This window comes from Epinephelus moara, chromosome 10 (assembly GCF_006386435.1).
Source record: "Epinephelus moara isolate mb chromosome 10, YSFRI_EMoa_1.0, whole genome shotgun sequence".
NCBI lineage: Eukaryota > Metazoa > Chordata > Actinopteri > Perciformes > Serranidae > Epinephelus > Epinephelus moara.
The window spans coordinates 12,560,520-12,671,484 of record NC_065515.1 but is presented as its reverse complement, the minus strand read 5'-3'; the positions used below and the strand labels follow the sequence as shown (position 1 = coordinate 12,671,484).

The window sequence follows — 110,965 nt, the reverse complement described above, 5'->3', positions numbered from 1 at the left end:
GGCTGGCAGAGCATCACCAGGGAAGAAACCCAGCATCTGATGATGCCTATGTGTCCAACACTTCAGGCAGTCATTGACTGTAAAGGATTTGCAACCAAGTATTAAAACTGACTGTTTAATTGATGATTATGTTAGTTTGTCCAAATACTTATGAGCCCTTAAAGTTGGGGGACTGTGTGAAGAAATGGTTGTAATTCCTAGACGGTTCATACTACATTTTTGAAAAAAGCCTTAAATGAAAGCTGAGAGTCTGCACTTTAAGCAGGTATTCATTGTTTCATTTAAAACCCATTGTGGTGGTGTACAGAGCCAAAATGATGACAACTGTATCATTGTCCAAATATTTATGGACCTGACTGTATGTCTTTTTGCGGACATGTAAGGGATTGTTAATGCGTCATTTTTCCTAAAGAGAGTCTGCTGTAATGTGTTCCACCAGGAGCAGGATGGGAAATAACCCTCAAAAGGAATATAGGTGTAGTCTTGTAAAGAGTGATCCTATAAGATCCCCCGTTTTTGTAACATCTGATAGTGTGTGACCAAAAGCTGACATTGTCTTAAGATGTGAGATGGTCTCAGACTTAAGTATTTTCAAAGTCTTTCAAAGCCTTCTAGTGTAGGCCTATGGTAGGCATTAAAAGTTGGAGATGTATCACAACACACAGATGCACAACATATATACAAAAAACACTCAAACTGAGTCAAAGACAAGAGTAAACATGATCCTCCTTGTGAACCAAGACTTCAGTGGCTGACTGAGTCTCCCCTGGTAAAGTATACTTTATCAACCAAACTTTTGACCCCTGGGATAAATCCACCATGTGCAGACAGCCCTTGATTAGACGTTGGTGTGGAATTCCCTAAATGGCTATTTCCAGTACTGAGGGGGTCGGTATGAGTTTAACCCGTTCAGATCCCCTGTCTATTCCAATGGCCATAACGTTTCCGTCTGATTACTGTCATCAGACTCTGCCCAAGTGCACAGACTTATTTGATGAGTTGTCTGTAAGCCAGTCATGGTGTTCTACATCATCTAAAGTGGACTGCAGTAGAGCCACGCCCCCTTTTCTAACAATGGTAAGTGCTCTATCATAGGCAACTGGACTTGATTGCGTTTCTTGAAGACGTTTTGCCTCTCATCCAAGAAGCTTCCTCAGTTCTTAATGACAGGTATGAAGTTGCAGGCTTTAAACCCTGTGTGGGTGGGAACCCTTGCAGAGTCGTAGGGGTCACATGTGAGCGCTTAGTGTCAGAGTCGTCAAGGTCACAATGTGAGTCGTTGACCCACCTGGCCACCATGTGAGTTGTGAGTATATGTAGGATAACCATGATTATTGCTGGCCCTCATGGGTCCCCACCTGGTGGCTGTGGCCAAGAAAGCCCCCCCCCCGCCCGCCCACCCCCTCCTTTATGGGCAACCCTGACCAAGTTGCATTTCCTCTCCTGCAGCCACACACAGCAGCCAGCCTTTGACATTAGGCTTGTTTGAGATGAGACAGGCCTGCGCAGATTCAATCACCAGCGGTGGCCGGTTAGATTTGTGCCTGACTTCATCCCAACTTTCTCCGACGTCATACAAAAGTAGACAGAAACAACCTCGTGGGATCGAGGTGGCCGCAGTGGCAGTTCATTTAAAATGGGGGTTCAACCATGAACCTAAATTACAGATCGCCTTTATTGCATTTATATAGGGTACTGTGTCATAATTTAACAGTTGGAGACTGCGAACAAACTGATATATGGGTCTGATAACATTTATAATAAATAAGCATCAGATCTAACAGGATGTGAGCGTTTGTATGACTTCCTGTACAGACTGAAGGCTGCTGGATACTGTTGGGGAAACTCAGCGGCTTGTTGTCACCGCCTCCTGCTGCAGCCGCCTGCTCTCGCCCACTTTCTTGGCGAGGCGCAGTTTATCTCAAACGACTTGACTTGGGTCCTCACCAGGATGATGTCACTGTAAAGGACATCTCTAACTTGGTGGTCAACTGCCAGCTTTTTATGCAAACCTGTATTCCAAAACATCAACAGTGATGCTGAACAGAGACTTGGTGTTTTGAGTGCAACAGACTAATGAATATAGGGACTTTTGCCCACACCCCAACGAGCGATGTCAGAGCAGGTGTTTTACATCTGCTTTTAAAGGCCAGACTACCTGCTTTGACTGATTGGAGTGCCACGATGATTTTCTGCCCTGTATCTTAAACAGCATTATAAATTAGGTCTTCTTTGATCCCCATTTTCAGTTTTAATGCAGCTTCTAGGATGTTTCAGGCCCATCTGAAACATTCTGGGTAAGGCCAGGGGATGATACTTTATGCTCTTTACTCTGAAGTTTACTCCGAGGAAGGTTAGACTTTATTATTTTGGTTAAAGTTGAGGGTTTGCTCAGGATTTCCCTTTCATTAATGTAAAAACACCCTGGCTGAGTCACTGTCCATAATGTTTCACACACATAGTGATGAAATTATGACATTTATTTTTGTTTGAATAAGTGTGATCAGGCTCAAAATACATATGATGCAATGCTGTTACTGGTTTTAATTGAGCAACCAGTTCTGGACAGCAATATAAAAATTTACAGTCTCTTTAAAAGGAGCTCTGACGGCCACTCTGAGAGCTCTACTGTTCCAGCAGAGATTCGTATTTTGGTGTGTGTGTGTATATATGTGTGTCTCACGTGCAATTTTATGTGTGTTTGTGAGCGGCCCTCTGTTGCAGAGCAGAGCAGCTGTCGGGCAACAGGCAGCTTCTCCCTCCCTCACGACAAACTGTACCTGTCTTTCTCTCCTTCCTCCTGTCTCCCATCTGCCAGCTAGCCTTTCACTGCCCGTCTGTCCCTCACTTCTCCTCTGTCGGACTCGCACCTCTTAGGTCTCTCTGTCTCTGTCTGGTTCTCTCCCTGCCTGGGTCACCCCTCTTCTCCCTCCCTCCCTACCAGCCTGTCTGCAGCGGGTCTCCGGACATGCATCATACCTATTAACTCTCACAGGACTGGGATGATTTATTCATCCCTTACCGACAGCTATGAGATATGTCTGCCGCAAGCTGAGCCGGGCTGGACTGGTCGCACACAAATACGCAAAATATCCAGTCTGCAGTTACAACATCAAATTTTCGTCACTTTTTTTGCAATAAAAGCAAGATTAAAACAACCTACGAAGGATAAAAACAAGAAATGAAATGAACTGAACAGCCCTCGCTCTCATCACCCACCACGTTTGTCAAAGCAGCACATTCAAGCCAACATGCCAAGTAATTCAGTACCTCAAATGAGCTCAGACTGTCTGGAGGTCTGAACAGTGTTTCTCTTGCCTAATTTAGCTCTGAATTCCTGGACAGTTAGGGATCCTTCAACTCGACTCATGTTTGATCAAACAGAATTTATAAAGCACATAATTAAAGTAACAGCAAAGGAAATAAGAAACAGGATTATTTTTGCACCTTTCTTTTTTTCTGCACACACTTGAACTTTTGCAGATCTAAACACGCTGTCACTCTCTAATTCACTCTGTACACACAGTGTGCATGTGTGCTGACATTTAAATATGACTGCGTACAATCAATGTCCTTTATACCTTGAGGAAGTAGGACGCAGGAAAGGCTGTTCTGCATGTGTTGTGTATTTTTGTGAGTGAAGTCCCTCGCATGCGGCCCGCCCTGTCAAGGAAACAAGGACGATGGATAGAAAAGACGGGAAGAAAGCAGAGAAAAGACTGGCAGAGGGCTGGTCTTCCCTGCCCACATATCACTTGCTGTTCCTGCATTCCATTAAAATCTCTGGGGGGACGAGAGTCAAGATGAGACTGATAAGATTATTTTCCTCCTGTCTTTTTAATCTGAGTCCATATTCAGTGGCCAGTGCCTTTTGTTCAGCAGTGGTTTTATTATTATCATCGTTATCCTTATTATCATTAGTTTTGCTATTAAAAGAATACTTCCCCCGCAAAATGACTATTTGAATAGCAATTACTCACCCTGTGTTACCTTGGATTCAGGAAGAAAACATTTTTCTCGCGTGCCTCCTCAGAAAAAAAGGCGAATATTCTTCATAAATTGAAGTCATTGGGGACCACATTTACCAAAAGCAAAACTTCATCAAAACATCCGTTAACAAACAATCACAACTTGTGCAGTAAACCAAACAAATGTGAAACTATTAGGAGCTGTGCCTTGTCAAAATAAATTGAAACCTATATGACTGGACCATGTGGGAATTTAATTTGAAAGGACAGACACAGGAAGTGGCCACGTTCAGCAGTCGGACAGGAGTCAGGTTAATTTCCAGGGCTGGTACCTGCGGTTATTCCACAGGCTAGTTAATAACATGTCGGGCAGGAAATCTAAAGTGTGGGATCATTTTGAGAAGGTGAAGGACGAACCCAAGGTGATATGTAAACTCTGCAGGCAAACATTGCAGGGTCATTAACAGGCGGCTCGCTCAATGTGTGACGTGCACTTGTAGATAAAATATAGGCCTATATTAATGAAGGTTCATTAGTACGGTTTTGTATTTCTCTGTTATGTGGCACAGTGTTAACAGTGTTACTGATACTATTCTTTCTCACACCTTCAACTCAAACCATTGTGTTGCCCCGCCCAAAATATATACTTTAATAATTACATTACTATTGTAAACATGCAGGCGACTAGTCGACTAATGGCCATAAATGATGACTAGTGGTAGACTAGGAAAATTCTTAGCCGGGGGCAGCCCAAGTATGCTTAGTACCTAGCAAACACATGCATGTTCGCTTAAATATTACAATATGAAATACTTCCACCTATGAGTAGCATGTGCGTTAAGCTTGCGCATTCAGCCGTCAGGCTTGGACAGGCCATTGGGCAATTCTGGCACATGCCAGATGGGCTAGCCAACCCTTGTGTGCCGCATGGCCACCACCAACAATGCTGTATAACAAAATTGCTGCCTGCAGCCCACTTGATGTTGGAACAGCCTTTCTGATTAGGGATCACACGGTCCTTAGACTGTCAGCAGAGTACCTATACTGTAAGGTATGCGCAGTGGTGCCAGCCATCATCACCTTCCCCCACACCTTCAAGTGAATCGGTCCATCATGTGATGTCAGAGGTCAAGAAGAAAATAAATTAGATCAAGACAGAGTGGAGTAAGTTGAATGAAAATACAACCTAGAAGAATAAAGGAGCTAAAAAACAATACGTTGAGCAGTAAAGGTCAGAGACAAAAGGAAAAAAGTACTTGAGGCTGATGCTCCAAAGTGTTTCTAACATTAGCAGCAGTTATAACTATAAAAAATACTCTGTTTGTGGCACCAAGTAAAGCGGAGGAAAGAGTAGCAATGGCTACTGTGGGCAATGATGGGGCTGGTCTCAAGGAAAATTGCCAGACAATCATTTTGTTCCCAGTCTGATCCTGTTGCCGTGCATGAGACTGCCTGTACAGATGTGTTTGGAATTTGTAATGTTTTAGCAAAAATGCTTGTGTTTGGGAAGTACTGAGCAAACAACTGGATAAATGAGACTTGGATTATACTACACAAATTGAGAGTTTGTAAAGGATGCTTAGATATAGTTTAGCTGTTAAACGCTGTCGTTGTTTACTTCAATTCATGGAGAATGTTCACCTTCTTTTGGATTCTCACTATGGAGGCATGAGAGAAAAACAAAATTTTTCTCAGAAATTCAAGGTAACATGCGGTAATTGTTATACAAATGGTCATTTTGTGGATCAAGTATTCCTTTAACTGGCATGTACTAATGATTTCAGAAAATCTGTGCCGTTCACCAATTTTTCGTGCAGGTTGCTGTCGGAAGGAACGTCTTCCATTCTAACACCTGACAGTTGTCAGGTGACGTCTCGTCATGGAAAAAGCTTTGCCTTAACTTAAAGTCAAACCATTCCGTCTTTATTTCTGCTCCTCTTGCAATCTGCAATACAAGGGATATCAATCTTTTCTGATATTGAATGAGCAAATGTCATGAAGCAGTACCTTAGCACAAATTACAAAAGGAAATCTGGAAACAATTTGAAGTGCACTCTCACAGAGTTGTGTGCAGGCTGGTCTTCCGCCAGTTCCCCCCGCCTGCCAGACTGAGCCACTGAGGGAGGTGTAAAGCAGAGACAATCTTCTTCTCTACAAGCCGAGCCCGGGTTTTTTTCAGCCTGTGAACAAGCCACATGGTGGTGATCTGCTGAAAGCTGACTCCCGCACTCCCTCGGCCCCAGCCCCGGCCGCAAGGGGTGACATTCTCTCACACACAATCCAGAGGCCGGTCCTCTTTCAGGACTCGCACTCGGCCCTGTTACCCCCACCCTTTCATACGGTGCTGCTGGGAGAAGTACTCCAGGGATTAGCCCAGCCAGGTCTTTCAAAGGCCATTAGAGCAAATTACAGGTATCCTGTTACCAGTGCGCTGGGACAGGCCAGGTGAGGGGCGCAGAGGCCAGGCGGGAGAGCAGGGGTCAGCTTGGGACAAAAAGACAAGGCCACCCTGGGCCCCACTCTATCGGAGTGTCTCCCTGGCTCCACAAACTGGTAGGCCTGCATCTATGAATGGCTCACTTGATGGGACCTCAGAGACATTGTCTCACCACCGTAACTTTAGCCTTTTTTTCTCAGTACCCCTCCACCCACCCCCACGACTCACTCTCCCCACCCTGGTTTTCTCGTCTTTCGATTGATGTGGGCACGGCTTTGCCCAGATAACTGATCACACAAAACAGCTATAAACATGAGCAAAATTCAATAAAATATGACACAGGGCTGTTTCATATCGACCGTGGTATTGAGAGAATGACCTGCTGCAGACACTCAGTTATGTCGTCTCATGGCTACGCTATCAGTATGTGCCACATTAAAAACTCTGCCTTGGGCCAAAGATTTGAATTACATTAACCATTTCTATTTAAAACCTAAATTTAAATTGTAATGGCAACCATACAACCATTAATGTGTGTTCTGTCAATGTATCAGTCTGATAATGATGCTGCTGATAACGCTGTGGAGATGGCCATAGGGAGTTCCGCATCCTGCCATTTTCTCTACTCGCACACACTCTCGCCCGCACACACATGCCTCTTGGCCACTTGCACCGGCCGCACTCACACAAATACACACACGCATGCCTCACCCAATCCCGACTGGTGGATGACAATCTAGTGGAGGAGTTGCGGAAGTGTTTCATTAGCCAATTACCGCTGGTAGATAAAGCCCGCGTTCCCACAGTCCACAAGGCCGGGGGTCAAATGTGACCAATTACCCTCCATCTCCTCACAGGACAGATTAGGCTGTCTGATTTATCCCCAGACGGACTGACCCAGTACTCCAGAATCACCACCCACGTCTGGATATATCTGTGTATGTGTGCAGAGAGGCGGCTGTGTGTCTTTGAGCAGTTTCAATGTTCAAAATTGCTGCTTATACACAGCTGAAGTGATACAAACGGACACTTAATGTATGTACAAAATCAAAACTTTGGTTAAAAAAATCAGGTCAAAGACTGCAGCAGTAGTTGGATCTCTTCTGCCACACACACACACACACACACACACACACACACATACACACTTCCCATCATCTAACAGTGATTAGTGTATCTGCATGTCCTGTCAACATGCACCCCATGGTAGTTATACCACTGAACACTAACTTCCTCAGACATGCTAAGCTGTGATTGTATGTAATGGAACATCAGTCAGTTCATTAGGGACCTCCAGGATGCTGAATCAGAAGGGAAAAGACCCTCCACTGATCAAACCCCAAATTTACAAGCACAGTGGGGGCAAGCCAGCCAGAAAAGGTAACACTAGAGGACAACCTGAGGGATTGGGCGGGTGGTCGGGTGGAGGGCTGGTGTAGTGAGGCTGAGGGATAGCAGAGGTGAAAAAGGTTAACGAAGCCCATGGTTTGTTCGTCTGCGTCTGTGTGGTACGGAGGGGCCGCTGTCTTACCGACCAAGAGGCCTTTTCTTTAATCAAGGAGGGCAAACTGCCTCCAAATCATGCATCACATCCGTAACAAGCGAACAGCAGGCTATCAAAGGCTTCACAGATAGTTACGAACAGATCTGCCCGCCGAGAGCTTTGTGACTCACGGCTCCTGCAGTTTCCTGCGCTTTGGTACCTTGGGAGGGGCAGCTGGGGATGGCGGGATCCACATTAGACTGAGGTCATTCTCCTGTGCCACTAAATTGCAGTAAGCTGGTGTCTTCCATCTGTGGCTGGTTTGGTTGGCTGTCCAGACCAGACTCAGCCACCCTGAGTGGAAACATAATCAGGACCAAACAAAGGCCTTGTTTACAGTTTCCTACCTTCATCTTCTCTGGTAGTTATTGAAGAGCATCTGCATCTGAGCCAAACCAGCATTCCCTGACAGTTTTAACCACAGTGAATCTGTGTCTACACTGGCAAATACTCTTATACTTTTAGATTAGATTAGAGTAAGCCCAGTGAGCCACTTGTAGTGCCTTCCTCTCAAGCACAATGGGCTCAGATATCTCTTAGGTGATGATTTTGCAGGCTGACTAACTGAATTTGTCAAACTGCCTAGTTGCCAGAAGAAAATGTTGGCATTATATGTTTCAAACCATGAATACATTACAGTTGCATGTTTCATATGTATCATATCAATTTTTCTAAAGTGACGTAATATATGAGTTGACTGCAGGCCACTTCAGATGACCGCTCAAGACCAACAGACGACAAAACTGGTTGTGTGTTTGCGAGTTGTTGCTGTGTTTCCAACAAATGTTTTGGCTCCAAACTTGACGATAAGCGTCTGTTTTTGCCGAGACATCACTGCTTTTCCTGCTGTGATTGTACTTAACCACATGGGTTGTTAAAATGTAATGTTTCAACATATTTGCTACATAATGACATGGAAATGTAACGTATCAGTGGTTTTCGGAAACGCTCAGTGCCAGCATTTTTTCTGGTGGTTGAGTTGTGTTGAAATATTCACTCATGTTGCATTCATAACATACGAAGTTATGGTGAGTACGATTTTCTGACTTGTATAGATAGCATTCACGTTAACCTCTGGGTCGTAATCACATCTGGGAAACGTTTCTGTATGTTTCTTACAGTGGCTGGAAACCAACTAAAAATGGCCGCCTCACGTCTCTTACAGTTGGCTTTTAAATGTATTTAAACCTGAGTTTTGTGGATATTGAGAAATATTGTCAATGCACATCACTTTTAAGGCCCAGACAGACAGAGCACATTATAGCAAACCTGGGCGGCTTTTGTAATTGTTTTTAATGAGAGTTTTACTCACTGGTTTTGCGTTGCTGAGTGTCTCACATTTTTCTGCTCTATGCGCCTTGTGTTTTTGCAGGAGTGCCCTAAATGCCATGAATCCAAAAAAAAAAAAAAAGTGCCCAATTTCATTAGCATTTCATCCTATTGTCCAGTTGGATTAATTCAGCCTTGTGTGGTGGCAATTGACAGCAAGTTATAGCGTACATGGTTTGTGTGAAGCTTATGTTAGCTCACTCTCAGTGTCGCCCTAGGTAAGCTGCAAGACGTAGGTAAGCTGTCCCCAACTCTAAAGTAAGCTTTGAACTGACCATCATCCAGGTGAAGCTCCTGGACCAGCCGGTAGTATTCCCTGTGATTTTTCCTCTTTCTGGGGGTCTCATATACCCACAGGGGATCATGTCATATTTCACTTCGGCCTGAGACTTTTTAATCATAACGTGTGCATTACTAATTGGAGGTGTGATGATTGGGAAAAAGTTGGCAAGTAGGAGGCTGGGCAGGTCTAATAAACTATCCAGTCGCATTATAGAAAATGTAGGATGCTGTGATTTTGGAGCTTGACCCAAACTTGGGACCAAAACTTAGATATTTTGGCCTCTGCCGCTTCAAATCTGACCATTCCTCGTTGAATCTGTCTCTTGTGACTCCCTCCCTGTATGTTTTCTGTTATTCTCAGAACTTTGTCTACCATGTTAGCTCCATCCTTCCTGGACGCCATTAAACAAACAGAATACAGGTTTTTTTTGTCAGTAGTTCTGTATTCAGCAGCAGTCTGAAAACCCACTGAATCTGAGTTGGAGAATACTGCCGACTAAAAGTGTGTGCATGTGCAGCTCAGGTGTGCAGCGAGGTTCCAGTGAGTGAGCACCAGGACACAGAATATTCTCTGTGGCCTGAGCCTGCCCCATATTTACATTATTAAAATGAGATGGGCATACAGGGAGGTGACAGAAGGCACAAGAGTGAAATCAGGGCCCTGTCAGAGCTGTCACTTGCTCCACTGGCCAAAGGGCCCTGACCCCAATCCTATCCACTGCAGGGGAGGAGAGGGGGAAATGGAGACAGCAGGAGAAAGAGAGGGATGGTGATAGGTAAAAAGGGGCAGACGGACACAAAGAAAGAATCAAGGTGAAAGATATGTGTATAGGAAAAAATATATGAAGAGAAATGGGTACAGAGAGGCAGGAGGTACACATCAAACCAGCTTCTACCTGTGCCAAGATGAGATGAAAAGCCGGTGTTTAACATGCACTTGAATATTTCTCTGCAGGAAAACACTTTATAGCTGCAACCTTTTGTTCTTGAGTCACTCAGAAATAGATGAAAAGGGGGGAATTTTATAGATGAATGTTATGATAGTACACCCAATTTGTCATGCTCTGAGAAGCTAAATACGCAAGATGAAATTTGTAGTAATGATTCAGCAAGACAGACGCTGCATTCAAGGACAAAGATCCATACAGGAGTGGCCTGATGTGTGATGTGGACTGTACTGTCCTGCTTCAGCTTTATCACTGCAATCCTCTGTGCCACCCTCTGTGTTCTAATGAGGAACACGGCCTTCCAGACGGGAAGAACACCCGTGTGCACACAAGCTTGCACATTACGGCTTGCGCACACACACACACACACACACACACACACACACACACACACACACACACACACACACACATGCTTCTGAATTGAGTGCAAGGTAAGGTCTGTTTCGTATTAGCCATTAGGGAGAGGAAACACACATCTTTTTCAGTTTAGGGTCCACTTCATGCTCCCACAATGGCACAAGTATAAACACAGGCACATGCTCTCTAAAAAGTACACACACATTCAAAAGAGTCGTGACACGATACTCACATCCTGCTCGTGGTCGTTTAGCGAAATGGCCTTAGAGATAAAAAGCAGGTACGGCTGAATGTGTGTAATGCGGTTCAGAGAAGACGCTTTATGGTCTCAACCTGTTGGTATGCGCAGACCTGCGTCCGAGCAGCTGTTTTTAGCCTTCCACATTTGCATTAATTATTCTACTTTCAGGAAATGCATTCGCAACAGTTATTCAGTCCAGACAGAGACTTCCCCTGAATGTGGATGGTCTATCTTCAGATATGCACTATCTGCACTTCACTTCATGGACTGCAACAAATTGCAAACTAAATTTACTCTAGTCTCACATTGGGGCTTTAAGAGTGAAGTTCACGGAATTGCTATATGATCTTAACACTTCAAGCTGCAAATCCGTGGCACATATATTCTATATAAAAGCCGTCATTCATCATTTAAGCTCACAACCTCTTCAGTCTGATTTCCACATTCATGATCTTGTTCTGTCTGGTTAACTTTTTTTAGCCAAGTGAGCAGCATGGCTTTGCTACAGACTGAAATATGTAAAAAAAAAAAAAAATCTTTTGCATGGATTGTCATCACAGTTTGTACAGAAATGTATGGTCCCCAGAGGATCAATCTTACTGATTTTAGTGATCCCCTGACTTTTCCAACCCAATTGCCAGAATAAATGTTGGCATTGTACGTTTCTGCAAACCACAGACAGGGGCTTAAATATAGACAGTGCAGGGAGTACAGTTGCACTGGGGCCCGTGGGGTGGAGGGCCCTGTGAAGGAGAGGGGGCCCTTGATTCAGATTGCTACCTTGAATAAAAACACGTGTTCAAAGAGGATTGATTAAAAAAAAAAGGATGGTCCTAAATTAAAAACAGTGCCATTTGCTGTATATGTCCTCAAAAAGGCAAACCAATCTACGTCATGATTTACTTTTTCATTTTTATTTATTTGAAATAGTAGCTATCCAATACGAAATTTTATGCTTTTTCTATATAAGCTATAAAATCTATAAATAAACCATAAAAACTATTCAATTAAATGATTCATTTCTTACTTTCTTTGATATTTTTGTCAGATATGCAATGATGATTGCCAGGTAATATTATGTATGTTGATGTTGTTAAATGTCAAGTCTGTATTTGTGTCAACACAATACATGCAAGATAGTATGCACTGGGGCCCATCGTAAGTTCCTTACGCCACTGACCACACACAGATACTTTACATTTATACGTTCCATATGTAGCTATATGTAATATCTGGTTCAGTTGCTAAAAATATGGTTGGAAATGTCCTGACCTCTTCTTAAAAAGTACCCACTCTTGTTGGTTTCAAATAGTGGCATGCTGCTTGGCAGCTGTCTCACCCAAGTGTCATGTCATCCACTATCACCTCCTCCTCTTTAACAGAGATTGAACAAATCCATAGTGTGCAGAAACGTACAATGCCAACATTTTATTCCGCTGTCTGAGCTGCTTTTCCTACAGTGTTTTTCTTCTGGTGCCATTTTTGTTTTTAATTGAAATATCTCGACAGATTTCTGTCAGACTTTGTATCTACATTTATGATGCCCGGAGGATGAATGCTAATTTTATGACTTTTTATATAGTGCTATAAGGCAAATTAGTCACTTATTCTGTGAAATATCCCAGCTGGCCATTAACATCTTTAGACGCTGATGTTTGGCTGAATATAGGTTGTGATGTCGGGTGACCAAAATTCTCTTTCAGAACAACTTGTAATGCCAATGTCAATTTAATGTAGAATACTGCCAACAGATGATAGTGATATCTTGTTGGTTGTAAATTGTGTTGTTAAGTAATCAGAATCCAACCAGCCAATCTTCCAAACAACGTGGAATGACAACACTTAGTTGTAAGGTATGAAGAACAAAACCCAACATTTGCCATAATGTCATAATGTTAATATCCACACAAGATGAAATTCTAACTTCAGTAGACATTTAAAATGTTGGCAACTCAGTCTTCATCGCAACCAAAATTTAATGTCTTTCTGACGTCATATTGACATGAGGTGCCAGCTGGTATCTTAGCATCTACCAGATGGATTTGTATGAAAATTTCCAGAACACAATTCATGTTCCCCAGGGGTTGAATCCCCTGACTTTTTTTCTAGTGCCATAATCTGTTTACAGTGAGTATCACAGCCTCACACAGCAGCTGGCCTGGCTGTAGACTCTTGTGTAAACTTGCTTTACAAACTCTTAACTCACAGGGAAATACATGACAAAATGTCTGCATGATAAGAAATGTTTGTTCGTTGCAGGCTTTCTGGTGCTGAGTGCGATCAGTTAAATATAAATATATGTTGTTTCCAGTTAGTCACCACCATTTCTCCACAGAGGTGTCGTGATTCAACAGAATTCCAGTCTCCTACACATCGCCAGGTGTTGTAAACTAGATTTTTATGACCCAATTGCCTGACAGCGAGTCAATATTTAGCCACACAGATTGATGCACAGGTTGTGGTCGCTCCTTTTGTGTGTGTCAGTTGTTTGTGGCTGAGATTAAAGTCTGCTGAAAGTCCACAGAGCTCCCATGCGCGCCTGTGGCTGAAAGCTTCACGGGGGAAAAAAGGGTGTGGAGCCCCAGATTTACCTGAATGTCACCTATGAGAAAGACATGCTAGATTTTACTGCTTCTTATTGCTTCCTTTATGATTGTGAAGAAAAATCCTTCAGGGAGGGATATCTGTCCTCAGGGCAACAGGTGCTTTACATTCCTGCTATTATTGCTTCCTAGTCCCGGGCTCCTTGTGATTTTAGGTTAAATTTGAACACCTTTAAACTCCTGTAGCTTTAGCCAGTCAGCCGTAGCTGTATTTAGGGATGCCAAGTTGTTTTTTTCCCCCCGTCTACCAGGGGTTCTCTTTCAGCTTCTTTATTCCTGGGCCAGTGGTTAAACGCCTTCCAAGACATGATGTCTGGCTCAGTTCGAGCAGGGAGGTGAGAGGCTTTATTGGAAGGGTCAAAACAAAACCATTAATCTGTCTTGGTCTATCTAGGGTTGAGGCAAGACCTGTCTCCCTCGACTCAATGGGCTGATTACGTCAGCGCATATGTGTGTGTGCGTGTAGGGTCCGAGATGTGAGTGGCGGCTGCTCCTTGGTGAGAATTTCCTTTTGCGAATGATTTCAAACATGTGGTGCTGCATGAGTAAGACTAGCTGGCCGACTGTTCCCATCTGGTCTAATTAATACTCATTTTACACCTTTCACAAAAAAGCACACAGAGTAATAACAGAGCTAATGTGTTCTCATTGAGGAAAAGGCCAAACTCTTTACCCCCATTTTAAAAACTTACTGCCTGGCTGTGACCATGTTCAATATTACATTGCCATGCGGTAATTAATAGTGGCTCATTACGATGATGTATTAAGCACCTAAATCATTGAGGGAGCAGCTTTTAGAAGGCAACAGATCGTCTGCTTATGGGAAAGAGACAGAAAATCAAAGTATAATGGTTATTTTTACTGGCCCGAAGAATATTTAAAGGTCAAACCTAAACTTGCTCCATAACACTCTTTAATCATTTTCTGATGTTCACACTATTTCTTCCTTCGAGTATTTAGAAATGGATATACTTGAACCTATTCAGTGTCATTCTCTGATTTTAAAGAAGCTTTTCAGGACATCAGTGCAAACATCTTTTATCAATGGCTTTAAGATCCAAGTAGCTGGTTACTGGCACTGTGAAGTCTTCTCCTTTGTGTTCCCTTCACACCCACAGGATGTCCAGAGCTGTGGGATGCTATAAAGGAATTGGCTGCTGGAGCCAAAGTCAGACTCTATAAACCTGCTGATGAACCCAGTAAATCCCAGAGAGGAGCCGGAGCCAGACTGCTAAAGGTTGTTAGCTACTAATTGCTACATTTCTCGAGCCCATTCATGATATCAAACCCTGGTGGCATAAACCAGGGATCCTCGGCTAATTAGGGTGACACTGACACTCTTGTCCTGCGATGTTCCCAGGATGGTGATAGTGTGTGTGTGTGTGTGTGTGTTTGAGAGAGATTTAACATGAGTGTTCAACATGCATGCGTGTGCCAGTGATGTTTTATTTAGCTTTTGGCCTCTTAATACGAGGAACAGCTGACAAAGGGTCGATTTTCGTTTGTCTCCCACATGCTGAGGCCATGCACTGTCCTCATTGAGGGGATAATAAATGCATGATTCGTGGGATTTTACCCTCCTGTTGGCATCCAAAATGTCCACGAATCCCCTCTCAGTTGAGACGACCCAGAGGAAACCTTACATAATGCCTAATGAGCAACGGGAAACGCTCCAGCACTCCTTCTAGCCTTTAATTTCCACCTCAATACTGAGCAGAGCACGCCCCAGCCCTTCTCCTAGCCTCATTAACATGTGTATTCTCCCGATTCAAAACACCAAAGCACTTCCTTCGGCCAGGTGCTTCCCTCTTTAGCCCCTCCAGCCCCCGGTGCTGTTGATCCAGTCACACGTCCTCGTCTGAGCTCTACCAGAACTAATGGTGAGTCATGGTGGGGATGTAGAATGGCCAGAACAGAATAAACTTTCTTACACCTTTAAAATGGCAGACAGTGCGGAACAGACATTTTGTAATGTCTGTGACTTTGGCATGTGTACGCTATTGTCCTTAAATTGCAGTCGAGATAACACATGAGCAGGTGGTGGAGAATAGTGGTATTTTTAGTCTGATTTTATATTAATTTAAAAAAAGATGCATGTATTTATGTATGTATGCATATATTATATCCAATTAAAATAGTTTTAAGTGTTTTCTGTTTTAGTATATTACGATGGTGAGTACTTAAGAGCTGGAGAATACTTAACTGTATGACTGTTCATGAATGGTACATAATGGTACTATTTCCTGAGAATGAGGTATGACTGAAGCAGCATTTACGCCTACACTTACACCACCTTCTCGCCAAAATAAGCGCGTGTATGCAGGTTTTTTAAACTAGGGAAAACCCATGAAAATATGGCGTTAGAGTGCTTTCCCACTGTCAGTAGACCAGAACCATGTACAGTGATCTGCAGACAAGCATGCCTTTCGGTGTTTTTTTCTTTTTTTCTTCTTTTTTTTCCCTGGTGTGTCATGTCTGACATCACAACCCGTGTCCAGTCAGGATAGTAAACAGTAGAAAACAGCATGGAGGCCAGTGAAAATGTTAAGGTGGTTACTTCTTTTGTTATTTCTATTACTTATTCAGTCTTTCTCAAACTCAGTGCCAACTAAATTAGGATGATATTCAAGGTCTGTTTGGACAGAGATGGATGGTATTTTCTGGCAGCCCGTCATAGCGTGAAGCCGGGAAGAAGGCTAAAATTAATGCATCCACCCACCTGGGTGGATCACTGCTGATTGGAGCCAATCGTAGCTGGAGACAATGAATACCCATGACTACTGCAGAGTCATTTGACCCACAAGCGAATGCTGATTGTAAGATCGTAAGATGATAGCAGTGGGTTTTTTGCTCAGTGGTAAAGGGACAGTTCACCTCAAAATCAAAAATACACATTTTCCCTCTTATCTGTAGTGCTATTTATCAGTCTCAAGTCTTGGAGATATCGAACGTAGAGATGTCTGCCTTCTCTCGAAAATATAATGTAACTAGATGGCACTTGCCTTGTGGTGCTCAAAGCCCCAAAAAATTGCATTGGAAAAACTCAACAGCAATGTCTCTTTCCAGAAATCATGACCTGGTTAATCAAGATAATCCACAGACCTTATCGTGAGCACTTTTGTGTAGGAACTGTTTTCTTTCTACACCCGCCAACCGTATAACTGCGCAGAAGGAAGTGTGCATCTGCTGCTAGCAGACCTTGCACCACTGAGCTAGGTAACGTTTGAGTTCAGCTGAGGCAGATGCCATTAATGTTTACATCTCGCACTGTCACAAGCCTCTCGTCCATGAGTGATATGATATGATATGATATGATATGGTTAGTGTTGTAGTCTGGTAGAAAAAAAATAGTTGACCTGATGAAGAGCGGTAGCTCGAAACGTCGTCATTTTACTCTGTGAATAAATTGCACTGAAGAGGAGCCCTGCAGTGTGCGAGCCTTTTCTTTGCCTGCTCAAAGAAAATAGTTCCCACATGATTTGTTCCCAACAAGGTCTGTGGATTATCTTGAGTAACTGGGTCATGATTTTTAGAAAGAGACATTTCTGTTGAGCTTATCGAATGTATTTTTGTGGCACCTTGAGCACCACAAGCCGAGTGCCATCAAGTTCAATTATATTCGAGAGAAGGCAGATACCTTTATAGCTCATATCTGCAATACTCGGCAACTCACACCAAAACAATTTAAACTGATAAATAACTCTACAGGTAAGAAGAAAAATATGTGTTTCTGATATTGGGGTGAACCCTCCCTTTAAGTTCAGTTGACCCATGAATTAAACAAATCTTCAAATATGAGGAGATAAGATTAAAAAACACCCACACTTGAAATTCACATACCAGTGGTTTAACTCTTCATTACTGCCAACGCTGTCGAACTAGTCAAACCTTTCTGGTGGATTTAGTCATCTGTCTGCAGCACTCGTCCTGTCTTTTCCCATTTCAAATTCAAGTCAGTCTCTCCTTGGTGTGTGACAGTTTCCCCTGTCTAAAACAAGTTTGAATAATTTCCACAACATATTTCAGCAGGGTGGAAGATTTTCTTCCCATGGGTCCCATCCAAGTCAAATACACTCATGAACTAGGAAAACTCTCACATCAAACAGCAAGATGTTGCACACCAAGGGAAATTTGGTAAACACAACACACCCTGGCTGTGAGAGTTGTGCGGCTGTAGAGGCAGAATGGAGCTTGCCTGGCCGCAGTGACTTCTGCGATTATAGCGGCGTGGCGAGGTGACCTTATTCCTAAGGGTGAACGGGCTGTCACTACCTGGAGGCTGCACAAGCGTTTGATGCCTTCAGCTACACACACCCAAAATTTAACAGCCCATCCTTTAAAATGAGATGAAAAAATTAAACATTAAATTAAATATATGCAGTGCAGCATGCCAAAAAATACACCTAAGAATTTGTACAACAAAACAGAACGATGGAGTTAAATAAAAAACAGGCTTGTAATTAAAGCCATAAAATTTTAATTAGCATTCATTTATTATCTGAATTCGACTTTAGTGACTGTACATGCAGCATTCCCCCCCTGGACTCTACTCTCTAGTCCATACTACTGTACTTTATGATTTACATTGATTATGAAATGGTTGCTGGGCGTGCCCACGCAGCTGTTGTGCTGCAGCACTGTCTAATTAGCAGGCAATGACCGATGACCCAGGACAGGATATGATGCGTACCTGCCTTTGGAGCTTTTGTAAACATTTGGGTGTATTTTTCCCCTCGATCATTTTCTGCTTTGCCATAGGTCAAAAGAAAAACATGTCGAGGCCCTCCCCTTCGCTCCCTCAAACTTCTGTACTTTGTCTCTTCTCGTGGCTATTTCAACAAGTTATTTTTAGAAACTTTGATGATAGCTGTATGGAGTTGGATCTATATTTAGAGCGAGCAGTTTCACATGCGGATGATAGTCAAGTCTTGCATCTTATCTGATGTCTGTCTCTGATTTGATTAACAAATGTATTGAAGCTTATGGTAAGCTTACAGTACAGAGTGCCTGATTCTACAGAACAGACGTCATGAATTGACACCTGAAACTAAAGCGTTTGTGTGTGTTTGAGTGTATGCTTGTGTATGTTTCTGCATGTGTGCTCTCAAGGCAGGACATTTTTCTCAGGACATTTTGGAGATGATACTGATACACATTCAGCCTGATCTGTCTGTTGCGGATGGAAGTTTTGAATTTCATCACTCAGACAGCATTTAATCTCTTATCTGTCCTTTAATAGCACCTGATGAGGCCTTTTAAAGACTGCTGAACAATATTTTTGCATGTCATACTTGTAGCTAATTCCTCATAAACTAAAAAGCAAGACTGACAAACAAATACGCATTTATGTACTATTTGTGTTTTGTGATTTTCTCTATCTCCCGTCAACCCTGTTCGGCTCTCTCATGTCTTTCTCCATCTCGCCTCTTCCCTCAGCTGTTCCATGCCCCTGCTCCACTGGGATTGATACAATATTTTCCAACCTCAATTAGCAGAGAGCCTGTTGACTAATTCCAACTGTTTTTGCACCTGAGAGGGAGTTGGGAGTTGGGGCTGGAAAAACTGAGTGGGGTGGAGGTGAGGGCCGGGGCCTGGGTGTAGCAGGCAGAGCTGTCGGGGCAATATAGCTGTGTCGACAAGAGTGTAAGGGCAACACAGAGGACAGGAGGGGTCGGCCAGACTGCTGGGCAGCGCTCGGGGAAGCTGCATGCTAGGCTCAGCTAGTGTAGATTAATGTTGCACAAAGCAATGGAAGAATGTGGGAATTGTAAAACAGGCCAAAACAGAGCTGTGCCTCCAACAATGTGTATGTCTGCATTTGTCTATGTGTGTGTGTGTGTGTGTGTGTGTGTGTGTGTGCTTGAGTGCAAAAACTCAAATCTCAAACTTTTTTTATTTCATATTAGATAAAAAAAGATATGTCAAAAGTTAAGCTAACATCCTGAGAAGAAATGTGTCCTCTTTCTTGTGTGAGACTTTCTGCCCATGTTGCACTCTGCGTCACCGCTCGTCATGAAATATGCACAACTTCCTGCTTGTCCTGCCACTCTAATCTATAGCATGGCCACCGTATCAGTATCAAGAAATTGTCTGGGTCAGGAGGCTTTAAGTCTGATTGAAAGCCTCCTTATGTGATGGCAGTAACGGTAGCCTCACACAGAAACAGAGTGAGACCTCAAAACGGCCTTAAACCAGATCTGCCCCATTGTGAGGCGCAACCACAGGCTGACCACAAAGTCTACATGACCGCTGGTTTGGCGCTGTGCTCAGCTCAGGGTGCAGGTACACACCCTCGCTCTGTGCGAGCGAGCAGATAGAATCGTTCTTTCCACCAAAGGAAATGAGAGGATGATGGCTAAAGTGTATGAGGACATTATATTTAAGAGGACTGCACTTTTTCACAGAGAGCTACTGCAACCACATAAGCATTAATGACATGGCAAGAACAAGCATGGATTTCTAACTTATAACTTTTGCTGCTTTCCAAAGACTCTGAGCACTTGTTTCAATTCAAACTCCCTCATGTTGCCAGATTGGTATTGCTACCACTCTTCCAGCATGACCTCTGAAGTGTCAAATTCAAGCACAGTTTGGGAGCAATATTTTATTATGGTAGCTGACATATATTACCACTAATATGAGAGAATAATGTCCCAACTTGGAGAAGCCCACAGGTCCAGATTTAACACAGTAATAATTCATCTCAACTTGAATTTCTACCAGTGTGTGTGGTTTTAAAAGATTCTGCCAGGTGACTAATCCCGACAGGTTAACAAATGTCATCCAGTCTGCAGCTTGGAGCTTATTGAAACAGTGGCAACAGACTGGCTGGCCTGTTGGCTGGACGCAGCAGCTGCTCCAGCCCCCGGTAGCCGTATGGAAAAACTCTGACTCACCCACTTGTATAAAAAGGCATTAACGACCAAATGCATAAATATTACCGTCAAAGGCATAAACGTCTCTAAGGGCTATCCAGTCAGTCAGTCAGCCTGTGACTAATGGAGGAGGAGGAGGTCAGATCACGACCAGACTCGGCTCATCTGACCTGGTCAGGCATCTGAAAGACGTCCATTGATGGACACGGTGAAGAGGCACGGCTGCTGTATGAGCAACCTCTACTCAGGTGTCTCTGAGCCACAGATACAGACTACACAATAACCTATCTGGGCCTTTCTGGAACTGCACCATTGCCCGCTGAACGTTGTCCCGCCTGAGAAGCTGCTAAGATTTATTATTGTGTGGTGCAACAGAGAGCCACAATCATATGAGACTCTGTAGAGGGATTTACAGCTGTGTCTGTGAGTGTCAAAAAGTATGATGGCAAACAGTAAATTGCTCAACAAAGAAAGCACAAATACAAATGCAGATTGCATGAGGCTTTAAATTGAAGCTTTTTTTTCTCAGCACTTTAAATCTGACGTCTGCTGTCTCATTATTTAAGACAAATCAAACCATGAACAAAACGCGTGCATCCGTGTTTGCATATGTTGGAAGAATATGTTCTCATTTACACCTGCTACTTAAAACTGTAGCACGTTCGTCACAGTTTTGACAAGTTAATCCCCAGTGAAACTTTTTTTTTCCAAGCCCAGTTTGCATTGCCAACTGATGCTCAATGTCTCTCCTCAAGTCAGCTTTCTTGTGCCGGCTTTCCCATGAGGAGTCTAAATCCACACTAGGGTATTCCCTTCTTACCTAGCAACGAGTCTCTCATGCTCCAAACACAACACAAATAGCTCAGCAGTGATAGAACCATAGGGTATCCCTATGAACTGCTATAAAAGTGAAAAGATAAGAGTCCAGCCATAAAAATAAAAAAGAGAACGTCACAGGGCATCCTGTCCTCTCTTTGACACACATAGGAGCTACAGAACTTAGATGCACTTACTGTCTGCGTAGTTTTTCCGCCGAGTGCCGTCCACCTTGCCTGTTTTGTCAATGCAGAGGAAGAACTTGTTGGCGGAGTAAAGTCGCCGTAGTCGGACGTCGCCCTCTAGGTGATTGTAACTGCGAGTGTGCCTTTCCAACGTCCATGAACAGTTGATGCCACTCGCCAGCACCTGCAGGGGTTCATGTCCAACCCCAGGAGGACAGGCCCCTGTGGCGGTGCCAGCCGTGACCAGGAGTAGGGTGAAGCATGCCAGGCAAAGGGAGGCTGCGCTGGGTAAGGGGAGAGGTCGCCCGGCAGAGGCTGCGATAGTGGTGGTGGCAAGGGCAGGTTCAGGACTGAGATGAGCTACGGACGGCGTCCATCTGCACATGGTGGGTCAGACTCCCAAGGTGCACCTTGTGCAAGCTGTAGGCATGCTGATGATGGCGAGATGTCCCAATGGAGGGATGACAAGAGGGTGGGAGTCCTGAAGAGAGAAGGGTGGGAAATGGCACTCACAGCAGATCCTTTGGATGTCACAGATGACCAATCTCCACTTCAGGCTGACAGCAGGCCTTCCTACAGCAACAGGCTTGTCAAAGTTTCTCCAGTTGTCATCTTCAGTCTTGTTTTTGGTTCTATTTGTCCGATCCTTTCATGGAGTGCTGTAAATTTATGAATCCACCTCTGAAAGTTCCTCTTTAGTGTTGCTCCTGTTTGTTGTCCTCCTTGGACTGAGGTCTTCTTTCCCGTACCACAGATAAAGTCCTTGGCTGTATGAGGATGCGCATGTGTGTGTGTATTTGTGTTTGTCTGTGTGTATGGATAGGTGTGTTTCAGTGTGTTTAAGTATGTGTGTGTGCACCTTGCGATGCTCTACTCTTTCCAGCTGAATAGGAACAAGGTGCCTGTCTGAGCTGCTGACCCGTGGCTGAGAGGGAGTTGAATGAGGGTTGGTGACTGACTGTGTGCATGTATGTGTGTGTATGTGTGAGTGTGTGATACTGAAAGAGAGAAAGAGAGAGAGAGAGAGAGAGAGAGAGAAGGAGAGAGCGAGTATGGGAGGGAGAGAGCCGGTGTGTGTTTGCGACAGAGAGAGAGGCAGTGAGAGTGTGTCTGTGTGTGTCAGAGTGAGCGGCAGTCAGCGAGTGTGTGGCAGCTAGCACGGGGCAGTGAAGCAGTCAGTGAACGGCCTCACGCTCTGCTGTGCGCAGTCAGTCAGTCAGTCCTGTCTTCTGTGGAGGCACCGGCTGAGTTGTCCTGCATTTTATCCTGGGCAGGGCCAGCATCTAGGGGGTTGAAAGAGAGAGAGGTGGGGGGGTGGGGCCACCGCACTCATTCATAACCATTTCAAACAAATGAGAGAGCCTGCATCAAGCACCGTCCTCTTTCTGCTCTCTCTCAGAAAAGTTTACTCTGTTAGAAACAAGTCATTTGCTTTTCACCTGAGGATTTTATTGTCCTCTTTTCTTTATCTTCCTTTCTTTGGTCACGGACACCTGGAAAGACTTACATCCCCTTTCCTATCCCATGACCTCTGCTGTCTCCCCTTGATGTGAGCATTTTGTAACGCGGTCAAATCAGCTCCATTACTGTCCAGTGAACCAGCGAGGAGGCCGTTTTTTGACACCTTCACTCTCTTTTCTTCTCTCTGGCCACATGGGGCAAATTAGGGGAGCCTTTCTTTTTCTTTTTTTTTTTCTTTTACTGCTGCTGGTTTGAATCATCAAGCAGTCGGAAACACAGAGCAGGTTGCAGGAGTGTCAGCAGAGTTAGTCCAGATGAAGCCTGAGAGACTTTCTGATCACCTGTGTTAATATTTCAATGAAACACCCTCTCTGATCTTTGCAGTTTAATTTGAGAGAGCAGGACGGAAATGAAGAACACCTTTTTTGTGACTTCCCACACTCTTGTCTGTTTTTTACAAGCTGTGTAATGAGCCTGATTAAGGCAAGGCATTAAAGCTCAGCCCACTCCAGTCAACGGTGATGACCCCTTTATTTCAGGCATTTGCTTTTATGCAGTATTTTTCTTAACAACAATTTTAATAAGAAGAAGAACAACAAAAAACACGTAATACTGTCTGTGTGGATCAGAATTTAAAAAGAAAAGTTTGCCTTTTTGGGATATATGCCATGAGAAGGTTGATACCACTATAATATCTGTAACTGTAATCTGAAACTTTTATGCTCTCTTCAAAGCCAGGCTCCATTGACAAAAGCTGTAATTTTACCTTTACAAACACGGGAGCTGCTGGTCTACCACTGGCCTACTTGAGGAGGAGTTTGTTTGGGTTATATTGTGACTTTGCAAAACCTGAATTTATCCTTTAAAAACAATAACAGACACAATTTTTACTGGTTGAGCCAGTGGTAGACCAGCATCTCCTTCATCAAGGTAAAATTACTGTTTTTTTCAGTGGAGTCTGGCTCTGAGGAGAGCATGAATAAGTTTCACTTTTAGGTAAGCTCCCTGTTGGGAAGTTCTGCCTGTTTGGGAAGTACTGAGCATATGCCTGGATAAATGAGATTTGGATTATACTGCATTAGTTGTGTTGGAATTTGTAAACACCCTTTTACTCCAATTTATCATATATTTTCTTTGTTTTTGGATTCTTTGTTCCCCATGGAGGAGTGAAGAAGGAGACCACTGCCCACAGAAAGCAACAGAAAACCTAAAACTCTTGGTCCTCTAGTTATTAGATGATTGTGATGTCGTCTGACAATCTGCATAAATGCAAGTTAATGTCTTGATATACTTTTGCTGTTGTTAACACGGACCCCTAGGACTTTAATTCATCAAAACTTTTCTGTTTTTTTTTTTTTTTTTTTGATTCTTCGTTCACCGGAGGCACACAAGAAAAACACAGTTCTCTTCACAATTCCAACATAACACAGGGTGAGTAATTGATATACAAATAATGATTTTGTGGGTGAAGTATTCATTTAACCCTCTGCAAAAAAAAAAAGCAAATAACTGCTTTACCAAAATGACAAACTATTTATTTAAATTTTTCATTTCTGAAGTGAGATTAAAAGAGAGAAATAGAGAAAACGCAGAAGTGGGGCTGTCCTGTCAGTGGTAGCAATTACCTGCTTTTTAAAAGAGTCCCCGTTTTAATTATGAGTACCACCCTAAGGCCACGCTTGTCTGGTGCTGGAAGTGTGTTTGAGGAGTGTGTGCTCAGAGAGGGTGACAGTCACTTCACACTCTTTAGCTTGTTAACTGCCCCCCAGAGACTTGCTGTCCCCCTAGCCCCTATTTAAACCTTCCCATCATAAAAGAAACACTTTTGAGAGAGAGACCAGTCACCTCTTTCTCCAAACTCCCAGCTCCAGCCCCACAACTCCCCCCGAGCCATTCCTGTCTACCTGCCGGTATGTTCTGGCCCTTGGTGCCCGACAGGCTCCTCATCAAAGCTACTTTCAGCATAGATCTACTGTATGTGGGCTCTTCGTAAAAATCACAGTCCTTCACCCTCAATTAAACCACGCTGCCGTGTCTGTTAACTTCCTCTGGCTTTAGCCGCTTCAAGGTTCTTAGCGCGTCTTTTCTCTCTTCCTGTCTCTGTCCTCGGATGTCAAATCTCTTCTGCACTTTTTAGTCACCACAACACATGAGCTTTTCAATATCACTGGAACTGATAGGAGTCAGGACCAAAAACAAAGCAGAGCAAGAGAGAGGGGCAGAGATGATTGTAAATGTGTTTTTTGTTAGGGTTGTATAAACTTCTTTCCCCATCTTCAACAACTACAAAAACATCAGGACATCTGAGTATTTGCAGGCTTGGCTCGGTACTTCATTTATTGTTCTCTCTCTATCAGCACTGTGATAGGAAATAACACTCATGAAGAAGTTATATAAGGTGTTTGTATAGCAACTGCCTTTGCTCTATGATACTTAACAAGCGCGTAAAACATTGATGGATCTGCATCGGCGTGGCTACTCCTGAACTCTTGGTAAACTTATCCAGTTAGTAAGTGAGGCATTATCTTTGTTCTTAAGAAGTAATACATTTAAAGCTCACTGTGAAAATCAATCCTACATACAAGGTGCAGCTCTCTCTGTTTCCCGTGTTGATTGACGCTGATTGTTTTGTTGCACATGCTTGCTTTAGAAGATGCTTCCAGCTAAAAGTCCCAACAGACTCCACCTGTCAATTATTAACTCTCTAGCCCTCGCCATTTATTTTCCCAGTATGAAATTGGTAATGTTCAGAGCAGACTTGCCAACTGTTTTCATTCTTGTCATAGAAGTTGTGCTACTTTTTTCGTTACCTTAAGCCCAGTTCAGACCAAAGATTTGCAAGGAGACAAGTTGAAACAGACAACTCCATGCAACACTCCATTCTGCTACGTTCTGAAAAATTGCCCGTTCACACTAATGCAACTAGGTGAAATGGTGTATCATCTATTTGCAACGACTCTTTGTTCTTCCAGCTGAATATTATTTGTAGCTTCTTAAAATATGAATGAGGATAGTGATAGTGAGATCATGGCTACAGTTGCATTTGTAGTAGTGATGAAATGGTGAAAAACATAAACAAAACAAGCATCAGATTGACTGTAATCATAATAAGTACGCCGCAATAATATAAATAACCAGCGCCAATTAAACAGTCAATGAGAATGTGAGGCATAAGCACATACAGCGAGCAGCAGCGACGACCCATCGGCACACCGTGAGGACAGAAACAGAGGGCTTGGTGGGGACGGAGCACCTCCTGCAGCAAGAAAACACGCTGTCTGCGGTCATTTTAACTTGACCAGTGGACTTCACTACAAGCTGATTGGGTGTTGAAACAGCCGACGTGCTTTACGTTCTAAAGCCAGCCACCGGTGATCAGCCAGCTTAAGTCGAGCTCAGACTGGCCAGTTTCTCTGCAGTGTCCGAAAACAGTTTTGTCTCACTGTGAATCACTGGTCTGAACTGGGCTTTACAGTCAGGTATTCTCTAATCAGATGAAAAATACAGAAATTTTACAGTATATGAAAAATACAGTATTAGCTTTAATATTTAAAATCTGTCTGTCAATGTCTTGTTTAGCTACGGTGATGGGGTATAAATTCAAAATACTTGAAATAAAAAAAATGACTTAAATGCTTAGATTTGTGCACACTATTAATCAAATGTTACAGTATTTTGCATGTGTATGAGTTACATTAGAAGTTTAGAAAATTTGTAATTTTATCATGACTGAATTTAAAAGTATTTCAAGTACTTTGAAAACCAGTGGGGACATGGTCGACCTTTTTGACGGTACAATATAGAGCCTTGCTTTGTGTTAAAATACCACAGATGTATTAAAGTGCTATCCTTATCTACTGACTACTGTAAATGATGTGGTGTTCTTTTTAAAAATAAAATAAAATACACTAATAATCACTCCTATTTTAATTTATTGGGGGACAAGTCCCAACCCAGTCACCAGAATAATAGTCGGCATTGAACATTTTTGCAAACTAAATGGATGTGTGCGTTATTATGTAGCAGATATGTTAAAACTTTATGTTTCGTAACATTTCAACAACGCTGTGGTTAAGGTGGTTTTGTTTAGGCACAAAAACACTTGGTTATAGTTAGGAAAATATCATGTTTTTGCCTATAATACCTGGTTTTGGTGGCACAATCGCTGCTGGAAATGCAGCACTGTCTTGCTAAAAAAAACTTTTGTTTTTCGTTTTGTTTGTTGGTCTTGAACAGTGGTCTATAGTTTGGCAGCTGTCTCACTGCTGCGTCACAGCATCCACCAACCCCTCCATTCCCACTTCCCAAAGACAAGGTAAGCGCACATGCATGTAATCAGAACTACATCACTTTAGAAACGCTGACATGATACATATGAAACATACAAATGTAACATATCAGTGGTTTGAAGAAATGTCCAATCCTGTCATCTCCTGGCGACTGAGCTGCAAGTTCTTTTTATAATTTTCTGCTAAAGTGACGTCTATGTGATGATATCGGAGTGAGAATGTGTTGTTCTCTGCCAAACACATGCAAACAAACAAAACAAAGAGAGACAGAAACACAGAGAAAGTTCCAGTTTTCCTTCCTTTGCTGAAATTCCCCATAATTAAGATCATACAATCACTCTATGTACTGTATAATTTCTCAAAAATCAGAATGCCCCCTGAGGTCAACAACAAAGCTTGGGCCTCATGTGAGTGTCAGATGTGGCAGCAGATTGCTTTGTGGTGTCCTGGATACAAATGTTTGGGCTCTGAGCTCAGTACCAGAGCAGACTCAGGCATAATGAATTTCTTTGTTAAAGTCATAAAGTGCAATCTCTAGCTGTTTTACAGCATGCGTCTTTGATGTCGAAAACTAACGTCATTTACATGATTTCAGCCTCGTAACACATCCTGAGGATTGTGTGTCCAGTTGAGAATTGACAATCAAGTTAGGGTGTCATCCACTGCATAACTTCAGATTTTATAGATCAGAAAAAGATTTGGGCGGCATGGTGGTGCAGTGGTCAGCATTGTTACCTCACAACAAGAGGGTTCCTGTTTCAAACCCAGGGTGGGAGGTTCAAACCCCAGGGTAGGGGAGCCCTTCTGTGTGTATTTTGCATGTTCTCCTTGTGTTAGCGTGGGTTTTCTGCGGGTACTCCGGCTTCCTCTTACAGTCCAAAGACATGCAGGCTAGATTAATTGGTGACTCTAAATTGCCAGTAGGTGTGATTGTGAGCGTGTCTCTGTGTGTCAGTCCTGCGATAGTCTGACAGGGTAGTCAGGGTGTACCCCACCTCTCGCCCAATGTCAGCCCCCCTGACCCCCCGAAAATTAATGAATGAAATGAATGCTCCCAAACTGGCTTTGAGAAAGGTATCAAGTGTTCTTAAGTCAAAAGGCTGAAGTCCAAGTGAAGTCACTGGTGTTAAAGTCCACGTTTGGTCAAGTCTAAAGTCATCAAATTTGTGACTCAAGTCTGGTTCAAGTCCAAGTCATGTGACTCAAACACAACTCTGCAAACTACAGCTATGGTTAATAATAATAAGAGTGCTGTACGAATTTAAAAAAACCCTGATGGTGGCCAGTAGAGGGACTGGTAAGGGATCAGCAAGTTATCATAATTCATCCTGAGGAGAACATGAACCATAAATGTCACCCTCATGGTGGTGTTAGAGGAAGAGTCAGACAACCAGCAGAGTCATTGGGATTCCTCCTCTGGGGACCATGAGTGTCTATACAAACTTTCATCTCAATCCATTTGACAGTCATAGAGATATTTCAGTCTGGACCAACATGGCGGTGATCGACTCTCAGACTGAGTTAAGCTGAGCTGTGTGGGTGTGCCTTGAGCTGAGAACACCACTCTGTGAGCCAGGCACCCAAGGAGGATGTTCTCAAGTGGAGGAACCTAATCTTTCCCAGCAGGAATCCAAGCGGCCCTGTAAGTGTATGAATAGAGATAATATCTCTATAATGAGGCCTGTTTTGTACCATCAAAGTCTTCAAAAGGGTCTGAAACCCGACCTCCCTCCTAGCACTGACAATCCCTCAGTAATAGCTCCCTATTATTAATTGTTTTGCCTGCCTGCTAAGTCCTTGTCCCTCTCTTTCCCCCTCTTGCTCTTGTAGTTGTGTTTTAGCTCACCCATGACCTTGTGCTTTAAAGAGTACTGACATTCTGCCAGTTTGTAACTTAGTGGTAGAGAGGCATTTGTTTTTAAAATGAAACTGTTTCCAGACAGCAGTCTGATTTCTCTTTATTATATATGCTAAACTCCAATGAGTTACAACACTCACATAAGGAAATTATCTCAATCACATTATTTACGGCAGTACGTTCTTATAATTTCAGCTATTAGGCAATTTATCCTTTTAGCGCGTCCAACACCGCCTGTGTTGTTGCGTCAGAGCCGACACAGGTGTGCTTGATATCTTTGAGCTGTCGGCTGTGGTTGGCCAACAAACATCCGGACGTGGTTAAAGGAACTGACCAGACCACCCCAACTCAGCCCCACGGAGGACGTGGTCTTTTGCATATCCTGCTTGTGGCTATTGTCTATTGTCAGTAGCATTATGATAAGTGGGTCGTCTATCTGATGCTGCAAAACGTTCTGAGAGATCCAGCCCTCCCAGTTCTCCTGATAGCAGGCAGAGATCCAACTGTCTGATAGCATTTGATGAAAAAATGTGACTTGTCGGGGTGATTTAACATCTGTGCACTGCTAATCTGATGTATCAACTCAACAAAGGACACAGACAGAACAGGATGGCAGTGGTGATGACAGAAGAACTTTAGAGATCTCATATTGTATAAAGTCAAATTTTCATGTTTTTTTTTTAAATGTATATTAAGTGTGTATAGGTGCTAAATAAATACCGTGCAAGTATCAAAATGCTTAATCCACAGAGAAATGCACACAGTATTCAGAAACTGCCTTCAAATGAGCCGTCATGACTTGCGTGAAGCTGTGATTTCACAACTGTATTATAGACAGAATCACCGTGACATCACGCTAACCACAACAGTCATGGCCAATCACTGATTTCAAATGTGGAAATATGTGAAATCTGCAAACTTGTTTGTTTCTGTAGTAATTTTTTAGCCTAGACCGTAGCATTTAAAAAGATATGTTTAACATGATGGTCCGACTTATTTGAGCTTTTTTTATGTACTGCGTTGCTTTGTTAGCATGTTTGATAAAGCGGCAATGTAGTGCTGTGAACCGGGGCCACAGAAAAACGTATTTAGCTACCTAAGGGGCCGTACACATGCATGTCTTTAAGTGCCTGGAAAATGCGAGTTCGGGCACTGGGCGCTACTTTTGTGTCTTTTTTGAGCCAGCTTTCAAGAGCGAGGCGGTAGCTTGCATCTGAACTTACGAAGCAACCTTAACAAGCACCGTATCATAGTCTATTTACCTAAAATCCTGAGTGCAGAGCTGATCTTCTTCCAGGCGCTGTTTATAAGTGTGTGGGCATATCGTCCATGGGACAGATATAAAGCTCTGGCAGCCCTGCACCAAAATGATCAACTTTTCCGTGTTTATCACAGACTGATATTTATGGAGGAAGGGAAAGATATCTGTTGCCTGTGATTGGTTGGTCCTCATGACATGACATTGGGTGCGGTCACATGATGGCTTCTCATTTGGAATTAAATAAATCTGAATGAAAGCATTCAGAATTAAAGTTTTTCCAGGCAGTTTACATGGGAAATATTCATTCTGAACGAGCGTTTACACGGAAGATCACTTTAATCGCCTTTTAATCGCCTTTATTCAGGTCCGCGCAAGGTTTGGGGCAGGGATGGTTTCTGATTGGATAGGGGGTGAAGCGGATGTTATGTGTTTACTGCTCATTATTATTATTATTATTTATTGCTGTTTTTTGTATTTTTGTACTCTTTTTGCATGCCTAGTTTGTTTTACGTTTTAAAATTTTGAAATCTTTAATCTGACTCTTTCCCCTTGACTGCTGTAACACTGGAATTTCTCAATTGTGGGATCAATAAAGGTGCATCTTATCTTATTTTTACCGGAAGAAAACACTGTAGTCCTCGGTCCGGATAACAAGATGCTTGACGCCGCCGTTCTTAGTGCCTTTTTCAGGCTTGATTTGCTTATATTCTTGAAGCAGCATTACGACAACAACCTTGTTCTGCTAATCTGCTAGTCTTCTAACGTAGAAATTAAAAATTATATGTCCGCTTGGGACCATCTCTTGTTTTTAGAGGCTGCCATCTTGTCACGCTACATACGTCATTGCGCCAGAAGGGCAAGGAAACGAGCATGTGCAGAAAGACCGGAATGAACTTAAAGAGGAATGAGTGTATACAAGTGTGAGCAGTTCTTTCATTCGGAATTAGAAACGGAATATTCCAGCCCCTTACATCGGAATGAATTGTCAATCGCATTGGCCATTTTCATTCTGAATTAGGTGTTTACAAGATCACTTTTAATAGGAATGAACTTTCATTCCGAATGAAAAGGGAATTAAACTGTCCATGTTGCGTTCCAAAAGTTGAATTCTGTTTATCTCAGAGTGCAGTTGTCGGGCCCTGAAAAATAGGCGCTAGGGAATGCATGCGCGCTGCAATGTCATTGCTCTGGCTTTTAGCGCGCCTGCAGAGCATCATCATTGAAAACAATGAATTTAATAGCACAAAAAACACGGCACGTGTACATCCCCCAAAACGACTGACCTTAAAAAGCATCCGTTTAAGTGTATGCCACATTTGGAATATTCTCTCTGCTTTACCTTACACACTGACCAATCAAGTCAGCTGTAACATTAGACCAGCAACTCCCATCTTCAGTAAAAGTACTGTTTTTGTCAGTGGAGTCTGGCGGCTTTGAGATAATGTTTTCAGTTCCCCATCTGAAAGGGCGGCAAGGTGAAGTGCAAAAAATATTCTTAAAATAATGTACACTTAAACTGCTATTGATTTCTTTAAGTGGCCCTTTTTTTAGGTGGCTTAAACCTAACCAATTCTGGCAGCGTTTGCTCAGCACCGCTGTTTTTCATATACATGACACAGGGGTTTCACACCCACAACTTATTGTGAACAAACATTGTGATTCCGTCTATACAGATAGAAAGTGCGCTACAGCACCGTCAGTCATTTCCCTGCAAAGACCCTGAAACACTGGCCAATCAGAGCAGACTGGGCTTTTTTGGGAGGGGAGTTTAAAGAGACAGGGGCTAAATGGAGCGTTCCAGACAGAGGGTGAAGACAAGTATATTCAGGCAGACAGTACCAGAAAAATAATGTGTTTTTGAGCTTTAAAGCATGTAACTATGTCCTAGTAGCAACCCAAAATACAAACATGAACCTGATAATGAGCTTGGTACGGGACCTTTAAAAAAATTCTTGCTGACTCAGCATTTCTTGGGTGCAGTAGCTTTGTATTAATGTTGAGGTTATCCGAGCATCACTGATGTCTGAAGTATACATGATTCTTTTGAATTATTCTATTAAGATGCACTTGTGAATAGTAGCATGACACATCTTAAAACATTTTAACTGACTCACTAATTGAATCCATCTTTAAATGCAGTAAGAGCTGTGTGAGTCACAGCTGTCCAGTAAAGGCCTGTGCAGAAGCCCGAAGGCTCCGACTGATGTCTATCTCTCTGTAATGGACAGTAATGGACATAAAGTGTGTGATGTGATGAGTAATATTTCATAATTAATGTTTGCGTCAGTGCTCTGGAAGTTTAGCAAAGACAGTAAAAAGTACTAATGTGCTGCACGTCCCAGCTTGAGCCCAGGAGTGTGATTTGGGAAAGAAGAAAAAGTTAAATAAAGTGTTCAAAGTGAGCTCTAAATATGACTTCTCAGATGTCACATATGTGGAGTCTCACGCGGGGAGTTTCTTAACAAGGTTTTTTTCCACAGGTCACTAATTCCATGTAAGTGGTGCAGACACACACACACACACACACACACACACACACACACACACACACACACACACAAGAGACTCACACACACACACAAACACATGCCAGAGGCATTTACCAACACAAGCATCTCTTGGAGAAGTATCTCCATCAAAAACATCCCTCTCTCCATCTGTTAAACAAATAGGGAGCCCCTACAAAGGTGTGCAAAAGAATCCACATGATCAAAGTGTATGAGAATGGCAGCCTTGTCCTGGCCTGGCCATTATCAGGCCCCATGAATGCCTGTCTTCTCCTCTTTTGTCGGCCGAGGCATTGACAGTCACTCACCCGGCAATGACTGTCACACCAGCGCAAAGAGCCAGCCGCCGACAGGGGCCAACCACATCAAACGAGGCTGTCAAGGGGCCCTGCTCGTGAACCGTGGCAACAAACACCTCCTGATCCTCACCTACAGCTCAGCAGCAGACACCCACCGCTGTGCTCTCAGCCACTGCCTCCACTGAGAAAAGATGTACTGCCTGGACCTCATTTCCCTCTCTGCCTCCCCCCTACTCTCCCTCTCTCACTGTCAAGTAGTGCTTGTGTTAACCTCCAGCCTGCCGAGACACAAAGGGCCGCTAAAGTGTTTAAGAATGCTTTATGGATGCATGACGGGGGAGGCTGACACTGGTGGGGGTCAGAAAGTACACAGGATGTGAATGAGATACATTCAGTTTAACTTTCAGTTTGGAGCTGAGTCACACTTGATTTAAACTGTGCGATGTTGGGACTTCAAAAGTTGAGTGGAAGAAGAAGACAATCATTTTAAATTGGCTGCAACAAGTACTTTGGTCGAGTCAGCATGAGTGCGCATTGCATGTGTAAGCTACCAGCGTCAGATTACTTCCATGGAAATAAATATGACCTCATATGCAGTGTTTGTTCTCCATTAACGAGATATTAATAGCCATAACTGTATAACAGTCCTGAGACAGTGTACACACACACCCACACACCTGTCTAGAATTTTGTGTTTGTTTGTTTTTAAGTGGAAATCTTTGTACTGACAAAGCTTGAAACATTGAGACTTTTCTCTTCACTTTATTTTTCATGTTGAAGGTCTTCTGCAAATGTATTCACAACTTTGCTGCTGTGGATTCAATAATTATGTCCACAAAAGAAAAGCTAGTGTAGGAAGTAAATCTGAGTGCTGGACAATTTTCCACTTCAATTAACTGGTACACAATTAAAAATAAAAATTAAACTTATTTTCTTACCTTTAAACTGTACCAGTGACATTAACATTGCATTTAAATTACATTATATTTAAACAGAGTGGAAAAATAACATAAATGTGAATACAAATGTCAGATTATAACACAAAATGTGTTACTTGTATCTTTGTGGGACACTCACTATCACCTTAGTCTCCTCTTTGACCTCTGTTCCTGCTGTGATTGACTGTGATGAGACTGCCACCTGCAGGCCGTAGATTATCCTCCATCCAATTTCATGCAACATTTCATTTGAGTCACTGAGGAGACAGATAGGAAAAAAGAAAGATTTTTATGCATTTTTAGCAGTAAACAAGAGCAGATCTACCTATAAAATCGAGAAGAAATAAAATACAGCAAGTCAATTCAACATAAGGTGGATGATAACTAACTTGTCTAAATTACTGCTGACCATTTGAATATATCTAACTAGGCAGGAGAGACAAAAATAAACTAGCCGCAGACAAGATGGTGGATGTCAACCATGATGATCATCCTTATACAAGAAGTGAAGTTCATATGCACAACAATGACATGCAGAGAAGCAGTTATTGGCAATGGCAATTTTAAATCTCCCTCTAGTAAGGCTGACTCAAGAGCTTACTGTATGTTAAAGAAAGAGAATGACACAAGTTAAAAAGAATTATGAGAATTTAAGACATAAAACAGTGCAAGTTAAAACATAGGGATAAAATATATGTGGTAGATAGTACTTGCAAATGGATAAACTGAATGTAAACAGGAATGTAAAATTAAGTTAAAACACACAGGTACAACTGGTACCTGGAGAGGTGCCAGCCTGCCTCCTGGGCACTGCCAAGGTGCCTTTGAGTAAGGCACCAAACCCCCCAACTGCTCGGGGTGCCTGTCTATGGGCAGCCCCCTCACTCTGGCATCTCTCCCTTTAATGCATGCATAGATCCTGTGTGAACCTGCTGTCTGTGGTGGCAGCAGTCAGAACAGTTTGTGGCAACAGGAGGAAGTGGCAGCATTATTTTTTTGTATTTATTTAAGGGATTTTTTTCTGCCTTCTTATCATATCTAGTTCACTTTTAACATTTCTTTGAGACAATAAAAGTCACCTTTTTAAGAAATATTTTTGAAAATGTAAGTCTTGATTGTTTACCCACTACAACATATGAAACGTTTGTAAAACCACAGCCTCAATTTGTTGAATATTGTGTGTAACACTGAATTACATCACTATTCAGTTTCTAGTTTATAATGTTTAAATTATCATACAAGACACATGCACCATGTAACTGTTACATATGTGGACACCTGAATTTCCAACTCAAATTCAATATTTTAACATGTAAATCCAAAAAAAAAACCTCTACCAGAAGTAACCTACACAAAGTAGGCTATGTGGACAGGTAAGTCTACTTACTTTTGGTGATATAATCATACCATAATCACACAAGCACATGTGTTCTGTTTGTTTTATTGTGATGTTTGGTCTTGGTGCACCAATTTCCTTAAATCCAAGACCCCTTTCTCTCATGGGGGACAATAAAATAACCTTAACTTCAATTAAATGTCTTTACAAGCACTCCAGTGGACTGTGTTTGTCAGCAGGTCAAAAGCTGACATTATATCTCAATAAACTCTCATAGAAACGATCAACTACACCAGAAGCCTTGTCACATGTAGCCGCTCGATTTATCTGTGATCTTCTAACCAGGCCTTAAACTGCGATAATCGCTCCCTCGCGACTAGCTTGGTCTTATTTAAGATGGCGGCCTAGTGCTGAGAAGTAACGCGGTTATTACATGTCAACATGTCACTTCTCAGAGTATGTGCCTTCACTAAATGTCTCAACCGTCGCGGTTTATTTGAGAAGTTTGCTTTCCGCGTGTCTCCGGCGGAACATTGTCAGCTGTGTGTGTCTCTGAGGAACGGAGCAGTCAGACGGATATCAGGTGAGTCTGTCTCAGCTTCATGACCCAACCTGAACTGTTCAACACAGTGTGATGGACAAGTTGTTCCACTATCACCGAGGACACTTGTCTTAAATATCCACATAGGAACATGTTTATCTAATATGGGGTTCACCAAATAGTTGTTGTAACAGTACACGAGCTCATGGCACGTGGAGCAGTTGGGTAAGGGTATTTGTTATTGAGTTTAGCCTAAGGTTATGTTGTTTGTTAGCAGTTTGTTAACGGTTTCTGCGGTGAGTGAGACAACTTCTCAGACGGGTCTTTATAGTTGTATTTCTCCATTCAGGTGATATAACTGTCACTGATAATGCTAGAAACTGTCTGGTAACACCTGCTGGACCGTTAATTACACCGACCTAATGTTATCACTACTCCATTACGAACCTTACTTCACTAAACTATCATTACTTCACCATAGTGGCGCCATTGTAGCCCATTTTGGCACGTTGTGTTGTGGTTGAGGCTCAGGTGATGGAGCTGGTCACACAAATGGTTGTAGGTTCGATCCCCAGCTCCTCCTGGTCCAACTCCCACATCCTCCTCGTCTTAATTTGGTGAAAACGTAGCAAAATGAGCATAATAAAATAAGCAAATGTTTATTAATTGCAAGAAATAAGCATTATTTCTAGTTAGGGCTGGGCAGCAGGAATATATTTTATCGTTCTCGAGATATTGGACTATATAGGCTATCGTTTTAGATGTTAGATGTTGTTGTGTCGTGATGAGGCATAAATGGTGTTTTCCCCCTGGTTTTAAAGGCTGCATTAGAGTTAAGTGATGTAAATTTATCAACTTACCAGACTTAATCTGTTTTAACACAAACAAAACGGTTTTTGGTCAGAAATATTGTGTTTGATTTTGTCCCCCAGTCCTAACATGAACATAATGAAGTGCTTTTGAGGACAATTGAAAATATCGAGCTACTGTATAAACCGTAAATTGAGATATAGCTTAAAAATATCGTGATGCAATTTCCAGGACAAATTGCCCAGCCCTATGTTTAGTTTATTTATTCACACATACATGTGTGTAGAAAAGACAGAATAAAAGCATCGTGCAGAGGAGGTTTGAAGTCAAAAACGGCTTATGAAGATACTTCCATTATTAAATGACAAGAATCATTAGGGGTGGGAATCACCAGAGAGGATCCACGATACCATGTTATCACAATACTTAATTCACGACACAATATTGTGATTTTAAATATGTTGCATTATGCTGAGTATTACAATAAAATATATTGCAATTTATTACCTTTTTTCAACCGTCAGTTATGTCCCCACAGGAAAACTTTGTCAACATCTGTTTTATCTAATAAAATGAAGTTTTCAGTCTGTTCATCAGCCTTTTTTTTTTTTCTTTTGCAGCAAGAGCTATCTAGTGGACTGAAAAAGTAATTGATGATATTATTCTGGGGAGCTACCTACATTTTTATTTGTAATTGTAATAATTCATATACTAAAAAACATGATACTTGGCACTGTGTGACAATACGATATTGCCACACAAAAATATTGTGCTACTATGCTGTATCGACTTTTTTCCCCCACCCCTAATAATCAAAAGATAAAAACAAAGACTGCATAATTGAACAAAAGTTGTTGAATACTGTGTGATTGGTTAGGAAGTGGTGGTTTATTGTTATCAGGTTTACAACAATATGAGATTTTCTCAGTAAGATAGTTGTCACAGGAAATATCAGTTTCATGGTACGATGACAACACAATTTTATTGTCAGTTTAAAGGATTTATTTATGGTTGAACAAATGCTTTATTACTAAAATTGAAACTTGCAAGTATGTAAAAAGTCTCACTTTTGAAAATAGCTAAAATGAAGATTTAGAGATTCTCTGTTGCTTTTTTTTTTTATCAATGTCGTAGATAAGCTAATGTACAAGGTATGATAATCGCCAAGTTTTTTATTACCATGGAATAACTTTAAACTGGTATACTGCTGTACCCTTAATTAATTTGTATTTTTGTATTATCTCTGATGGTATATGACTATATATGTTCTTGTTGTTTCAGAGACACCCTTGCAGCTTCAAAGAAGAAATGTTTCATTTGTAATCCCAAAGAGAGAAGAAGCAAAGAAACGTGTACAGGAACAGTTTCAGTTATTAGACGGTATGTTATCTTAGACAGCTGGTTGTCAAGCTGCTGCATCTCTAACCCCCAATATCACTAAGTAACATGTTATAAATAATTTAAATTTCATATAAAATACTGATACATTGGAGTTCATTGGTTTTCTACTCTGTATGCTGCCAGCTCAAACTGCACGTGTTTACAGTTTTGTCCTGCCTGTCAGATGTTAGAGTACCTGCTTGGCCTAATCAGGGATGATAGCCCGTAGTTCTGTCTACTTTCCAGTCTGTTACTCTGAAATAGGCTGGTCATGCCCTTTCTGTTCCTCTCTCTCTCTCTCTGTCTCTCAGTTCTTGAGGCCAGGATCCAGCAACTCCAGTCTGACAACATTTTAGATGTCCAGCATGCAAAGGTGCAAATTGTTAAAGTCCCCTCTTCTGGAAGTGGGAGTTTATCTGGTAAGGGTCCCAAAAGCACCCCTAAGGAGACAACTGACATTCTTAAATCAGGACATATTGGTGTTAAAGGAGTTTTGAAATCTCAACCCAGCCGCTGGATGGAAAAAATAACTCAGGAGCAGAAAAATAAGCTAAAAAAACAGCAGCACCTCCGTCAGAAACTACTGAAGAATGTAAAGGAGAAACCTCCAACCAAATCTAAAGGGAGCAAAGGCAGCTCGTTGCTCCCTGGTACGTCACGCAAAATTATACCTACCACAGCTAAAGAGACTGTGCCCTCAATTAAGAACAAGACATCTTGGATGATATTGTCTGATGAGATTAGTGCTGCAGCTTCTTCAACAGTTCCCTCCACCTCTGCTGCTTCTGCAGCTGGGACAGCAGCCATTGCACATAAACTGTCTAAAGGAAAACACAAGGGCTCTCAGAATTCAAGAAAGGAGGGCCAAATGCAGACTGTTGCTGACGCCCAGACCAGGGCCCAAGAGCTGGCTGAGGTGGAGGAGCTTCAGAGGAGGCTTAGTCAACAAGTAAATCAGTGGACATCTTCAAGTAAACCAGAGCGCCTACACGAGGATATTGAGAAAACTGCATGTGGTGACATCCAGCCGAGCATCCGCTCTTACCTGGAGACGTGTGCGTTTGTTGGGGACATTGACAGGGCACACAGTTTCCTTCTCAGCCAGCACAGAGTCATGAGTCGACGTAAAATTCTGAACACCGGCATCTACAACATCATGATGAGGGTGTGGGCCAAAAAGGTGAGTTCAGCAATTAAGACGCTGTGTTTTAAAACTGAGCGTGTGTGTGGTAGGCTGTGTATTTGTGTGTCCCATGAAAAAAAATCAAGTGTCGACTCATTTTTAAAACAGATTAAAACTAGCATTTGTTCAGCTACAGCACTTTTCTGCAAGTTTTTATGTGTTTGTGTGGTCAACCAATTAAAATACTACCAAAGATATATGAGGCTGAGGTTTAAGAAACTTTAAAAAGAGGACAAGCCAGATATTAAATTCTATATTAATTGCATTGTTCCTGTTTATGACGGATGGCAAATGTCCTCAGAAAGGTAACTTACTTGTGAATGAGATAATAAGGTATTAAAAATACCTGCACATGCTATGGGTCTCTGGTAGGCTCTCTATTGCACATTATTGCAATGTTAAGGTCCAGTGTGCAAGAAATAAGGGCATATATCAGCAGAAACAGAATGTAATCGTGTTTTTGTTAACTTAAAATGAGCCATTTATATCTACATAGGGAGTAAGTCCTTGTCTGTGGAAATCGCCATGTTTCTAAAAACCCAACACTGACTCTGAATAGGTTCTCGCTTTCGCTTCGGCCACTGTAGTTAGCTGCCCCTCTGTGATGAGAGCGTCGGAAAAACACTGACTTTCTGATGTGAACTGCCTTATTCAGTGTTTTTATTCGTTTAAATCACTGGGTCTGTTGGTTTTGAATAGGGAGAGACCTCGGGATAATTTTGCTCCTGGTAAAAACCTCCTGAACAATGAAAACTGAAGGAATTCTAACCGGGAAAAGTTTCATCCGGTTGTAATCTGCAATCCTCACCACTAGATGCCACTAATTCCCCCTAAATCTTACACACTGAACCTTTAAGTCTCATCTTTGATCAAACATTTTGTTGAATTTAACTGTCACATGTTTCAATAAACATTTCTGGGGTAAGCATTGGTATAAACATTGCACATGTGAGCAAAATTTAATGGCCTCCCCGTGTATCTCTCGCTCTGTTTGTAGGGCACTTTAAACCAGATTGGACGCATGTTTATTCTGTTAGAGGAAGCTGGCCTGAAGCCAAATCTGGGATCATACTGTGCTGCTCTGGAGAGTATGGGCCGCAATCCTAACTGCTCCCCGAAGATCATCACAAGGTATGTACATATAACACACACACACTAACAAGACTCATCAACAGCTGTGTTTGTGACAAGAACAACTTACAAGTTAACACTTTTTTTTAACAAGACGGGTATTACCGGAGTCCACTGACAGACGAGACAGCTCACCTTAGACTCATTTCCTGTATCTGCATCATGTGGGTTGCCCCTTTAGGAGACCAGCATTTGTCCTGAGTCTGTTCATCCCAATGGGAAAAATTAACGTGAGCACAGACTATCACTGATTCTTTCGCTTTATAGTCAATGCAGTGCAGTAAATAAAGAAACCAGTTTTTTACAAGCCACATATCTCCCAAACAATCCGACACTGAAATGGCAGCTTTGAGACAGACAAATTAGGAGAAAATTAACTTTGTTTGAGACCTTTCTCTGTTTCAGCACACCCTTTTGCGAGATCTGGCAACAACTGAAATGATCTTGTACTTGATTGATATCTCACATTAAGCTAGCAGATAAAATGAGCTGCAACATTTTAGAAGCAAGCAGTGGTAATACAGAGACTTACCAGCAGGGGTCATGCTGTGCTCATGGTTCTTTTAATTCTGGCATATAGTATTTCTTTATGATTGTAGCTGTGATTGTCACAAATTGTGAACATTTTTTCCCTAAAATCAGAAGTCGCACTGTGAAATAACTCAAAAGTCTCTGTTTCATGATTTGCATTGTTGGTTTGTTGTTGATTTGAAGCTGAGGGTAGCAGGATTGTGGTGTTGGTCAGATGGTGGTTTTATCACTTTGGTTATATTCTATAACAATTCAATTAAAGTGCTAAATCAGTTTAGCTCTGCTGTGACTGTCAAAGCTTCCTTTTTATTATTTCTGTTTCATCCTGACTGGTCTCACTGTCCTGTGTTTCAGTTGTAAATTAAGACGTGTTCTTTTATTCTGAGTGCCAAGCAGCACCAGTGTTTAGTGTCTCTCCTGTATTAAGCAGAATCAAGTGTTCCTCACACTTTGCACTTCATTTGCTGTTCCTTTCCCTCATTGCTGATATTGTTTCCATGGCAACCCAGCATCACACTTTCTTTTTTTTCTTTTTTTTCCCTTAAAATTTTTGTCGATAGTGGAGGTTTGAGTAATAATTATTGTAGCTTCACAAAGCCACTTAGAGTTGTTTTGGTTGTGGCAGAATGCTGACAGTGTTAATGAGGTTGGCTTTGACTAATTAAATTGTAACGTGACAGCAGAACTCTGCTGTCATGCACTGTGGTGTATTTAATTAATTTTTGCTCAGACAACCTCAGCAAGTTTTTGCAACTTTTTATTTCATCAAGGACAAACTTGACAGCCGGTAGCCCAGTTGTGTCTCAGTGGTAACTAGGTCATCCTGACAACTCACTGTTAAGTATTATTAATGACTTTGTTATGTTACTGACTGTTTCAGCCTCATACTTAGATGTATTACATGACATACAGCACATACAGTGTACACTCAGTGTGCACAGCTTACAGCTTCAGCAGAACGCTGCATGTGCCACACTGTGTGCGCCTGTTTGATGGCAGCCGATACAATCGGCTGGCCTGCTGCCCAGACAGTGGCAGGGCTCATATTGACTTTTCTTTTTTTTGTCTTAGAGGCCTGACATTAGTCAGGAGTTATGATAGCAGGAAAAAGGTACAGGGTACAATCAGTATCTGTTTCATTTATCCTAATGTATGTTGATATATAGACCCTGTTGCACAATGCACTTTCATGCCCTGTGTGAACTGGGCAACCTTAGACACGTCCCAGTTCAGCAGTCTCCTTCTCCATAGTCTCAATTTCAAGAATATATCAAAACATGTTGACAGGGCCCTCTTGCATTAAAAGCTTTTAACTCTCAAACATTGATATCTGCATTGTGCTCAAAAATCCATTGTTGGTTTGGTCCGTATATTTACTGTCATCTCAGTGCATTGTGGGAGAAAGTTATGAGAACTTGTACATTAAACTTGACTGTTTACTCCTGTTAGTTCCCGCAAGGCCTAGGTGGTGTCAAGGTAACAGGGTATACAGCGATATTTAGAAATCCTTAAGGAATGATTTTCAATACCAGAAAAAAAAGATCCTTCTCTTCGTATTAAACTGATACAGAAATGCTGTATTGAGGCAATGTAGTGCAGAGCACATGCCACCAGAGGTCAGTCTCTACTGGTGGAACAGGCAGCTGAGCTTAGAGAGATGGCGACAGCGAGTGGTGGGAATAATAGCCCCTTTTCCACCACAGGAACTTTTATTAATTATCCGGAATTTTGAAAAACCTCTGCGCGTTTATTATTATTTATTATTATTTCCCTCACCCCTAAATTTACTCTGGAAAAAGTACCTAGTAGGGGGGTAGGACTTTTCAGATTACCCGGAATTCTTGAGGGGCATGGCTGTTTGCCGAAGAACACTGATCGGTGGAGCACACACTTGCAGCGTTCCGCACTTCCTGGTACGGACAGCCGCTGAAAACTTTTTTTTCATCTCTACAGGCTTCACTTAATTTGTGTTTTGATTAAGGATGGGCACCAAATCCCGGTACTAAATTAGCCCCAGAGATAAATTATTAAAGACCATAGTATTGATCAGCGCTAACGGTATCAGTTCTTTTGTGCCGGCGCTGATCTACTCTACACACACATCTACACACCTACGCGACACGGTAACGAGTGAACAGCTGAGCGGACGCGGTGGAAACAAAGTGAAGATAACTCGAAAATGACTCGAGTTGACCACAGCTAGACTCATTACTGTAAGTGACATTAAACCTTAGCGGGTAAGAAGCCAATACTTTATCAATACATGTGTTCAGCAGCATGAACATGTAAACTTGTAGACAGCGATATTCAGTATGCTCCATCCACAGTCTCTCATCCACCGACACTAATAAGGTTATGTCTTACACAAGGACAGCACGCTAATTGTCTTAACTATAAATGATGAAAACTCTGTCTGTGTGTCTGTTCCATGTTTTTCTCCTCACTGACTTGGTCAATCCATGTGAAATTTGGCACAGTGGTAGAGGGTCATGGGAGGATACGAATGAAGCAATATTACTTCAGTTGGCCAAAGGGGGGCGCTATAGCAACTGATTGAAATTGCAAACTTTGAACGGGCATATCTCATGCCCCGTATTTCGTAGAGACATGAAACTTTGCACAGAGATGTCTCTTCTCGTGAGGAACAAATTTACCTCAGGACCCATAACTTCCGGTTATATAGATTTTCCGCCATTTTGAAATTTTTTGAAAAACTTTTAAAATCGATCTCTTCCTAGGAAGTTTGACCGATCTGCATTTAACTCGGTGAACATAATCTAGGAACCAATATCTAAAGTTCCCTCTTGGCAAAAGTTGGAAAACTTACTAAAACTGAGCTTCTATAAGGCAATGAATATTGCGGAGGGCGTGGCTCATCACATAAAGGTGTATAACATCTCAAGGGTTTCACCGATCACCACGCAACCTTGTAGGCATATGACCACACATAATCTGAGGGGACCCCTCCATTATTGACCCCATCAAACAAAATGGGGGCACTAGAGAGCTAATTTCCTATCTAGGCCAAACCACCATATCGATTTTTTACTAAACTTGGTAGATATGTAGAACAGGATGCCTCAAGGTGACTGGAGAAATTTAACAATTAAACAACAGAAAAATGCTTAAAAATGGCTAAAATGCGACCGATTGCTGTGGCTCCCCCTGTGGACGAATGTTTTGTTTTGTTTTTTCTCTAATTTTTGGTATGACTAAGTCATGGTATGGTATGCTGTACTGTACATAATCACGGAAACTGTCAGTGTGTCATTCTGTCAGTCAGTCATTCTGTCTGTCCCACGTTTTTCTACTCACTGACGTGATCAATCTATGTGAAGCTGCACATACATGTAGGCATTGAGGATTGGCATAGGTAGAAGGTGACAAAGCTACCAATGGGTATGGGCTAGTTACTAATAAGTTCAATTGACAGCTGTCTGTATGTAAACTAACTTAGTTTGACACTTATCTTAAAATACTTATAAACTTAGCTGCTGGCTGAGACAAACAGCCCCAACTCTTTACCAGCACATAACCAGCCAAGCTAGTGGAGCCAAATACAGGGCACATTTCGAATCATCTGCGTCATCACACTAATTTGAATAAATTATCCGAAACTTTGAGGTGTGGTGGAAACGCAAACCTCACAGATTGCCTGGAATTCTTTTACCCAGGTAAACAAATTCCTGGTAATAAAAGTTCCTGGAAATGTTGGTAGAAAAGGGGCTAATGTCACAGAAATAGTCAAAAGGAAAAAGCCCTCTGCCCCTGTTTGGTACTGCCACATAAAACTTCATCTTGAGATGATTTTTCCACCAGCAAAAGCAGTTTGTTAGCCATGAGATTTTATTCAACACACCATCTCCTTTCAGCCCACTGATGTGTCGGTGTCTGCTGTGTGTTGCAACGTCATCTGGTCCTCCAGCAAAAAGAGTGCTAAATTCCCATTAATCCATTTTTCTGTGGGTTGTAACTGTTCAAGCCAAGCAAGACTAGAGTAGGCAAGTCTTAGTGGGCTAACTGCATATTACAAACACAGCATTGTAGGCAAGCTAGACCAGTGTTTCCCAACCTTTTTCCTTAACAGACCCCTTTTCTATCATTGAGTAGACTGACGACCCCTGACTATGTGACATATTTTATGGATACTTCATATTATTGTACAGAACAACTTTATTTTGTTTTGTTTTTTGAGTTCACGTGTTGCCTGAATGCACCACAAATTTTGGTCTTCTTGACGTAACACCCCTTCATTTGGAAAGAGAGTGCAGGTTCAGCCCACAGCCTTTAGTCTTCTCATGGTCTGATGCAAAATAACCCACTTCTCGGACATGATTATGTAGTGAAATGATGAAGTTTCATCACTCCCGTGTGTCACTGCAGGCTTGATTAGTTGTTTGAGAGCTTCATCAGCCTCAGTCACGTCAAGTGCTTTTGCACAAACTACACACAGGGACACACATACTTTCTCCCCTGGAGTCGGGGGACATCACCCTATGCAGCATGGTCCAATAGCGGGACAGGTGGCAGGGCGTTAGGGTTGTGCGTAGGTATCTGGTTGGTCCATCGATCACTGTAAGCTGATGCTTGTATGACATTGTGGTTCTGCAGTGGTGCACTCCTGCTCAGTCTCAGGCCAGGCAGCCTCTCCTGCAGTCCTCACTGTCATCATTTGCTCTGTCACTCAGTGTGTTTGTAGTGCCTGTTCTTTTCTTTCTGTGTTGTCTCCCCTTTATTACGGTCGGACCGCTGTACTCTCCTAATATCACTCTCGCCTCTGAAGTCTCCCCTGCAGCATCCTTGCCCTCAATGTACCAATCTGTTCCCCTCTCCTCTGACTCTTTCACACACACACACGCACAAACCCACACGGACTCACGCACACACTCATCCCTTTAAGTTTTCCCTTTTGTAAGTGCTGTGTCCTCCAGAGCTCTTTGCTCCCTAGGGTGCAGCAGAGCAGTCACCAGGCTGATTATGCTCTATCTTTCAACCTCTCTGCTCTTTGTTCCTCTGGACCACAGTGCCAGCACCCAGACTAATCCTCTCTTTGTTCAAGGCTCTCTCATTTACTCAGACCAAAATTGCACATTGCATCACAAGAGACTCCGAGGCATGACGGAAAATACTAAAAAAAAATTGACCTCATTGGCTTGCTTTAGAAATAAAACATACACTTCATGACTTCAAACACAACAGAATATTGTAATGCAATGCTTTCTTCTCTGTCTTCATTCATTCATGTGCAGACCCCTGCTCACTTCTGATTAGATTAAGTCAGGGGAAGTTGCTGAGCCAAGGTTTCCTCCAGATGGTAATTAGCGTGCTGTTACCTATAATTGTCTTGAGGAAAAGGTGTGCAGGGTGAAGCAGAGCGCTCATCCTCTGTGGTTGATGACAAATGGGTTTTGCTTGCTCCTCTCTCTTGGCTTAGTCATGTAGTTTCTGTGTTAACCTCTAGAGAGCAGTGCAACCAAACATGGCCTTGAGGCTACTCAATCGTTGGGCAGCGGCTTTTTACCCCAAAGTGTGCCTGGCACTAGCAAGGTTTTACCCCTGAAGACATGTGACACCTGTAATTACACATATAAGAAAAAGTGCACACTGTAGGTCATACAAATAGCTTACAATACCAGGAGAATATTGCATTGGCCCAATTTAATGACCAGCAGAATACATCAGTGTACAGCTTAATAACATTACATACAAAAACTCATAAATAATTTACAGATATGTATCACTGTAGCCCCCGAATCTCACCAATCATGGACAAATAAAGATCCACTAGGCTGAAAATATTAATTCACCAGGCCTCTTAGGTAACATATATCAAATTGAGTTATAATATAATCATGTTATTGCACCTCTCATTTGTATTCCAGGGACTGGTTGCACATTAGTATTATCTGCAGTCCAGTCATGGAGACCGTGCTCTCTCTAGGAGATTCTATTTAAATAAACATTTCACTGATGTCGTCAGTGCCCATCTGCCTCTGGATCAAAATCATAGTCTGACAGAAAGGCCCGTCAATGCAAATACTTGGATTGATATTCCGCAACTGTAGATCAGGGCGGGCGAGACATATACAATGATCCCATAGACATGGGAGTTTTTAAAAAGCTGAATTAATCAGTAGCCCAGCAAGTTATATGATTATCGTACTCCCATTCCCACATCAACAGGCAGGTCAGAAGGTTGTGATCTCTGAACTTGTTATTAGACTCAAAAGTTTGTTCCACTATAATAACCATAATCTCCCACGTAAATGTAAATCTATTTCTCATGCGCTCTGGCGGGCTTGTTCTCTAGCTAACTTTCTGAACACTGAGCTAACCTGATGGAAAGGAAAAGTACTGTAATAACTTTATGCAACAGAGTTTCTGCCTCCCTAAATGCACCACAAAGCGTTAGAAATCGTCCTATGTCCCGTCTGCTATCGGTTATCTTAACCATTAATGTCCATGATTTACCCCTGACAGTGTGTGATACTGGAGACTGTCTGTTTAGTTGTACTCATGACTACTGTCTGTATCTCAAATTGCCCCATGGGGACTTGAACTTTACCTTACCTTACTGTACCTTTAGAGTTGTATGGAGGTTATGTTTTCTTAATTTGCCTGTATAGTTAGTCTTTTGTTGGCATGATATGAAAAAATAAATAATGACATTTAGTGGACTGATACCCTTGCACAGATATGGAGGAATTACATTTTAATAGTTATTATATACCAGTTGTATTAGCCACAATTATTATTGCACACTGTGCACATGTGATGGTGAGAAGGTCAAACGTCTGGGACAACCAGTTTGGCCGCTAAACAGTATTTATATGCTATTGTGTGGAAAAATGAACATTAACTGAACCCAATTAATCATCCACATTATGGAAACGTTGTTCATTTTCCCAGCAGAGGAAACTCTAATAGGTTATTATGTAACAAGCCATCTGGGTTTACACATACATGAAAGTCTTAGCACACAGATACGTGTTAATCATGGAAAATGCAGGCAGGGTTTTTACAAAACACACAAAAAAGACCGAGAAAAAAAAAAAAAGCCAAACAGTCAGAGGTATTTTTCATTCATACATTCTGACTTTACTTTTCAGAGGGAAAAAATATATTTTCCAAGGAATCACGAAGCAAGGTACAGAGCTTTGTTGTTTAGAGTCCATAATGTTATATTTAGACAGCACATTCTGTTGAAATTTTGTCTGTATATTCTAACTAATACTGAATGCATGTCTTTCGGTTATATAGTGCATCTTTATGTGAATCTACTGTAATTGGAATGGGAGGTAAAGTCAAGGAATTCTGCACCTTTAGTGTACGTCTTTGGGTATCAAGTAGCACAGCAAGTGCATGAAAGGGTAACTTTGGTATTTTTCAGTCTGGACCCTATTTTCATATGTTTTTATGTCCATGTGACTAATGGGAACAACAGCACATGAAATTGGTCCAGTAGTGAGTGAGGCCGCTGCAGCCGGCAGCCACGAAACAGGCTACAGTGTAACCATTAGAGGTATATGCACCCCCAATGTATGTCTACTAAAAGTGCTTGTTTTTGTCACTGACAGGCTCAAAATAGTATTCTAAGGATCCACACAGAGATAGATCTTTTTGTTAAAGAGTAAGATGCTTTTTGTCAAACCACAAACTGCCTCAAAATTGCTATTGTCAAACCCACCAGGATTAATTTAAATTAACTGTCAACTTTGAATGAAGTGTGTTTTATGATAATAAAATTACTGATTATGTCAAGAGAGTTTGGTGGGTCTGGCGATAGCAATTTCTTGGCTGTTTCTGGCTAAACAAAAATTATCTAAGCATATCAGTGGCAAAAACAAGCACTTTGATTGAACGTAAGTTGACGGTGCGACCATGCCGGGAGCAGCCCTCTCACTCAACACTGGACCAGTTTCAAAAATTGTATTTCTTTTAGTTACTTAGACACAAAAACATGTGAAAATAGGGTCCAGGTAGAAAAATACTAAACATGCCCTTTAATATTCTGGCCACAAATTTCAGAACATGGCTAAAATAATCTTGTTCTGTTGAGCATCAGGTCCCTGCAGATGTAACATGGCTGCTTAAGGGCCAATACAAACCTGGTGCACCAACTGTATGTTGCTGTGTGTGCAGGTGCCTGAACCAGATGAAGGAGGACGGCATGTCTATCGACGACCTGTTCAGCCGGTGTTTGTTCCGGGAAGATGAGCGAGACATGGTGCTAAAGGCCGTGCGCGTCGTCCAGCCCGACTACCAGCCCAGCATCAAAGCAAGCACAAGCGAGTGCTCCTCATCGCTGGTTAAGGACTTCTACACACAGGTATCACAGGCTAACTTGTACCATGTGTTTGTAGTTATTGTGATACAGTACACAGTAGTAGTTTACCTAAAGGCACTGATGACTTATTTTCTCAATCAGCTTCTGTGTTTGAGATATGATGTCCTACATGAACAAAAAATTTTCTACTAATGTTCAAACAGTTAAGGTTATTTACATGAAAGATTTCTGTATTTCTTTTCTCACTGGCTTGAAGTGGACGGGGTCTGTTAGTAAAAAGGTTATGTCTCAGATTTCTGTGCACCAGTCAGAGCTTAGCATTGTTTGTTATCAAAATTTAGCAGTTGATGGGTTGGTTGCTCATGTTGCCAGACCACTGTCAATGACATCTGATCAAATCAAACCGTAGACTGTATACATGTAAATGGATGGATGACATGAGAGCTCCCCAAAAGTAAAGCCAAAACATCTCGATTGCCCCCTGGTGGCTGGCTGCAGTATAGGTCATAAATCCCTTCCCCTCCGTGTGAGCGGATAGGACTTGGGCCGACTCAAAACATCAAAGTACACATCAGATAAATTCATCCTGAAGATGGTTTCTGTCATTTTAGATAGTTGAAGTGTTAATTTTTCTAATAAGTTTGGTTATCACAAATTATTTAATGCTACTAAAAGGGGGGTTGATGTCGGATTGACAGCTGTGTGTGTCAGTTCGTTTGCTCGCAATCAGTGGCGCTGCTCGAGATTGGTCTGACGGGTGTGTGGGCGGGAACACAGTACCACGGAGATCTCTATTGTGCAGACTCTGGCTCCAAATGACATCAGTGGCACAAGATGCAGCGTATCTTATTTTGGCTTAATTTTTTGTACAGTTGGAAGAACTTCTAGTTAAGCATTCAGAGATACATAGAGTTTAGCATGCATCATTCTTTAAAACAAAACACTAAAGCCACGCTTCCACCTAACACTTTCAGTAAAGTACCCTTAAAACCGTATGTAACTCATATGGACATGTACCTAAACCTTAGTTCTGTTTAGTGTGTCCACTGCAGACAGTACTCTTAATGTAGGCAGGGATGTTACCAGATAGTTATTGCATCACTGCTTCATCCAGCTTTCGCTTTCTTTTCTCTTCACCGTCAGTGTCTGCACCTATCGTATTCATATAATAAATTTGCACAACATTTTCAGAACAAAACAGAACAGGCTTGAGTGTTTAGAGCAAAGGTGTAGTGCTACTGGAGCGCACAGGAACGATGCTCCACCACTTTCTTTTCCTCCAAGTAAGGAAAAAGAATATTCAGTTTGTTTAAACTGGTTGATATTCCAATGTATTCTCATAGAACAGTTCGTCTTATATCCTGCAAACTAGCGCCCCACGAATGAAGTTACGTCCTTAAAGTACAGTTACCTAATTGATGTTAAGATACAGAGGTTAGGTTTAAGGCCCGAACATACTCGGGCGGAACGGACAAAGCTCAGATTTTACGACCGCGCGGACTCCGCTCTGCGAACCAGTGACTGCTCGACATGTATTTTTCACATCGTGGGGATTTTTCACGGACATTTTTACAGGAAACTACAACGCGGAAGTGCGCTCGACTATGGAAGCCCACATGACTGCGGACGTTAGTGAAGTTATCGTGGTTGGGTTTAGGAAAAGAAGCATTGTGAGGACATGCCTTGATCGTTCCGAACATTCGTCTCCAGGGAAAATTCTGGACGAAAGTCAGGTTTTCTGTGACTCATTCACCACCCAACCTCTCTCCTTTAAAAGACCACTTGGGACTGCTTCCTTGTTTACTCCCATCAGGGCACTGGTCACGTGTTCACAGCCTTTTAAAATATGTGGGTATGTACGAATTTTGGTAGCTCCACCTTTTAGTATCAGATCAGTGTGCGAGGTACCTCAACAGAGGGGTAACAAAAAACAGGATAGAACTGAACGGTTCAGTTGGTACCATCCACAACTGTTTATGATGGAAACACAAAAATATCTGTTATAATGTGAACCGAACCAAACTAAACTGAACCGCGCTGCTTGGTGGAAATAAGGCTTTAGCAGAGATGGCTGAGTCACATAACCAATATAATGTCCATCTAAGTGTTGGCGGCTGGTCTTCATGCTTCAAATGATCTTGAAATAGATGTAGAGGATGTAATAGTGATTGCTACATGCTAATCTTCTGATGCAAGATGTTTGTTGTAATCAGCAATTTTTCACCCCAGTTTGTGTTACTTTAAAAAGATGAGATGTAGAATAAGCATCCATACCATGACGTGCACGATAGAAATGAGCTAAATTTATTCAGATACCTCATGGGTCTTTATGTTTAAGAGTGATAATGTACAACTATAAATACAGATCAAGAGTTTTTTTCCCAGCCTGAGTGTTGTGTATGTTTTGAGAGTCAAAGCATCACAGAGCTGGGAAAGCTGTCAGAAGGCTCCAGCGTGACTACGAAAGATTTGATTGTCACCCCTTCACAGCCAGACAGGCACTGGCCTATTTATAGTGAGCCAACTCTGCTTTCTAATGGGTCCTCCGCTTTCCTTGCCTCTCCTCCTCTCACCTCTCCTCCTTTCTTTCCACCTCCCTTCCCCTCCTGATTCTCACATGATTCATTAACAGCTTCTCGTTCAATTGCAGTATTTTTAGCCTCGATCCTTGCGCCACATTCACTTTGGTCTTCATCTGAGTGACATATTTTCGGTCTACTTTATGGTAGCAATCAGCAGGTCGTGTATTTTTATCATAAGAGTGTATGTGGAACTATGCCACTTAGTGAAATGTGAAACAGGTCAAATGTGACTGCTCCATTACTGCTGCCTCTGATTGCGTTTGTAAGGCTGGTTATCTGACTGTGACTCTCTGGCAGGTTGATTTAATGACCGAAAGGCTGTCCAAATAACTGGTCCACTAGATAACAGAGGAGCAGACTGGATGGTCTCTAGAGGATTTCGAATCAGTGTTAGCAGCAGACACACAATCTAATTAGAATATTGTTTGTTGTTGTGAGATGGAATTTTGATTAAGCTGATGCTCGTACAAAATGCAGTTTGATCTAGTTTCAGCTTGCCATCAGAGAGAGATTGTATGGTATTCTTTCATGTGATTATATTTTTCATCTGGAAACTGGCCTATATGTGTTCTCATTTTATCAAAGCATTTAATTTTGCTTACCTCGCAATACTAAAAGTAGTTTGTGGACTCCTCAGTCTCCAGGTCAGATCTTGTTAATCCATCCAGTGAATGCACTGTGGGTTTGACACAGTTGGGACAAGATGGAAAAACATGATGGGTTTTGAACATTTGAATGAAAGGTCCAGTGTGTAGGATTTAGGGGGAATCATTGTGTTTTTGTTACCTCAGAATGAGCTGTTTATATCTACATAGGGAGCAGGTCCGTGTCCACAGAGTCTGCCATATTGGATTGCCATGTTTCTACAGTAGCCCAGAACGGACAAATCAAACACTGGCTCTAGATGGGGCCATTTTCATTTTCGATTTGGCCACCAGTCCCTCCATGACTCATTCTGAGTCAGACTAGGGGTGTGCCATATCATCTTGTTCACGATAGTACCGGTATAATTTTTAATATCATATGACTCCGCGATGGTTCCAAAAAGAGGAGCAGCTTCAGTAGTGTGGAATAAACGGTAGCGTCCTGAATGTTTTATGAACAGCCCCGGACTTCTCAGACTCTTTTAGTGACTTACCGCTCAGAGGGAACTCCTTCAGCGGCTCCTCTGGCAGCAGCACAGAATATCTCCCTCTCCTCTAACGCCGTGCGCACACAGGAGTAGGTGTCGTAAAGTGATTTTGTCATAGACCTTTGGTAATGTAAATCTACATGCCCCTCATGGCTCGACAAAAAACTATGTTAACTTTATGTTAATGTGCGATTGTTACCATAGCGTACCAGCCTGTCACAGGTTACAGTGTGATGATTAGAGGAGAAATGGCAGAGCATAAAGGTCCAGGTGGGAAATAAAAACCAACTCATTCGTTTAGGATTTTGCTAAAAGAGAAGGAAAACATCTGCTGATCTACATATAGAGTATATAGATCCCAGGGGACATTTTTTATATTTTGGAGCTGTTTGAAGGTGTAATTAGTGGTAGATTTTATTTTGTTTAACTATTAATATTGTATACAGAATCTTAGTTACTGTTGTTGTTCACAAACTAAAGAAACTGGAGATAATTTTTGTCTAGTTTTTAATAAATATTTCAAGGCAAACTGTTCGGTTAATATGTAAAACTATATTATATGACTATGTACACTATTTTTTGAACACTGAAGGAATTCTAACTGGAAGAAGTTTCAGCTGTTTGCAATCTGCAATCCTCACCATTAGATGCCATTAAATCCCCCTAAGTCTCTCACTGCTCCTTTTATTCAGTTTTTTATTAAGTAATCTAATATAATCACAAAGCTGTACTTAAACAATATTTTATTACAGTCCTTTTTATAGAGCTTTTGCTTTATTTTTGTACACAGTTTTCAAACTAATCATGCCAGCACATTTTTCACTTGCTTTTTATTGATTTTACCCCCCAAAGATAATGTGGTGTTAGCTTCTCTGCTCATTTATTGTTCTGAAGTTGGAATATTGTACAAGAGCTGTCTAGTGAGCAATTTATGTGCCACAATACCTTAAGCTTCGCTCTGGCTGCTGCCCATGCTCCATCTCTCCGAGGCCTGATTTACAGTCTATCTTTTCTGCTGTCTATGAGCTAATAAATGTTCTTACTGCTGTACTACATCTACTCATGCCTACAACCTTTCCAAGACGTGCACAGTTAATATGCTCTTGGCAAGGTCACTGTCTCTTTAAACAATAATTGACTTTAAAGCACCCACTTTTAGCAAGAAATTTGGCGATGTCTGACAAGTCCGCTGCTTAGTTAGTCACCTTGTCAGTGCAAACCACTTTGATCTGGTGAGATGTAAGGAGCAGCGCGTTAGGGGTCTTTTAGCAAGGCGTTTTGATTGTGAAGGGCTGATTTACTAAGCCTACACACACACATACACTCAGCGATCAATATTGGCTTTAGCAGACCAATTTGTTTGCTGGATTTATTTCCTATCATGCAACAAGGACTTCAATCCAAGCTTCAGGTCTGCTAACCTACTATTAAATGTTTAGTCAAATCTTGAAAATAATAAACATGTTAAGTTGTTTGCTCTTTTGCAAAACTGACCCAAAACGTGTGAGATTGAAACTCTCTTGGCAGCAGACTGGGATGATTTTATGACTTGGCCTTTGCTGACTAGCCTGAAAGTTCTCTCTTTACTTCTTGTCCTGAATTGATCCTGTTCGATGAGGTCCTCAGGTTGTGTACTAGCATCCTCCTGCAATCAAATGCTTACATTTAAGTAGGTTAGAAGTGCTTAAAATTAAGGTAATCTTGCCATCTCTAGAGGTTGAGCAGGGGCAAGAAAGTCCCTTAATGTCATTGAGTACGACAGAGCTGTTATTATTTATGTTTATGTCCTTCTCACTGTTGTTTGTGTTTGTGTGTGTTTTAGAGGGTGGACCACCATTACCCCAAACTAGACTTCACTCTGAAGGAGCTTCAGGAGCGTTTTAAACATCAGCTCAACGTGGAACAAGCCTGCACTATCACCATCAAATCTGTGGAGGATCCTAAGCCTGTCACTGAAAAGATGGCCAAAATGGTAAACAAAGCCCCCTTTTGCCTCTCATCATCTTCATCACACTCTTGATACAGTGGACTGTAGGGCCGAGCAAGATACTGAACCCCAAATTGCTCCCGATGGCTTTTCCATCAATTTGTGTGTGTTAAAACGTCAGTAGCAGGTGGCACCTTGTATGGTAGCCTCAGCCAACAGTATATGAATGTGTGTTTGTGCTGGAAGAACAACACAACACTTGTTTTGTGCTGTAATTTTGCCTCTCGAAACTGCAAAACAATCCTGTAGATTTCCTGCAATGTCCAATCTGATGGCTCACAATACAGACGTAGAGTGTTTATTTTGGCAGTTGTCTTGTCTGTTTGGAGTGATGATACTAATATAACACCATTAATGTCTTAATAATGTATTGACACTAGTTTATTTTTATATCTCAGGTTGTCTTCTCGGAGGGAAGTTTCTCCGATAAACTTTTGTATCATATGTATTTAGGCCGGACAGGTTAGAGAAAGAAACATCATATTCCTGTGGTGTGCCTTCTTTCTAACTCTGGCATTTACAGTCCAGCCTGGCTCGTCTGCCTCTGCAGATGGGCTACGTGGGAAGCGAGCAGGCTGAGAGTCCCTAGTGGTCAGGAAGCATTTACAGACAGGCAGGCCAGAATAATAATGTATTGTAATGGAAGTCTCTGGAGAGGATGCAGAGTCACCTCTCCATCCACGATCCAGACTGTGTCTCTGTTTCAGTCAGACTGGATAAAACTCTTCAACTAAAGAGTGAACACATACACACAGTTGTGCACAGAACATAAGTTTAATTTCAGGCACATGCATGAACAAATTGCTCACCCATCTACTAATTCTCATTTTCTATGATTCAGTTAATCTCATGTTTATCATGAAAGCCAAGAAGCATCTTGCTGAGGCAGGTGCTTTTTTTCTAGTCGCAAGCGAGGTTTTCTCCCCCATTCAAAACATACTAGACCAAAATATGCACCTCATTGTGAGAGCACAGCGGAGCACTGGTTTAGATGTCTAATTTAAAATAAAAAAGGAAGATAATCAACACAGCTGAAAGATACTAAGGTTTCTTCTTTCTGGCTGTTGTGAGATGACATTTTGTGTAGTGAAAGTTATTGACACTTTATATCAAAGGAAATGAATAAGTAATAAATAAATAAATAATAAGTAACTTTAATCACAGTCAAGAGCTAGAAATTCACCAACACCCAATGTGAATGTAACGGCCACAGAACAAAGAAATGCCTGTCTTTAGCCACGTCATCTGGTGGTAGTTTGAACGTCCAGTTTGTTGGATTTAGTGGCATCCAGCAGTGAGGAGAACTATGGTGGCCAATGCAACAATGCAAATGGGCCTACCTAGAGCCAGTGTTTGATTTGTCTGTTCTGGGCTACTGTAGAACAACATGGCAGAATCTGTGGAAAAGGACTCATATGTAGATATAAAGGGCTCATTCTAAGGTAACAAAATCACAACAATTCTTAATTTCAGGTGATTTTAAAACAGTTATAAAATTTGTATACCATTTCTGCCAATTGATGCCTGTAAACCTACACACTGCACCTTTAAATATTTAATACTTTATGTAAAGCAATGCTAAAAGACCCAAAATGCCCAGTGGCTCAGTGGGTGGAGCCGGCGTTACATTTGCAGGGGCGGTGTCCTTGCCACAGTGGCCGTGGGTTTGATTACAACCTGCTGTCCTTTGTCGCCCCCTCTCTCCCAATTTCACACTACTGAAATACTATCCTGTCGATAAAAGGCAAAAGAAAAATTATCAGTCAGACTGTCATGGTGAAGAGGGAGCTGAGCCAATGATTTACTGGTCCATCTACGTCCCAACCCACACCTATGGTCATGAGCTCTGAGTAGTGACCAAAAGAATGTGGTCGTGGATACAAGCAGCTGAAATGATTTTCCTCTGTGGGGTGGCTGGGCTCAGCCTTAGAGATAGGGTAAGGAGCTCGGACATCCGGAGGGAGCTCGGAGTAGAGCCGCTGCTCCTTCTCAGCAAGGTGTCACTTGAGGTTGTTCGGCTATTTGATCAGGTTTTGGGCATGTCCCTCTGGTAGGAGGCCCAGGGCAGACCCAGAACATGCTGGAGGGATTACATATCTCATCTGGCCAGAGAACACCTTGGTGTCCTCCAGGAGGAGCTGGAAAGCGTTGCTGGAGAGAGGGATGTCTGGGGTGCTTTGCTCGGCCTGCTGCCTCCGTGACCCAACTTTAGATAAGAGGTTGAAAATGGATGGCTGGATTAATTATATTGGGGAAGCCATAAATAAAAAAGGATCCATGATGAATTTTAGTGAATAGAGGTCAACATGATAGCATCAGCAAACTAATTTGTTTATTTTCCCTCAGTAAATCATATTCATTCAACTGTGTTTGACGCCCCACAGTTTGAGAACCACTACTCTAGCTTTATACTTAAGTGCTATCAATCCTCTCGTTAGGAAAGTGAATATTAAGCGTACTGTATTTTGTGAAATGTTTAACAATCGCTTTTATTTCTGCTGGAATGTGAGTGACGAATGATGATTAACCATTGATCAACTGTATACATCCCAACTGCAAACCTTTTTAATGGTCCAAGATTCTGGGAAAGGTAGAATAGGGTTTTCCTCCCCATAGAGTTTAGTCTTAGATGAATCAGTCTGTGGCCCGGTGTGCTCCTCTCAGAAGGATAGTCTGTTTTCTCCCTGTCATCTGAAGGTATCTGGGCCAAACAAGCCTAACCATCAAATACAATGCACGCTCATGCTTCACAATACCTGGCGTCCAGTGGGAGGCAGCCCCGCGATCAACTGTTTCACAATTTATAATGACGTTCCATGTGGTTCGTGCAGTATGTGATAAACAAACATCGGTGCAGCATTTCTCATTTTATTCGATACGTTCTTTGAGAGGTTTCTGGCTGGCAGTCGCTGTGATGAGATGAGGATGACTTCCAGTTGTGTTGTCCTTTCAGAGGAAGCTGCTGGCGGATCAGCAGGCACAGTGGAAGAAGATCCTCCTCCAGGCCCTGAGGGAGAGTAAGATGATCCTGGCTAACACCGACACCAAGGACTACAGGCTTAACCTTTATCCCTACCTCTGTGTGCTGGAGGATAGCGAGTATGTTGATATCATGATACAGGTAATACAAACCACCTAACCTAGCCTAACACTCAACCAAAATGCCAGAAGTCTTGGATTTAACAAAGACTTGTCAGTGTTTGAGTCAAAGAGATTTGATGGATGACAGCTTTACTTTACTACATTATAAAAAAAGATTTGTAGCGTTGCCACCATTACGCTCTTTTGTTTTCTCGACACTGTTGTTGTGCAATACGACCCAACCAATCTGGGAGACCACAAAACACAAATCAAGTGGCTGACGGTGACAACAGCTGCAGAAGCATCAGGCTTTATCTTTGGCAGCAAAGGAGAGGATGCTTTGATCAGATACCTCTGCTTCCAACAAAGACAAATACGTAGGATGTGATGTTAATTCTAAAAAAGACCATTTTCACTTTGATTTCCCCTCTGACTGAAGGATTGCTTTTTCATTAAAACTGAATCACATCTACCAAAAGATCTGCTGTTTGTGACAGAACTGTCATAAATGTTTTCTTCTGTGTGACCTGTATCCTTCTCTTGTCCAGAGTGTTGCCAGCCTGCCTCCCAGTGGACAGTCACTGAAGATTTTAGCCGGCGATTTGGGCAACAGGGTCTACACCAAGTACACTGTGCGGCAGAAGCACAGAAATAAGATGGTGGGAAAGTTGGGCAACATTTACAACGCTTACACAGACCTGCTGGCCAAAGATACAAAGGTAGAAAAATCATCATGTTACATGTCTTTACGAATATGAACTTCTTATGTGTATTAGTTTTGCCACAGAAAATCTATTCCCTGATAGTTTATCTGAAGATTTCTTTTGAATGCACCACATTGCAACACAGTAGAAATTTGTTACAACAAAAAGTGCGAAGCAAACTTGTTTCTTTGTTTGGGCGTATGTCAAAAGCTGTGTTTCTGACTGCGTAGCAGCTCTGATCCCAAATGATTCCAAATGCAATGGAATAACAAGCGACCATAATTATTACCCATTAATTGTATATGTCGGTCCTTAATAAATTGTTATAATCGTCCTTATCCCTGTTGATTTTAATTTTTAATAGGCCTGCATTTTCCGTTTTTACAAGTTTATCATCTCAACCACTTGCCCAAAAGGCAAGTTAAAAGCTTAATGTCAAGTCCTGCACATAATCAAAATAACTGTTAAATTAAATTGTGTTTGTAGTTGTCAATCCATTTTCAGGACTCAGAATGATGTCACAATAAAAGCTATAGACATACTATATGTGCTGTACTGCACAGTGAACACTGCATAACCTGCAAAGGTGCAAACTGAAGGACCTTGCAGTTCATTGCAACAGCTCTAATTACATATGAAAATACAGTACATGACTCTCAATTCTGATTTGCAAAATTAAATAATTCACAACTCATTTCGTTTAAAATCTGCTGAGCAGCTCTGCAGTTGTTGGGCTGAGCTGAGCTGATCTCCTCTGTTCTTGTCATGTCTTGTCGGTCTTCCATAATTGCAAAGCACTGCTTTTGTTTTGTGTCAGAGAAACCACGCTGAATGACTCAGCTGTTTTACTCTGAACTCGTAGATGTGATGCCTCTGTGAAGTTCCATGTTGTAGTGAATCAAAAATGAAATCTAGATTCAGGAGTCATGTACTCGTTATTTAGTACTTTGTAGGAAAGTTCTGGAGTCACAACACCACAGCCAGTATCATGGACACCAGTGTTTTGATGGTTCTGGTACACTGGGGAGAAAAATGCTTATGTCATCAAGACTGTAATGAGCAACAGCTCATTATACTGCAGCAGCTAGTTATACTAGAAGTTAGTTAAGGTGTTTGTTTACATGCAGCCTTTGTAGTTAAAATGATGCCTATTATTGTGCTTTGTGTTGTTGTTAGGACACCAAACATTAATCCAACTTCTTACTGGTCTGAGGACTAAATAATGTCTTTATTCTCTTGGATCATCGCTTTCTTTAAGGCTCCCTAGCTGCAGGTTTTTGTTTTGGCTGATATTTTAATGCATGCAGGCTTTTACAATAGTTATCGTATGTCTTGAAACATGAAAGGTATCTTTTATTAGATCAAAAAACAGTGCCTGTTTGACAATTTCTGATCTTGGGGATATCTCACACATGTCGACATGCCTTCCAAACACTGTATGTTATTGTGGTGAGTAATCCATCCATACCAAATGAAAACAACTACTTGTATTTCCTCTCCCTCTAGGAGTATTTCATCCTTCCTCGAGAGCACTGGTGTAAGCTCGAGATGGAGCAGATTTCAGGACCTGTGCTGCGAGGAGGAGAGACCCACTGGCCATACATAGTAACCCTGGAGCTGGGCACTTACATGGTGGATATGATGGTCAAGAACCTCAAAATTAACAGCGACATCCTGAACCCGGCTTTCGACAGGAAACTCATCCCCATCATCTACCACATGTACACCTTTCGTAGCACACGGCAGGTACAGTGGATTTGCAGGTCTTTTCAAGTTGCTCGCGGGGATATCAAAGGAGCTGGCTAACCTGGAGTTGGTCGCGATTATGCTAAAGGGTCTTGCCAGACAGACAGGGCTTTGATAACCTGGTAACAGGATTCCTGAGCATTAACCCAGACTACAAAAGATCCTTTCAACAGAGATTTACGTGGAAAAATGGTCAAGGATTATTTTTAAAGAGATCTCCTGAAAAACTAACACTGAAAAAAAAATATTCAAAAGGGATTAAAGTTCAAACACAATGAGCTTATCATCATAAGAACCCTCCATCAATCAGATCAAATTATTGTATTCATTGTGACTTTTTGGAAATCACACACAATTAGCCTGATTAAAAGATTTGTCAGGCGCTGTTGAAGTAGTTGCATAATTAATATTTCTAATAATATGGAAAGAACCACAGTGGAGCAGAAACAAAGGAAATACCTGAAAACACTTGACCTTCACTTTGGACAAGAATACCGTCTGTCACTCTAAAGCCCATTGCCTCGTACAGACTTGTGCACCCGCCTATTCAGTGCGAAGCTCCAAAGAGTGTGAATTATAAAACCATTTCCCTCTTGTGTGAATTGGCAGCGGGAACAGTCGAGCAAGATGAATAGGTTCCGGGCTAATCCCTTTTTTAGTGTCCCCTTAATTGGCTCGCTGATTTGGTGCCACAGGACCCTGCAGGAGGGTGAACCGACCGTGTCAGGGGAAAGAGGCAGAAAGAGAGAGACTTTTGGACTTGATGCACTTTGACACTGTTGCAGAATTTTGCTCATGTGTTTTTGTTTTTTTCATAGTTTTCTCCCGTTACTTTCTTTTCTCCTATTCTCTCCCTCCTCTTTTCTTTTTCTCTTTGGAGGTTGGCTCATCAGGGGAGCATCCTAATGATTTTACAGCACAGCATGACAGTCTGACTAATGCAGGCAGTGCTGAGGTGTTTTATTTTGCTGTCAGGTTACTGTATCTTTTCTTGTGATGGTATTTATGTCGAGTCCTACATGCTGTATTTGTGAGTTAGAACTAGGACGCAATTATTCTGTCACAGCAAAGAAAATGGCCTAGGAAAAAATATCTTCCTCGGTGAACCAACCTGACTCCTGACCAGGGTTTTACTCAATTAGATATAAGAAAAGCAAGTTCAGGGCAGCACGGTGGTGCAGAAGTTGGTATTTTTCATAGTGAGAGGGTTCCTGGTTCGAACCCAGGGTGTGGGGGAGCCCTTCTGTGCGTAGTTTGCATGTTCTCCCAGTGTCAGTGTGGGTTTGCGCAGGGTACTCCGGCTTCCTCCCACAGTCCAAAAACATGCAGGCTGGTGACTCTAAATTGGCTGTAGGTGTGAATGTGAGCATTCATGGTTATCTGTCTCTATGTGTCAGCCCTGTGATAGTCTGGCGACCCTGCCTCTCGCCCACTGTCAGTTAGTATTTAAACTTCAATTTAACAGATGTTTGAGTCTCATCTCCAAATATTTATTTATCAGAATTACACTTAATTTTGTGTCATTTAGATTTCTGCTTCTAATTAAATTTTTTCTGATGTTACACCCTCCAGATCGGCTTCATCAAACCCCACCCTATCCTGACTCAGATGCAGCAGGAGGCCATGGAGACCAAGTTGACCTTTGACTCCTACGTGATGCCGATGCTGTGCCCTCCCGTGCCCTGGACGTCTGTCAAGTTTGGAGCCTACCTGCTGACACCTACCAAGCTAATGCGCTCAGTGGAAGGGGCCACACAACACGAGGTGTTGCTAAAGAAATGCCAGAACCTCCATGCAGTCCTGGACTCTCTCAACCAGCTGGGCAGCTGTGCCTGGAGGATCAACAAACCTTTGTTGGATATTATTATCTCCATCTTTAATGATCGGGGTAGTGAGAAGCTAAATATCCCTCCTCCTCTGTCAGAGGCCCCCAAAATACCCCACTTCGACCCCCATGATCCCACTCATACTTCTTCTGAGAAAACCCACATGAAGAGGGAGATGATTAATGCCAAAAAGAAATACGGTGAGATGCACAGCCTGCGCATGGACGCTCTGTATAAACTGTCCATCGCCAACCACATGCGGGATGAGATCTTCTGGTTCCCTCACAACATGGACTTCCGGGGACGTACCTACCCCTGTCCTCCGTACTTTAATCACCTAGGAAGTGATGTCACACGGGCTATCCTTGTGTTTGCAGAGGGGAAGCCCCTCGGTCCGAAGGGACTGGACTGGCTAAAGATCCACTTAGTCAATCTGACAGGACTGAAGAAGAGGAGCTCACTAGATGGACGGCTGGAGTATGCTAACTCTATCATGGAGGACATACTGGACTCTGCCGACAACCCTCTGAATGTAAGTTTGTCTTTGTTGCTGTTTCCTGTTCATTGATAGTTTAGTCCAACCATAGATTTATAGGTCCACATAGTATTTATTGTTATGATGTATTCGTTTTGAAGTATACACTATTACATTTTACAGATATACAAAAGCTGCTGCGATTGTAAATGACTGAAATTATAGATTATATCCCATTTCTCTCTTACTGGGGGAATGGTCAGTTTAAGCAGTGACAAACCCTAAAAGGATATGATATAAATATCTGTCCAAACACAAAGTGAAAATGCTTTCCTGGCAGTGTTTATGTATGCAGGATAATGTGCCATGTGCTTGTGTTTGTCTTTCTCAGGGTAAGAAGTGGTGGATGAATGCAGATGAGCCTTGGCAGGCTCTGGCCTGCTGCATGGAGATAGCCAACGCTGTGAGATCTCCCGATCCAACACAGTTCATCTCTCATTTTCCCGTTCACCAGGTACCATAAAGCACTTGAAAGAATTATTTATCTGTTTATTGAGGTGCACAGTGATTTAAGTCACACGCTGGATCTCCTGCCAGTGTGTTCTTTCATAAGACGTTCAACCAGAAATGTAAAGGCGAATTCATTATTTTTCACTCGGGTGAAACAGAGATGAAAAATATACAATGATAAGCACAGATTATTTTTAGGAATTTAACCGCTCAGGCCAAATATAGCTCCACTTTATAGCTTGCTAAAAATAAGGTGTGCCATTCAGTCATGCTTTATGGTGCTGTTTTAGAGGGCACATCAAAGTTAACAAGGCAAGACCTCTGCAGCCATCTGGGGCCATTTTATGTTATCTGTCATAAACCTGCAGCCCTAATCTTACCGACCAGACCACAGCTTCAGATATCCTGTGCTGAGATACAGACCAAAGCCACAGACAAATCATCTAGGATAGTGTTAGTGTCGGGTGTATACTGGTACACTATGTGTCCTAGTAATGTGCAGCCTTGTGCGAGAAATTCATGAATTGACAGGTTTAAGCATAATGTGTGGCTAGTAAAAACACTGTCTACTCCTCAGGCTTTTGTTTATAACCTCGGTGTAATGTTGCTTTGATTTGGCACTTAAGAAAATGTCTCTCATTCATTTTACTTTTAGGAATGCCCACTTTATAAAATTCCTTTGAATGATTAATGAAATAAACTAAATAAATTTTGTGAAATTCCCTTTAAGTGCAGCAGTAAAAAAAAATGCATGTAATGCAAGTGGCAATAAGAATAAGAGCATTTAAGCAAAAATATTCTGACATTAAATGCAGTGTAATTGATATGGCTGAGTATTTAGCACCTCCTCCTCCTTGCAGCTGTTTTGAAAGGACAACAGCTCTGAGGTTTTCACTCAGCGCTGCTTTGAACTTCAACCTGCTCAGAGATGAAAATTAGCCTTTCGGCTAAGTCTGTCACATTTTCATCAAATTGATGTTAATTCATGTGTACTGCCCCTGATGAAGAAAATAAATAGAGGAGAGGAAAAAACTAAATAGCCAAAGGATAAACTTGTGTAAGGGACTTTTAATTGCACTTAAAGAATGTCAGTGTTGTGAGTGCCCGTTATTTCTCCACACGACACAGATGCTACAGCTGCAGTCGAAACATCAGGGTCATATAGGTGCATTAGAGAGACATTTAGGTCAGAGGCCACATTACAGCTGGCAGGAACATGGCCAACTTAATTGCAATATTTACATTAGGCTTTTTTAAAATTTTGTGAGCTTAAGATGGAGACATTCCTAATACCAAGATAACGCTTTTCTCCTTTGAACAAGTCAGTCTGGTGGGCAGCTTAGAGTCCAGATGAAAAGACGTTACGAGAGTATCTAGCTTTGGTATCGTGACGCATTATCAAGTGGAACAGGATAGGAAGGCAGGATACAACGTTAGGAGAATGTTGATTTGATCATTGAAAAGTGGGCTTGTCATAACAGTGATGCCCAACGGTGTAAGGCTAATGGAATAGTACGATCTGTCAGGGGGAGAGACACAGTCCATGGTATGCTCCATGTGATGTCAGTTGATGTCCGCTGTAAAATGCCTTGCACATAATCTGAAGCTGTCACAGGTACAGGGTGTCTACAGATATAACCAAGTTAAATTTAAGACTTTTTAAGACCAAACATACAATGGAAATAGAAATTATATAGATGTGTGTGTGTGTGTGTGTGTGTGTGTGTGTGTGTGTGTGTGTGTGTGTGTGTGTGTGTGACACACGTGTAAGTACTCTTTCCAAGTTAACACACTGATATGACTGATGAAAAATGACAACAATTGGGTGTGTTTAAGTTGAATGTGTTTAATGTAAAAAGAAAGCAAAATCTCATCACTGTCATAAATGCTATTTATCATTGCAGTTCTTCGGTCTGTCCAATGATTGTAAACGGTCATTGGGTCTGTCAGACTGAAGAAGTTTTCATGGCAATGTGACCGAAAATATTTAAGACCCACTGAATCTGAATTTAAGACAACTTAAGACGTTTTAAGGCCTTGTATTAAGAAAACTTTTCAGATATTTTAAGACTTTTTAAGGACCTGTAGACACCCTGAGATACCTCTTTTCTCACTGTGAATCAGTTCCAGCCAGCTCCCCTGTAACCACGGTGTTTTGGGGAAACAAAGACACACCCAACTTAATCTGAGCTCTGTGCTTAAAGTTGTAGATTAATTAATTAATTGATAAGTGGATGTCATGGTATTATTAGCTGAAATAGGTTGGTACTATCTTAGGTGAGCACATGTAGGCGCATGGAAGGGCAGGGAGGTTTGCCTCTCTGGAAATAAAGTTTTCTTTGACATAATTTGCATTTGAAAAAAAGTAATATTGTAACACGTTAAGAATTGCAATGATATTGTATTGTGACTTGTGTATGGGGCCATTGGAGATTCCCACTCCTCGTATTAAGTGTGATATTCACTTTGTGGCTTTGGACTGTGTGACATAGCAATATGTTGTTATGAACTAACAGCCTCAATCAAATCTTTCTTCTCATCTATTGAGTCGATGCTCATGTGCTTTATATTTCCGTCTCCCTTGGTCCTGTTGTCTCTTTCCTCTCCTCAGTTTCTTTGTTGTTCTTTTCACTTCCACGTTCTTTAATTCATCTGTTCTCTGTTGTGTTCACCTGTAACCTGCCTCCCATGCTGCCCTCTCACTTCCTGTGCTGATCTTTGTAAGTCTTTCTCTGTCTCTGTTCTCTCCTCCTCCACATCACCGCTTTAATCTTTCCTCTCCTTATCCAACCTCTCCTCCAGGACGGCTCCTGTAATGGGCTCCAGCACTACGCTGCTCTAGGCAGAGATGTTATTGGTGCCACATCGGTCAACCTCATGCCCTGCGACTTGCCCCAGGACGTGTACAGCGGTGTAGCACAGCAGGTCAGCACCAGTGGGCTGTTTTTGGTTTGCATTGTTTTTGTTCTCTTCTTTGAACTGCATAGATTTGGAGTTGCACAACATAACTGAATTGTGGTTCAGTTGCAAGTCACGTTGCAGTCGCTCAGCTGTTAATATTCAGATGACTCACTATATCCCACAGTGAGTGACAGATTAAGAATATATTTTAAGTTTCTCACTTCAGGTCTTGCATTAAGAAGTGCTAAGTTTCTCATGCCTTGCATCAAAGTGCAGTGAGAGTAGACTGCCTCCCATATCCAGAGGCTCAAGGGGCAAGTGTGCCGACAATGCTATCAAAGAAAGCAAACTTGCTGTGAACCAAGCAGAAACAATTTGAAGCTAATTGTTATGTACTGACATTTCAGCACAGAGTGTGCTGAGGAAAAAAGTTTGTCCCAGGCCGTATCGAGGGCAGTGACTGTAATCACAGACTACATGGTGGAGTTGTTAGTGAGCTGGTTGGCTGACTGGAAGTGGAGTGCACTTTCCTGCAGGACACTATCTCATTGTTGTATTTTTACCTCTGCAGTTATTGTAAGATGATCCTGTAGATTATATCAGGCCTGTGAAATAGCAGCTACCTGGATGAATAAATCTTGTTAACTCGTCAAGATAAGCTGCACAATAAGTAACTGTGGCAACAGTCATACATCATTGAAGACAGCTGAAGTAGAGCTAAAATTATTAGCTTATTCCTCCATTGACAGCTGTTTGCTAAGCCCTTTTAAAGCAACACTTGCCAAATATTTTCTGACTCAAGCTTCTAAACTGTGAGTATTTGCTGCTTCACTTTTCTTATTTTGGTGATTTAGACTAAGTCACACTAAAATAGACACTGGATAGCATCACATTGGGTTTTAGGAAACTGGTCGACATTTTCGGCTCTTTTACTCTGATAATATGTATGTGGGAAAGCATTAAAATATCCTCTCAAAGACGTGTTTTGAACAGCGGCTGTTTGACGTTTGCATGTATGTTTATTCTGCACCAGGGGTCAAATTACAGAAACTTCCTATCTTAAGTCTTACGTTCTGAGTTAGGATAGGAAGAGTCTAAAATATGATTTTTCCCAATATGTTACTAGAGAAGCAAATCCAAACTAACTTCATGAGTTCTATCTTATCTCACTTCATTCTATCTTTTCTCAAGTAAGAAAAGCCTGAATACTCAATCCAACCTCCCTCCTCGTGTTACTGTTACCTAGCAACCAACGCCACTTTTCTCATGTCACCAAGCTAACGCTGTAACTCTCTTTGTCTCAGTGAAACATACAAAAATCGAGCAAAAACAATGGGCACTTAACTTTAACACAGATGAGTTATGAGCTCACTCAATCTGACATACTGAACTCTTACTGAAGTTAACTCTGGGCTTGTGGATGCCCTATATGACATACCATTACTAATGATGAATATACCTATAACGCTGCATGCGAGGGAGAAACTTAGGACTATAATTAGCCCAGAGGCTAACGTTAGCCATCCCCCAACCTCTCCAGAGCCTAATTAGCCCTTCTCAATGAATGAGTTACGACATTTTGTTGGTTGTATAAAAGCAATAAAAGAGCAGCTGTATGGATTAAACATGTTGGCTAACACTACCTGATGGCAAAGTGAAGGTTAGGACAACTTAATGACCATCCTAATGTTAGGAGATTTTAAAATAAAGTTTGTATAGAAACTTTGACTTAGGAACTGTTTATCTGTAATGGCTTTTTTCCTAAATCAGGGTTTATCCCTAATTACCATGGTTACCAAAGAGTTAGGATAGGATCTGCAGGTTGATAAGTTTCTGTAACAAGTCTGTAAATTTAACTTCTGTATTTTACTTTGACATGTCCATGTGTTTTAGGTTGAGGAGTTCCGAGCGCGGGATGCAGCGAGCGGTTTGAAGATCGCCCAGGTCCTGGAGGGCTTCATCAGCAGGAAGGTGGTCAAACAGACGGTGATGACTGTGGTATACGGGGTCACACGCTACGGAGGACGCCTCCAGATAGAGAAAAGACTGAAGGAGATTGATGAGTTCCCCAAGGTACAGTAGCAGTGGTGGATAGGGGGCTTCCCTCGCACTGCATACTGTTTTATTTTTAGCATTGTATCAGCGTGGTGTGGGAGAGTAGCCATTTAGCACAGGATCTCCCCTATATGGGGCTCCCGTTACGTCTTCCTCTCAGGCTATACATTATTATACACAAACTGAGTCCAGAAGGACTCATAATGAAGTATGGGGTCTTTTCTGCTGAGGTCTGTCCTCCTTGGATGTTATTGCTCCATTGTATCCTGCATGAAGGCATTTATCACGCAGTTGACAGTGGCTACATACGGTATAATTTCAGCACATTTGATTGCACACCCAAAGGGATTTCACTAGCTTTGACCTTGATTTTAAGAGTCCCACCACATTGTCTCCAAGTGAGCTGCTTGGAGCAAGAACAGAAGCATTTAAAGCCTCTTTTAATTGAGTTTATTTATGTGTTATCTTATTGCAGTGAAATCAGATATTGCTCGGTTGTATCAGCGAGGCCAGGAGTGTAATACAACAACAGATATATTTAATATCCTTTACACAGTCGTTATGCATCTATTTTTAGTTCAGAACCATTGCACTTCGATTTGGTTGAACAGAAATGGTTCTTAGACGGGCACACCCAGTCTGTCAAACGACACCGCGGAGAATGGAGGCATTTAATCTTCTTACAGCTCTGTAGTGCCTATTATCTGTCAAATAGCTATATAGTTCCTAACAGTAGTTGGAGTCAATCTCATTGTCTGTGTCGATGGGATCGGCACAATCCTGCTGCCAGTTAATCTACCATCTTCCAGCCAGAGGATTGTGCTAAATGACTTCTTCATAATGCCCCTAATTGTTTAAACAGGGAATTAGGGAAAAGCGTGATTGTGAGTAATTACAGGGTGGGTGGGTAGGGGGGGATGAGGAGGCTCCAAACCTATCGCTGTAATGATATAAGAAATATACCACGCTCATTCATTATCATTTATAACTCCATTATATATTTAATCTCTAAATATAAATAAGCGAAAAAAACGTTTTAATGAGAGAATGCAATGGAGCGAAAAACGTCATGTTTGTCGAAAAAATACACCAACAATCATGTGTTGTGTTTCCAGGAACATATATGGGATGCTTCTCATTACCTGGTGCGAATGGTGTTCAGTGGCTTGAAGGAGATGTTTACAGGAACCAGAGAGATCCAGGTGGGTCCATCACACCTACATAAAGTCACATACATACATTTTTTTGTCCAGCAGATCACCACCAATGTAAATTCACACTTGTGTGTTATTTATTATATGACAGGGCGGACATTCAGTAAAAATATTGTCTAAAAACTACAGTTGCTCCTCTTATTGTCACAAAAATCTACACTAGGGCTGGCATGATATCAGATTTTCCCTACATGATTATCATGGCCAAAAGAAGTCATGATAACAATATTATTGCAATATCTGTAGAAAATAAGTACAGAAAACAAATAATGCTATCAGGCAAATTAATCTTTAACTTTGTTTATTGTGCATTTTGTATCTTTTTTGGCAAATGAATCACACTCAAAATACAATAATTGGGACAGTTTGTAAACATAACTGTACAAAAATCATACAAAAACAGAAATTACACTTGATGGAGAGTGAAAACAACCAAGTGGTGCTGGGGGAGGAGTCAAAGCGAGAATGGGAGTACATGGAAATTATCTGAGAGGTGCTGGATTATTTATGTGATATTATCATGAGTGTATTGGTAACATGATATCACATGATATTTTATTTTTAAATATTTTGGCTATTTTTACATAGTAATTTCTCAATACTAATTTCTCAAGAAAATCTTCAAGAAATTTTCTACAAAGGACTATGTGTGTAGTTTGGTACTTATTATGGCGAAAATAGAGCCAGTGGTCAACTGACGCACTTAAACTTAATTAATTCCAATTAATTGCAAGTGTAACCTAGAGAGACATTAGTGCACAGCAGGTCAGCTAATCATGCAAAATTATACAAGTTCTCTACAGACAAATACACAGATCAACATATATGGAGAGTAAAGGTTCCTATAATGAATAAATATTACATTTTGTTTACATGGAATGCGTAAGTGCTAATATCGTAGGCAACTGGACTTGCTTGCGTTTCTTGAAGACGTTTCGCCTCTCATCCAAGAAGCTTCTTCAGTTCTAAATGACTGGTACAAAGTTGCAGGCTATAAACCCTGTGTGGGTGGGAACCCTTGCAGAGTCGTAGGGGTCACGTGAGCTCTTAGTTTCAGAGTCGTTAAGGTCACAATGTGAGTCGTTGACCCACCTGGCCACCATGTTGGTTGTTAGGGTCAGGTGGGACCAGGGGTGAATGGGTGTGAAGTCGTCTGGGGAGGGATCCCAAGACTGCATTGTAGATGGGGGATAAGTAGTGTCATAAGCCACCCCCTCTGTTTAACGATGGTCGTTCCAGCTTGACGTAGATGGCTTCTTTTACTCCTCCTTCAAACCATCTTTCCTCTCTGGCCAAGATGTGCACATTGCTGTCCTCAAAGGAGTGTCCCTTCTCCTGTAGATGTAAGTGGACAGCCGAGTCTTGACCCGAGGAGCTGGCTCTCCTGTGTTGTGCCATGCGCTTGTGGAGTGGTTGTTTTGTCTCCCCAATGTATACATTGACCTACGATATTAGCACTCACGATTACCATGACCTGGATGACTGAAAATCTTCACCAACCAGTTTACATGGAATAGTTGTTTTTCAAGTACATTTGTCTTTAAATCCACCTCGAACTAAATGTTAGTAAGATAACTTAGCTAATAGAACATGTCCTGTAACTAAAGGGCCAGTGTGTAATATTTAGGGGGATTTAGGGGGATTTAGTGGTATCTAGCGGTGAGGATTGCAGATTGCAACCAGCTGAAACTTCTCCTGGTTAGAATTCTTTCATTGCCAGTTGTTAGGAGGTTTTAACCAGTTGCCAGATTATCCACAGAGGTTTCTTCCTCTCCAAGTAAATGGACCACGTGATTAAAACAGGTAAAAACACTGAATAAAGTAGTTTCGCGTTACAAATCAGTGTCTGTCAGATACTGTTTGGCATGTTGGGGATCAGCAGCTCACTCACTACATGCTAATGCGTGCGCTACTGTTTTCTCTGATAACTTAAGATCCAGACCTTCAGGAGATTTTCACTGGGAGCCAAATTATCCAGAGAGGTCTCTTCCTCTCCATAACAATGGTGCTTTAACATGGTACAGACACAGTGATTTAAACTGGCAAAAACACTGAATAAAGCAGTTTCACATTAAAAATCAGTGTTTCTCCAACGCTGTTCGTCACAGATGGGCTTTTAAATGCAGTGACCAATTCAAAAATGTAAATGGCCCTATGTGGAGCCAGCGTTTGGTTTGACTGTTCTAGGCTACTGTGGGAAATATGGCTGTGCATCATGGTGATCTACATAAATGAGGACCTGCTCCCTATGTAGAGCTCATTCCAAGGTAACAAAAACACAACAATTCTTATTTTTAGGCGATTATACACTAAAGGAAATGCACTGAAAACATAATATTCCATTTCTGCCAGGATATCCCCCTCAATCCTTCACACTGGACCTTTAATAAAACATTTTATTGTCTTTTCCAACTTAGGAAAGACCTGTAGAATAAAACGTGGTGTCTGACGGCTGACCTACTACTCCACATAGGATGATATTTTATTTTTATTAATGGCTTGTTTACTTCACTATTACCCTGACAACGGCACCCATTCATCACATAGACTCCATTTATAGATTAAGGACGTGCACCTGCTGGGGGATTGTATATTATCTCCACAGGCAGAGAGGAGTCTGGCGAGCAAATAGAAACACCACCCACTGCTGGTGTGTGTGTGTCCTTTGGGGAATGTGTGGGGATGGCCCAGTCTGCGATGAAAAATCCCCTTCCCATCATACCTTGGTGCCGACCTGATGCTTGTGTGTGAGTGTGTGTGTGTGTGTGCACCTGCTGCTTTTAAATAGGTCACATCCTCTGGTGTTTCACAGCAGTGAGTTGAAGTATGAGTGAGAGTGAGGTAGCTGATCAATCCCTGGTGCTGTCATCCCTGACCTCTCCTACGCTCTCTGTACATTTCCCATTTATTCTGTCAACACTGCTATTCATTCTCTTCAAACTGCTCCCACTGTCTGCCCACTCTTCACTCTCTGCCTCTTATCAATCTATTGATTGATCAGTCAACCTCTCCAGCTACCCAGCTAATCTCACTCCCATTTCTTTGCTTTCATGCTATCTTCATTTCATTGTGCCTGAGAATATAAGGAGGGAGGTGATGATGAATGGAGGCAGCTTTGGCCAGACTGCTGCCTCGAGTTGTTAGGACTTATATATCTTTCTTACAACTCCCTGTGTGCCTGCATGTGCGAGGAAGCACTGTAATAAGGCTTCTATTCTTGGACATAAACTGTGCCAGACACTTATGCAAACATCAGTGTAATTTTTAGAATGAAGCAACAACTCCTCACCTGTTCCTCGGCAAGTTTGCAACAATTGTCTGCTGCTCCAGGAAGTAGAACATCAGACCTAAATGCATAGATCATCTGTGACACTGTGGAGAGAAAGTTCCTATTTTGTGTGTGTTGTTCCACATGCACCACAGGGTCTTTTTATTTGTAGCCTGATTTATTAAATCCACCACCCGTCCGAATTCACTGATTTGAACTTGATTGCTCTGCTGTCCACATACACACTCTTACAAACACAACAAATAGGCAGACTCACACTCTTGATTGGTGAAGGGCTTTGGATATTTTCTGAGTATGCTTCTCAATCTAGTGTGTGCCCTCGATTCACCTCTGCTGGCATCTATGTGTTGCAGGATTGGCTGACGGAGAGCGCCAGGCTCATCTCCAAGTCTGGCCACACTGTGGAGTGGGTGACACCCCTGGGTTTACCCATAATTCAACCCTACCACCGCCCACGCCACCAAGTGGTAAGTCTCATACTAAGGAATATGTGGGGGTTCACCAGTAGTCTCTTTAATAGGGTTGCTCCCAATTAAGAATTTTCCTAGTCAACCAATAGTCGTCATTTAGGGCCATTAGTCGACTAGTCACCTGCATGTTTATGATATAAAAGTAGTTATTAAAGTATATATTTTGGGCGGGGCAACACAATGGTTTGAGTTGAAGGTGTGAGAAAGAATAGTATCAGTAACATTGTTAACACTGTGCTACATTACAGAGAAATACAAAACCGTACTAATGAACCTTCATTAATATAGGCCTATATTTTATCTACAAGTGCACGTCACACACTGAGCGAGCCGCCTGTTAATGACGCTGTGGGCTAATGGGCATGTAGCTACTTCCATGTTTCAGATGATACGTCATGTTTGTATTCGACCAATGAAGATGAGTTTACATATCACCTTGGGTTCGTCCTTCACCTTCTCAAAATGATCCCACACTTTGGATTTCCTGCCCGACATGTTATTAACTAGCCTGTGGAATAACCGCAGGTACCAGCCCTGGAAATTAGGGGCCGTGCACATGCCACGTCTTTAACCGCCAGGAAAACACGAGGTCGGGCGCTGGGTGCTACTCTTGTGCCTTTTTGTGCCAGCTTTCAACAGCACAGCAGCAGCTTGCGTCTGAGGTTGCTAAGCAACCTTAACAAGCATCGTATAATCTGTTTACCTAAAATCCTGTGTGCAGAGCTGATCTTCAGGCACTGTTTATAAGTGTGTGGGACAGATGTAAAGCTCTCGGTAACCCTGCACTAAAATGATGAACTTTTCCGTATTTATCAGACTGAATATTTACAGAAGGGAAAGATATCTGTCGGCTGTGATTGGTTTGTAACATGACTCCTTTCTGACTGCTGAGCGTGGCCACTTCCTGTGTCTGTCCTTTCAATTTAAAGTCCCACATGGTCCAGTCATATAGGTTTTGATTTATTTTGACAAGGCACAGCTCCTAATACAGTTAAGTTGTTTGTTTGTTTGTTTTAACCAACATTTGGTTGACTATTAGGTGTCAACCCTACTCTCTAAGTAATGTTTTAATAATCTGTATTTATCACACACATCTGTGCGGTTCCAGTGGCTACGTTTGTACCATTAATATTAGAATTAATGTCACTTGTAGCAGGCCTTACCTGTTATCCTGATGCCACAGCCACTCTTTGCACCATAGTTTCATACACGGTGTGACAGACAGCGTAGCCAATTACAGGCCTGTTTTCATTCTCTGTATTTTCAGACCTTTCTGAAGTCCTCCTCTTGTATCTTCACCTGCTTGTCTTGCTCTTTTTTGCTCTTTCCCACCTCTCACAACATTTTCAATACTCCACATACACAACATAACTGACCTTTACAAAGCACACACTGTATACACTTCTTTGGCTCACATACAGTGCTCATTTAATTCTCTGTTGACATACAGACAGGTAACAGGTTAAAGGAAAAACCTAGTGGGGAAATATAGTGAATGCAGATGCTTCCACACGGATGCAATGCATGGTACAGATAAACAGTTAACATCCAATCATGCTCTGTGGCATGTAAAAATGCCAAGCAGGCCCATATGATTCTGATTTTTGTATCAAGATTGCAAAGAGAAAATATCTAAGTGACTTAGATGATGGTTCATCGTAGGGGCACAGATGGCAGGGGCTTCAGTCACAAAGTCAGCTCTGGTGTCTAGTCAATAGGAACAGTGACTAAAGTGAAATCAGCATTTAGATCTAAGGGAAAGACGTCAGTAAATAGGGTTGGAATTGTGATCAACAGCGCACATTTGATGACCTTGATGCTCGTGCATTAGTGCAGTATACTGGGAAAAGAGAAACTTTTTCTCCGGTGACTGAGAATGTCAATGCAGGACGTGGTCAGACTCTCAGCAAGAACAGTCCCTGCGACAGTTACATAAAGAGGGATATTATAGTAGTGTTGCAGTGCATAAACCCCTCATTACAAAGATGAATGCATATTAGAGAGTTCAGTGGTGCAAAATAAATAGGCACTGGTCTACAGAGAGGTGATATGGCCAGTTGAGTCATCCTTCACCATATTCTCCATAAGTGCATGTGTGGAGTGCACGAAGACAGAGGCACAGGTCTGAATGCTTGACCCCTACAGTGAGGGGCCGATGCCGTTGTTATATTGTGGGGAACAATTTGCTGGGATGGTTTAGTCCAATTGTCCCCTAGGGTGAAGGGTCCCTGCAAATCAATAAAAGTTGTGTGAGTGATCAGTTTTATCCTCTGATGAAACTAGTGATGCCATATTTTGCAGAAAGCATTAAAACTCAAAAGTTTGAAAGGCTGACACTTTTATATGTATGAAGAATCAGTCCGCCCATCTCTAGATGAAACATTTCTATCCTGATGGGAGTGGTCTCCTCCAGGATGACAATGCCCATATCCATAGAGCATGAGGGATCACTGAATAGTTTGATGAGTTTGAAAATTATGTGAATTATGTGTTACGATCTTCGCAGTCACCAGATCTTAACACACTTGAACACCTATGGGAGATTTTGGACTGACATGTTAGACAGCATCCTCCACCACCATCATCAGTATCTTTTGAAAGAATGGTGTTCATTCCTCCAGTGGAGTACCAGATCAGTACCAAGGCACACTGAAGCCGTTCTGGTGTCACATGGTGGCCCAGCACTTTACTAATATCCCTTTTCAACAGTCATGTGTTGGCTTGGCTTCGTTTGGTTTTGGCTGTCAGCCCAGTGCAGCAGGGATTTGCATTTCCATTACAACAGAGCTACCTTCTTGAAGGTGTGTCTTAAATTGATGAAGGCTTGGCTAGAGTGATGACTTTTAAAAACAGAGGGCTAATCCACAAAATCCCCTGTTATTTTTGCTGTTTACAGAGGGGTAGCAAGAGCCTGTTGTCTGCAGCTGTTTCTGCTTTCACTTTCCTTCCTGCTGTACTTGCACTTACATTGAAGAAAGCTGCTACAAGGTTCCGCTAATTCAGTAATAACGCATTTCATTTCCTATAGATTCCTCACAATAACAAATGTATAAACTTTTATTATGAGGAAATGTTGAGTTTTCAAGCAGCAACTTCACACAACTTCTAATACGATGGACAGCGAACATGAAACAGTAAAATAAATCAGATATCTAATGTAAAAACGGGACGCAGGGCAGAAACTAAACGCCACTGCTACCTGTCTGAGGGCAGGCGGCCCGGCTTTTGGACCTACTCCTGAGAAGGTCCATTTCCCGCATGGCTTGGCATGGCAGGGCATGTCTAAACTAACAATGAAAACACAAATCAGCAGGGCATGGCTTTACTTGGCGCGGCCAAGAATGACAATGGAAAAAGGGTACAAGGCACATGCAAGGTTATGTCTGTTTTTCCTTTAATTCGTCACCCATCTTTACCGACCAATTATAGAAAGCCTGTGTGCACCAGCTTTTTGCTGTTATATGTGTCAGATTCCACCCATCATTGTCTTTTTGCTCTAATATTTCCTTGAGGTATCGAGGCGCTTTAGATCATCATTTTCACTGTAATCATAATTTTGCAGTATAATTTCCACTCATTATATTTTATTGGACTTTGATGGAATTTCTGATGAAGCTGATAATAGACCAGAGTGGCCAGTTAGCAGTGAGTCAGTTGGTTGGTTTTAAGTCAGAGGTATGCAGTATTCTATCACACACTTGAGTCCAATGAGTACTTACACACAGATATAATAACACTAAGAACAGCATGTCTCCAAATAGCTGTCATTTTATAACAACTATAAATCTAGTTAAAATTCAGTGTTTTAATCCACTGGGAGCAAGCTGTCGTCCTCACTCAGCCTGCCCACAGATTTAGTTTCACTCATTGTGGTCATTTGCTTGAACTGGGGTTACTGCCAATGTGCATAGGCCAAAACTACTTTGCATGCAATTTGATCAGCCTTTTTTCAGAAATAACACAAATAATTGACAAGTGCTCTTTGCGGCTCAAACTTGAACATGACTGGATACACTCGACACTCACTGGGCTGTCCAGGCTTTAGGATTTCTTCCCAGAAAAAAATGATGACTCTTCTGGTTGTAGCTCTGTGATGGCGACCTGTCAAGGCTTTTTTTTCCTCTAGAATAAAATCTCAAAGCAAAAAGTGAGCTTGTGAGATACACCGTCGTCTGGCTTTGGCTTTAGTGTGTCCACAGCCCATCCCTTTGTGTTGGCCTCAAAGTATTTTTTGGTGAAACCCATTTTTTTTTTTTTTTTTAATTTATTTTTTAAAATAACAGGGACAGTACATCTTAATAGACACTTGCATGTAAATATGTAGGATTGTAGCCATTGGCTAATTTCCATCCTTTGTCCCTGGGCAGGTTGATGTCAATGTACAGTCAATAAAACAGAGATACAATAGCAATAAAAGGTGAAAAATACAATGACATTAAGACAGACAATAAACCATGTCACTCATAACAGACCAGAATAAAGTGACCATAATTCTTATAATTCTTATAATGTAATTCTTATTTTTGTTTTTTGCTCTATTAAATTATTCTCCCCTCTCTTTATTCCCATCCTTCCTACTTTCTTTTTCTTCTTCAGCTCCCTAAAATAACTGTTGTTTCATTCATCTTATGTGCAGGACACTTACTGAGGGTTTTTTTTTTTTTTTTAAATCACATTTTGGTTAAAATGTGTATGTTGTAGCATCAGAATGTTTGTTTTTCCCACGATACCTGATGTAGGTTTCTGCACAATGGGGTTGCTACATATCAACCCACGTACAGCTGTGGACACCACATTAGTTTGGTACCCAAAGTCACACAATAACTCAAACAAATTAAACAATAGGGGCTGCAGTAGACCAGCACCTCAGTGGACTGTGAGATAAAATTATTATTTCTGTCAGTAGAGTCTGGTGGCCTTGAAGCAGCTTCAGTTCATGGTCAAAAAGGGCCATCTGATAGCAAGATAAAGCAGTTAAAATATTATAAATATAGCGTACGCTTAAACTGATGCTGTTCATTTTTGGTGGTCCTATTTCAGGTGGCTGAAATACATGTTGCTGCTGCCCACAACCACTAGACAGAAACAGCAATTTTACCTTGCAAAACACAATGAGGTCTTGGTCTACAGCTGCCTTTTAGGGTGCTTTCAGACCTAGAGTTGTCTTGCTTTGGTCCAAATCAGGGACTAATTTTGTTGCAAAGTTGCATAACTGCCTAGAGTTGGTTCGTGTTCTCACGGCAGCATTTACAAGCGGACCAGATAAAATGCCTTGCGTGAGAAAGCTGCTCTTGATTGGTCAGCATTTCCATGCCAGGAAGTAAACCAAACGTTGAAGAAGAGTACTATATATATATATATATATAGGACTATATTGCTGTCATTGTTCATTTTAGTCAAACCATACAGTTTGAAAACGAGGCGCGGCTCCAACTAGAAAACAATGTTTTGATGCATTGGATGTGCTGAATGTGCATATTAAGGCAGTACAGGAGGAGGTGCACATTAATAATCCTCCAGGACTGTAACATGCTCATGTTTAACCCAAACAATGTGTCATGTGACTGCAGTTGGTTCAGATCCAGGTCGGAACACGTTCTCACCACAAACGAACCGCACCAGTGTTTGTTTGTAACCGGACCGAGACCACCTCTTCAAGAGGGTCTTGGTCCAGTTGTTTTAGTGCACACCTAAGTGCGATTGCTGGGTTCACACCTGCCCAAACAAACCGCACCTTTGGGGAAAACAAACTTGAGTTCAATTGAACCGAACCAAACAGGGCAGGTGTGAAAGAACCCTTAGTTTAGTTTAATTTGGTTCATTAGTTCATTCAGCAGAGCCAGAGTGACGTATATTGCAAATTTTTGTCTGCGGTCCCTGGGCAGGAAAATCTTAAATACTCGATTGATGAGTTAGTGCTAATGTGTGACTTTCTGAACCAAACTAAAGTGGCGTCCATAGCAGTGCATGGCGCAGCTTCTGTGCCGTGATACTACTGTCTGCTTCCAAACTGCAGTTTACTGTTGGTAATACACTGACTGAGGGTCTATAAATGTGTTTATACAGCGGACCCGCCCTTTAAGTACTGCATGCTTTGCTGGTGGAATGTCCCAGTTGGGCTTTCCAAGTCTTGATTGTTTGGTGCGAGAGTGCGTCACTGATGGTGTAATGTGATTTCTGTGAGTGGCCAAACTTTAATGGAGCTCAGCAACATCACTGGAGTTGTCCGTCACTAAGGAGATCCTGTCAGTAGCACGTCTTACAGATAAAATGGCTCTGTGCCAGCATGACTGCAGATAACATGCTTTTGTGTGCATGTGTGTGCAAGGGGAACAAAGTCTGCACATGTCTATATCTGTGTGGTCATGTAAAATCCATTTTCACCTCTAATATCTTTAAGCTCATTAAGTAAGTGAAAGACGGAGATGGACATATAGCCAAGATAGCCGTATGTTTAGGACAGGCAAACAGCACACCGTCTATGAGACTTGCCCGGTGTGCCACCTGCTCTTTCAGTATGACATCAAGCAGAATGTTGGCTTAGAGGGGGTGTGACACCTCATAAGAAGGTGCAAGAGAGCAAGGGTGACAGATGGTGGGTCCCCTGAGGGTGCATCTCTCTCTCTTGACATAGTAGGGCGAGCTCCCTTGATTTGATCTACTTCTTTTAATGTCCAGCAGGCACAAGGAATCTGATTACCCTGTGCTTTTTTTCCCACAGCCTAAAGATGAATACATGAATGAAGCGATGACTTAATGGATGAATGAGGTTTTGGCTCACATTTTTACAGATAACTTTTTTTCATCCCCTGCAATAATGCTCTAATCCAGTTGCATCATTGGACAACAAAAATGAAACTTGCAGAAAGGTCACCTTTTCCCTGCGTGGCTGGATTAAATTCAATCTCCCAGTCTCCTCTCCGCCTCTTAAATCCAAGGCCAAAATGATTCTGGGGGTCATTAGTAATTAGACTCTAGATAGAGCAGGAAGATGAAGTGTGATGCACAGAAAGAAAACCAATAACGGCTGAAGAGAAAGTATCTACAGTAGCATCACATAATCAGAAAGGAGTGTGTGTGCCTGTCTGTTTATCTTTGGGTTTTGTTTGTTGGCCCTTTTCAGCGCGCACACAGAGATGAGTACAAATGCCACAGAGTGTAGTCGAGTATTTTCCATGGCTGATGGGAGGTGAGGAAATTAGAGTAGGATGGAGTTGCTGAATGGAGCATGAACATACGTCAGGGAGGCTGCTTAACAGGATTGGGAGATACTAATCGGATCAGAGGTCACTCTGGCTCAGATTCCTTGTTTATTTTTCATTCTCCTCTCCCAGGCAAGGTTACAGTAAAATCTCACTCTCATGGGATGGTGACACAAGGCAGTCGTCAGTGGGATTGGCTGGATTTGAGTGGATTTCTAAGTTTATAGCGTGACTAAATGCTCAGTGATCTAATGTCCTCTATGTGGAAAGATTCAGTAAGGTTTGGGTTTTTGGTGGTAATTGGTGATTTCCCTGGACAGTGTGTAATTTATTTTTAGAACAGTAGTACAAGTCCACTGTCAACATCACTAAATGGTTTAATATAATGTGCTTAAAGCTTTACACCTTTTACTTTACTAATCATGGGCGGATTATGAGACGATGACCCCCTGAAGACATGTACATATCAGGCCCCCACTGCTCATACATGCGAGGAAGACACCCAAACCAGAAGAGACACACCTTTTACATCTGTTTGTTGTTGTTTCCTGTCAGTTTGTGGTCACTTTGTATTTGTTTGTTGTTATTTTTTTGTCTCTTTATGGTTGTTTTGCATCTATTTGTTGTTGCGTTATGTCTCTTTGTTGTTGTTTTGTATCTCTTTGTCGTCATTTTATGTCTCATTATGGTTGTTTTGCATCTCTGATGTTTTTTTTATGTTTCTTTGTGGTTGTTTTGCATCTCTTTCATGTTGTTTTGTGTCTCTGTGGTTGCTTTCGTCAATTTGTTGTTTTTTGTCTCTTTGTGGTTGTTTTGCATCTCTTTGTTGTTGTTTAGTGTCATTTTGTGTCTCTTTGTGGTCAAATTGCATCTCCATGCTTCTTTGTGGTCAATTTGAGTCATAGTTGTTTTGTGTCTCTTTGTAGTTTTGTAAATCTCTGTGGTCATTTTGTTTCTCTCGGTGGTCAGTATGCGTCTCTTTGCTAAACGGATGACATGCTGTGTCTGCCTGGTTTACTTTTCCTTTGTATAGAAGCAGGATTACTGCAGACTTGGAGACATTCTCGGGGCTTGTACAATCAGAGTGGGTCGGCGTTTCTAATTCAGGGGAAATACGTATCTCTAAATGTCGGCGTGATGCCCTCCATGCCTTCTTTTGCCTTGGAACAGAAGCGAGCCGTTCCCAGGGGTAGCATGGTGTTTCGTTGATCTTGCAGAATCTTGTGGCATTTTGGGGTGAAATAATGAATGCAGTTTGAGTTTCAAGGACACCCCCGAGTAAAAGAAAAAGAAAGTTTGGTAGAACGAAGGTCTGGAAAAGGTCAGTGAAAGTGTGGCGAGACTCAGGGGTGTTGACAATGAGTCTGCAGCAGCTGTCTACAGGGGGAGAAAGCGAGGGAGAGGACCAGGTGACCCGGAACAGCAGAGAAAGGAGGTGTAACGCAGAACTGCTTCTATTCAATTAAATGAGACTTGTGTTATTAGCCACTATGTGATGAATGGGGATTCCCTTTTTGGCAGCGTGGCTTATATGTGGTTAGTGATGGCTGTTGTATCCATGACCATCTGTGCTGTAACTCTCATATGATTTAGACTACAGGAGCCTATTCCCCACAGATGCACAGCAGGGTTAGTCAAGGTCTCATTCATCACAGCGTCAGGGTTTGAGTCAGGTCTTGTACACAAATCATGCACGTATGCATTATAATGAACAGGGGATACGGTGTAGTGTAGTGACCTCATTTACCGTGTGGCAGTCCATTAGTCACATCAAAGGTAACCTCCATCTCTTTCAACCTCACACCTTTTTGCGTTACAGCTTCTCCTTTCCCTCCCTCTAACGTGTCCGTTCGCTCACAAACAGGCGGTGTAAAGAGGGGGATGATGGACAGATTCCCAGCACAAGTCCTCCCAGAGTGATGATGGATGAGATAGCGGCCATGGCAGAAACTAATGGGGTTTTACCACACGACGCTTCTATTTTAAAACCATTTCTTGATAATTGTGCGATTCTGTCATTCATCACACAGCGACCTTCAAGCATTCGACTGGAATCACAAAACGGAATAGCACGCTGGCTCCTTGAAGCTTGCTTTAATGTCCTTCCATCCATGTCAACACCTGTCACTTTAATCCCTGTATATACATGCCTTTTTTAATGCATGCTAATCATTTCTGTATTTGATTTTCACAAGGCTGTCATAGAAATATAACAGAGCACAGAATGCATTATTTCAGCCTTATTATCAAGAAAACACCTACGTGTTTTTTTTTCTGCTCTGAGAAGTAACTGACGTAGAATAGGGTATCTGTGTGTAGGGAGGGTGCCCCTAGGGGTTCTTTGGAGTACTGCATGGTCAAGTCAAGTCAATTTTATTTATATAGCACCAAATCATAAATTGAGCATAGCGTTAATTCAGGCAAGACACGATGTCAAGCTCAGCTCACATCCCAGCTACATCAGCTGATCTCAAACAGCCAGTCAACTGATGGAGCAGCTGATTGATGGAAGGGAGTCAGCTGATAGATCACATGATTCCTGCTACGCAACCAGTTGGCAAATCTCATTCAGGGCGCCCTATTTAAACTGCTCTGGCCTGCCTATTGTTGCTGCTCCCTCTGCAAGCCACTTTGCAACCTGCCTCCACCCCAGCTCCTCCTTTTCATGTTGTGTCTGACTTATCAATGTAATTTCTGTTTGTCATTGATGCTGCTCTGTTCTGTTCCCAAGGGGTCTTTGCTGCTGCTCTCTCTGCCTTAGGCTTTCCATGTAGGCGCATGGAAGGACAGGGAGGTTTACGCTCTCTGTCGCTGGCTTTCCTCATTTGTACGTGGAAAGGCAGAGAGCTGTGCTTTCTTCATCTTAGGCTTTCCATGTAGGCGCGTGGAAGAGGCTTTCTGCGTAGGCCCGAGAAAAGGCAGAGAGCCCTTGGAACTGAGCCATACCGCCAAATATAATACTGCAAATGGAAATAAAGTTTTTGTTCCTGAATGAACAAAAGTTATCTTTGGACACTTTTTATTTGCAGGGGGTATGTGAAATTTTTTAATTTAAAAAATATCTGTCATGCATAGTTCCTAAAATAATTATACTGTGGTAAGTTTAATAAAGAATGTAAATGTAAGTTCAATAAAACCACATTTTGTATTCAGTATTCCCATTTTCAGTGCATTCATAAACTGAACTGCTGCAACAGTCTCAATCACATTCATGTTTACCTTTTATTCACGGTGTGTTTTGCACTGGTCAGGGGGTACTATTTCAAAGTGAGTGCATTAATAAAAGTTTGAGAACAACTTATGTAGGAGTTAAAATCTAACAAAAGTTTAATCTGTACTAATGATGAACTTGAGAAAACAACTTAGAAAACTAGATTTTCCATTGAGGTCTTTTATATTAATACTATTTTCATACTGCTAGTGCTGTAGTCTCGCTCACCAGACCTTTCTCAAGAAAAGAAAGGTCTGGCTGGGCCGACTCTCACTGTGAGATTGGAGAAAAAAACACCCCGGCTGCTTGTACTTCTTTCAACCAATCACAATCGTTCTGGGCGGTGCCACAGCAACGGTGCGCTTGCAAAAATATTGCCGGGGGGAAACAGGTTTTGGTGTAACACGCCCACAAAAATATCACCTACAGGACGCGAACCATGGCAGAAAAATGGCTACAACCCCGCAAGGTCAAACACCGCAAAAGTTAGTAAAGGACGTGTTGAAAACGGTTGAAAACTGCTACACAACCGGAGGTGGTAGGGCGGGACTTCAGCGGGTGGCTCTTTCCGCCCAATGAGAGGCTGATCTCTGCAGCAAACTTCCGCCCACTCAGACTACTAGTGCTGTGACTCAAGGAATGGTTCAGTTCAGTTCAGACACCACTTTGGTTTGCACTGAAATACCTTGACAAGTATTGAATGTGAAAATTGGCTGCTTTTTTCCCAAATATTCAAGAGTCCCTACAGGATGAATCATTCATCATTCTCAGACAATACATTCTGGCGATTTTGGTGAGTCATCATGACGTTGACTTTTGTGTTTTTGAAATCTCTCCAAAACTATTGTGTTGATTGCTGTGGAATTGGCGCAGACATTTGTGCTTTCTTCAAAGTGAATTGAAAACCCTGTAACCTTTCAACTAGCATCATCATCGGGTCAGATTTTTCATTTGTCCAACATTTTGTGTGGACTCTTTGTTTTGTTGAACTAAAAGAGACAGAATTTGAAAGACAGACTGAAGTAATAAGATTATGTAAAGACACTGAATAACAGAACAACTATTACGACACCTGACATTACCCATGACGATTTTTCTGGATTAAGGAGACATTCATAAGTCTTACGTTCGTCACTCGTAAACTTATCTTGATATAATATCTCAAACAAATGTTCAATTAGTGCTCACACTGTCAATTTGTTAGTGGACCAATTATAAGAAACTGTCACCTGATGTCATTACGATCAACACTCTTGATGTCCCAACATCCAGCTCAGCATTTCTGACTAAAATCAGTAAACAGAATCATTGACATAACACAGTGTAATTCTTCTCAGGGGTATTCTTTGCCCATTAAGCATTAGAAAACACCTCCCTATCAGCGCTCACAAAATATTGCACACCTCCTAAAACCTTTACAGCACTCAGGAGAACATCCCACAAAAATGTCTGGTTTCCAGCTTTCCAGGAGGTCATTACAGACTCGGAAAGAGCACGAAGCAGAATGGGGAATAGTTTAAATTGCTGAGAAATGTGCACTTCAAAGGGCCTGTGTGTCCTCAGTGTTCATCCCAGAGAGAAGCAAGCAAAATCAAATAAAAGAGCTGTACATTAGCACCAAACACACGTTTATTAAAGGCTCCTAAGGGTATCAGAACAGCAGTGGTCATGCAGTGGTCTCCTGCGACCTCTGTTCGGAGGAGTCATTTATATCACTAACAATGAAGGAGGTTAGTTGATCCATATTTGTATTTTTCTGTTTATTCTATCCCACACAAACACAAGGCATGTAAGGACTAACCACTGAGCTGCCGTACTTCCCAATATGAATTTATTCATTTATTTTTTCTGCCTGCTTGTGATGTAATTTGACCTAAAAACAAGGAAATGAATGCAAAGTTGTCCTCATATGAGCCTGTTCATAATTAGGGACAAATGAACTCAAACACACTTTCTGCCCATTTAATAATGTCTAATGACTTTTCAAAATAAAAGCACTTTGATAATTCATAGCACAGACAGATCGAAGCGCTTGCAGCACTCAGACACAGCAAAATGTTTCTGCATCAAAGCAGCTTTCCAACTGTGGAAAAATAAAATGTGCTCAGGCAGATCAGCAGACAAAGAGACACTCAGATACATTAGTGTATTGGCTAAATGCAAGGTAAACACACTAATGCTCACATTGTCGAGCAGTTGGCTGCCTGTTGCCGGTCATATCTCGCTCCTGATAGCAGCCCCTCGTTCCCACCCAGGCACGGTTCCAAGGGTCAGGGAAAGACTGCCCTGCCACAGATGCCTTGGCGAGGCTGATTGGATGGACCCTTAAGGCTCGGGAGATTAGAGCGCTAAGTCTTCACTCCAGTAGGAACTAAAGGCTTTGGTGTTGGTCTTAGAGTGTGTGTGAAAAAATGACAGAATGAAGAAACAGCAGGGATCAAAGGGAGGTATTCGCCTGATGTCCTCTCAGTGTGCACAGACTGGCAGATGTCTTGCTGTGCTTAATTTATCCTTAGTTTCCACTGATCATTGCTCATTAGAGTTGTATTAATAATAGTCCTACATATACTAGTACACCATAGTAAACAAGTAGTGCTTTACCTTGATTACCACTTTAAGTAAGGTAGAATTTTGTTGTATACTGGTGGTACTGTTCTTGACTTCACATCTCTCTCTCTCTCTCTCTCTCTCTCTCTCTCTCTCTCTCTCTCTCTCTCTCTCTCTCTCTCTCTCTCTCTCTTTTAAACTTCTCTCTGCTCTCTTTTTCCCCACTCGCTCTCTGCTTGCACATACCAGCTCTCATAGCAGCTCTTTTTCTCTGCTCCTATGGCAGCTCGACTCCTCTCCTCACCATTGATGTAAAAAGAACTCTGTAGCTGTTGCTGTGTGTCGTGTGTGACAAAGAATGGATCAGGAGAGACTCGTTGTTGAGGTTGAGAAATATCCTGAGCTAAATGACCCACAATCCGTCATTATAAAGGCAATGGCCAAAAAGATATTGACTGGCAAGTCATAGCTCTGGAGATTGGCTCTTCAGGTGAGAAATCATGTTTAGTTAGTGGCTGTCCACACAAGATTTTAAGCTAATGCACAGGTGGAGGAAATACAATGAGCTGCAGTGGCGCCAGTGTGTTTTCAGCTTAATATTTTGTATCTCCTTGGTCCAAATCTTTATTTAGGCTGTATTATGCTTGTATGGAATAAGATGAAAAACGTGATATGGCATTTTTTCATTGCCGCATTACTAAATATATAGACTTTTTATACAGCATGAATTGGACCTCGTACCTTATAGTCCCCCTCCATTCAAAAATGTGTTTTTTGTTCTGATTATGTCCCTTGAAATGTCTAACCTTGACTATACTGACTTGTATCTGTGCAAAGTTTGTCACTAGAGAGATGTTTCCACAGTCTTCTACTGAAAGGGGTGATGTCTTTGTACTTCCCTAAAATAGGAGATTGCATTCTCATCTGTATGCTAGTCATCGATTTTTGTGCGCTACAGACTCATCTGAGTCTGGGTCTGACTGAGGCTCAAACATGTATGGCAGAATCTCTCCCAATGTTTCCTCTAACGCTAACACCAGCCATCTTGATGCACATTTCTGTGTCACCAGTCGACCTTAGCATGAGGAGTGCTAGAGAAAGCATAAAGGAAAACCTATCTCAAGGAGCGGTTGTGGGTGGGGTGGAGGCCAGATCCAGAATCTCTTGATGAGGGAGAAAGAGCAGATGTGCTTTTAGCCCCTTTTCAGATTTTTTTAACTCTTCCTGTGAGAAATGCATTTAACAAAATAATAATAATCATAGCAGCATATTGTTACACACTTTTAAATGTGTCTAGAGCAGCCAGCTGGATTTGAGATTATTGACCCTTTCATTTCTTTGTTTTGCCTTTCCAGCTGAAGAGTACCATACAAATTATCAACCTCCAGATCAACCATGACGCCAAAGAGTAAGTCTTCCTGCAAGCAACATCTGTCTCTGTTTCTCCACTCTCCGACTGAATCTGACCCACATCAGATGTAATGTCTTTTTTCTCTCATGGCGCTCGTTGAAATTTTGTGCTGAGGTGTCATGTTAGTGACCCGGAACAAAGACAGAGGATAGCTGATGAGAGAAATAGTGTTTATAGCAGGTAATTTCTTTTTTTATCTGTTGCTTCAGTGAGTTTGCTGTCACAAGTTTTCAAAATGTAGCTTCAAATCGCTTGACAACTTTCTGTTTAGCTTTTAGAGGTGAATGGAAGTAGAGAGTGGAGATCTCTGGAGGCAATTAGCTTACATTTTCAAGAACTTCAGCTGCACAAAAGCTCCGTCTCCAGTGGATATTCCCACTAATTGCCTACTCAAACTCGGATGTAACTCTGCATTTGTCATAAAGTAGGAAATGCCATCACAAGTGTTCGGAAACTCCTTTGAAAGCATCATTTTATGCTTCCAGTTTCAGATGGAAGAAGTTCAAATAGGTCTTTGCTAACAGGAAAAAAAGGTAGTTCAGACTCTTTTGTCCAGAACCTTCATTTCTAAATGTTGAACACAATATACTGCAAAATCATATTACTGCCAAAATACACTCATTAAAAGGGGGATTATGCAAGAAAAAGGTTTTGTGAGTGGCAGATACAATTAGTCAGCAGCAAAAAACACATCAGAGGTGGTGAACAACAGATTTTGAATGAGATTTTCTAATGAAAAGTATGTGTCACTATTTAACATTACAAAAAAACCACATATGATTATGTCCATGTGTAGCTCATTAAGGAAGCTACAAGGAGTTTAACTGGTCATGAACAGTCCCACTTTAATTAAATTGTTTTGATTATATAATTTAATATCGATTTATTGACTCTACATGACCTGCATCAGTAAACAAGACCATCAGCATGAAGATTAGCTAATTCCATATATTTATTCTTAAAGCCTGTCCTGAGGTTCGATTCCTCATGTCAGACAAGATAGATAGATAGATAGATAGATAGATAGATAGATAGATAGATAGATAGATAGATAGATGGGTAGATAGATAGACAGACAGACAGACAGATATATAGATAGATAGATAGTCTCGCTCACCAGACCTTTCTCAAGAAAAGAAAGGTCTGGCTGGGCCGACTCTCACTTTAAGATTGGAGAAAAAAACGCTCCGGCTGCTTGTATTTCTTTTAGCCAATCACAATCATCCTGGGCGGTGCCACAGCAACGGTGCGCTTGCAAAAATATTGCCGGCAGGACGCGAACCATGGCAGAAAAATGGCTACATCCCCGCAAGATCAAACACCGCAAAAGTTAGTAAAGGGCGTTTTGAAAATGGTTGAAAACTGCTACACAATCGGAGGTGGTAGGGCGGGACTTCAGCGGGTGGCTCGTTCCGCCCAATGAGAGGCTGATCTATGCAGAGAACTTCCGCCCACTCAGACTGATAGATAGATAGATAGATAGATAGATAGATAGATAGATAGATAGATAGATAGATGGGTAAGTAGGTAGGTAGATATTTAGGTAGATGGATAGGTAGGTAGGTAGGAGAGCTAGGTGGATGGGTGGATGGATGGATGGATGGATGGATGGATGGATGGATAGATAGATGGTAGATGGGTAGCTAGGTGGATGGATGGATGGATAGATAGATAGATGGGTAAATAGATGGGTAGATGGTAGCTAGGTAGGTAGATGGGTAGCTAGAAGAGCTAGGTAGATAAATGGATGGATAGATAGATGGATGGATGGGTAGATAGATAGGTAGATAGGTATATGGGTAGATGAGTAGGTAGGAGAGCTAGGTAGATAGATAGATGATGGATGGATGGATGGATGGATGGATGGATAGATAGATACTACAGAGAGCTGTTACTTCAGTAGATATGCTATGCCTATGTTTCCATCTCTTCAGGAAAGGTTTTTCAATGAGTAGTAGCCAGTTAAAATGAAGCAGGGGAGATTTTTCTCAAGAGAATTTTATTTTTGACATTATATTTTGTGGTTTTGGCTGATTCTGCGGCAGGGTCAGTAAAGAAAAGACAAAAGAACTGATCAAAGACCAAAAAGAAGCTGAAAGGGACAATAACACAGCAGCAAAAACACAAGGCAACCTTGGTCTGTCATTCAACAGATAGAGAGACGTGTTTTTATGTCAATATATGAATTTTCATGTTACGGTGACATATCTGACATAGCCATTAATAGATATGTTACATCACTGCTATGCATCCTGCAAACAGATGTGTTTAAATAAGAAAAGTGGTGTTTCACTGGCTTCCAAAATAAATGCACATGCTATCAAGATCAAGATCTTTACCACATGATCATGGTGTTGCTCATGGGAAATTGGAAAACATTAGAGCTTTTGTCCACAGGAGCCGCCAAAATCAACATAAAATAAAAGTTACTTGTAGTTGCTTTAAGTAATATTTCAACCTTTAGATTTGTTTTAAACCAGTGATGTTATGCATGACCGATGACAGGGACTCTACCTCCTTCTGATGCCAATAGGTTGATCAGGGGAGAATATACTTGAGAAAATACTAAAGACGTTTCACATGAAATTATAACACCGGCTCCTTTTGCACCTGTGATTTACTTTATAATTTGACCTTTTTGGGAAAATGAAAACCATGATTTGTGATTTTCTCTGTATAAATGTTAGTTTGGGATTAGTGAATGACTGCTATGGTGGAGAGGTGAGAGAAAAATGTGTCGATAGAGTTTTAAAAGAGACGACAGAGGAACGGTGATAGAGGTGAGTAGAGAGGACAAAAAGAGACAGAATGAGAGACAGCGACAGACAGTCGAGGGAAGACGGGAGTGAGAGCACTGAAGACGGAGATGACACAGACTGACAGCCGTCCTCAATCTGACATCTACAGTGCTCTACAGATCCGGCAGTGTGAATACTTAAAAACCAGCCGAAGCAGACGGAGGGGTGGAGGGAGCTGAAGTTGAGAGAGAGGGGAGAGAAAGGGCAGGATGCCGCTCAGAAAGGCCGTCTCGTCTGAAACTAGAAATTTGCTGTCAGAGAGAGCATCAGTGTTTCACAGGCTGACATTCTGAACTGAACTTGACACAATCGCCACGGCCAATTTTCCTCGGCTTTCCCTTCCACACGCGACTGCACTCGCTGTAATTAAAGACCCTGAAAAAGCTTGTCCAGCGTCTAAATATGTAAATAGAGTCACAGTTGGAGTAGTGACAGCCTTCAAGCCATCGATTTTCTTCCTTTTCCGTCCGTCTCTCTCGTCTTTAGCCGAGTGCTGATTATCCAAGCCTCTAAACTGCAGTGGGAAATAAAACATTAAACGCTAAGCCCTATGCCAAGCTGCAGCATCTCTGGTAATATGAAGTGAACCATCAGCTCTATAGGGAGAACAGTTACACTTAAGAGAGCTGCGGTTGCTAACCCTTAGAGTACTGACAGTGCACCTTTCCAGTCTGTCAGGCCTCTGGGAGTTAAAGGTCACGTGTGTGTTTTGTGTGTGTGAGTGCTGGTGTGAGACAAAGGGAAGGGAGGGAGACAGTCTTGCTCTAAGTGCAGACAGCTGAGTGAGCTCGCAAATAAATCTCAGGGAATCTTGTTTTTGTTCAGCTCAAGCCTGAAACAGCAGAACTAAACACACTCTGATAAAAGTCTAACATTTCTAAGCCAAAAATAAAACAGACAGACGGTAAACGAGACTGACAGACAGTATGCGCCTGTGTGCATGTGTGTGTGTGTGTGTGTGTGTGTGTATTTTAGCTTTGGGTTCGGCCCAAGCTCTCTCCGCTCTGTCTCCATTCCCATTAGAAGAGCGTTCTGGTCTGTGGCAGCCCAGAGGACTTGAATGGCACAGGCTCAGGGTAATGGGAATACGGGGATACAGATTGGCAGGATGCTGCTTTTTTTATTTTTTATTGCCAGTTCCATCATCAGTAGCAGCAGCACTGCATTTATATTACCTTGTACTATTTTCTTTTATATCACTTCTATATTTGTATGCTCTCATATTGACTGTTGTTTTGAAAGCACAGAGCCACAGAGTCCCCCAGGGGTCACATAGCAGGAAAATAAATATTGATGTTGAAATCCATGCACACAAACAGACCTGTTTTATAACAGGCTTTCCAGAGAAGGCGAAGGTGTGATGCAGTCACTGATAATGGGATTAATTACACCTGGTAGTCTGTTAATAAGACTTCCTATACAAGCCTCTGGCAGGGGATGTCAGTTGTTAACCGCTTATCAGTTAACTGAATATTTTTGACCAGTTACACATGTCTAAGTTATTTTGCTACTCTGTAGTTTACTGCACTGCACACTGACCAGGTCTGGTGGAAGCTAGCTAGCTTCACTGCTCATTCTGCAATTACCACTAGTAATAGTAGTAGTAAGTAGTGGTCGCCACCTTCCGGTCTCCTTCCAGGTTGCCCTGAAAGCATTGCAGGTTGCAAAACGCTGTCTGTGTAATCGGGGCCTAAGCTGCTTAATTTTTAACAGCAAACCTCCCTTAGCATTGTTAACTATGTTATCACTGTTAGCTCTGTTAGCACCATTAGCAATTTCAGCACCAATAATGCTGCCAACATAGTTAACCATGCATAAGGGGTCTTGCAGCTCAAAATGAAGCCGCTTATTCACTGGTACTACCTGAGGGGAGAACGGAGGGTGGCCACTATCTTCCAGTAGCTACAGGTACGGGTCAACCATTAATTGACAAAAAAGCAGCAGCGCTAGCTAGCTCCTTTTCCGAGCTGGGTGGTGTGCAGTGTAGAGCAGCCAAGACTGATGTTAGCTAACCATTAGAGACCGAAGGGTGAGCACTGTGTTTCCACATGTTGATGCAGGTAGCCAGTTGTCTGTTAGCAAAGCCAACTGAAAATAAGATAAAAGGCAAGACATTTCCATCACAAAACATTGAAATTTCACCACCTCCAAATAAATAATACTTTGAAAAGTAGCGCTAAAGTTCACTGAGTCAGTGGAGCACCGGACTAAAAGGAAAGGCTTCTTGTATTTCAAAATTTTTTGCTTTTTTTTTTTTTTCTCTTAAAAATAAACAGTGTATCTTTGTTAGACCTCCGACCTAAAACTGAACTAATAAAAAAACACATAATTTGCTTAACATGCTTAATCCCTTGTAGGATGGGTTCACATGTAAAGGTCTAGTTCCTGAATCGAATCTTTGTGGATATGATACATTCTTTCAATTTTTCAAATGGTCCAGTTTGAGTTCACAAAGCCAAAACTCAAACAAAAGCCATGTGTTGAACTGGTGGGGTAAAAACCTAATGAGTCCCTCCCAGTTGCTGGATATGATGCTGGATATGTGTTCTTATGCACCTTTTCAAGGAACTGAGAAACGAAAATTCAAGAGGCATCTCACTTTATAATGAGTCCAGGTTTGTCCCCTGCCATTCGACATTTTGATAGCAATTTTGCAACTGCTCAAATAGGCTACTTTTTTTAACCAATGAAATGACACATAGAATGGTACGCTTCTTGTGATTGGTTTTAATGAACCAGAAATGAGCCGCTCCAGAGTTCAATTGACAGCAGTCCAAGACTACCCCTTCAAGGCGCACTGGAGAGTTGTTGTTCGGTCAGCACCAAAGCTGGTTCAGTCTGGTGTGCAAACCAACTCAAATGACCTGCACCAAGGGGGTAAACGCTCCAGGGTTTGGCTCCACTGCACTAAACAAGGCTGGTGTGAATGCAACTTTAGATTTAGCACAAAGACTGTTTACAGTGGAAACTGCTGGCCTGACACTATGCATAGGTAACAAATCTGCCCACCAGCCTCTATAGCTTATGAATTAACTTGTTTTCTACAATAGAAAATAGTGTTTTTTTTAATCAAAATTTCTCTGTTGTTTCCTTCTGAAAAAACGTAATATTTCTGTTTACTCATCTTAAAGTTGGAGCACAAAAACGTACCCAGTCAGATGTGGTGTGAGACGACTAGCTGAACAGGCCCATCATATAAAACAGCTCTTATTAGGTTGGGGATCTCAGTAGCTGGTAGGGGTGTAACGGTACACAAAAATCTCGGTTCAGTACGTACCTCGGTACACAAGTCACGGTTCGGTTTTTTTCGGTACAGTAATGAAAAAAATAGACAACTATTAAATATCTTTTACTTATTGGTAACCTTATTAAAACATACCACCACAGCAGTTAACTCTTTTTACACAATTTTTGAATGAAACAAATATATATAAAATCCTGCTTTTTCACATTGTTTGAATGAAAATAGAAATATAAAAGTGAAAAATAAAATCCTGCTGTTTTTTTAACACATTTTTTGAATGAAAAATATAAATATACATTTCTGCTTTAACAGTTTTACTCAATTAAAATAAAAAGTATAGTGCAGCTGGTCAGCTTTAAAGCCTGCTCAGATTCAGTTTTACTAGGAACTTACTTAGCTTTCCCACTTTGTTAAAGTGCAGTAAACAAAACATGCTTATATCTAAAGTGCAGCTTAAACAATTTTACTCAACTCCAATGGCGTTGGTTATTTCTTTAGCGCGATGGTCAGGGAAACGCTCTTTCTTTTTAAACGACGACGATATCGTAGTTTGCACCAGATTGCTTTTTCTAGTCGTGCCGGTTAACGTTCAAACTCGGGTGGTGTCGCTTTAGATGCGTTAGCATGTTAGACGTGTTTCCAAGTACATACCCGACCGCTGTTCTGCAGTGTCGGCACACTGCTTTTGTCTTGTCAACTTGTTTATTTCCATCTTCGTATTTTACCCTGAAACCAAAGTGTTCCTAAACGGAGGACTTAAGGTTTGCGGGTGGGTCTTCAGGTTCGTCAGGCTCACTTGCCATGTTGTCAAAATGCGAGAATGCGCTGCACAAAGTGAAAGTGGAGATTTACGGGACTCGGTCCATCACTCAATTATGTGCGTCGGGGAACTAGATATTTTAAATGGTTCGGCTCGCAAAAACAGAATTAAAATAAAACAAAATAAAATAAAATAATTTCCTGCGCCCAATAATTCGGTACAGGGTCGTGCCGAACCGAAAGTCGCGTACCGAACGGTTCGACACAAATACATGTACCGTTACGGCCCTAGTAGCTGGCAAAGTGATATATGATGGGTCAGAGGCCAACGGTCCTCTTAAGCTTCATAGATAACTGCAGCTCTGTATCATGCTGTATTCACTAAGCCATGACCACTTTTGAGAGATTTAATCACATGTAAAGGATTTAAGTCCCTATTGTAGTAATTTCCTGTCCACAAATTCCATTGTCACCAAGGAATTCATCACATTTGGTAAAGGCACTCCCACTGAATGACAGCACAGATTCATGGTCCTTGTGAGAACAGTAATTCAAATACAAGACTGCTTTTAATATTGCACAGTAAAACAGTTTATATTACTGTTTGTACCATTCCATCGTGATTGTCAGTGCACAGATTGTATGTTCAAACACTCCTTTACTCATCTACAAATTTACTGTAACATTATCAGACTTAAGAGCATCCTCGGTGGCACAGTGGTTTGCAGTGCAATTGTTACTGTCTTCCAAGTGGTGCACAAACTTAAAAAGAGAATCAAAATATAGGATTGCTAACTGTCTCCCTGGGAATTATCAGCGCGGTTCATAATGAGGCCACTTCAGACTTGTGAGATAAGAAACATCCCATTTAATATTAGAAAGCAGCAAAGTACAGGAGTGTTTTTTAATATGTCTGCTTGGCTGTCTGTCCCTTCTCAGGAGGCCAGACACAGTTAAACAGAAGAATGCCTTCCCGCCAAACTTCATCCACTCACTGGACTCCACACACATGATGTTGACTGCTCTCCACTGCTACAGGTATTGTTCAACACACAGTGCTTACAGCATGGATATCTGTAACACCTGAAGTAAAACAGAGATACATTCCTTGTAATCCCTCTTCCCTCTGCAGAGTCATTTTGCTCGTGTATTATTGTGTGAGTGACGGAAGACAGTCAGTCATATGCGTCTAACGTTGACTCTTTATATTTGCATGCATGGATGGACTGTGAGACAATGGGTCCCTGGGAACACACATGTAAAAGGCCACACCACCTCTCCCACATAGGACTGGAAACACACACAGACTTAGTGGTGATTTTGCCTCTTTTTGTGTGTCAGTTTGTGTGTCGTCATTGTCATTTTGTGTCTTTTTTTGGTAGTTTTGCCCCATTTTTAATTTATTTTTTGTCTGTTTGTAGTCATTTTGTATCCCTTCAAGATAATTATATTTTTTTTTACGTAATTTTGTATCGTTTTCATCATTTTTGTGTCTCTTTTTGTATGTTTTGCCCCCTTTTGTATTCATTTTGTGTCTCTATGTAGTCGTTTCGTATGTCTTTGGGGTAATTTTGTAATTTATAGGTAATTTTTTTCTTTCTTTGCAGTCATTTTGTGGCTGCTTGTAGTGTTTTGTCTCCTTTTGGTTGTTTTGCCCACTTTTGTAGTTATTTTGTGTCTTTTGTCATTTTTTTAGGTAATTTCGTGTCTTTTTGGTCATTTTTTGTCTCCTTGTAGTCTTCTTGTGTCCTTTTTTGCTGTTTTTTTACCCATTTTTAGATTCATTTTGTGTCTCTTTGTAGTCGTTTTGTGTCTCTTTGCAGTAACTGTTGGTTTTTGGGTTTTTTTACGTAAATGTGTGTCCTTTTTGTAATTTTATGTCTGCTTGTGGTCTTTTTGTGTCTCTTTTGGATGTTCTGCCCCTTTTTTACTTATTTGTGTCTCTTTGTAGTTGTTTTGGGTCTCTTTGAGTTAATTTTGTACTTTTCTTAAGGAAATTGTTGTCTTTTGGTCATTTTGTGTCTTCTCGTAGTCTTTTTGTATCTCTTTTTTGTTGTTTTGCCCCTGTTTGTACTTATTATGTGGCTCTTTGTAGTCGTTGGGTGTCTTGTTGTTTGGGGTCTAATTTTGTGTCATTTTTTTGTTCACTTTGTCCCTCTGTAAAGTCATTTTGTGACTCTTTTTAATTGCTTTACATCTCTCTGTGGTCATATTGAGTCTTTTCCTGGTCAGTGCATGTTGATTTGAGTGATAGTTTGCACTCGCACTTACACTTTGGGCCCCTGGGTCTGTGGGCAGAATGCCTGTTCAGTAGTCCATCCATGTATGCATGACAATGTACCCTCTCATCTTGAATCCAATTATCACCTCAGATAAGCATTATAGGATATGCCTTGTAATATCAGCTCAATTCACAGAATGGGCCTCTTGACAGGTGTGATAACTCAAACTGCCTTTGAATGAATGTACACCAGGGTTTTAGCAATTATCGTTGCTGTAATACACCTTTTTTCAAAGTCTGCCTATTTTTAATGACTGTCTACTCTTTCTTTTATGTTCTGTCTCTGATTTCAATGGCTGCGTGTGGACTCTCTGCTGCTCTCTGCTCAGTGCCGGCCTGACGTTCGTCTCAGTTCACGACTGTTTCTGGACCCACGCCCTCACTGTGGACACCATGAACAAGGTATCAAATCACAATACAATGGTTTTTTGTCTTTAGTCCCACCTGTCCAGATTCCTTTACCATTCCTCTCCTGTGTCATCCTCTCAGAGCTGTTTCATCCTGTCTCATATATCATCAGGGTTTAGAATTCTTGTTTTTGTGCTGATTAATTGAAGCTTCAAGTGTCACATGTGAATCAATTCTCCTGTGTCTCTCCTGCCTTTACATCCAGCCTTTTTTTAGCATCACTCGAGCCTCTGCTGAATTAAGCCTCAGCTTTGTGAAGCCAGTAGAACAAACTAAATATTTCCACAGTTTCATACATTCACAGGCTGCTGGCTGCAGGTAGCACCATCAGACAGAGCCTGTTGTCGCTTAATAAATGACTGTCTGCCCCGCCTGCTGAAACTCGCTTGTCAACAGGCCCAGACTTAGACACAGCGTAGCATAAAATGGATCAAATTACCATAAAGTCCCAGTTCTGTGTAGATGTAGCTTCAGAGCACAGTCACAGTTTTATGTCTTCATCCAATCTCAGAGGAGTTACGAGCAATGAAGCAGTTCCCTCTCAGTACATTTATTCTCTCTCATATTCTCTTGATGTGTGAGTGTACGCTTTCCTCATTACACAGGTAATTGAACACGGCGGCAGAGGAGGGGTATTCAATATCTTAGTCAACACCTAAGCGCATGAAAAAAGTCCTTATTTTAATGGCATCTGATCCCTCCCTCATCTACCCATTTTCTGAACCGCCAGGCTGCCAGTGTAGACGGGTTTCTGAGTGATGTCATCACAACATGTGTGCTCATGTGGGGGTAGAAAACAAATCAGAATGACTGAGAGCTTCTGAGAAGATCAGATGAGATGTGTCTGTTTTTGTTCTTTAAACTGCATGAACCACAAAAGTAACACGTGGAAAATGTCCAATATTCCAAGAAGGAAATCTGTTGGCTTTACTGGTATGGTCAGAGCTCTTTAAAAGGTGGTGGATAATTTTTATGCCGAAACTTGTGAGGAAGAAACGTTAAGTTTATACATGCGAACATTACAGTTTTTCATGGTAATGTTATTTGTGTAAGGGCGGGTCCCTGCTGCCCGATGATGGTCTGAGACCCACAGATCATTGCTCACTACCTGCAGAGGTAGTGACTCTGTGTACTCTGTGTTAGAGTTACTAGCTTCTGTTTCTCACTAGACTTCCATGTGTCATGTTAGCCAGCCAGAGCTGCCAAATGTGCCTCAAACAAATTTAGTAAGTTTGTGTATTATATATTTTGGGTTTGGGAATGAGTAACTGCCTCAAGCGAGGGAGTTTAAGTATCTCGGTGTCTTGTTCATGAGTGAGGGTAGACTGGAGCGTGAGATGGATTGGTGTTTTTATTTTTTTTATTTTTTTTTTTTTTTTGGCATCTGCAGTGATGCCGGTGCTGTGCTGGACCATTGTGGTGAAGAGAGAGCTGAGTTGGAAGGCGAAGCTCTCGGTTTACTGGTCCATCTACGTCCTAACCATCACCTATGGTCATGAGCTCTGGGTAGTGACCGAAAGAATGAGATCCAGATACAAGCAGCCGAAATAAGTTTCCTGGGGGGTGTGGCTGGGCTAAGCCTTAGATATAGGGTAAGGAGCTTGGTCATCTGGAGGGAGCTCGGAGTAGAGCTGCTGCTCTTTCATGTCGAAAGGAGTCAGTTGAGGTGGTTCGGGCATCTGGTCAGGATGGTTGCCTCCCATTGAGGGTGTTTCTGGCACGTCTCTCTGGTAGGAGGCCCTGGGGTAGACCCAGAACACATTGGAGGGATTACATATCTCATCTGGCCTGGTAACACCTTGGGGTCCCCCAGGAGGAGCTGGAAAGCGTTGCTGGGGAGAGGGACATCTGTGGTGCTTTGCTTGGCCTGTTGCCCCTGCAACCTGGCCCTGAATAAGTGGAAGAAAATGGATGGATGGATGGATGGATGGATGGATGGATGGATGGATGGATATTTCTAAATGCTCAGGATATCAAGATCAGAACATTGTGGCAACATGTTTTCTAACCCCTGCCGAGTAGGTTCTGATAACCTTCAGCTGCTTCTTTTTCCCGGGTGTCATACTGTCAACAGTGATCTTAATCAAATCCATGCTAAATCCTACATATATAAGGTCTAACCTTTCTTCTTTGCAGCACATTGTTATCTCCATTCACTCAGGTCTTTTCACACTGCAGTAGTGGTAGTTGATGAGGTGGATGTAGTAATAGGTAGACGGGTAGGCTACCGAGGAGAAAATGGGAAGTCTTCTGTATATTTCAGTGGCTTTTATGCTGATAGGTGGGTATACCCCCCATACCTGCATATACCCTACACTACTGCATATACTTAGCCCAGGGCTTTCCTTAACTCTGGGCTAACTTAGCCTCTTTTCACATGCATTGTTAACGCAGGTTCAACCTAAGCCTGAGACTATGCAATGTACATTGTACCTTTACTAGTCTTGGGTTAATTGTCCGTTGGAATGTGTGACTAATGTTTATAATGTTTTGTCGTGTGATTGGACAACAAAAACATGGTGCAAATTCCAAAAGCTCCATTTTACACATTCAACTTTTAGCCCCATGTTTAGTCGATTTTCAGGGGAAAACTCTGCAAACTCAAGGCTAACCTTGCTCTGGAGCAAGACCAGCAAGCCCTATGCTAAAGTCGGGGTTAGCCCATTTAGGAGTGTGTAAAAGTTCCTTTAACCCAAGGCTAACAGATCAATTAGTCTGGGGCTGAGTGCAATGTGAAATGGCATAATCTTAGCAAGAATGGATGTGTAGCCAAAGCAGAGCTGTTTGAGCTTGGCAGTCAGGTTTTTGGGCTAGAGTAACTCCAAATAAACTTCCCTCTGCCTCTTCCTCCTCGTGTCAGGTCTGTCGGGAACAGTTTGTCGCCCTGCACAGTCAGCCAATCCTTCAAGACCTGTCCAACTTCCTACTACAGAAATACTGCAGCCAGCTCCCGTGAGTTTACACACCTGCATGCACGAACATGTTTGATTCTGCATCCACACACACACACACACACACACACACACACACACACACACACAAAGTTCCTCTAGGTCTCAGGAGCAACACTGTGGTCAGTAATCTATCAGGTACAAGTAATTGTCTACATTTATCTATATTTTAGCAAAATGTTACGTAATAGTTAGAAGGTCATATTTTCACATTTAGAGGCCACCATCTAAAATCTGCATCTATTTTTCGGTTTGAATTGTTCTTACACAACAACCATCACAGCCATCAGTTTCTGTTCGTCTGTCTGTGTTTATGCAACACTGCAGGAGCTTTATGGACTTTTATGGCACAGACAAACACCACCCTAAACTAAACCTGCAACTCCTACATGTGCATCCATTATAAAACAGTCCAAACAGCAGGTACAAACACAGAAGAGATTTTAAGATTGTAAAAGTGTTATCAGCGTGCCAGAGTTTTTCCTCCACTTGTTTGTGACATTTGATAAAAATGATTCCCCCTCACTCTCTTTCCGCACATCCATCTTACTGGCCTCAGGCTGGGTTATGCTCATCATCTGACTGTGTTTTTCTCTCTCTTTGGGATAATTGGACACCTTCTCAACAGCCTTTACTCCACAGCAGCCTTCGTCCTCTTTGTCTTTCTCCCTCCCTCTCACACAGACACGTTACTGTTCCCTAAGCCTCGCAAACACATTATTCATTCTTGTAGGCGCCAGAGAGAAAGACGTGTGGGAATAGAGAGACTTTTTGGGTTCCTTCAGTTGTCACAATGTGTAACTAAATTGATTTTTTTAACTCTCCCTCAGTTAAGGCCAGACTTTTTTTTTTTAAATATTAATTTATTGATTTAGCCAATTAGACCCTTGTAATGTGTTTAGTTAGTTAGAGCCAGACTACTCTTTTTAGGTAATGCCAGTCTGTCAGACGGTCAGTGATCTCTATGAACAGATAATCTGGATATAAATACAGATGGGACAAGATTTTGGTTGTGTTTGAGTTTCTGTTTGTAGTCTGGTTAGTGTTGACCAAACAAGTCTGAGTGCTGAATGAATGCAGATAAACAGTCCGTGTGGAGAGCAAGAGAAGTGGAACGCATTGGCCAGATCTTGAAGCCCATCGACTATCGTTTGACGAGGATTCAGCTTTTTATTAATCTCTATAAACAGATATGTGTATGAATGCAGATAATAAAAATAGGAATAAAAAAAAGAACGGCAATAAAAAGCTGAATCATCGTCAGGCTGATGGCCAATGGGTTCTGAGATTACTAATCGGACTGTAAACAATGAATATTGAAAGGAAGTCTTGGTCTGGATATCTGCTATCTGGATATCTGCTGGCTAAATCGAAACCTACACCAAAATATTGGTCATTGCTCCTAGAGGCTAAATTGTCAACAGATCAATAGTCAATAGGTTCGAGATTGGTCGGTCCACCACTTTGGTCCAGACTGAAATATCTCAACAATTATTGAATGGATTGCCATTGAATTTTTTTCAGACATTTGTGGTCCCAACAGGATAAATCTTTGACCTTGATGGCCCCTGAACTTTTTTCTTGTGCTTTTGCGCCATGTTTTGTCCGAAATTGCAGCTCGTCTAAAAATGAATGCGATCTCATGTTGTGTCAATCACGTTTGCACACTGAGTCAGAAACTTTCATCCGTCATTAAAATGTTCAGAACAGGTTTGATTTTTTGCGTCTTTAGCATCCGTCAGTCTTTAGAGATGTTTGACCAAGAATCTGTAAAGAAAATGTGGCAGCAGGACACAGCCAGGACAAGACAGAGAAATGGGGTGTACAGAATCATCTCATAACTCAGACAGCTCAGTTTCAACAGGTCAGATAGTGATATTCAGGCAGATGATGATGAAGAGGCGGAGATTGTTGACCGCACTCAGAATGTGGGCAACAGCTCCGCCCCTTCATGCAGCTGCGCTGCCAAATGAAAGACAGGGAGGGAGTGGTGACAGCCAGATAGGTAACTCCAGTGGAGAGAGGCAAAGGAGGAAATGTGTCTTTTTATTTTGTCACTTATTGCAACGTTTCACAACGAATAGAATGATAAAATACGTCTGAATCAGTGCGCAAGGTTTCTGTGCGTAACGATTTTTTTCAAATGACGTATTAAGAAAACACTCCCAAAAACAAACAGACTCGGTGTGCAAAGGCCTTTAGACTGACATTTGTAGTTCAGAGTTAAGTGTCTCTGCAACTATCTAATGGAGTACCATAAAATTTGGCTCAAACATTCATGTCCCACTTTTAATAGCTTCGGTGATCCCTCAACTTTTCATCTGGCACATCATCAGGCCAAGTAATTTGATATATGTTTACGACCAAATATCTACAAAACGAATGACATTCTCATCAGCCTCAGCTGTACTTTGTGTTTAGTACTAATTAGCAAGTGGTGGCATGCTAACCTGCTAAAATATGATGATCATACCTGGGTAACATCAGCATGTCTGCATCGTCAGTGTGAGCGTATGAGCATGCTTTCAACTTTGTACAGAGCTGGCAGTCTGTCAGAGTCTATGTAGTGTTGTCGTCCTGCAGGTAGAACAGTACAGCATCAGTCATGTCTCACACATTATAAGTACTATTTATGTGCTAATTCAAAGGCAATGACTCGCTGTTTTAGTTCTCAAAAACAACTCACATGTACGCTCAACAACTCAAATGTGACATCCAGGTGTGAGCAACCTGCAGACGTTTAAACAGCATCAGTCAGCAGAACAGATGAAGACTCTTGAATGAGGGCCGAAGCTTCCCCAGAGACAACTCAGAAAGTGCAGCTGTTTTTGACTCAGCACTTCTACAGACACACAAACACGTTCTTCTGAGACTCACTAAACTTTTCTCTATTCTCCTTGTTTGTTGCAGGACTGAGGCCAAGAACAAGAAGTACCAGGAGTACAGGAGGCTGATGCTGCTGCTGGCCAGAGTGCCCCAGACAGGTCAGTTTTTATGCAGCTGTCTGGCTCCCAAACACCTGGCCTCGCTCAGGCTGGGATATTGTTTGAGGGGACCAACATATACAGGATGCTGATTTTTTTCCTAATTGGATTGAAGAGGACTTGTATGTCCTGAAGCTCTGTCTGACAGGAATGTTATTAAATTGGGTTCTTGCACAGTCCTGTATTTCTATCCTGGTTTATAATTGCTAATTGTTACCACCTATTGTCAGTAAAGTTATCCCATTGTGTGTTGTTGGTTGTCTAGCTGTCTGTGTTGCCCAGACATGGTATTCAGCCGTCACACTCAAACAGGAAAAGACATTCAGTTTGGCTGAAAATCAATTTTCACTCAAGCTCCTGTCATGAGTGGTGTATTCTGCACGGCCACTAGCAGATCCAGATTCACGTTTTCCTTTGACGCCACAGCGAGTGTGTCTATCTATTGTTGTCCTGAGTGGAGGTACAGTGGCAGCGTCTCTCTGTCAGTCAGGTGGATGGAGGCTTTGCAGTTATGTAACGTGTCGCTCCATCTCCATCTGTACACTTACTGTCTGCTTGGCGCTGACAGCTGGGTTGTATAAATTGATTACTATTAATTGTGTCCCTCCTCTGCATAATCAGCTTATGTGGCTGAGATCAGTCAGGTGTGCTCCTGAGGGGGGTGTGTGTGTGTGTGTGTGTGTGTGTGTGTGTGTGTGTGTGTGTGTGTGTGTGTGTTTGTGAATGCCCACTGTGCTCAATGTTCAGTATGAGACTCAATGAATCCGGGCTAAAATCCACCATAATCTTCACTATGATGGATCCTGAACTTGTTTTTAAGGTGAATCGGGTTTCACTGCGTGTAATCCAGCAGGAGATCTGATGAATCAGGTGTATCTATGACCACAGAGGGCGGAAAGATTGGAGAGCGCACAGAATAACTTAGAGCTGTTACTGTGTTTCAGCAGCTGGCTGGGGTCGGACTCCAGTAGGCCTGCCCTTGACTAAGAATTTCCTAGTCGACCACTAGTCGTCATTAGTCGACTAGTCGGCTGCATGTTTACGATATTAATTGAATTATTAAATGATATATTTTGGGCGGGGCAACACAATGGTTTGAGTTGAAGGTGTGAGAAAGAATAGTATCAGTAACATTGTTAACACTGTGCTACATTACAGAGAAATACAAAACCGTACTAATGAACCTTCATTAATATAGGCCTATATTTTATCTACAAGTGCACGTCACACACTGAGCGAGCCGCCTGTTAATGACGCTGTGGGCTAATGGGCATGTAGCTACTTCCATGTTTCAGATGATACGTCATGTTTGTAGTCGACCAATGAAGATGAGTTTACATATCACCTTGGGTTCGTCCTTCACCTTCTCAAAATGATCCCACACTTTGGATTTCCTGCCCGACATGTTATTAACTAGCCTGTGGAATAACCGCAGGTACCAGCCCTGGAAATTAGGCGCCATACACATGCTGCGTCTTTAACCACCTGGAAAACACAATGCACAGCTCCTAATAGAGTTAAATTTTTCACGTTTGCTTTATTTTTTATTTTTTATGCAACTAAACGACCAATGAAACCTTGCCGACTAATGACCTTTCTGGTTGGCTAACGTTTGGTTTGGTTGACTCCAGCAACGATACTGTAGTTGTCCGATAGGATAGTAAATTCTCTTATTCATATCTTCTGCCTGTCAAACGCTGGCATTTTTTACTTTGGTGTCATTTGAAGCCACTAAGGCAAGAAAGAAAACGAAAAATGTCTTTTTATTTTTAAATATTAAAAGCTACCAGAAATTTTACTTGTGCAAAGTTTGGATATGAAGAGATCTTCATCAGGCTTTGTCAAAACATTTGATGATGCCTAATGAAGATCTCCCATAGATAGAAAAGTTGCACTACTAAAGTTGTTGAAAGCTTTCAGCAGTGTGTGGACCTTTTGTCTGATGCTTGCCTTAGTTTGATTTTTGATCCAGCAGCTGTAAAACTTTTTTGGATGTGCGCACCCTTCACCCTGTTTCTTCATTTTGTGTTCCTTCACATTGGCACACAATGCAGATATTATGTCATCATGGTAACACTCTGTCTGTGTGTTTCCATGATGACATAATATTCTTACACAATACAGAGTAACTTCAGAAAAATACAATATAGAAAGTAAACATTGTGCTGTATGGAGGAGATGAAGTTTCCTTGCTGTGAGGTTTAGTGTGTTAATGAGCATTAATGAGAGGCAGAGTTTATATCAGTTTCTCCAGCGTGTGAATGTTTTGACACGTAGCGAAACGTCTGTGTTGGTTAGTTAGTACGTTAGCTTAAGCATTTATATCAACATCACTTTCCAGCTAAAGTAAGTTTTTACATTCTAAAACTTTTCATGGCCTTTCCTCAATAATTCAGGCTGCAGCTCCTGCTGGTGTAGGCAGCTATGAGAGAGGCAAAGAGCACACAGAGTGCAGGACAGGGCCTCGTCCAGAGCTAAAATTAGTATTCAAGTGGTCTGCTAAAGTTCAAAGAAATGTTACTGGTGCCCAGTAAAACTAAAAAGTCCTATCTGATTTAAAAATTAAAAGTTCCTCAATCTGACCCACTTATAAAATCAACTTCTCTCTTATGAAGTCCTTTCACTGGACATCAGAACAAACTACATTCTCTCTCTCTCTTTAGCATTATCCTTAATTAATCACTCACCACATCAAGGAATACATAACAGAAGAATCACTGTACAGATTGTGCTAATGTCTTCTCTGTCAGGATAAATAAACACCTTGAGATGTAACATTTTCACAGTCCTATGAATTAAAAGCTTACAAAAGCTTGATATGTTTTGACAAGTATTGGATGGATTGCTGAGCAAATTTTTACAGACAGTTGTTATTCTTGGAATATATTGTAATATCTTTAGAGATCATCTGACTTTTCTTCTAATGACGCCATGAAGTCAAAATTTTATTTTGTTCAGCACTTTGGTTTATGACTTAACCCTGGAAAAATAATGACATTCCCATCAGCCTCAGCTGGACTCTGTTATAACTTAGAGCACTGCCATTTCTAAACACAGCCTCACAGAGCTGCTAGTATAACTTACTCATCAACCAATTGTTTAATTATTTTCCTAGTCCCAACCTCTTCTCTTTTATAAAGGTGTTTTTTGTTAATGACATGTGGTAATTAGAAGTGTTGTTTATAATTGAAGCTGCAATACATGTGATTTACTATATGTAACTACTGTCCATTGACTTAAACCTTCTCTAACACCCTGACTCTTGTCTCTCTAGGTGATTTTGATCTCCAGCAGGTGAAAGAATCCACTTATTTCTTCAGCTGAGAGACTCACGAGGGTGAGCCAGCGGAGGGAGATGAGTGGAATTGACAGAGTGCGGCAGGGAGGCTGCGGGCCCCTGGGTCTTGACTGGCTTCGTCTCCCTCAGACATCAGGACATTGATCCAGCCGCGCCCAGCCTGCCTCCTGGTCCACAGGCAGGCTGGAGCTGCTGGAGGCGTTAACACAGTGAACCCGCCTGATTAACTGACTAGTGGGCTGGAGGAAGGGAGGGTGGGACACTCATCCAGGCGAAATGATGATGGAATCAGCACTGGATAGGAATGTTAAGACTTCAATCAGTGAAAAGCTCTTTTTTTTATAATGGACGCTTAGGCCATATTCAGGCATATATGTGTGTGTGTGTGTGTGTGTGATTGGTGTACATGAACCACAGTGACTTCATCACTCAGCAGCACTTCTGCTGCTCAGAAAACTTTTCAACCACTAACTGTAATTGCTAGTGATTGGTGGTGTGTGTGACCCTGCGAGCATTTTCATGCTGTGAAGACCTCCACAGAGCACCGACCTGCCTCTCTGACTATCCCACCTAATCATCGATCCCATCACTTACTGGATGGCAGGATGCTCTCTGACATCATATTCAAACATTTTTTGAAGAAGTTTGATGAAGAGACGTTTGACAGGAAATGAAACACTTGCTAAAAATGTGGGGTACAGGAAAGAGAAATGTCGACAGATGAGTCAAGGGGTTCTTAGAAGCATTGTGTCCCAGTGTACTCTTGATTCTTACCTTCTCAGAGTGACTAAGCACCTGACAATTGCTCTAAAATAAATGTGTTTCTTAAAATGTCTCCTTATTCATTCAGTGGTTCAAAGAAATAGCTGGTATTCTTAGTGTGCTTAAATAGGATGAATGAGAGCCTGTTATTTAGTTATATCTGCATATTTCAATCCTATTGTGTATCATGAGATGAAGGCCTCCTTTTAGATGCACCACAAAGGGTTTGCAGGCTGCACTAATCAACTCAGATCTTATTTTTCTGGGCCAGTGCCGCATCTAGAAGTAAAAATAGCAGAAGTGCTATCTGATCATTGCTGGAAACGTTACAGCAGTTTCAGACAAAAGGTGCCGTTGATGTTCAAAGGCAAATGTAGACTCAGCCAAACAAAGCTGGCTGAGTGACAATGTAATGAAGTGGAAATAATCTTCAAGGGGGCATAAATAGTGTGCTGATTAGACTGTAGGTTTACAGATGATTTGCATGGTGACATGGAGATGCTCCTCATATTTTATGATGAGAAGTGACTTGCCACTTTGAACAGTTATTTTATTATTTTTGGTTGAAAAAAAAAGAAGCTTTCACCTAATGACTTGATTTTACAGTGAACTCTTCTTTGAACTGTGTTTTTCATGCTCAGTGTTTCTTTCTGTGAAGACCAGCCATTAATATTGCCAAAAAACAGGTATACACACACACTGTAGAAATAAGTTTAAAATGAAAGGTTTGTGTGTTCCTCACCTGATTAGAATTGATAATACAACCTGCTTTCCTTTCATGTTTACAGAAACTTCAAATGAAAGCAGACCTTTAATGGCACCAGAAAACGATAACTTGGATTTAGCTGTTTTGTGAATTAAAATACTTCAGCAGTATTGGAAATACTTACTGAGAGTTAGATGAAAAGTTACGACTCTCATACTTGTACACTAAATAAATAGCTATTGCTAGAAGCTGCTTAGCATAGCATGAACGTCTAGCAGTCAGGCTAACTGCTTCATCCTGTTTCCTGTATTTAAGCAGCATAATATAGTATGTCGTCCAAAATCAGAAAAAAATGTCATACTATAGTATGTCATCCAAAATCATGAAAAAACATCCAAGTATTATGTTGTCAAAAATCATGAAAAAGTCATAGTATAGTATGTCATCAAAAATCATTAAAAAAAATGTCAAAGTATAGTATGATATCCAAAATCATGAAAAAAAGTCATAGTATACTATGTCGCCCAAAAAAATGAAAAAACGTCATAGCATAGTATGTTGTCAAAAATCATGAAAAAGTTTGTCAAAAATCATAAGAAAAATGTCATAGTATAGTATGTCATTCAAAATCCTGAAAAAATGTCACAGTATAGTATTTCATCAAAAATCATGAAAAAACGTCATAGTATAGTATGTCGTCCAAAATCATGAAAAAAAAGCCATAGTATTGTATGTCATCCAAGATCATGAAACACGTCATAGTATTAGGTTGTCAAAAATCATAAAAAAGTCATAGTATAGTATGTCGTCCAAAATCATGAAAAAACATCATAGAATAGTATGTCGTCAAAAATCAATAAAAAAAAAGTCATAGTATAGTATGTCGTCCAAAGTCATGAAAAAAAAGTCATAGTATAGTATGTCACCTAAAATGAAAAAACGTCATAGTATCGTATGTCGTCCAAAATCATGAAAAAAAGTCATAGTATAGTATGTCATCCAAAATCATGAAAAACGTCATAGTATTAGGTTGTCAAAAATCATAAAAAACTCACAGTATAGTATGGCATCAAAAATTTGGGGGAAAAAACGTCATAGTATAGTATAATAGCCAAAATTACAAAAAAAAACGTCATAGTATAGTATGTCGTCCAAAAATCATTACAAAAATGTCATAGTATAGTATGTTGTGAAAAATCATGAAAAAATGTCACAGTATAGTATGATATCCAAAATTATGAAAAAAACGTCATAGTATAGTATAATAGCCAAAATTACAAAAAAAAACGTCATACTAGTATGTCGTCCAAAAATCATTACAAAAATGTCATAGTATAGTATGTCGTGAAAAATCATGAAAAAAATGTCACAGTATAGTATGATATCCAAAATTATGAAAAAAACGTCATAGTATAGTATAATAGCCAAAATTACAAAAAAAACATCATAGTATAGTATGTCGTCCAAAAATCATTTCAAAAATGTCATAGTATAGTATGTCGTGAAAAATCATGAAAAAAATGTCACAGTATAGTATGTCGTCCAAAATCATGAAACAACGCTATAGTATAGTATGTCATCCAAAATCATAACAAAATGTCATAGTACAGTATGATATCAAAAATCATGAAAAAATGTCATAGTACAGTATGATATCAAAAATCATGAAAAAATGTCATAGTATAGTATGTCGTCCAAAATCATAACAAAATGTCATAGTACAGTATGATATCAAAAATCATGAAAAAATGTCATAGTATAGTATGTCGTCCAAAATCATAAAAACACGTCAGAGTATAGTATGTCGTCAAAAATCATGAAAAAACGTGATAATATAGTATGTCGTCCAGAATCATAAAAAATGTCATAGTATACTATGTCGTCCAAAATAATGAAAATAATTCATAGCATAGTATGATATCCAAAATCATGAAAATGAGTCATAGTATAGTATGTCGTCAAAAATTTTGAAAAAAAAAACGTCATAGTGTAGTATGTCGTCCAAAATCATGAAACAAACTGTCATAGTATAGTGTGACGTTCAAAATCTAAAAAAACGTGATAGGACAGTATGTCGTCAAAAATTTTGAAAAAAACGTCATAGTACAGTATGTTGTCAAAAAATCATGAAAAAAAAAGGCATAGTACAGTATGTCGTCCAAAATCATGAAATAAAGTCATAGTATAGTATGTCGTCAAAATATCCTGAAAATTGTAATAGTAAAGTTTGTCATCCAAAATATCCTAAAAAAAAGTCTAGTATAGTATGTCAAAATCATGAAAAAACGTCAAAGTATAGTATGTTGTTGAAAATCATCAAAAAACATCATAGTATAGTATGTCATCCAAAATTATGAAAAAAACGTCATAGTATAGTATGTCGTCCAAAATCATGAAAAAACGTCAAAGTATAGTATGTTGTTCAAAATCATGAAAAAACGTCATAGTATAGTATGTCATCCAAAATTATGAAAAAAACGTCATAGTATAGTATGTTGTCCAAAATCATGAAAAAATGTCGTAGTATAGTATGTCATCAAAATATCATAAAAAATGTCATAGTATAGTATGTCATCCAAAATCATCAAAAAACATCATAGTATAGTATGTCGTCCAAAATCATCAAAAAACATCATAGTATAGTATGTCGTCCAAAATCATGAAAAAACGTCAAAGTATAGTATGTTGTTCAAAATCATGAAAAAACGTCATAGTATAGTATGTCATCCAAAATTATGAAAAAAACGTCATAGTATAGTATGTTGTCCAAAATCATGAAAAAATGTCGTAGTATAGTATGTCATCAAAATATCATAAAAAATGTCATAGTATAGTATGTCATCCAAAATCATCAAAAAACATCATAGTATAGTATGTCGTCCAAAATCATCAAAAAACATCATAGTATAGTATGTCGTCCAAAATCATGAAAAAACGTGATAATATAGTATGTCGTCCAAAATCATGAAAAAATGTCATGGTATAGTATGTGGTCAAAATATCATAAAAAATGTCATAGTATAGTATGTCGTC

At 41.4% G+C, this 110,965-nt stretch overlaps 2 protein-coding genes across 2 annotated transcripts in view; one reads left to right on the top strand and one right to left on the bottom strand.

The window, feature by feature from the left end:
• Positions 1-22,814, bottom strand: part of fgf22 (fibroblast growth factor 22) — a 39,397-nt gene extending 16,583 nt beyond the window's left edge. Inside the window, exon 1 of the mRNA XM_050054881.1 lies at positions 21,599-22,814. Coding sequence (XP_049910838.1) covers positions 21,599-21,971 — 373 coding nt within the window. The 5' untranslated portion in view covers positions 21,972-22,814. The remainder of the gene's footprint in view (positions 1-21,598) is intronic.
• A 13,116-nt stretch (positions 22,815-35,930) lies between these two features.
• polrmt (polymerase (RNA) mitochondrial (DNA directed)) lies at positions 35,931-107,295 on the top strand. Its single transcript, XM_050054867.1, has 21 exons — positions 35,931-36,118; positions 38,168-38,266; positions 38,578-39,446; positions 40,447-40,580; positions 49,254-49,440; positions 54,935-55,084; positions 58,053-58,220; positions 58,729-58,899; positions 60,391-60,630; positions 62,203-62,988; positions 63,323-63,445; positions 66,244-66,366; positions 68,236-68,415; positions 69,513-69,599; positions 73,254-73,367; positions 87,686-87,738; positions 95,482-95,580; positions 97,153-97,225; positions 100,092-100,183; positions 103,093-103,166; positions 106,441-107,295. Exons 1-21 carry the CDS (start codon positions 35,977-35,979, stop codon positions 106,488-106,490), a joined length of 4,014 nt encoding a protein of 1,337 aa, XP_049910824.1. The 5' UTR covers positions 35,931-35,976; the 3' UTR covers positions 106,491-107,295.
• Positions 107,296-110,965: the final 3,670 nt, after the last annotated feature.

What these genes read in the sequence shown, in the direction of transcription:
- polrmt (XM_050054867.1), top strand. Translation starts at nt 35,977, where the DNA reads ATGTCACTTCTCAGAGTATGTGCCTTCACTAAATGTCTCAACCGTCGC. An exon ending in CTCATTTTCCCGTTCACCAG is followed by an intron (nt 63,446 to 66,243) that starts GTACCATAAAGC and finishes CCTCTCCTCCAG; the next exon opens with GACGGCTCCTGTAATGGGCT. An exon ending in ATCAACCATGACGCCAAAGA is followed by an intron (nt 87,739 to 95,481) that starts GTAAGTCTTCCT and finishes GTCCCTTCTCAG; the next exon opens with GAGGCCAGACACAGTTAAAC.